At 38.8% G+C, this 144179-nt stretch overlaps 1 protein-coding gene across 1 annotated transcript; it reads left to right on the top strand.

Moving 5' to 3' along the window:
- Positions 1 to 23402: 23402 nt before the first annotated feature.
- LOC131812158 (uncharacterized) lies at positions 23403 to 118011 on the top strand. The gene is made up of 7 exons (XM_059141246.1): positions 23403 to 23540; positions 27439 to 27591; positions 112831 to 112911; positions 114485 to 114679; positions 115604 to 115649; positions 116210 to 116270; positions 116514 to 118011. The coding sequence occupies exons 1-7, from the start codon at positions 23403 to 23405 to the stop codon at positions 116692 to 116694; spliced, it is 855 nt and encodes a 284-aa protein (XP_058997229.1). The 3' UTR covers positions 116695 to 118011.
- The last annotated feature ends 26168 nt before the right edge of the window (positions 118012 to 144179 follow it).

The following is a 144179-nucleotide window of genomic DNA, read 5'->3' on the forward strand; positions in this document are numbered from 1 at the left end:
ATATAAAATAAAGCCCATCAAAATAGAACTCTTCAAATTATTTTTTAAATAAATTTATGTTTTTATAAATCTAAAAACATTTTTTCATGTGTCTGATAGCCATTTGTATGTCTTCATTGGAGAAGTCTCTGTTCATATCTTCTGCCCACAGAGTTAAAAAATAACATTAATCAATAAGAATTTACCTTGCATTCTGAAGTAAGCACTTCTCTTTAAAAACAAGTTAATTTTCAGGGTGCTGGCTAGTTCAGTTGCTTAAGCATGTGACTCTTGGTTTTGGCTCAGGTCATGACCTCATGGATGGGGAGATTGAGCCCCATGTAGGGTTGGTTCCCTACTCAGCAGGGAGTCTGCCTGAAGATTCTCTCCCTCTGCCCCTCCCTTCACCTACACACACTCCTCTCTCTCTAAAATAAATAAAGCTTTATAAATGAATAAATAGATAGATAGATAGATAGATAACTACAAAACAAGTTAATTTTCAAGAAGGCCTGAGTCCTTCTTGTACCTGAGTCCAAAGTGACATTATATGGGTGACCAACATGTACATATAGATTGTCTAGCCAGATAACCTATAGGAACTCTAAATACAGATTTCTGTTTCTTCTGAGTTCTCTTAAAAAAAATTTTTTTTTTTAAGATTCTATTTATTTATTTGACAGAGAGAGAGATAACAAGTAGGCAGAGAGGCAGACAGAGAGAGGGGGAAGCAGGCTCTCTGCTGAGCAGAGAGCCTGATGCGGGGCTCGATCCCAGGACCCTGGGATCATGACCTGAGCTGAAGGCAGTGGCTTTAACCAACTGAGCTACCCAGGCGCCCCGTTCTCTTAAAATTTTTATGTGAAGATGTTTACAGTTTGACTTTTTTCTTCTTGCTATAAATGAGTAAAGTAACTGTTTACTGAGCAGCCTGGACTCAGTGGGGATAACTTGAAACACTTTAGTTTTTCCCATCACTGCTTACCCATGTTCTATCCAAATGCCCTGAACATCTGTTAATGTCATTGGGGGAATACTGGTGACTTTCCAAGTCCTTTCATCTAAGTCCAGCTTACAATTTTCCTCTTATATTTCATTTTCATCTTATCCCCACCCCTAAGCTTAGTGTTACCTCTGGTACTAAACACCCTAATTTTAATTCGAATCTGCCCTTCCCAGATTCCTATGACAATGAAGTACAGGAAGGATCTGGGGGGAGAAATGGTAACCATCTCTTGACTTAACTATCCATGGCTATGGTCCTTTCTCTGTGGGTTGTTGTTACTTCTCTGGCAACACTACGTGGCTATGGGAGGCCTCAGTGTGCAGTCACCCAAATATAGAAGCTAAGTTTTTATAGGGCCCTTTGAACTCCTCCCCGGCAGTTCTCTACTGTATTGGGGGTTCAACTCCAACTCCATGTCTTCCTCCACCTTCCACCCACCAACAAGCTCCTGTTGTTGATAGTATGCCCTGCAGTTGCTTGCTTCTGGTATTCCATTGCCTGGCTGGCAGACTTCTTGCCTAGCAAGATGGCCCCTGTCCAGATACTTTGCTCAGTGATCACTAAACCCACAGGAAATCCAGGCCTCCTTGCCAAGCCCAGTAGTGGAAAGTCAGGTTGCTCCCCTATGTCCACTTCTCTTCATCCTGCGACCACTCAATTCACTCCTCTCTAGTTCATAGAAATGAAGGGCAGAGAAGCAGTTCCCACTACCTGAGGCATGTCCAAAAAGAGAATAATGTGTGGGGGTCCAAAAGGAGAATGATGTGTGGGGTTTCATTCTTGTAGGCACCCTTACTTGTTACAAGAGTTTCTCTTGAAGGGCCTCTCATTTGGCTTTAAGGAAGGATAACAAAAAAAAGTAACACAAAACACTGCTTGGCAACAAGGCTGTTACTACCACTCAGATTCCCAGAACATTCTTTCTGTTCCTGCCCCCAGCCTTCTGCTTCTATTGCATATAGGACAATAAAAGCTGAGATGATGGGTAGCACCCAGTATTTTTAAGCTGACTTTTAATGAGCCCTGGTAAGTGGGTGGCCCAATTGTTGGTGACTCTCTTTAAAATGTGGGGTTGTTAGTGCTCTTGCTTATCTTTAGCTTTGAACTCTAGATCTCAGCTCCAGGATAACTGAAAAGTGATATGAAACATGCTTTTGCATTCATCTATAGCAAGATACTTCCTCAGGATCCAGATGGTGGTGGAGACTGAAATGTCTGAACATGAATTGGGGCACCTGGGTGGCTCAGTCGCTTAAGCATCTGACTCTTGATTTTGGCTCAGGATTATGAGATCATGCCCCAGCCCAAAGGTTGGGCTTTGCGCTGGGCACAGAGTCTGCTTAAGATTCTCTCTCTCTCCTTCTTCCTCATCCCCGCCGCCCTCCCTCTCTCAAAAATAGTCTGAATATGACTGGCATTGCGATCTCCTGGTGATAGGAAGAGTTTCGCCTTTGATGCATAGCATCGCTCACAACCATGAAAATGTGTAACTTGAAACCTCAGAGACAGAGGAACTTCCACAGCTCTTTGTTGGTTGGTACACTCCTGTTATGCTCTGGACATGTTGCAAGAGTTGGAAATGAGTGGGAGGAGTAAAGTGAAGCTATTTTTGTCCTTGGGGTGTTTGTTAGCAAGACACCCATTCTCCGCACAGTGTGCTCTTCTACAGAGCAAAGTAGGAAATGCCGAGGAAATGCAGACTCCAGGGGCAGTATGAATCCACAGGGAGATGAGGAGGACTTTCACTGAGGAAGTGAATGTGGCCAGGGTATGGAAAGGCTACAAAAGAAAGGCATTAGATTAGTGGTTTTCAAATGTGTCTGGCAGAACCTAAAACTTCACAGAGGTGACTCCAGTATCATTGCAAAATGGCAAGGAGGGCCAGGCGGACCTCGTGAGTCAGATATGAGAGCCATTCCTGTTTGAACACAACAGCTCTGCTTTGGCCAGTTTTACATAATCAATTTCCATTGAAAATTCCATTTTCTGAGAGGATTTTCGGGTTTAAAAATGAGAAAACGACTGGGTTAGGAAATAGAGAGGCACGAGATACATGCCAAAGGGCATATGTGCAGATGGATTAGTTGGACGCTAAGCAGAGCTACCATGTTTGGGAATAATGACATGATGGAAAGAGGGTGTGTGTTGGGAATAAATAGAGAAAAGGTTGAATGAAAAACTTGGAAGGTTTTGGGGTGAAAACTTATACCACTGAAAGGTTTTGGACAAAAACTGAAAAGCACTGTTTAAGGAAGAATATTCTAGCTATACGTGATGTATGTGTCTCTGAATGTGTGTGCGCGCGCGCGCGTGTGTGTGTGTGTGTGTGTGTCTGTGTATGCACACAGATCCAGGTGGTGAATCAGTCTGTAATCTTCCCATTAAAGCAGATGTTGGTGGGAAAATTCAGGAAATAAAGCCAGTAGTTCTAACTTCTACTCTGTTCACCTTTCTCTTGAGTTTAGTCCATTACCAAGTGAATCCCAAAAGCTGCCTTGCTCCTGGGTAATGTCCTTTAAAACAGTGTATCTCACCTTCGAGAACTTCGCGAGCATGTCTGAGACAAGGGTTCATTCCTTCTTCTGGAGCAGCAGTCCTCCTTCCCTCCTCCCCCCACCCCCCACCCCTTACAAAGAGGACTACCTCATAAAAACAGGAAATCTTTTCAGACTCTAACTAAAATGAGCTGCTTAAAGTACTCTCAGTGCTGCCAAATGTTCAGCAAAGCCTTGACAGTGTTTAGGAGAAACCTTGCTGAATCCCTCAAGTAATGAGTTGAAAACCACAGGATGCTGCAAGCTTCACCATGGGGAGCCTCCTGACACTTTTTAGCAGATGGCAATGTATACATTCTTTTATGTACAATGATTCTCTAAATTAAAGATGATTTTTCAAAAACAATTCTCTTAGAGAGGGATGGAATGAAGAAAAAAAATGCACACACACTCAGCTGTAGATGGCCTCATATTTACATAAGCCATGAGGAAATTAAAAGTCACGGTACTACGGTGTGTTTCTTACAAGTTCTATGAATGCTAAATACTAAGAAGAATTCAGTTTTCTCATTCCCCTGAGATGAGAATTCTCTGAGGCCTGATCTCAAAAGGTAGAATTTTAACACCATCTTACATCATAAAAACTATGAAATGGCAATCACCTAATTTTATCTGTAAATAAAATAGCTCATGTAAGTACTTATTATCATCTTTTTAAAATTACATACACTTTTTGTTCAAGCTCAGAATTTGAAATAATGAGAAAATTGTGTCTAGAAATTTAGCTATAGCAATTAATCCAAAGGTTCAAAACAAACTCTAGTGTGTGGTTTCCAAGAGTTGACTGACAACTAATTCTTATAATGGCCAATTCCACCAACAATCAACACAAAACACTGACAATTTTTAAATTGTTCCACTGCATCTACAAGATTGATTTGCAGTTTGTTTTTCATAGATCCAGTACAGTCTTCTTTTTTTTAATTGAGATTCTGTCTTCTTTTTATTTTTTGAGTGTTTGTAGATGAACAAAGAAATACAAGCCATTCTCTTCTGTCTTCTGCTCAGTCCCATCGCTTGACCACTGCAGTTTTGGGCCTCCTCACTAGCATTTTGAAACGTGTGTCCCATAAGCCTTACCAGGATATTCTGAGGAGATCATGGCTTTTAAGAGTCAAGTATAAGTTGTTAGCTCAAAATCTCCACCATTCATTTAACAAATGTATTTAGTGCAAAATATTGCCCCTAGGATCTCTGGAAAAGACACAGGTGCAAGAGACCTGATTCCCATCTAGGCATATTAAGAATCTAGTGTTGGGAATGGGTGGGTGGTGGTGCTAAGATAGATATACAGCTACGTATGGAATTTAGGAAGAAAGTGACAGTTGCTTTGATATAATACCAACAGCATTCATTGCATATTCTCTTTGGCTGAAAATTTAACCCAGTTAAGCCCTTTCTATATATTATCTCATGTTATCATATTAATACCATGTTATTTTCTGTTTTACAGAAGAGAAAATCAAGGCTTCGAGAGACTAAAGAATTTTCTAGGCGTTACACAGCTGTAATAGTGAGAAAGAGAACCAGAACTTAAGCTCAGATGTTTAGCTCTTAAAAGACTCTGTTCACAATCATCATACTTTCACTCTTTTCCGATGTCTATTTATAGGTGTAGATGCTATGAATAGTCAGTAGAGGCATCAGATCCTTCCGATTTAGGAGGGGATGGGAGATTAAAAAGTAGCATTGGGTCTGTGTAGAAAGGGACGGGGGTTGGGAGGGGCAAGAAATCTAGGAAGAAGAGAGAGAGTAGGAACAAAGATATGAGGTCAGGAATTTTAAGGTCTTGTGGGAGAAATGTGGACATAGTTCCCTCTGAAGGAAGGCATCCCATCTTATTTAATTCATCTGATGGTAGCATCCCGAACTTTGGGCCAATCATCTATGAAGGAAAACCTCTCAGTTGCCAGTCATACTGGCAACCGTGTGTGTGTGTGTGTGTGTGTGTGTGTGTACTCTAGATGGTTAACACCTTTGTCTGGAGAAGAACTAAAATAGGAAGGATTCACGTTTGCTGGCATGTGGTCCAGAATATTTCGCTCTCAATGTATATGCAGTATGGCCATCATTTCCCAGGGAATGAACTCAAGCCCACTGAAGAAAGAACCAAAAATCCAAAAAACAAAGTTTGAACATTAGCTTCCCCTTGGATTAACCTACACACCAAATCTGAGTTTTACTTTGTGGCATTGTGTCTTTTACGTGAGTACGACTCAGTACCTTGTTTCCTTGGCATAGGTTGCCATTGGAATTAGGGGATGCTGTTTCACTGAACATGAATGTCAAAATATTATTTTTAAATATATGTATAAGTGGCTAAAAGTAATGGCAACTGGCAGCCTTTCCCTCTAACAAATCTTCAAAATGCCGAGTAAACTTGCCTTGGAAAAAAAAAAAATCCAGCTAGAGTTTAAAGGAGAGTTCACTGGTTAGAGCTTATGACCTCTAACTCTCTGGCTCTTCTCTGCTTCCTAAACCTTTGGAATTTTCTTCAGTTGCCCATACAGGTCAGAATCAGAGATGGCATATTTCTGTTTTTCAAAAAAGGTAAGGAGCCGAATTATGAGAATTAAACAGGCCCAAAGAACACAGTTCATCTTTCACCTTGAAAATATTCTAGACATAGGTAGATTCTAGCAAGGAATTACAATTTTAAAATAAACTTATAATCCTTAAAAAATAGGACAGTTGGGGCTTCCTTAGCTTGTTTTACTACAAATGCCTCTATTTGGCCCACACCTCTGAGAAATCATGAGTTTGGGAGCTTTCTTTCAGTGCCACAGGGTTCTGCTGACATGCTTGCATTTTGCCTTTCCTTCTTGGTACAGGTAAATGGGGAATCGTCTTGTACTCAAGACTGGCACACTATGTCATCTATTTCATTTATCCTAACAGAGGAAAAGTTATTTTTCCCCTTATATGTTAAAAAAAGGGGGGGCAAAATAAAAGATGTGAGTATAAAGCAAAGTGAATGGATAGGACCTTCCATTGTCCTCATAAGCAAGATGAAGCTGGTATAGATGCTGCTGGGTAGGTCTCTCAGCTAAAGGGGAAGAGGAAGCAGCACCTGGGGATTAGAAAGATGCAACTTGCCCTGGGCTGGGATCCTGGAGCAACTGGAATTGTGAGGTTATTCTGAGAGTCAAGTTTATCAAAAGGAAAACCAATTGGTTGGGTAGATTCTTAGATAAATGCTGGTGAATCCTAAACTGAATAATTTTCAGTGTCTTGGGGAATGTTGAGAGAGAAATCAGTGGGCACCAAGAGCATCATATGCAACTACAGAACGATTCAGGCAACACGGAGAAGATCTTGCTTCCTATCCAGCACACCCAGACCCTTGGCATTACAAGAGAGCCATAGGATAATTGGTTTTCTCATTCCTCCTTAACTATTCTCAACACAGAGGATGAATTACAAGAAATATAGCTTGTATGTGGTGTTTTTTTGAGGGGGTAAATGGCCAGATGGTTGAATAAGGGCCAATTGGCAGGAGGAAGAAGGGCTTGAATGTGTTCTACTGCATGTGGCAAAAAGTTCAAGAAAATGTGTTTGAACCAGAAGTGTTAGGACATACTTTCAAAATACCCCACTAAAATACAGCTTCTGTGAGTTGAGTCATAGGGGTGAGACACTGGATCCAAGCTTCAGAATCTCCCAATGAGGATAATCTATGAAGATGCAACTTCCACCTTTCAGCCTTTTGCGTGGGAAAAGTTGAGAAAGACCTGGGTTTAGGCCATATCCAGGAGATCTCTGGCTGAGCTTGCTTAGCAGAGAAAGGGGACAGAAATAGGTGCCCTCTAAGTCCAGAAGGAAGCCTAGCAGCACTGAGGAGTCTATGAGGCCCACAATGGCATGAGAGGTGAGAATATAAGAATATAGATTCACAGAGTATTGAAACTTTTGGAAGTTTGAGCAAAGGCAACGGGTTCTCTCTTTCTCTCCCTTTTTTTTTTTTTTCCTGGTTCTCTCTTCCCTCCCAAACTTAAATCTGAATTCCAAGGATTTTAATCATTGCACTGCATATGTTATGTAATTTAAGGGATCGTGGTTGATAATTTGATTCAACTCGTCTACATTTCCATCAGAAACAGTTGCGATTCCCACAAAAGTACAGAATGATTTATATGTTTCACTTGTTCATTTATTTCACAGATGGAAACTTAAAAAAAAATCTCCTACCCTTTTTAGTAATTAAATCTTGTTCAGGGTCTGATTATCAGGGAACAAAATCTTCACATTCATCTATGAGGTACAAGAGTCTACACTAAAATACAAAAGAGCAATCAAAATGAGAAAGAACATGGAAAGATGCTAAAATAAACATCCACAAAGTTGCCATCTAAAATTACACAGGCACACAATTGGAAGTGGGCAAAAATTCAACTGTTTTGGAAAATCCTGGTCCCTCTCCCTCAAAAGGCCTGATTGTTGATGTGCACAAAGGAAAATTCTAAGGCTGGAGCAATTCCAGCAAAGTTTGAGAACCCTGTGAGATTTCCGTGGTTCCCTATATAGTTGGAATCTCAGAAAATATGCACTTGTAATGAAAACATGCACACTCTTAACTATAATACTGCTAACAGGCATTGCTATAATAGCAAGATAATTTAGTGATAATGGGTGAGTAGGAAGAAAATTAAGTAGCTTGCTAAGATCTTAAAAACAAACAAACAAACAAAACAACAACAACAACCCTGAGCCAGAACATATTTGGCCTCATGTTCAACTTCAAATGCAAAGTCATTTGAACTTTCCATAAGTCTTTCAATGATAAATTCCATTAATACATTGGAAATACCAGCTGTTAAGAATAGTCTATGACTGTGAGAGGTACTGGAGAGGGTGAGTTGGACCACGAACCCATCCTGTCTCCTCTAGCTCAGCAAAAACAACTGGGTGGCAGGTTTTTACCTTTCCCATCTAAGTAAATGCCCTCATTCCACTCCATTCAGCCTGAGCCTTAGGGCAAGCCAGGGTTTGCCGCCATTTACTATAATAATAGCAAGACAATTTAGCAGTAATGGATAAGTAGGGAGCAAATTAAGCCGTTTGCTGAGATACAGAAATGAAGCCAGAAAATATTTGGCCTCATGTTAGGCTTCACATTCATAGTCAATTCATTAGTGTAATTTAGTCCTTGCATGAGCCTTTGAGTGATAAATTCTACTAATACATTTGAAATGCCAGCTGTAAGAATAACTCATTGAATGTTGAGTAAAATTAAAAGATGGGCAAAAATAAATCCTTCATTTTCATCTCATATGGGAAGATTTATGAAGGCCTTTGAGAAGAAGCATCTGTCTGCTAGCTGTAAATTGAGAGTATTAAGGGAAAACATCAGAATATTTTGGTTACATTAGCAAGGGGAATGTATTAACTCAAATGCTTTTGAGATCCTTCCCTTTGGGGCTGAAGATTACTCTTGATGAAGAACATGTGAACTTTCAGAATTCATTTCTTGTTTGGGAACAAAGGCCACAGCGCAAACAGTATTAAATGGTTGGTGTTTTGGGGAGTGGTTTCTAAGAAACACAATTATATGTGGGATGTTGGTGACTTTTTTCATATATGGATATGGTTTTCTCTATGCTTGTGAGTGTTCTCTTTCAAGCCCATAGAGGCTGCAAATTAGAGGACTTGGAACAGATATGGGGAATATAACCATCTAGTGTTTGATTCCCTTAGTTTAAAAAAAAAAAAAATTCAGTCCATTTCACCACTTAGTTTCTCTTCATAGAGTCTTAAAATTGGATATCTTTATAATAAAATAAATTGTTTATTCCAGAAAAAAAAATGGAGGAAATGGAAGTAAATTTTTTTTCTTTTTTCTTTTTAAAAAACTTATTTATTTATTTATTTATTTATTTATTTGACAGCAGAGATCACAAGTAGGCAGAGAAGCAGGCAGTTGGGGAGGGAGGACAGACTCCCCACTGAGCAGAGAGCCCGATGCGGGGCTCAATCCCAGGACCCTGGGATCATGACCTGAGCTGAAGGCAGAGGCTTTAACCCACTGAGCCACCCAGGCGCCCCAGAAGTAAATTTTCTTGAGCAACTATTATAAGCAAGATGTTTTATATAAATTAAACCTTATATAAATTCTCATGCCAGCACTCTTCTTCCCAGTATGAATGTGTTTACTCCACATCATATATCCTTCTATCCTCTGTCTGCCTAGATCAATAAATAAAATTGATGTAATATAATTTGTAAGTAACATGTTGAAACTGTGATCTCTATGGAGACTGTAATCCGCCTTTTTCCACCCCCTCCCCGCCCTCTGTAATAACATTGGTGTATATTAATGCTAAAGAGTTAAATGTTTGAAAGGTTTACATTTCTAAGGCAATTAATTGATATATACAATTTTTCTGCATTTTTATAAACCATTTTCAGGAAGTTAAAAAAATTGTGAAACACGTTGTATTCTCAATTTATAGAAAAGGAAACTGCAGTTTCAAAGGAATAAAATAAAATAAAATAAAATAAAATAAAATAAAATAAAATAAATACCTCCCCAAGGAAGGAGTAAGACTAGGATGAAAACTGAATATGCCTGAGCCCACAGTCAGACTTGGGCAGAGGTTTGTTGGCAGGGGTGAGGCTGGGATATCCCAAACTGACTCATGGTAACAGACATCTGGCAGCATGCTGCGTCTGGAGTGACCAATCCCACTCTGTTCCTGTGGTCCTTTTCTCCTTGACAAGGTGCTAATTTTGGCCACAGATCTGTTCTTAACTCTTCCTTCTCTGAATTGTCATCTCTAGCTAGACATCCTGGTAATGACCCCTGTGTATGCTCAAATCTACTTTAAGCTTGTGGGGAGTGTGTGGTGTGCTGCCTATTCTAGCTCTTAAGTCCAGACAACTGGGCTCTACTCAGAGGCCTATGCTTTCTTTAGAAGGCACCTTTTTGGCCTACCTCTAGCCTTGTCCCTGCCCACTGGGGTTTCCAGATTTAGCTGATAAAAATATAAGATACCCAGTTAAATTTTGAATTTCAGATAAACAATACATAATTTTTTGGTGTATGTATGTCCCACATATTACATGGGACATACATATACCAAAATATTATCTGTTGTTTATCCAAAATTCAAATTTTAACTGGGTACCCTATATCTTTTCTCATAATCCTGCTTCCCATGAGACAGAAATGTGGGGCTGTATAACAAAGAAATAATCTTACTCAATGAAATAGTTGGCCTTTGGTGTGTACCCTGGGAAGTGATCTCTAGGAAGAGTGTTATTATTTATCTGGGGGCCCTGGACCACACATTAGACAGTCTAATAATGTGATTTTTGAAGGGATCTTTGGGCCACGTGGTACCTGCTCTATGCCCAGGGGTGTGGAGGCTAACAGGATTAGTTTGAGCTCTCAAGGAACTTGAGATTAAACTCAGTCATGTGGAAACTCAACCATAAATTCAACTGAGCTCCAATGAAAACTCTGGACACTAAGGCTTGGAGTAGTTTCCGTGGATGGCAATTACTCTATGCATATTGTCACACATTGGATGAAGAAGAGTTAATGGTGCCCATGATTTCCCAAGGGGGCTTGAGGTTCTGCATTTGGAAAACTCCTAGACCGTGCCCCATGCCTCTCTTCCCTTAAGTGATTTTAATCTGTATCCTTTCTCTGTAATAAACCATAACCATAACAGCTTTTGGTGAGTTCTGAGAGTATTTCTAGTAAATTATTAAAAAACAGAGGTGGCTTCAAAACCCATGAATTTGGACTAGGTGTCAGAAGAAAGGGACTGTGCTTCGTTAAACTCTCAGGGTGCAGGGGATATGCCAATTTTACCGCTGTTCTATGGATTAGCCTCTAAACCATACTTCAAGTACTGGGATTCTGGAATTTTCTACCCAAAGCACCCTGACCATGTTTTCAGAGCCTTTGTGAACCCCTTCATCAGAGCTCCTTGAGAGTAGACCATGCCAGTGACGCAGCACACTTTGGCTAGAGGGGTGGCTAGATGATGACTACTGGAGTCAAGCCAATGTAGTGTAGGTACATGTGTGAGTTTGAAGAGTTTTCCTTTACAGGACTGAGCTGGAGTGAGAAGAGGGAGGGACAGGCCCTTCCTGAGCAAAACCAGTCTTAGTCTCATCTTGAGTCCCTGAGTCAGGGATGTCAAACTAATGTATGTGGAATGCCCCGGATTCTAAAAAGCTGTCCACTGTAAAATCCACCTCTGAATTAACAGTGCTTTTGGTTTGTGTGGGAGGAAATATCTCACCAGAGTTCATGTATTTTTTGGTTTTAAGATGCATTCTGTTTCCAGAATGCATTGAAGTATGAAGAACATTCTGAAGTTGAGGAATTATGGTATGTGTAGTATTATTATGCCTCTATGTCACTTAAGAATTTAAAAAGCTTTCCACACCTATTATCTTATTTGTTCCTCATGATGACTCCTATAGTGGCAGCCAGAGCACCATGACATGCCCACCTTCTAATCTACTGGCAGAAAATATCCTCCTCTTCTTTTTATCCTACCCACCCAATTACTAAGACTTATCTATGACCTGAGAAACCCCACCACCAACACAGCCTGGACCTGTACTTCTCCCCATCTCCATGTCTGTATTTGGCAGGGAGAGGGGCATATCCCTGTGATGGTCAAGGAATGAAGAATTAGCTGTTACCATGGGGACAGAGCTGTGATGCCATGCCTTCTTTGAGATAACTTCCTGGGTGAAGAGCAGAGTATCAGTCTTGAAAGGGAGAACCAAGAGCTCCCACTATACCTGGAGGTAAAAGGATGGGTCTTGGGTCAGAGAGGTTGGTTCCCATGAATTTTGGACAAGCCAAAATTACTCTCTGACCTTCAGCTGCCTCACATGCAGAGTAGGGCTTAGGATTCCTAAATCAGGGGTTGTTGGACTATTAAATGAGACATTACCTGTTTTAATAAGTTTAGGCCTAGTATAGCTCCCAGCATAGTAGACATTCAGTCAGCCAATGGCAGCTCTAATTATGATTATTGCCAACTCTTCCTTGGAGGTAGCTCTAAGGCAGAGTCCTTTTCAGTGTCACTTAGAGGATGGGGAAAATGAAAAGAGGAATGAGTCAGATAGAGGTAATGCAGATACAGCATTTCAGTATCAATGGAACCCAGAGTTCTTTCTAGGAAAAAGAGACAGTGGTGGGTCTTTCTGGCTGAAATCCTAGTGAATGAAAAAGGCCTGGCTTTATTTATGACCCCATAATTAGAAAGGGCAGTGCTTAAGTGACTTGTTGAGACTGTTGCATCTTCCCGTTTTCTGGTCCCCTCCTTCTGCTTTCCCTTAGGCATAGAAGCTCTTTGAGAATCTTTGAAAAGCTCTGTATCATTTTCAGAGTACTGAGGAGAAGGAGAAGTAGGCTCTGCCTGTGGTCTGAAAGAGTAAGTTATGATCTGAAATCATGAACAGTGGGGGTGAAAGAGAAATCAGCAGCACTTTTGTTGAAGGAAGCCTAGAAATGCAACTACTATTTGTAATGCTGTTTTGGGGGTGGGGGACATTTTCTGATTTCTCCATTTTTAAATTTTCCCACTGATCAAAAAATGAATTTCCGGAATGGAACCATTCTCAGAAAGATGATAGTTATTTCTGGCCATCTGAGTAGAGAAAGATGGCTGGTGTCTGCTGTTTTGTTTCAGACACAGGGTCAACTGGGTCTTTAGAATGAGATGAAGAGGGCTCCACCTGAGTGCTGTGCAGAGCAGGCAGCTGACCCTGGAACATGCACTGTCTCTGGTAACACTCACTTTCAGTTGGCTGGAACTTGAAGCATATCTGCTCCAAAAAACCCACCTTAGTGTCTCCCTTATTTTTTTTTTTTAAAGATTTTATTTATTTATGTGACAGAGAGAAGTCACAAGTAGGCAGAAAGGCAAGCAGAGGAGGAGTGGAGAAAGCAGTCTCCATGCCGAGCAGAGATCCCAATTCGGGCCTTGGTCCCAGGTCTCTGAGATCATGACTTGAGCTGAAAGCAGAGGCTTGAGCCACTGAGCCACCCAGGCACCCAGTGTCTCCCTTATTTATGCATCTCCCATTTCCTCCAAGAGTCCCCCCTTCTCTGCAATCAAGAAAACTGGGAGTATGCATTCCCTGTTTCCAGAGAAAAATCTACTTCTTTTATAATGTTATATAAATTTTTCCCAACTCTGAACTCCCACAGCAAATTGAGGTCTACATTCTAAGCATCTAATTTTTAAAATTTTATTGTCTTATGAAATATATATTAATGTTTAATGCAGCTAAGTACTATCTTCCCAATGGTATTGTCATTTTTTAAAGGGTAAGGGCTGTCACATATTTCTGTACCTTACAGAGCACTTTTCAATCCAAGGACATCTTTGAAGATGTAGTTTGTTCAGACAGCAATGACTGTCACCTGGTTTTTAACCACATCACTGTCATCATCATTGCACACATAACCCCATATCACCACTGCAACTAGAAATTTTGTATAGTAGTTTAAGAGTCTACTGTTTTCACATGCAGTATTTCATTTTATGTTCGTAGTTTGTAATTTAGACATTATCCATTATCCAATTTCACAGATTAGAAAAAAAATGGGAGTTAAAAGAATCACATGAGAGTCCTGTGTGGCAGAACTGCAAGTCAATATCTTTTTGGTGGTCCATAAATACATACCTTGGTGAATTTCTGAGCATAAAATAACAAGATTTTTTTTCAAACAAACAGTTAATAGTATTGTTCTGAGTATATAATAAATCTCCCCAAATTTCAGTGGCATAAAACACAACCATTTTCTTATGCTCCCAATTTTATCCATCAGGAATTTGGACAGGGCACAGTGGGGATGGCTTCTCTCTGTACCATGATACCTGGGCCTCACCTGGGACTGAAATGTCTAGGATAGTTCTTACACTGGCATGGGTCAGGCATCTAGAAGATGGCTAGAACATCTGGGAGTGGCCTTTCCTCATCATTCTCTCCTCATGTGCTTTTCATATGGCAATCTTGGGCCTTCTCACACTGGAGATCTTAATGGTAGTCAAATTTCCTACAGGGTTGGTGGCACTGAAGCAGGCAGGTCAAGCTATTAAGGTGGAGGTGCATGATTTCTCACCACCTAGACTCAGAAATCACGTAGAGTCACTTTTATATCGTTCTGTTGGTTATATGTGGCCAGACCAGAAAAGGATGGGAGTGGACAACACAAAAGTATGAATTGGAGGAAATGTGAAGTAGTACATTTCTCCCTTTGATTCTGTTAATGTTCCCTTCACATATTTTGGAACTCTACTGTTTGGTATATGTGTTTACAATTGTGATATCTTCTTAAATAAGTAACCTCTTCATCAATAACTGTCTCATAACAGTCTCCTGCTAGCAGGATTTTCTTTTTTGTCTTTTGGTTTCAAAAGGCTGTTTGTAATTGTTTCATTGTGGGTCTCTAGGGTCTCTAGTTTATCACACTTAAAGTTAGAGCTTCTGGATTTATAGATTCATATATATCACCCAATTTGGTAAGTTCTGCTCATTATTTTGTGAAATATTCTTTCTGCTTTGTTCTCTCTCTCTTCTCCTTCTGGGACTCCCATAACATGTATATTGGCCCACTTGATGTTGACTTATAAGTCCCCTAGGCTCTGTTCATGTCTTTTTATTACCTTTATTTTTGTTTCTCAGACTCAATAATTTCAATTTTCCTATCTTCAAATTAGCTGATTATTTCTTCTGCCTATTCAAATATGCTGCAGAGCCCCTCTAGTGAATTTTTCATTTTAGTTATTATACTTAATAACTTAGTATATCAGCTCCAGAATTTTTGTTTTGTTCCTTTTTTAGTTTCTATCTCTTTGTTGATATTCTTATTTTGTTCATATATTGTTTTCTTGATTTCATTTAGCTTTTGCTCATGTTTTCCTTTAGCTTTTTGTACATATTTAATGCAGCTTTATAAAAGCCTATCTGGTGAGTCTGGTATCTGGGTTTCCTCAGGACATTTTCTGTCAATTTATTTTGTTCTCTGAATGGTTCATATATGCCTGTTTCTTTTTTTGCCTTGTGATTTTTTTGGTTGCAAATTTGGCATTTGGATATTATAGTATGTAAAGCTCTGGAAATCAGTTTCTCCCTAGCTCCAGGTATTTTGTTTTGTTTATTTAAACAAATTAATTAATATGTGTTCTTTTTTTTTTTCTGAGACTTTCCCCAAACTATTTCATAAACTATAGTCTTATTTTATAAGACTTGTAAGTTATTTTATAAAACTATTATAAGTCTTATTTTATAAGACTATCCCTTGCCATGTGTGATCACTGAAGTTTTCACTGAGTTCCTTGAGTGTCAAGAAGTCTCCCAGACTTTGCAGATTGGGTCAGTTCTGGGATAATCTTTCAAAATTTAGCTAGGCTTGTTCTAAGTCTAGGAATAATCCTGAGGTTAAACTTTAAGGTCTTCTTAGGTATTTTTTGAGCATGCATCTTGCCTGCATATGAGTGTAGCTTTAAATTCCCTCATATGCTTTTCAGTGTGTTAATTCCCCACAACAAAGAGTCTCCCCTCCAAGCCTCTTCTCCAGACCTTAAGTAGTTTACTATATGTCCCTACCTCTAAAGACATGCCCCAGGAATCTATAGGTCTATAGTTACCTTGCAGCTTTGGTGAGTGGAGCTTGCTGCTTCTCCTGCCCAAGTTCCAGTATGGGCCAAACAGAGACAAACACATTGCATCAGTCCTTCAGATATCTTTCAGACAGGTTAGAACAAACATGCCCAATAATTTACAAATAAGTTCTGCTTTGAGGTTTCAGGTATAGAGTTGAGAATCAAAAGACCTCTGCATAAAGGCCAAAATCACTGCCATACCAGGCACTCCCTCCCTCCTCAGGCAATAGTGAGTAAAAATGCCATAAAATTACTTTGTTACCCTTCCCAAGATGGCTTTTTCTTTTTCTTCTTTTCTTTACTTTTCTTTTTTTGATAGTATTGGCTTGGTAGCTATAAGTCTTTGTTTTCCACAGTTCTGGTAAGGTTACTTCAAATATTTCTGCCTTTTTTCTCTCCCCCTGACTTCTTTCTTTCTTTCTTTTTTTTTTTTTTTCCCAATATTATTGTCAGGGAATAACAGCTTGAAAATTCCTAGTCCACCATTTTGCTAATATCATTTGAGAAGTCTGCAACTCTATTATCTATCTCTCCATCTATTAACTTAAAAGAGAAAAATATAGAAAGAGAGAAAGAGAGAGAGGAAGAGAAGGGGGAGGAGCAGAGGGAGAGGGACAAGTAGACTCCACACTGAGCATGCAGCCCAACATGGGGCTCAATTCTATGACTCTGAGGTCATGACCTGAGTTGAAATCAAGAGTCAAATGCTTAACCAACTGAGTTGCCCAGGTGCCCCAAGAAGTCTGTTTTAAGAAGTTGCTTTTGCCCATTGCATGTAGACCACATGAATTATTATTTCCAAAAGTAAATTCCATTTTTTAGAATTTTAAGACTGGATCAAAATGGCTTCCATAATTTAAGAAAAAAATGAATGCATTGGAACGACAGTTCCTTATTTGGATTTGCTAACACTTCTCTTTTTTTTACAGCAAACATAAGCCATAGTAGCTTTCTAGCATTATAATTCTTATCATCATTGTTGGTATTTAACCAGCTACTAATAATTCATAATTATACCCCTCACTGCACTCATAGTAAACCTGGAGAATGATTTTAGGCATACTATTACCTTTTAAAATTGGTGGATTTTGGATCTTCATCCTATTATTGTTTGACCAGCTTTGATTATATTTTTCTAAATGAATGAAGGTGACTTTATTCCATCCCTCTCAAACGCTCGATGGAGCCAAATTCTTTTTAACCTTTCTAAAAATGAGTTCTAAATAAATGTTTCCATAATTTGGTCTCCTTGAAAATATGGTCCAAAGCTCTTTAGCAGTATTTTATATATTTGACTTCTAAAAGGAAAAATAAAAACTGGTGAATTTGATCAAGAAATTTTCATTTGCTTTGCATTTCATAAAGTATCTTTTTTTCAATCCATTGTTCAAAGACAAAAAAACAAAAAAAAAAAAACAAAAAAAAAAACAATGACAAGAAGAGTCATGGCCCTAGAAGCATCCCCCTTTATCTTTTGGGGAAGCCAAGTTCTATTGAAGAAGAAAAAGCAAAGATCTAAAGCTGTCTATGTTCACAGGGTCATGCAAACAGGCCAGGTGAAGCAGATAGCAGAGTGAGGGATATATTTCTGAAGATTCTCTATGAGGTCAAAAAAGAACACAAAGCTTTTTCATTTATAGAATATTGTCTCAATCAAAAAACGGACTTAATTATAGAGAACAAACTGATGGTTACTGAAGGGGAGGTAGAGGTGAAGAAAGGTTAAATAGGGGATGGGGACTAGGGAGGGCACTTGTTGAGCACTGGGTGACGTATGCAATTGTCGAATCACTATATTGTATACCTGATACTAATATAACACTGTATGTTAACTAACCGGAATTAAAATAAAAATTAGAAAAGAAGGGGCGCCTGGGTGGCTCAGAGGGTTAAAGCCTCTGCCTTTGGCTCAAGTCATGATCCTAGGGTCTTGGAATCGAGACACGCATCAGGCTCTCTGCTCAGTAGGGAGCCCGCTTCCCCCTCTCTCTGCCTGTCTCTTTGCCTACTTGTGATCTCGCTCTCTCTCTGTCAAATAAATAAATAAATAAATAAAATCTTTAAAAAAAAATTAAAAAAGAAGAATACTGTTTCTACTTTGGCATAATGCAGGATTATGTGGAAACTGATTACAATACAGAATGCTCTAGCACTTTTTTCTATTTTCAACAATACTGCATGGCCTGACTCTTGGGGGAGCAGAGCAAAAAAAAAAAAAAAAAATGCATAGTTCCCCTAAATTCATTGGCCCTCACTAGGGCACCCAAGGTGCTAGTTAATAAATGGCTCCTCACTTGCATACCAGCTGCATTTGCTCAGGGCTCTTCCAAAGAGTTCACTCACCTCACATTCGTCAGCAGCTTCCTATAAGACAAACCTTCACTTTGCCCTATTGAAGGATTATTCAGCCTTATAAAACATACCAGGTTCCCCATTCTCAGTAGGACATTTAATTAACCCCCATTGATTCACTAAGCAAAACAACCAGCAAGAAATTTTGGGCTTTTCATTGTGGCCCTAGGATATCCACCCGCTTCTTGGTATTTTGAAAATTTTTATCCCAGTTGTACTCTAAGTTTTCAGAGGAAAGAAAGCACAGAAATAAATAATTTCTTCAACTAACCCGGCAACACTGTTGGACCATCTATTTGGTGTCAATTGAACTACCTACTGGGGAGAAGTAGGAAGGAAGCCTTTGTGGATCAGGTGCACACAGAGAGCTGCGTGTGCACAGTCATTCCAGACTGTTACAGGAGGTTGCCTGGGAAGCCCTCTTATTAACCTGAGGTGTCAGCACCTCTCAGCAAGCTCCCTAAAGGGTAGCCTTCCTTCTAAGAACATTCTACCATAATATGATTCATATCCTGAACTGGATTCCAGAGAAAAGTAGGGAAATATTTGTGCATGGGTAGATAATGATCTTAAACTTCATTTTATTTGGGCTGTGGGCAATTATAGACTACTATCTCTGTCCTGTTCTTGAGGGGAAAAAATACACCTTCAAAGTCTTTAGCAATAATACATGATCTTTATTTAAGGACCTAGCGGGACCCTGAGTAGGATTTTCTCTCCCTAGCCCTCTAATATGTTTTTGTTGCCAAATTTGTTGTGGTAGAAGTTTATTCACTATTACTCTGTGCTAGGAGTTTTTCTCATTTGTATCACTTAACAATTGAAATTGCTATGTGAAGTTGTATCACTAACCCTTCTGTAACACCTACTGCAGCTACTAACACATAGCAGGTTCTCAATTAATACTTGGTGAATACAGAAAAGCTAAATGGATAAATAAATGAGTTTATAAGTGGGCTCAGATAGTATTAAACAACTTGATCATAATTACAGAACCAGTAAGCTAGGCTCATATTTAGGGTTAAAAATGGAGGTGGGTGGTATTATAGACTTGATTTAAGCCAGTTTGTCCATTCAAAAATTTTTAGTTATTTCGGTATTCATCAGTGGCTTCCAACTGTTATAAATAGATGGGACTAATGTCTTCTCACAGATTGTATTTATCAACAAAATCAAGTCCTAAGAAGGAATTCTGTCATACATCCACAATTCATTAGCAAGTGGGTAAAACAGCAGTCACACATCAATTTCTTGGACGCTTACTGGTATCCCTGCTCCTTATCCTGTTAAACATTCTGATGAGCAGCTTACTTGTAAAATGTACCCCCAAGGCAACTGCAACAAATATTCTGACAGCAGGATAACTAATCTCCTGGTTAGATTAAGAAACAGAAGCCTCTGTTAAGTGGGGAAATATAGGACTATAGGAATTCCACACGGTAGACTTGCTCCCAAGAAATAGAACTGTCTGCAGCTTCCTGTTCCTCATTCATGAGAGGATGAAGATGCCTGTACAGTCCTTCAGGCCAATCCCTCCTGAACCATTTAGAGTGTGGCAAATGCAGTACCTAATTATTTTCATAACAGCCACTTGCTTTGCCCAGGTATGTCTTTCTTCCAGAAACTGCTGAACTCCTTGAGCTGAAGCTACTCCCAGATATAGCTACCCATGAGAAAAAAGGCTAGAGCAAAGATGTTTGACTTCTGTCTGGAAGTCTCCAGAGGGTTCTCTCTCTTTGGGCACTATTGTTGAAAAGCAAGGACTCCTTGGACTGTGGCTCTGTTAACCATGGTCTGCTTTGTTACCCTGCATCACTCTGGAAGTAGGAGTAACTCAGAAGTAGAAGGAACTACCTGGGTTCTCTTCCTCTCTTGATGCATCTCTGGAGAACTGATCCTGCCAGGAAAGCCCTGAGAGTAAAGCACTTCCTATTTTTCTTTATTCAAGGCAGGAGGCAGCTAATTTGTACTTTCTGAGTGATCATAATAAAGTGTGCTCCTGTGGGCCACTGTTGCCTGATAAGGCTACTTTTCATTTTATCCACAGAAAAGTCTTGAGCATATTTGAAGATTTCTGAGCACCTGAGAGTTGGTATCTACCAAGCTGTCGATCTTTCTGAGATAGAGCAGGAAACATTACTCACTGGAGGCCACGGTTGCCAACCCACTCATGAATTACTCAACTTTTTATGCAGATAAATGCCATGACAGAACAGTTATTAAATATAAAATACACTGTGCCACATAAATCTTTGTTTCCCATTGCTTGCTGCTGGGCTGAGCTGACTCATGAGATGAGTTTGGAAAATTAAAACCTGGGAAAAGGTGAGTGCAGAAGGCTTTCATAAAGCATAATAAAAGTGTTATTTGTGAGCTTGAGAGTGGGGTAAAGCAGAGGAGACAGCATGTAGGGATCTGAGGACATCTACTTGGAAATGGGTCTCTACCAGAAAGGCCAGATGTGCCTGGAAATGTGAGGAAAAGTGCACTTTCCAGAGCATTCTCTAGCCTGAGGAAGTCACCACTTTTAGTAATAGCTGCAAGAATCATGGGGTAATCTTTTGAAAGAGATTTTTGGGAATTGGTGTTCATATTAATCATTACTCTTTCTGCCCCAAGGGACAGAAACCAAACTTAAAACAGGCTCAAAAAGAGCTGGGGGATGGAAGGAAGAAAGAATAATTTATCAATTCAGGTAACTGAAAAGTTCAAGGTTGGTTCTAGATGTCCAAGCCATGACATGCATCTGTTCATCTGCATCTTTTGCCTCTGCTGTTTGCTCTGAGTTGGCCAGTGAGAGACCAAAGATGGCTAGTAACAGTTCCAGGATTATTTTCCTCCAACTTAAAGATACCAGCAGAGAGTTTATTTTTCTTGATATCTCTGGAGATGATTCTAAGTAGTTTTCTCACATTTAACTAATCTCTTTGGCCAGGCCCAGGTCTAGTATCTATTCCTAGAGCCATGAATAGGATCAATTCCAGCTGACGCATATGGCCTGAAGGGAAGTAGTGGCTAAAGGAAGAGATAGGTTCTCTTAATGGGAGGGACGTTGAGCAGGCAAAAAAAAAAAAAAAAAAAAAAAAAAAGGAGGTGTTCACTTTTAGGGGTATTATTGCCTTTAGCCATATATGTGAAGAAAGGGGACCAAATTAGAACAATAAAATTTCTCCACAATATATTTTCTCTTCCACTTGAAAGGCTAGATGGGATTCTGAAGTTAGCATCTTTTCCTTCCTTCCTCCTTTTCTTCCTTCCTTCCTTCCGGATAGTAGCTGAACACATATTGTGTTCCAGGCACAGTGTTGAGTGATATAGATGAACAAGGGTGCTGTTCCTGACCCTCAGGAGCTCTAGAAGTTTCCTGAAGTCTACATCAACTCTGAAAAGGGTAATATTAGTGTGATATCATTTGGCCTAAATGGGGTATCTAGGCAAATCTAGTCAAATGACTAGAAAGAGATTCTTGTATGTAGACATGATCCAGGTTTCATAGGATTTTCCAGGTTTCTTTGTGTGGAGAGTCATTAACCACAGAACCGTAGCCCACTCAACTCTGACACCTTAGGCTGTACTGAAAACTTTGAATCACAGGGTCATTGAAAATAGTTTCTGCTATATACAAGCTGAGAGTAGCCATTATTGCTTATTGGTTGGTATGGCCAAAATTTTCCTAAATGTGCCCTGTATATATAGTATGAGGGAAGATTTCTTGGAGTTACTTAAGCAATTAAAATCCCCCATGACATTCATCATACACAACTGAAGAAACATGATAAAAACCCTTTGTTAATTATGTAAGAAATGAAGTCCTGTAGTAACCATTACAGCCCTGTGAGCTGCAGGTGTAGGCACAGTGCTATTGGGGAAACTGTCTCTTCTTTTTATATTGGGCTTGCAGAGTTTCACGGAAAAGACAGGATTTCCTGACTCTATTTTAATTTCACTTTGTAATCACTCATACTTGGACAGTTATAGGCTAACTGTGTCGCCAGCCTGCTTTCCTTCATTTGTATTTGTGCTGGATGTTATTAGAATAACATTTGATACTATCATCAGAGATGGGAGATGGCCTGGTAGTATGAAAGGACAGAATAAGACAAACTGGATCTTTTCTAAGATATCAGCCAAGCCACTGTCTTTAAGATAAGAAAGCAAGACACTTGACCTTGACCATTATAAGCCTTTGTTTTCTTTTCTATAAAATGAAGGAAGTAGTCTATATAGTGCTGCCTAGTAGAACTTTCTGCAATAATGGAAATGTTCTATATTTGTCCTGTCCAATATGGTAGCCACTAACTTCGTGTGACTTGTGACTAGCTGGTGTGACTGAAAGACTTTTTTCTGAATTTTTAATTTTACTTGAAATAAATTAATTTACATTGCAACATAAATAGCCAAATCACTTTGGCTGGTAACTACCATATTGGACTACACAGAAGGCAATCTCTACAGTCCCAGACAAACCCCCCAATTCTAAGGTTTTAGAACTACACGTGAAGATTGTTAAGTCTGGGTTTCTCTGTATGAAAGTCCTTTTAAGCATCAAAATCCATTTTGTGTTCTCAAACAGTGCAGTTTTCATTCAGCTTTCTGATTCAGCTGAAAGATGAGTAAAGGCACATGTAAACAGAAAAACTCCCGGGGGAATGAACATCATCTCAACAGGGCTCTTGTCAGTTGAGCATTCCAGCAGGCTCCCAGAATATATTACCTTTGTGAACTATTCTTCTGCTGTGGCAGCCAAAGACACACTCTAATATTGCTGGGAGGCTGGAGCCTTCCTCCCAGGCTTTCCTGATACAGGCTGGTGTTTCAGATCCATGAGGCACACATACCTGCTATGAGACTGTGTCTACACCAAACAAGATGACACCAAGGTTTAAAAATTACCTGTTAATTGAACCAATAATGATAGCCCAGCATGTACGGCAAGATCCCCAAAGCCAGACAACGTTAAAGAGAGAGTTGGGAATTACCACGTTGCCTGGGACCGAGTCTGTGCAGGTAAACACTGTTTTTAGCTTGCCAGCTCGCAAAGGTCAATTTGAATTGGTCTGTGTTCCATTTTGAAGCTTTCTGCAACATTATCATCCTTAGGGCAGCTAGGTTCACATCAGATAGCAGAGTAGAAAGAGCTGAATTATATGTTGAACCTTGTTCAGATTACCCTCTGTGTGGCAGATCAGCTTTCCCTAACTCTGATTTATGCCCAATGCCCAATCCATGAGCCTTCCCTGCTCAAGGTGTGGAAAGTCACCTGGAAGGACACATCTGGTACAAAGACTTGGCTAAATTTACAAATTTCCAATAGTTCTTGATACTTTTCTGCTCAAAGGATTCAGACAGATGAGACAGCATAGCTAATGGAAAGAGGAATGACCACCCATGCCTGAAGTCCCACTCTGATGCCAACTGGTCCTCTAAGGTCTGAGCAATACAAAGAATCGTGAGAAACAATTTAGGTTGTTAACTGCAGTGCTCTTGCTTTATTCAAGTGCCATGGATGCCACGTACAAAAGCTTACAAAGTGTTATCAGCACTAAAGTGTTGAGCTCCTGGTCAGAAATGGTGTTCAAAACTCCCCAGAATTTGCATTTGAGGGATCCTGTCAGGACTGGCTCCTAATTGAGGAGGCTCTTACTGTCTGGGCACCCAATGGGTTGTCCTAAAATTCATTTTATCACCTCCTTTCCTATGTCTAATTTTCCCAAATGGTTGTCATTCATTCATCTGGCAAATATTTACAGAGCATCCTCTGCCTGGTAGAAACTACTCCAGAAACTTTTGGGGTGAATCAAATAAACCTCAATGGAACTAATATCTTTACCAGAAAGGTGGAGTATAAGAAAGACAAAGATAGGAAACAAATAAATATTTAAATGTTGGGCAGTGGAAAGTGCTATAGAGAAATGCAGCTCAGGGAAGATAAGGGATGAGAGATTGCTATTCTTACACAATAGCCTGGGCAGGATTCTCTCTGGTAAGAAAACCTTTGGGTAGAAACTTGATAGAAGTGAGGGAGTGAACTATTTTATTAGCCAAGGAAAATATGTTCCAGGCAGAGGGAATCGTCAGTGCAAAGGCCTAGATGCTGGAGGGTGTTTGGTGACTTTGAAGAACTGCATCGAGACAGTGTAGTTGAAGGGTGTGAGCAAGGACAGAAGTGGAAGAAGCTGAAATCAGAAGAATGTGTGTGTGTGTGTTTGTGTGTGTGTGAAGAACATGTAGAGCCTTATAGGCCATTGCAACGAATGTGACCGTTACTCTGAATGAGATGGAAAGCCACTGGAAGATCTTAAACACACACTGGGTAGGACCTAACTTACTCAAGTTTCACTTTGGCTGCCGTGTGGAGCAGAGTCTGTATGGGGATGAGAGCAGAAGTTAATGACCAGTGGAGGGGAAACTAGTGGAAGTGAACCATTCTTAGAGTCTGATATATTTTATTTTTTTTAAAGCGTATTTATTTTAGAGAGAAAGTGCACACACACGTAATGGGGGTGGGTAGGGGCAAAGGGAGAGAGAGAGAATCTCTAGCACACTCCCTAACTGATGTGGGGCTTGATCCCACCACCAGAGATCATGACCTCAGCCAAAACCAAGAGTCAGACAGCCAACGGACTGAGCCACCCAGGCACCCCCAGAGTCTGATAGATTCTTAAATGTAGAATAATGGGATTTATCAATAAATTGGTTGTGAGGTGTGAGAATGAGGGAGGATTCAAGGACTGACTCTTGGGTTATCACAAAAGCAATTTCTTACCACCCCATCTTTGTAGGTTCTAACGGAAAGAATGGCAGATGCTTGCCCCAATAACTGGCACAGATACGTGAGAGGTGAGACTCTCTTTTGGAGAGTCAAAAAGACTTTGGTAGGAGAAAGGCTATCAAGCACTTATTCCCTCCGAAAGACATGGGTCTCATTTCTTCTGATTGGATTGTTGAAAAAAATTAGAGAAGTAAGCAAAGTACCAAGCATGGAGTCTGGCCAACAGTAAGCATTCAGTATGGCATCTGTACAAAAGTTAATTTTTATTATCGCAAATCACAAATTAAACAACCTATAAAATCAGGCAATGAGCTCATTGTCTTTTATGTTGGTAATGTTGAGAAATGTTCATATTATGTTGGTAAATATGAGTTTCTGCTCATAAAAAGCTTAATTTCATTCTCTCCTTTTGACTTTCTGGAGACTTGTAGGAGGATTTGGTGGGTGGAAGTGGGGTACAGAACCAAGTGCGATAAAAGATAATTCTTAAATGAAACTATTTGCTCCTTTCCTTCACACTGGTGCAGCTGCAGAGTGGGAGCTCATATCAGAGTCTATCATAAAGCAGCTTTATTAAAAATAGTAATAATAATAATAATAATAAAAAGGATCAGGTTAATTCCAGCTCTGGACCCTGTGGGCAGCACTTATATGGGCAAAAGGGGATGCTTTCCAATGCTGGTATTGATTTTCATGTATAAATCCCTCCTCACAGAATCCTCTCCTCATTTCAGCCAGTGTAAAAGTAATCATTCTCTTTATGACCACTCCTTCAAGTTAGACCCCAAGCCATTTGCAAAAGAAAGGAGAAAAGCCAGGAAGCAGAGCCCTGCAGCAGGAAGGCATATGAGGTATTTTCTCTTAGGAGTCCTGGAGTGTCCTGAAGACAGGTGAGACAGTGCAAGTCTGGTGGTCACCAGAATTTTCTGTGAAACTCACTGAGGGTGTGTCATGGGAATGGATTGTTCTGTAACCGAAGCGAGGCTGCAACAGACTCAATCATAGCTCTCTCTCCTTCCCTCTCTGCCTCTCTCCCTTTCTTCCTCTCTGCCTTTTCTTCTCTCGCCTCTCCCTTCTTCCCTCTGGGTTTGCCCCTTTTCTCCACTCCTCCACCTCAGTCCCACACCTCAGGGGGCCTCATGCTCATATGTACAGATGCCCCAGCCCTTATGTCCAAGTTGATTCCAATACTCTTCACCTGTTCAGCTCATTCCCAGCACCAAGACAAACTTTGAGCCTGGGTTTGTGCATTCTATTCCAACAGCAAGACACACACTTGTGGGGACACTCGGGCTCTGGAGGTAGGCTTATGGCTGTAGGTCCTGGAAATCCTGATCCTGGGTTCTGTATACCCAGAGCACAGTCTTGAACTACACTCTGTGATAAAACAACCACTAGCCACAGGCAGCTGTGGAACTGCTGAAATATGGCCAGTCCATACGGAGATGCGATGCAAGTATAAAATACATACTGGCATTTGAAGACTTAGTACAAAAAAAATAGCATAAAATATTTCAGTCATTTTTACATTGGTTATGTTTCTAATTAATTATATTTGGGATATATTATTAAACTTAATTTCATCTGTTTCTGATTGCCTTTTTTTTTTTTTTTTAACATGCCCACCGAAAAATTTCAAACTACACCTGTGGTTTGCATTACACTTCTATCGCACAGAGCTGGGCTTAAACCAGGGGTTCTCAGTGTGCTCCCAGAACCAACAGCTTTTTAGAAACGCAGATCCTCAGGCCCTACCCTGCACTTAACCGAATCAGCACCTCTGGGCCCAGGAACGAGTGTTTATGAAACCTTCCAGTGACACAAGGAGAACCATGAATTCAGAAGCCAGAGCAGGCTGGAGGGGAGAGTTCTCCCAGCTTGTGCCTGGACTGGATCTCTTGCCCTAGGTGGCGGAGAAGTGCAGGTGAGTGGCCAGAGAAGGCCCCTCTACAGTCTTTGAGCCCCAGCCTGAGGACAGAACCAGTTCTGCCTTAGCCCTTCCCCCAGTGCCTGCCTGGGATTGTTCTCTGCAAGATGTGTTTATTCAAAGGGGTTTAGTCATCTCACTAAATAAAATCACTCGCTTAGGCTGGTAAATATTGACTCAAGCTGTTACGCTTTTATGTATTTCAGCAACTCCCAATGTTTGAGGGCTCAGCAAGTGAACAAGAGCAGGTACGGGAAGTTATTGTGGTGTTTGGGGCCCCTGTTTGTTTTTGTGCAGCTGATGCCTGTTGCCCATTAGACTGGTTACTAATGACCTTGTTACAGAGCACTCTGCAGTTGGTAAGGCCAAAGGCTTTAATAGAATACAAACGCCTTTTACATTTCCACATGAAGAGTTTATTTTAATTGTGTTTTAAAATATACTGTACCCTAACGGCCTCTCTTTCCTCAGTGATGTACATCCCCCCAATAAGACCCCAAGGAATGGAATGCATAATGGGGTGATGTGTAATGGGCAGTTCGGAATTCAGTCTGAAGAGGGCTCCTGGTGTCCGTGCTGCATACATTTAAGGTCTCCGGAGCTGGGAGGGAAGACATGCTGGAGGGCCACCTCATGAAGGGCTGGAAGGAGCTGTGGTTTTGAAGAATTGGAAAGTGTCGGAAATCCTTTGTAGGTTTTTGTGTTTTCTTTGTCTCTTGGTGCAACAGAAATCTTGTATTTTAGCTTCTAGCCGAAGTGCTAGGGCAGAACTTGGAGAGGGAGGTGACACCTTCAGCAGGCACAAGGTTAAGGAATGGATCCAAGAGGTGTGGGGTGTGTCTGGCAGCAGCCTGGGAATTTGGGGACAGAGCAGAGGGCGGGGCAGGAGAAAGGAGCGATCCTCAAAGTCACTCCATTTGCTCTCTTACTTCTCTCTTACCATTTTTTTTTTTTTTGAGAGGGAAAACCCTCTTATCACTCTCCCTTTCTCTCTCTCTCTCTCTTTTTTTTTTTTTTTTGAGAGGGAAAGAGAGCGCCTGAGTGATGGGGAGAGGGAGAGGGAGAGAGAAAATCTTAAGCAGACTTCCTGAGAAGCGCAGAGCCTGGGTGGGTGGGAGTCTCCATCTCATGACCCTGAGGTGAAATCAAGAGTTGGATGGTCAACTGAGCCACCCAGGTGTCTTCTCTTTTCACTCTTGGTTTTCTTTTCTCTTCCTTTCCCCCTCTTCCTGCATCCTTCCTTTTTCCCCTCTGGGAATAATGTGGAGACAGAGAACTGCTTAGAGGAAAATGGGAGGGAATTAAATGCTCAATAAAGTGAATCCAGTATCCGCCCCATTGCAGGGTCAGGAGCTCAAAACACACCTTACACCTCCCATATGAGCACGACAGGTTCTTGCACACACACACGTAAGATATGTACCAAGATCCTTTAGCTATAAGCCTACGGTGAAACATAAAAGAACACTGTTGCCAAAGTGACACTGACCCTGAAAACAGTAAAAGATTTTGGTGATTTGGGGTTTCTTCTTCAAAGTGGCCATGTGGGGATGACTAAATCGGATAATGCACTTAAGCACTGTCTTAACAGTGCCGTATTCAGGCTGCTGTAACATAATACCACAGGTTGGGTGGCTTAAACAGCAGAAATTTATTTCTCAACATTCTGGAGACTGGGAAATCCAAGCTCAAGAGATCATTCGATTTAGTTCCTGACTTGCATATGGCCACCTTCTCCCTCTGTCCTTACATGGCCTTTCTTCGGTGCCTGAGCATGGAGAGACTGATCTCACTGTGTCCTCTTACAAGGCCACTATCATGAGTACTCCATCCTCATGGCCTCACCTAACCTTATTTACCTCCCAGAGTTTCCATCCCCAAATGCCATCACAATGGAGATTAGTCAGGGCTTCAACATAGGAACTTTAGGGAGAAACAAACATTCTGATCATAAGTACTGAAAAAACAATAAATATTAGTATTTTTGCTGCTTCCTAAATGAGGACTTATAAAGTGAAAGCATTCTGTGGCTGGAGGATCCATTTCTCCTTTCTTCTGTCATATAGACCTCAGTAATGTGGTCAAATCAACAAAATCATAATGAAGTCAGAATTCATCACACAAACTTTAGCCCTTATAAGTTACTATTGAGGGCCCTAGGAAGCCATTTCCTTTCTCGCTCTTTCCCTCTGAGTTTTTCTTTCTTGACATTTCAAGGGAACCCTGATGATGAAACAGTGAGTTCCGTTCACTGACCAGCTAATCCATTGCTGAGTGATGACCCATAATTCCATTACGGAGAGTGTGTTCTAGTACCAAAGTTCCAGAAAAAGATCTGTTCCAAACCACTGATCACTGAGTGTAAATATCAGTCTGTGTTTTGGTGTGCAGTTTTGGAGGATCCTGGGTCTTCAGGACCCAAACGGAATAAACTGGAATAGTGAGCTGCCCGTTTTCGGTTATTTAAGTGCCATCTGGGGTGGAAACACCATTTTTCAGTGGAGCTGAGTCTTTGGCAATTCTTTAGCCCTAGATGATCCTTATGTTGCTTTTTTTTCTTTTGTTTTTTAAGACTTATTTGTTTATTTGAGAGAACGCGCATAGGGGTGGGGAAAGCAGAGTGCCAGGGAGAGAGAATCCCAAGCAGAGTCTGAGCTGAGCATGGAGCCTGACTTGGGGCTCGATCTCACAACCCTGAGATCATGACCCTCAGGCCTGAAACCAAGAGTCAGACGCTTAACTGACTATGCCACCCAGGCACTCCCAGTTAAATACTATTTGATGCAGAAGTTTTTCCTTATAAGTGTGGGAGTCACAGATAAGGAATAATTATCACTATGATTGACTCAAAGCACTATATCCATATGATGCTTCACTAGTAGACACAGGTTCCTCAGAGTGTGATCTTGGAGCTTGCTAAAACACAGATGTGCAGGCCTCATTCTGATTTACTGAATCAGATCCTCCAGTATGGGACCCAGAAAAGTCTGAAAAGCACGGCTGTAGACCTGAACACGGAAACTAATAATATCATTGCCTTTTGTTTTTCTTCCTTTAGTTTTTTGCTTTGTTTTGTTTGTTTGTTTTGGTTTTGGTTTTTGGTTTTTTGACAGAAACGCAGTAAGAGAGGGAACACAAGCAGGGGAGTGGAAGAGGAAGAATTCTCGCAGGCTTCTTGGTGAGCAGGGAGCCCAATGCAGGGCTTGATCCCAGGACTCTGGGATCATGACCCGAGCCAAAGACTGACTGAGCCACCCAAAGCCCGAGGAATTTTTTTTTTTCTTAAAATAAAACAAAACAAAGTTTGTCTCATTTGATTTTAAAATCATGAATGTTCATTGTAAAAAAGTTCTTACCAAAAAATTTAAATAAGTTAAAAATTACCAATTATCCCACTATGCAAAGATAACCATGGATAAATGCTATCCTTTTTTTCCCCATTACATATTACAGTGAACAAAGGCCATTCGGTATGTGCAGTTGCTGCTTTCATAGAGCCACAGGATATTAATGCCATGAGGGAACCGGGAGATGATGTGGACCCCATTCCATCATTTATATCAAGGAAAATCAAGTAATTAGCTCTATGGCACCAGTCCAGCCAGTAACTGATATAAATGAACCTAACGGTTGTCTCCATCGGATGTGCACGAGGCATCAGATTATCTATCTAAAAGAATGACATTTTAGGAAAGCGCTACATAGTTTTAAATCTCAAAGACGCCTAAAAAAATTGTATACCTGATAAGCCTAATGCTCTGTCCTTGGAGAAGAAAACAAACAGATAAAGAAAAAAAAATCATATGAGACATACTAATATTATTTCTCCAACTTTCCAACTTTGGTGAAGTAGACTACATAATAAACATCACGCACTAGTCAGTGACCAGTGCAATATACAGTTGACCCTTGAACAATGTGGAAATTAGAGGCATTCATAATTTTTTCACAGTCAAAAATCCATGTATAATTTTGGACTGTACTGGAACTTTATGAATAGCCCACTGTTGATTGGAAGCTTTACTGATAACATAAACAATTGATAAACACATATTTGTATTTTACATGTACTATATGCTGTATTCTGACAATAAAATAAACTGGAGAAAAGAAAATGTTATTAAGAAAATCATAGGGAAGAGAAAATACAGTGGCAGTACTGTACTATGTTAAAAATCCACATGTAAGTGGACCTGTGCAGTTCAAACCTGTGTTCAAGGGTCAACTATATATTAATATAGAGGCAACTTATTCACTTACCCATTCATTGTTTTAACAGATATTCTTTGGGCATATAATTTGAACTTACTGCTCAAAGGACTAGTATCTTGATAAGAAGCAAAATGTACACTTAGGGTATATCTTTTTTTTTTTTTTAAGATTATATTTATTAGAAAGAGAAAGAAAGAGAGCACAAGTTGGGGGAGGGGGAGAAGTAAAGGGAGAAGCAGACTCCCGCTGAGCAAGGAGCTGGATGCAAGGCTGATCATGACCTGACCCAAGGGCAGATGCTTAACCAACTGAGCAGGCCCTTTATTTTGCATATATTTCTTAAATGAACTTATACTTTCTTGAAACATAATCTTATATCTGAGGCTGGGTTTTCGAGGCTGGGGAAATGGTACACCTCCTCCTCCAGCTTTAACTGTGTACATACACTGCATATCATCAAATGAACTTAATGAGTGTATTCCATTTCTGGAGTTGCTCAATATTTGAAGATTACTTTTTAATGAAATATCTTGTTATCATTGTCCAAATAACCGATGACCTTTCAAACGGAAACCAAATGTAAATACAGGGACAGGAAATCAGTGTATTTTTTTGTACAGAGAAAGAAAAAGAAGGCAGGTGTCATGGTATAGAGGAAAGAACAGGAGGCTAGGAAACTGCTGTTAATTGTCAGTTACAATTTCTGGTTGGTGAACTTCAGTTTACCATTTATTTGTCCATCATATACACCATTCTATTTGCTCTTTGGAATGTCACTATACTGCAGGTGGCCATTTATACTGTGACCCACTGCACCAGTGTGTTGGCTAATGAATGAGAAGTTATCTGATGGGTGAACTCTTGGTGAGCCAATAGCACTCAATGATGTAAAATATTAATATTGAAGATAAGTACATGTGTATTCTAGTAAAACACTTTGCACTCCTCATAGCAAGGACATCTAATACCCAGGAAGTAATTTTTGAGGTCATGGTCAGCTTCCTAGAAACACAAAGCTTAAAAGCTTAAAAAAAACTTGCAGGAATCACAGACTTTCCAAGTTCTCAGCTCCATACCCCCATTTAATTGGTGATTAAAGTAGAGGCTCAAAGAGGTTACACGTCTTAGTCAAGGACTAGAACGTGGGGTGCCTGTAATGCTCTGTCTGCCAAATGCATTTTGCCCAGAAAGCCTCAGAAAGCACATCTACATCTATCCTTCATTAATTAGTCCTAAAGTTACCTTACATTATGTCTTATCTTTAATATGAACATCTATTTGTTAGATAGTGGTGATAGTCATGATGTTTATCGATAGGAAAAGCAGGGTATCTATTGAAAAATTACATACCCTCCCCAAATACTTATTAAGTCCAATTAAACTGAAGCATGAGAGTGGAGTGAAAATTGCAGGCAGAGTGTAGAGCAGACAGTCTAAGGGAATGTGGGGTGGCAAAGCCAATGGCAACTGAGAAAATTTCTGGGAAGGTGGCTAGAGGGAGGGCCTTTAACATAAATTGTTGGTCACATAATCTTAAAACAAATTAAAGTTTAATTTTGGAAAGAAAACTATTAATGCTTGCCTGTCATCCTTACAGTGAGGTCCAAGTTTATGATCTAGTATTTTATCTCAGTTCATAATGTATTGTTAGGACAAGGCAAGGAAAGGGTTTATAAACATGATACTCCACTAGAAAATGTCCAGACGGCTGTTTTTGTTCTTTCCCTCTTCCCCTTTCCAACTGTCCAGGCCTTGAATGTGAGAAAGAAACTTAAAGACCCTCAAACAATATGCCAAATAAATGTCTTTTGCATTCTGGAAGGAAAAAAAAAAAAAAAGGGTCTCTGGGGCTCAGTAAACTGACTCTAAGTCGGCCTGGAAGAGCCACAATACTTTTTGTTCTCCAGACTGCTCGTGGTTCCCCCAGAATTCTTCGTCTGGACTAGAAAACCAGCTCTGTGACATTCTGGGGGCCTTTAACTCTTATGGTGAATTACTGTATCCAATGCATATCTCCTCCAGGGCTCACAGAGATCTCAGCAAGCACGGAATATGGAACTGTTCAAATCAGGAATAAATGGGGACTTTGAAGATAAGGTAAACTGTGTTTTCTTGTTGACAAAATAATCTGAAGCTTTTGTTGTGTGTTTCCATAAAAACTTCCCAGGCATAAATCAATATGGCAGCACCAACTCTGCGAGAATAAGAAACGATAAGTATAGTTTTCAGCACCCTGTAACCGCTCATTATGTTTATTTCCCAGTTTTCTTTGTTATTCCTTTCCTGTTCAAATCTGAGCCAACACATTTTTGGCTTCCCAGCTGAAGGAGGAGGTACTGCCAATCAGCAGGAAATATAATACAGATAAGATTCATATAAACTCTTTTGAACTGGTAAAATAGCTGGATGGGAAATGGATGTTAAATTGTTTACATTTGGCACGAGAAGAAAATGTTCCATTTTTAAATTCAAAGCCTCTGCACCTTTGTAAATGAAAACAAATCACATGGGTCATGTAGTGTTCCACTCTGTAAAAGCCATCAGGAGGCTGATAAAAGCTTTCGTAAATCAGTAACTTTATCTGGTACTTGCTCAAAAGAGTCATTTTCCAGATTAAAATGATGTGGCCCTTGCCCTGGATCTTTGGAAAAACTGTATAGTAAAAACAGGCTCCCAGAAGACTCTGAGGTGTGCTCTACAAACAGTGACAAAAAAAGAAAAGAAAAGAAAAAAGAAAAGAATGAAAGGAAGGAAAGAAGGAAGGAAGGAAGGAAGAAAAGTTTGGGGGGAGATGCCTATGAATTTTAATTTTTCAACTAAGGTCTTTCCAAATTCCTATGAAGGTGAGAACAGCATGAAGGTTACACATGGATAGTCTGAAGACATTAACATTATGAAAAAACTATCCTCTTGGCAAACGTTGGTATACCCAGCCAAGTTCAAATAATAAAAGTCATTCTTACAAATGAACTATTGAAAAAAAAATAAATATATAAATAAAATGTTTTTTAAAAATGAACTGTTGAATTCCATGAAATAGCTAACTGGCTCAATCCCACAGAAAAATTCCCACTTTGTGTGAATTTTTGCATGTTTCAGTCACTTCATCTTACATCATATGAGCACAATCTAGACACTAAATGATCTAAAAATCACTCAGAATGTGTTTAACAGTTAAATAAAATTAATTACAAAGTTGAATTAGAGTATGAATGGGTGGAGAGCCCTTGGTCATGGGTGAAGTGCAAAGCCTGGGATGCCTGGTCATTGAGCACCCTCCCCCACAATCAATCTATGTTACTGTGTCATTTTCTAATGTTCAAATATAGTGTAGGATTAACCACATGGAGCAAGGAAAGGGGACATCAGGACTATGGTTCTTCAGACTGGTCTTACGAAGTACATATTGCCCCAAGTTGCCGTTAATAGAAAAACCATCTGATCCTTATTATTAGAACAATGCTGACCTCAGAAAGAAGCAGATAGGAGAAGGCTCATTGTGATTTTGTGCATTGTTCTGGAACCCTTAAAGCTCCTCTGGGCAGGATTTCTGCCATTCATTCTACAGGGAAAATCCTGAACTACAATTAGGAATATATGATGAAAGTAAATGAAGATAGTTATCTTCATTCATCTTGATTTCAATTTTTATTCAAACAATTTCATGATTTGTGAATCAGGAGATCATTTGCCTTCAAACTCTGGTGTAGGACCAACTTCTTGAGATTTCAAAATGGTGAAGTTTGCACAGGCAGGGGAGAAAGATGTAAGACCCTTTATAAAGTCCCTTCTTTTGTAGTCATTCTCTTGCCATGCTGGATCTGAGTACTCATTTTCTGAAGATGACTCATTGTCAAGATGATACCCAGTTTCCCCAGTCTCCACTTGGTTTTGTAATCATTTTACAAGGGAGGTTTGAGACTAGACACTTGCCTCTCTTGCTGCCTATTGAGCTTCTTTTAGACAGAACCCCACAGACTTCAAACAAGTGCCGAGCACAGAGCAAAGTCAATGAATCAGGACACGATGAGTCTCTGGCCTTCTAAGTGATCCTGAAAGGACCAATTGAAGTCAATAGGCTCACTGTGGAAATCAAAAGGAAGCCTGTGAATGCATATAAAAGTGAGAATTATTTTCTTTAAAGTGAACTTCACTAGCATTCCCCAGTGACTCAAGTGCTGATAGTAGCCCTGAGGTTTGCTGATACTGCCACAGATTGGTACTATACATGAAAATAATGGCAATCCGAATAGACATTTTTTTCCAAAGAAGACATACAGATGGCCAAAAGGTAGATGAAAAGATGCTCAATATCATTAATCATCAGGGAAATGCAAATCAAAACCACAAGGAGATAACACCTTACATCTGGCAGAATGGCTAGTATCAAAAAGACAAGAAATAACAAGTGTTGGCGAGGATGTGGAGAAAAGAGAACATTTGTGCACTGTTGGTGGGAATGTAAATTGCTGCAGCCACTATGGGAAACAGTATGGAGTTTTCTCAAAAAATTAAAAATATAATTAAATCATGCCATTGTGACAATATGGACCAAAAGAACATTTTGCTAAGGGAAATAAGTCAGATAGAGAAAGACAAATACTGTATGATCTCTTTTATGTGTGGAATTTATAACAAAGAAAACAAGGTCATAGATCCAGAGAAAAGAAGAGATCAGAGCTTGCCAGAGGCAGGGGTGAGAGGATGAGAGAAATGGGTGAACTGGTTTTTTTGTTTCATTTTAGTTTAAATAGATTAAATTTTAAAAATAGAGATACAAATAATGTGGATGCCCAAATTAGATTGCACCAATGGGACATCATTTAAATATTTAGAGAAGTTACCACACATTCATTAAACCAACAATTTTGTTTAATACATGAACATGTTTTATACCTGACTCGAACCCAACTTTGCAACAGCACCAACAATCCGTATTCACTGCACATGAGCAAAAGTGATAAAAACTGAACTTCTGCTATTGAAATTCAAGACACAGGAATCTCCAGACATGTTGGAGGAAATGCAGATATTCTGAAAGGCCTAGTTTTACACTGATGAGGAATGAAGCCACACACCATCAAGGCTTGGAGGTTTTCATGGAAATAAGGAAATAAGGAAATTAGGAAACAAGGAGTATCAGCTTGGAAAACGTTGGCGATATTGTTGGGGTAGATGAGCAAGACAGCTTCTATGCAGAATTTGCAAAGGGAGCTCTTGGGAGGAACAGCAACAAGTAAACACTTGGGGTTTTAATTAAGCCTCAGTTTGCAAGTTCATTAATAATAATGCATCTGGGATTCCCAGTGTTCATGTAATCAAGCCCAACTTATTGCTAGGAAGTGGGGGGTCCAGGAGATCACCAGGGATTCATGGCCTCCCCTTTTCCTATTCAGTTATATTATTTTATTGAAACAGAGGTTGTTCTCCAGTGATAGACATTTAGGTCATTTGCTGATGGAATGAATACATATCATCATAGCATTGCTGTACTAATGATACTTGGCATTGAGTTTAATAAAGGTGACTGGATAACAGGTGCTTTTCTGATGAGGTGATGGCTTTTACAAATCAAGCTAAATGTGCTGAGGCTGGTTTGTAGCCTTTTCCTAGTAACTTCAGAGCTGGCAATAGAAAGACAGTCATTTATAATTTCAATCTTATTTGAATGTTGCTTCTCAAGTTTGTTTTCTCCTTCACAGTTTATCCCTCTGGAATAGTGCTGACTATCTTACTTTGGGCTCCATCAGAAGCAGATCTTGAGGCAAGGATAGGAATACACACTGATTATTTGAAAGGCAATCCCAAATAGGGTTGCTAGATTTGGCAAATAAACATGCAGTAACTCAGCTAAATTTGAAGTTCAAATAAATAACAAAAAATTGTTTTAGTATAAGGTGTGCCCCATGCAATATTTGGGATATAATTACACTAAAAATGTTTTTTTATATGAAATTCAAATGTAGATGGGCATCTTGCATTTGAGGAGGCAACACGATCCGAGGAAGCTAAGGAGGGGGGGAACAAAAGACAAACAAGGAAAGACCAATGCAGAATGCATTAATGAGCAGGTGTGAACAACTATAGCTCACCTCTGGGGACTCTGGGAAACTGTAGAGAACATACCTTAGAGTTGTACTATCTGGGGGCAAAGGAACGTGGACATGTATTCACTGTCTTTTTCCATTATTTGTTAAGTGTTGGTCCTGGGGCATAAGCCCTCTCCTGCACATTCTGTTTGCCCTGCAGTCATAGAATTCCTTGGCAGAGAGTTGCAAGTACTTGAAGTAGAAGTCTATGGCAAGTATTAGAACCTTAAGAACCAAGGGGTATTGATAAAACCTGAGTTTCTTATTTGGTGACCAAGTCATGGCACCTCTTTGCGTCTAAATCCTTAGCTCTTCATCTTTCTTCCCAGAAGCTCTCTCCTGACGATAGTGAGTTATTGACACCTTCTCTAGGAGAAGCTGCTCACTTTCCCAGCCTGGGACAGATGTGGTTGGTGTTTATCTGTTCCCCATGCTATAACTACCCCAGGATCTTTTACAAACTCTGCTTCTATGAAATGCTCGCTATCCTGTTTTCAGTTTGTTAGTGAGCCTAACACATGGTTCAGAGTCTTCCATCATTTCTCATATCCTAACATCCTCCTATGCAGCTCCCACACCAGCATGAATGCTCTTTTGACACCCAGGGATGCTACTCCAGAGAACTTTACCTTTACTTCACTTCAGTCACCTGTTCCTTAGAGACACACTACACTGTGTCATCATCTGGAACTTCTCCCCCAAGGGTGGGCCCCCACCTTATCACTGAACCCTCTTAATGAGGCACTATTGAGATTGTTTTTTGACCCCACTGAGACTCCTAATACCTTGAACCTCTCTGTCAGCTTCATCCAGAGTTACTGCTTTTCCTATTCAAGTGAGACTAGATGGTTTATGTTTTCAAACTCACTCTTTGCCCGTGATTATTCTAATACTCCAGCCTAACAAAACCTTTACCCTCAGTTATCCATCTCACCATTTCCTCTACATCTATACCTGATCAATGGAATCCTGCTGGTTGATATCACAGAACTATGGGAAATGATGTCTCTAAAAAGTCATGAACTCATCTTAACTGGCCTCTCAATGCTGTTGGCAATCCTATTATATTCCTTACTTTTCTCAACCCTTCTATCTCACTTGCACAATTCTCCCTGCCTGTATTATCCCATCCTGATTTTTCTTCCTCATTCTTTCTTCTACACTTAGAATATGATTGTATCCCATCTTGTTCCACAAAGAAAATCACAAAAGGAATCCTGGCAGATTCTTGCCATTGAAATTACAAGTTTTCCACATTCATCTTTTTCTTCTTTTCTTTTGATATAGTGAAAAATAGGTCATGTATTTCTTGCTTCTTATTGCATCAGTCTCCCCATCACACCTTCCAGCTTTGGTCATTTCCTCCGGGAAGTCTAGTCTGCTCTCTGCTCCCACCCCACCTCCAGCAGGGTTAGATGTCCTGTCCATGTCCTCCCATGTAACGCTGCACTAACTCCTAGCTTTGCACCGAGAACACTATCTCTAGCCATAAGCTCCAGGGACAAAAGAAATAATAGGTCTGACTGGTTCATAGTTTCTCCCATTACTATTCAAAAAGTTTCTGCTGAGTAAGTGAATTAAAAAGAAATTTAAAAAATGAATTGGCTTTGTATCAGTTTCCTATGCTACTTAAAGATGGCCATTTTTGTTTTCAAGCGTTAGATTTCAATAAGACCTTTTGAATCTACAGACATCATGTATACTGCAGGTATACATTTTTTTAATTAAATTTATTTATTTTCAGAAAAACAGTATTCATTATTTTTTCACCACACCCAGTGCAGGTATACATTTTTAAGTGACCTGAAATGAATGCTCAAGTCAATCAGTTTACTCAATAAAATGGCCAATTAACAGAAACAGAGCCTGTTTATTTGACAAATTTGAAAGGTTAATTTAGTCAGAATGAAGAGATCCTGTAGCCCAATGTAGACTTACTGTGTGTTAGGCCTCAGGGGGGACTACCGTGTTCTAGCAATGAAAAGATGAAGAAATTCTCATTGAAGAAGGAATGCAATTATTGGTATAAGCACCAATATCCTATCATCTTTTCCCACTGAATTTTCCTATCAGTCTAATAAAAAATAGAAGTTGCTATTAAGGAGGTGGGTACCTTGTTATTCCTTAGCATGTGGTGTGTGTATGTATATGTGTGTGTGTGTGTGTGTGTGTGTATGTATGTATTTTTTTTTAAGATTTTATTTATTTATCTATTTATTTGTCCAAAAAAGAGAGAGAGCACAAGCAGAGAGAGCAGCAGGCAGAGGGTAAAGCAGGCTCCCCATCAAGACAGAAACCTGATGCAGGACTTGATCCCAGGACCCTGGGATCATGACCTGAGCCAAAGGCAGAGACTTAATCAACTGAGCCACCCAGGCATCCCTAGTGTGCACATATTTCAAAATGAAAAATTAGTTTTTTGACTATCACCTTGTTCATTTTATGCAAGAGATCTCATTAAATAATCCTAATACATCTACAATTTCCACTTCTAATTTCAGCCAAAGAATATGGGTTTTTTTTAACCCTGTTGAGAATATAAATAAGATTTTAGTCTTCAGGAATCCAGAAGAAATAGCATATTTTGGTATTTCTTTCTCTCATTGAATGAACTCATTCACAATTTCTCTTATAAATTCCCATCCTAAACCATCAGTTAAAGCCCAGTCCAGAAGTTCATTTTGTTGAGTAACCTATAATTTCATTAGCAGTTGTAAATCTCATAGTTGATGATATCTTAACATAGCACAAAACACATTATATTGGTTCCCAAATTGCCAAGGTCAAAAGGATTTGGGTAAGAGTAAAATATTTCAGTATCTAAGACCAAATATAAAATCAAAATACATTTAATACGTCCTACAGGAAAATTCTGGCATTTATCTCAATGGGTCTACCATATGATGAAAAGTTTACATGTACTCGTTCCTTCTGTTGATGTCATATAAAGCACTGCCATTATAATAACCTCTCAATAACTCATGCTAATAATGGGAAAGTATGTACAATTTCAGAGAGAAAAAGAATGTCAAAGTATTTTATAAAAATTACTCAAAAACACCTTTATTCTCACTCACTTGTTCAAGAAACTATGTATTCTTCCCTTGTTCCTCCCCCTTTACCTCATCTTTTTCTATCTTTCCATCTTAAATCTACCCTTTGTACTTGGAGCGAAATAAACAAGATCCCATAGGAAGCTCAGTGGCAAGATAGTATGATGTGCATTAATGTTATCCACTCAAAAAAGCCACACTGTGTTGGAAAAAATATCTTGGTCATAACGACCATGCAAAGCATGGGTAATAAAGAACTAATTCTATTTCTTTCTATTCTTCAACTTTATACCCCCATAAAAATTACACCCCCTCCAAAATATTGAGAAATTAAAAAACGTGCCAAACTATACTTACAATAGAGATTTTTAAAAAGAGGGTGGATTCAGATAAAGAAGGCAGAAAATCATTGTATTTAAGTGCTTGGGATAAGAAAGTCCGCACTGATTTTCACTCTGAGCTCCTCAGAATCTAGTACAAAAAGGGAAACCCAATGTAACACATAATTCTCATTATTTGAATTTAAATTTAAAGATGTTTAAGAGATATGTGGGTATAATTCCAAAAGAAACATATCCAGGATCATGGATTGTCACAGAAGGGACATTAGTGACGGAGTGGAAGATGCCTTCTTAAAACAATGGAGCGCCTTAATATTCCTTCATTTGATTATATAGAATTTTCTTTTTTCCAGTTTGAAGATTAGGGGAAAAAATGAAGTCATATGTGCAGCATAAGAAAGAAAAGGAGAGTGCAGGCTTTATTCTTAACTCCTTCTGCTGGACGTTTCTCTGCTGCATGGTGGTCCAAAGCAATACAGACATAGCTTTTAATGGAAGTATTGGGGATGCTATTTATCACTACAACACACTGTTTTAGTCCATAAAATTCCTAGAGACAGAGCTATCTTTATGAGCCATCACACAGTTTTAGTAGGACATTTGGGGTTGGACTAAGTCCATGTTTGGCTGCTTACATTAAATTATTGTTCCAATATTGGGTGCGTTTCAACAGAGTTGGCATGGAACACACTTGTCCTTGCTATCACCAAGCCAATGGACCCAGACCTGTTTCTGCATATAGGGTGTCATACCCACCCCAACATTCACCCATAGTTAATGGCACTAAAGCTGGCTCAGTGAGAAAATGAGTACCTGAAGTGTTTGGCCACTGTATTCTAAATTCAGATGTTTTATAAACCAATAAAACCTTTATTCAAAAGTAATTTCCCCCACAGAATATTTTTGTTTGGGTTTATTTTACTTTTTATTTTGCTTTTGGCTTTGATGTTTAGGTTGGAATAGAAGCAGAAGTTCCAGGATGCCATGTGAAGGGCCAGGATAATGACGTCATGATAGCAACCAGAAAATAACTGAAAACTCAAGAGAGAATATTTTTAGCATATCTCCCATGATTTTTCAAATGCTGAAATGAGCCAGTCTTAACTCAAGTGACTAATGGAGGTATAAACCCTATTTTCTTAAGCATCTGCCCAATGGTTGCTGATGACCAGCCAGCCCTTAGGCTCTGCTCTGTCACCTCTGTGCAGCAGGTATCTTTTAAACTGCACCTTCGGATGTTCGCAGTTCACAAACTTCCACTGCTGTCCGTCTAATTAAGATCATGTCCAACTGGGGTCAAAGTCTACAACACTAGGCATACTCTTGCTTATGTAAAATGAGCCAGCCCCTTAAAAATGGAGGTAACAGGAAGAATTTCATATAAATAACAGATGATGATGTTGAGACGTAACAATGCCTTCCCTACTCACCTTCATTTATCAGCTCTATGTATGACTCCAAAGTCTATACTTCAGCCCTAGTCTTTCAGCTGGCTAGTAGAGACTTTTCCTTCAATGTCTTGTTCCACGTCTGCACAACTTATCATTTCTCCTGGAAACCAACTGATTCTCCTAATATTAACACGTCCCCCACACACACCTGTTTTCTTCATCTAGCACTAAATCAGATACGGGTGAACTCCCTTTCCATACTGCTCTCTGTAACTAGGAGTTGCACATGACCTTATCTCTACTGCAGTTCTGGGGTAAGACAGTGCCTAACTAACAAACAAGGAAACATCTCAGCAGCTTCCTGGTTGGAGCAAAAGTTTCCTCAGTTTTCAGGCGAACCAGAGAAATATAATTAGCCTCACTGACAACTTGATGTTCTACTTTCATGCACATTCCATGTCCCCATAAATCAAAACTATTACGTAAGGAATCCTACATTGCTTTTTTCTTTTCTGTGATGATTACATCTATATATTTTTTAAAATTTAATTTTCACTTGTTTCTTTTCTTTCTTTTCTTGCAGCACCCTAAGAAAACCAGGGGCTCCAGTTAGTAGTGTCAGTGCTTTGTTAATGCTGTGTATCCACACCTGACTGGAATCCCTTGCCAGATTCTGTTTGCTGCTGCCAAGGCTGTGGTCTGGGTTATAATACCACAGTTTATTCCAGATTTCCTGGTCTGGGTAGGCTGCCCCTTTCCCTTCAGGGTCTGAGTCTTCTGGGGCCCCAGAAGTCTGCTCATTCTAAACTCATTCCTTGCTCAGATCTAAAATGCCCAGGTTCACCTCAGTTTCTGACTATCTAGACCCTGTCTCATCCCTGACTGTGCACTCCTGAACCTTCTCAGGACTCTCTAACCTTGGACCCCTCCTTTTTCCTCTCAGGGTCCTCTCTGATTCCCATCTCTGATGACCACTACTGCCTGCTGCCTCCTGACACCCATGCTTTAACCCAGGAAGTCATAGTTGACATTGTGCCTCCCTTGTCCAGAATCACTTGCACAATGCTTGTGGCTTCTCATATTATTGCCAGAAATCATTGCAAGACTCTTGTTATAATTAATAGTGGCCTAATACAGGCCTGTATCAGTTCCTACTATTTTCCATACATCTAGGACACAATTGTCATGTGTCTGTCTTTTCTCTCTAATTTCTGAATCATGGGATGCAGGTATCCTACTGTCACCTTGCAGAGGTGAGTATTCAATCATTATCCATTGACGGATGTTTAATGAATCAAATCATTAGTGAAAGTTGCTGGAAAGATAAATTGGAAACATAGGTATTGCAAGGGGCCTTGTTAAATACACTCTCACTGGTCTAATTGCATTTAATTAAGTCCCTTGGGGAATAATTGCCCCTAAGGCCATGTCATCTAAGGTCAATGTGACTTATTTTAATCAGAACCTCTCATAGGGGCGATGGAGCAATTATAAGCATTTGGACTTGCATCTATGACTTGGTTGTGGCACCGTTTTAATTTTGTTTCTGAAACCTCTGGATTCTAAAGTGTAGGAAGAGGACTTTGTAATTAGGCCAAATAATAGCCTGCTTAGCTGCTTATCCAGATTTCCTCACAGCTTCTGTACCCTTGCTGTGGGCTTTCTTCTCAGAGGCCCCGCACTCATGTCAGATGACATAAAGACCCTGGGAAGACAAGATGTGGGAAGAAACCGAAGGTTAAAGTGATGTAGTGTTTGTAGTAAGTGTAATTTTGTTATTTTATCTAGAAATATAAAGTAAATTGTTGTGTGGTATCTTTGACTCACCACTGTGGCATTAGCTTCTGGGCATGTTAACCAAGAAGATAATAAATACAATATATTAATAATTAGGTTCAGCTTTTTGGACACATTTTAATCATTAAAATTATGGGCTGTGTCTTCAATCTACAAGCATTTACTCTTTGATCCCAAGTACACGGATTTCATGATCAAAGAAAATGGTTGTAGGAATTGTGGAACAACTCTTGCCTATTTTGTCCCTCTGGTGTTGGGAAAATGTTTAGTTTGATTTAAAGATTTCTCAAAAATATTTTTATGTAGAATGACTTTGTGTGGTGGTCTTGTCTAGTGATTATAAAGAAGTATGGGACCATTTCACTGAATAACAAAAAATACTGAACAATATTGGAAACCAAGAATACTAAGTCTTTGTATCTGGAGTAGATGTGGAAGAGAGTATTAGGATGGTGATACTTATTTGAGAAAGATGGATGGCATAGTGAGAGGAAAGAGTCATGGGACCCAGGTTAGCATCAGTGCTTAATCCTAGTTCTGCTCTTACTGTAACCTTGAACTCATGATTTGGTATCTTTGTACCTTAATTTCTTCAACTATAAAAAGTAGTAATAGCTATTACTTTGAGTTTTTAGAATGATTACTTGAGATAATTTCTTAAAAGACAAAAAATTGCATTGTTAAACATGCTTAATCTATTAATATTACTTTTTTCCTAGTGCATTAAGAACCATTTGGAAATAGCTTACCTCAGTCTTGGTTCTCTCCAGCCAGGATTAAAAACTAGTCATTTAGCAATAAGGATAATGATAACTAGAAGCTATAAGGGAAGTGTGCAGTCACTGGCTGGAGATCCTATAATTCATATTATCAAATGTATATGAAGTTTTTAACAAATGCTTGACACTTACAACAAAGATAAGATACACAAAATTCAATTGCTTTTATCAAAGACTATACCTAAATAAAAAAGGACAAAAAAAAAAAAAAGACTTATTACCTATCTTTCTTGATAAAATGCCCTCAAACTTGGAATGGGAAGAAATCCAATTCATGACTATAAGAACTATTTTCTGCATTCAATTACTTTGTCTTGTATTGTGAGGATGCTCACAATACAAAGGGAAAATGAAAGTAAACAGTAAAGTAGAAATGAAGAATAAAGATCAGAGACTTCAACCTTGGAATAAAATCTGAAAAATATCAGGGCACACTATTGTAAATAACAAGTAACTTTAAGGATCTGAATTAATCTAGAGATGGCTTTAGAGAACACCTATTGACTTCAGGTAATATCGTGTTTGGTCTTGGTAATTCAGCCAAGTGAATGCTGAAAAAACATGATTAAATGCCCTGGCTCTATGGTTGACAATTCTGGGCAAGTTGGTTAGGTTAGTAGAGTTGTAGAAAATCAAGTACCAGGGCACCTGAGTGGCTCACTCGTTATGCAGCTGCCTTCAGCTCAGGTCATGATCTCAGGGTCCTGGGATCAAGCCCCACATTCATCTCCCTACTCAGAGAGGACTTTGCTTATCCTATTCCCTCTGCCCCTCCCTCCACTCATGAGTGTGCTCTTTCTCTCTCTGAAATATATAAATATATAAAAGCTTAAAAAAAAAAGAAAACCAAATATCTCTGATGTAAATGGTGAAGATTTGTACTAGATGATTTCTAAAAGACCTTTTAGGATCTGCAATTCTATGTTTATGAGAGGTCTCATGTAATTTATTAAATAAATAAAGCCAGTCACTGTTCCTCCTTCCTTTCTCAGTTGACCCCACCAGTGCCTCTTTAGCTACTTGTATACCATATATTCCTTTCAAGGCCATCTACCTGAATTTTCACATATGACAAATTATATATCACTTACTAGACACTTAACATGTGCTACCTCCTAGTATATCTATTTTTTATTGTCTCTGTTTCCCCAGGATTTCTGGCACTTAATATAGGACTATGCATACAGAAGATATGTAGTGGATGATAATTAGCATATAATAAAGTCTCAGTTTCTATAGAAGGTGTATTTCTCATCAATTTAGAGAGGCACTGGGAGGTTGAAAGCCAAGAAAGACGGATGGGAAAAGAATAATCCTTGGCCACAGATACACATTGTTTACAAGTCTAGCTTCCTCAATGAACTGTATGTCCATGGGCAAATTATTTGATCTCTCAGAGGCTTTTCCCTCCATTTCCTAAATGAAAACCCCTTCTGGTGTCAGTCAAACACCCTCTCAAGAAGGGGGAAAGTTGCCAGACAAGTAAGAATGGGAGTAACAAAGAGGGCGGGTATTTAATATAGCAGCTTAGCAGTCTTAAAACTATGGGGTTTTTATCACCCTGCAGTCGATAGATTGCATTTTATTATGAGCAGAAAGGATTATTAAAGGCTTTCAAATAAAAATTGAAGCTGACAAAAAGATTCAGGATTACAAACCACCCCCCTCCCAAAGAAAAAAAAGCTGGAACTCTCTCCTTTCTTGTTTCTTTGTACTAGTTGCTCTCCCACCCAGGCCTAATTCTCCAGAGCAGGAACACTTACTGGTCCTTCCCTAGGTGGATTCAGGTTTTATGGGGCCTGAAATCTAGAACATTTTGGAAAGTCTATAGAAGGAAAAGAATTTTTTTAAAGTATATATTTAAAATTAGACATGGAAGTACGTTTTAGAATAAGAAAATATAACAAATCACAAAATTTTTATTTTATTTCATCATGATGTGTATTTTTAATCCACACCCTCCTACCCACCTCCACTCTAGTAACCATCAGTTTGTTCTCTATAGTGAAGAGTCTGTTTTTTGGTTTGTCTCTTTCTTTTTCCTTTCCTCAATTGTTTTGTTTCTTCAATTCCACATATGAGTGATATAATATGATATTTGTCTTTCTCTGACTAGCTTATTTCACTTAATGTTATACTGTCTAGCTCCACCCATGTCATTGCAAATGGCAAGATTTCATTCTTTTTTACAACTGAATAATATTCCATTATCTATCTATCTATCACCTATCATCTCACTTCTTTATCCATTCATCTATTAATGGATGCTTGGGCTGCTTCCATACTTTGGCTATTGTAAATAATGCTGCAATAAACACAGGGGTGCATGCACCCTTTGAATTAGTGTTTTTGCATTTTGGGGGTAAATACACCGTACTGCAATTCCCAGATCATATGATAATTCTATTCTTAATTTTTTGAGAACTTCCATACTGTTTTCCTCAGTGGCTGCACTAGTTTGCATTCCCACCAACAGAGCACAAGTGTTCCTTTTTCTCCACATCCTCACCAACACTTGTTTCCTGTGTTTTTATTTTAGCCATTCTGACAGGTGTGTGGTGCTATCTCATTGTACTTTTGATTTCCATTTCCATGAATGATAAGAGATATTGAGCGTCTTGTGTTTGTTGGCCATCTGTATGTCTTCTTTGGGAAAATGTCTGTTCATGTCTTCTGCCCATTTTTAAATAGATTATTTGTTTTTTGGGTGCTGAGTTGTATCAGTTCATCATCTATTTTGGATACTAACCCTTTACAGATATGTCATTTGCAAATATTCTCTCCCATTTAGTAGGTTTCTTTTAGTTTTATTGACAATTTCCTTCACTGTGCAGAAATTTTTATTTTGACATAGTCCTGATAGCTTACTTTTGCTTTTATTTCCCTTGCATCAGGAGCCATATCTAGAAAAATAGCTATGGACAATGTCAGAGAGATTACTGCCTGTGCTCTCTTTAGGTTATGATTTCAGGTTTCACAGTTAGGTCTTTAATCCATTTGAGTTTATTTTTGTATGGTGAAAGAAATCGGTTCAGTTTCATTCTTTTGTGTGTGGTGGCCCAGTTTTGCCAACACCATTTGTTGAAGACTGTATTTTCCCATTGTATGTTCATTTCTCCTTTGTGGAAGATTAATTGACCATATAATTGTGGGTATATTTCTAGGTTTTCCGTTCTGTTCCATTAATCTATGTGTCTGTTTTTATGCCAATACCATATTGTTTTAATTACTACCACTTTATAATATAATTTGACATCTAGAATTGTGAAACCTCTAGTTTTGTTTTAGTTTTTCAAGATTTCCTTGGCTATTTGAGGTCTCTTGTGGTTCCATACAAATTTCAGGATTGTTTATTCTAGTTCTGTGAAAAATGCTGATTGCATTTTGATAGGAATTGCTTTCAGTTTGCAGATTGCTATGTAGTATAGACATTTTAACACTATTTGTACTTCCAACCCATAAGCATGGGATGTTGTTCCATTTTTTCTATTTTCTTGAATCTTTTTCATCAGTGTTTTATAGTTTTTCAGAGTATTCACTTTCTGCTGTTTCATTATTAGTTTATAGGAATGCAATAGATTTCAGTATATTGATTTTGTATCCTGAGACTTTACTGAATTCATTTACCAATTTTAGTAGTTTTTTGGTGGAGTCTCTAGGATTTTCTACATATCCTACCATGTCATCTGCAAATAGAATTTCACTTCTTTTTATCAATATGGATGACTTTTATTTCTTTATGTTGTCTAATTGCTTGTGGCTAAGACTTCCAGGACTATGTTAAATAATAAGGGTGAGAATGGACATCCTTGTCTTGTTCCTGACCTTAGGGGAAAAGCTCTCATTTTTTCACCATGGAGTATGATGTTGGCTGTGGATTATTCATATAAGGCCTTCATTATGTTGAGGTATGTTCCTTCTAGACCTACTTTGCAGAGGATTTTTATCATGAATGGATATTGTACTTTATCAAATGCTTTTTCTGCATCTCTTGAAATGATCATATGGCTTTTATCCTTTCTTTTATTGATGTGACATATCATGTTGATTGTTTTACAAATATTGAACCACCACTGCATCCTGGGAATAAACCCCACTTGACTGTTGTGTATAATATTTTAACATATTGTTGGATTTTGTTTGCTAATATTTTCTTGAGGATTTTTGCTTCTATGTTCATGAGAATAAAAAGTTAAAAATACCATCCCCCCTCACAAATCCAGAAAAAAATATGCTTTTATGTGAAATGCCTGTTGCTCTTCCATAATATGTCTCTCCTACATTTTTTGGCTGATTATACTTTTCATACTCATATGACAATGATTTTGTCATCTTTAAAAAAAAAGAGTATAACGATCATTGAATTTCTACTAAGTGTCATTAATCAGGGGTTTTTATTATTGATAGTTTAGCAAATATTCATTCAAGTTCATAATTTGTACTGATAATTCCATGTAAAATTTGAGGATTACTGTCAGTTAGAGAAAATATCTAACAGATTTCTTTCATATATGAACAAAAATATTTCACAGCTTTTAAACTTTCCTTTGTAGCTACTAATCTTAAATACTTATTGAAGTATTAAATTAAGAAAAAAACTCTTAAATGCTTATTTAAGAGTTTGCCATCAATATCCTCATAGTAATGGAATATTATTAGTTGTACATTATCTTTGTTATTGTCATTATTTTATGTCAAATCAAGTATGGACAATTGTAAAGATGGCTATCTTTTTTCTTTTTTTATAAATAGGCTCCATGCCCAAGGTGGAGCTTGAACTCCCAACCCTGAGATTAAGAGTCTCATGTTCTACCTACTGAGCCAAGGTAACCCCAAATGTTTTTCCCTTTTCTTCATCACAAACCATAAGTGACTCTTAGGTTGGGAGAAGGGGGGTGGGGTTATGGACATTGGGGAGGGTGTATGTGCTATGGTGAGTGCTGTGAAGTGTGTAAACCTGGTGATTCACAGACCTGTACCCCCGGGTTAAAAATATATAATATAATATAATATATTATATTATATTATATATTATATGGTCCCCACTGACCCTACCACCTGACCATAACTCTAGAGTTAGCCATGTGACTTACTTTATTGGAACATTACCAAACATGATGCAAACCAGTATTTGGATTTGGGCTTGTCTCTGCTTGCTGTTGTTGAAAACAGTGCAACTACCACCATAAGAACAAGCCCTGACTTGTCTGCTAAATAATGAGAGGCCATGGACCCATCATCCCAGTTGACTGCCAGCCAACTGCAAACCTGGAAGGGAGGAAATGCCAGATCACTCTGCTTTAGGGGACCTATTGGATACTGTAAAACAATTAATGAGGTCAGCCCAGAGCAGTAGCAGGACTGCCCAACTGAGTCCAGCCCAAATCACTAATGTAGTGAATAGGGAGCAAAATAAATTGTTTTAAGCCAGAGCTTGGCAGGCTTTTTTCTGTAAAGAGCCAGGTAGTAAATATTTTAGGATTTGTGGACCACTTGAAAGTCTCTGTTGCATTTCATCTTCCTCTTTAAAAAACAAAACAACAACAAAAACAAAACCCAAAACAACAACAACAAAAAAGAAGTCATGGGCCTCATTTGGCCCATATGATATAGAAAGGCCATTCAGTTTAGGGAAAGTTTGTTATACAGCAAAAGCTAACTAATTTATCAGGAAGTTTAAGTGGTTTCCCAAACACATTCATAAAATTCATTTTTTTCATTATTGGATTCACAACAAACCCAGGGCCTGATATGTCTTCTATTTAAAATGTTTTGCTTCCACTTAACAAGTTATTTTCAGTATGATATAAAAATATTTGTTAAATTCTCTTAAGAATAATTTCTATTGATTATACTTTTCATCTTTATCCCTTATATTTCATATTGCATTAATTTATATTTAATATTTTCTTAATATCTTTGATAATAGAACTAAAGTTTACAAAAGAAAACATCTTCACATATGTATGTCCAAATCAGAAATCCATAATTTCTCATGTGTTTCACTTAAATACTCTAAAACATCTTCCCAGCTAGCAGTAAAAAGTTGTCTTTGAGCCTCACAACTTTCTGAATAAATGTTTGCAGCTTCTTTATGTTTGTATTCCTTTTCCAATTTCTAGAAAATACAACCTGGAGTTCTTAAAAAGTCATTGTACTCCTGTTTTAAGTATGAATTTACTTATTTGTTGACTAAAAAAGTGTTCTATAAACCAGCTCCTTGCTATATGCATTTTAAACCTTATTTCTTCTCCACTAAGCATATCAGGTGAGGTAGCACCTATTAATAGTGCTTCTGGCCTGTACCCTCATATTTCCATAACAAGTGGCTAGGCATAGTGGGTAGTAAACTATTCCCAGAAGCCATCTATAAGCTTCTAAGTAGCACTAACTTAACTACATGGAATTGACTGCATCTCACATAAATATATAGGACTAAACCCAATAAATGTCTCCTAAATTTAACACTAGGAATAATAGCCATAATCTAGGAATGCTCATGGCCACTCTAATGCTACCTAATAAAAAGGAAGTGTGATGGAGGGAAAATCACAATGGAAAGACAGAGTAGTCTTAACCAATCATATTTAAAATATCTTCCCTCACAAACTTCAAAAAATGTATGAGCATGTGAACATATTGTTAGGAGTCATTCCAGGGAAGGTACCATACAAGTGAGGGGACTTGAAACTTTAGTGTTATTAGTTTCCCTACAAATCTACCTTTGTAACTTTCACATTTTAGTCAAATCAGAAGAAGCAAGCATGAGTTCAAGTTGGTGGGAGTAGCTTATTGCCCAACTCCATTAAGATAGATTTATCCACAAAAATGGCAGTCTTCAGGGCGCCTGGGTGGCTCAGTTGTTAAGCATCTGCCTTCGACTCAGGTCATGATCCCAGGGTCCTGGGATTGAGCCCCACATCAGGCTCCCTGCTCGGCAGAAAGCCTGTTTCTACCTCTCCCATTTCCCTTCCCTGTATTCCCTCTCTCACTGTCTCTCTCTCTCTCTGCCAAATAAATAAATAAAATCTTAAAAAAAAAAAAAAAAGGCAATCTTCACTCTGAGTTCTCAAGCAATAAAAATATTTTTAGCATGAGTAAGTTGACTATATATGCACCGCAGTCTCCATGTCAAACATTTTCAAGTACAGCTAAATATTTCCATGTGATTTTTTCTACCTTCAATATAAAACGAATCACTTTTTTAAAAAAAAATTTAAAGTGTCCACTGTTTAAATCTGAACTAACATCACTGGAGTCTCAGTCATCAACTTTGTCTATTTAGTATCTGTTTGTAACATCAATCACAGTTGACACAAAGAGTTATGTCCGTGTAAAATTATTCCCACAATTTAACTGACCAAAAGCTATTTATTGGTCAACAATGTGAAAATGCTTTCTCTTGGCCAGGTTAATTTAAAAGTGTTTTGGTTTGGGGAGAAAAAAAAAAGTTTCCATGAGATTTTCCTTATCTCTGTTTCCCATCTGGCTTGCTGTTATAAACATTTAATCCAGTGTTTGCTGCCAATGTTTCCCAGAAAGCCTTCTAATTGCTTGGAATTTGTATGAACAGTTCCAGTCTGGTGCACAATTAGGGATGCACTATAAAATTTTCATTGCTCGATTTAGTTGAAATTATAAAATGGATAGGGAACAATAACACCCATAGTTGTAGACTATAAAAATGACTACTAGAAATTTGCAAATAATAATGCTAATAGATAAAATTTTGATTTGTGGTTATAAGCCTCAAAGAAATCTCAATCCAAACACAGACCCAGAATATTTAATGAGAAACTAACTGTGAAAACAAGGACTTGAACTTTGAAAATTCACAGGGTTCAACAGGGAAAGAATGGAGGAGGACTCCCTGTCCTATGCTTTTTCAAGTAAAAAGGCATCAGTAAAAATGTAAGGAGCAATACTTTGTTTCCTATACTTAAGGAAACAGAGAAATAAGTAAATAGTTACAAAAGGCAATTGGTATCATTGTCCTGACAAGATTTGGCAGATTAATCCAATGGGTGTTTTTCATTTCTGAAATAAGCTAATTGTGCAAAACCTCTATAAGGGACTTCTTGTTATGCTGTGGACTATAATTTCCACCGCTTCTAGATTTCTCAAGGCTCCGCAATTGCTCTACCATTGGCCATGCCATTAGAGTATCCATTAAGTTAAGTGAATGGTAGTTGGTCTGTGCCAGTTAGTGTCTGTGAGTGTTTGCATGTGCCAACATCTAATTGAAAAGTATACAGCCCCACGCTTGCACTTCAAATGTTTCAGCTCTGTGGGCATAAAATAAAATTAAAAGAATAACACTGCTGGGCTCTTGGCCTAAAACTGCATTTGAGTGGAGAAGCCAGGTGAAATGTAGATAATACAATGGTGGTAAATAGGGATTTCTGAAACCCTCTTGCTATGGAAGGCTTGCTGTGAGAGATCCAATGAGTAGAATAAGAAAATGCATTAGCTGTTAAAGAGTCTATCAGGGTAGAAAAATCAATGTTAAAGCAACTCAGTATCAGATCCAGAACTGTGATCAATCTATCCATCTATCTACCTACCTACCTATCACCTATTTAATTACCTTACCTATCTACCTGTCTACCTACCTACCTACTTACTTATTATATAGAAAGATATTCAGCAGCTCCATCATCCCATCTACAGGTGAGTAGACACAGGGGAGACAAACTAGCCTATAAAGGAAATAGAGTGTTTCAGTGAAAGCTGACACCAAATTTGTAATGGGATTTGGAGGAATACAGTAGCTAATTTTGCCTTGAGTCATCTAAACCCCAAATTAAAAAAAAAAAAAAAAAAAAAAACCCAAATTTCTGAAACCCTGAGGACTGAGGATGCAGAAAATGTTTCCTGACCTCTGCATAGTTTAACTGCTACAATCTGCATGTTTGACGCTTTTAACCCATCAACTATGATTCTATTGCTCGGATTTTCATGGATGTTTCTGTACCTCCTAGACCCACCACTTGTATAAATCAAGTTGGATAGTTTTATATCATCTTATCCTTGGAGTACAAACGGCATATTCTTTTTTTTTTTTTTTTTTTTTCTTGACAGAGATCACAAGGAGACAGAGAGGCAGGCAGAGAGGGGGCGGGGGGAAGCAGGCTCCTGCTGAGAAGAGGGCCCGATTTGGGGCTTGATCCCAGGACCCTGGAATCATGACCTGAGCCAAAGGCAGAGTCTTTAACCCACTGAGCCACCCAGGTGCCCCCAAATGGCACATTCTAAGAAAACTCTAACCTGATTTTAGGGCCTATGGTCAGAATGAGATGCTACAGAACACCTGGTTGATATTAAACATTTCTCAGACAACAGTTTGCAATCTTGTGGGTCTCAGAGTCTTCATCAGAAAATTGGTTCTAATAGCTTTAGCCCACCACACAGAATTATTCTGATAGTGCAATTAGATAATGGTTTTCTTTCCTTGAACTTTTCTTTCTCCAGATTTCATTGTATGGAGGAATATATAGATAATACCCTGCATCTTTCTTATTTTGGTTTGTTTTAATTTAACTTTGTGCTTTCATGTAAAGAATTTTTGTTAGCAACATAGAATTGTGAGACCATGAGTCTTTTTTAGTCTCCTTTACCTCATAGGTGAAATAAAAGCAGTGGTAATTACAATGAAAGGTTGTTGAATTATTAAAAAAGATTTTATATGTGTGTATATGTGTAATGCATACATAAATACACATATACTTTGTATAGTTAGGCAATATGCTGTTTAATAAACAGTAATTATTATTGATTTTCTTGTTATATGCATAAAGTTACAAATATTCAAGGCAACAAAATGTTCAAAGAGAATGTATATTCTTGAATGGTTCGAGAAATAAAATATTTCTTCTCTTGGGAAGAAGTTTATGCTTTGCTATATATTATCCGAAAAACTATTGTGGCTATAAAGATATACCTACAACTTAGCTCACATCAGAAGTTAAAGATATCAGAAAATAGTGCTACCTTCATTGTAAATTATTGGATCAGAAGTCTGGAGATAATTTCTAATCTTCTCTTCACCCTAGAAAACAGATTCAAAAGTCTTAAACTTGCTACTTCCCAGTAAGGCAAGTGTGGCCACCATCAGAGGTAGGGGCCTCACCTATTAGAGTAAATACTCAATTTTAATTTTCCTTCCAATTTCCTCCACTTCTTTTGGACCCATTTGATTTCAGTTAGTAATAAAGCCAAAGTATAAGAAACCACAAAAATGCCTCATACCTCTGTATATGAAGCTCTAGAAATTTACTTGGAGATGAAGATAACCACAGAATGAGGACATTTTGAAGTTTCTCAAGCCAAAGCTTGTTCACAGAAAGGACTGATTGTGAAGGTATTCTAAACGTTCCCTCTCAAGTTTCCTCTTTGAAGGAAAAGAAACTATATCTAGGCTGCAGCTTTGGAAAGCCCAAGAGTTTTCTTGCATTGCAATATATTTCTTCAAGAAGCCCTTCTGAACTGTGGATGTCTGTATTGCAAGGTGCTGTCTGTGACTTTAAATGTGAGGTGTATCCAGTGTTAAGACTAATTCAGTCATTAATTCTGTGCCTTTGAAAATGTAGAGGGGTCTAAAGTTAACAGCATAGTATCTGCCTCCTAGAGAAAGAATTCCGCCTATACAATTGCCTCATAGAAACTTTCTATTAACACTTGTGAATCTGCTTCCCTGGGGAATAACAGAGAGAAATGACTGAAAGGATTTTAGAATGACGCTGCCAAGGTATCCTGGGAACTATTGCTGGGTCCCCTCCAGTCTGCACTTGATCTCTATTACCAATTTCTGACCTCAGGCAAGCCTCTTAACCTTCCTGTAATTCAGCTTTCTCAACTGGAGAGTAGGCCTCATAATATTTGTAACTTAACTCCTCAAATGGAATGTTGTAGAGATGAATGAAGCAATGTTTCCAAGACGCTTGCAGGTCTGGGGTGAAACTGCGCTGAAACGGAGCACAAAGCTAAGTCCTGATGTGTCTTACATCTGGCTGAGCATGGATACTAGTCCCGTGGTTTGGATCCAGGGTAGACAGCAGATGAACATCAATCTACTCCAGCTCCTAAAGACTGTGCTTAGGTTGGCAAATCAGAATGCACAAGGTCACTACGATTCACTCTATCCAGCTGTGCTCTCTGTTTACAGCCCAAGGGGTCTTTAATGTTCAGACTACTCCTACCACCCCTGAAGCCCTCTACCATATACTGTCACTCAGTTTTAAAATACCAAACACCTTTTCCCTTTCATTTTTTACTTTTGGTGCTATTTTATTATAAAATTGTCCCCTGATATTTTTTTAAAATTAAATGTAGCTAAGTATATGCATCCTTAAATGTCACTTAAAAATGTAAACTCAGAAGCAAGAATGAGGAAAGTCAATGGGATTAAAAAGTATTAAAGGTCAATGTTATTTAACCCACAATATATTAGTTGGATCCTTGGAAGAAATGTTGATGACAATCATAGCTCAACTTAGGAAGTTATTTTAATGCTAATGCCTATTTATAGGCTTTTAGGATAAAGGTATATTCATTGGTTTCCTGTTTTATTAATATCCTGAGACAGTCCTATATGAAAGCTCCTCTTTAATCAAAAGTAATCATGGTGCCTAACTGTCTTTCCTTAGCACACACCTGTGCCTCCCTCTTGCCTGTTTGTGCTTCAATACAAACACATAGGTATGCCCATGGAAATAGTTACCAGCCAGGGAGAGGTTATCGAAATTGAACACATAGAACTCCATGTTATGATACAGATGCCCCCCCCCCCCAAAAAAAAAAGATACAGATAATCAAGAAGTATCATCACTAGCAGGGTCTCCGTTACTGGCTTTTGCATTGTTCCTAAAATTTTCTTAGGTAATGAGATTACTTATTTTCTTAGATAAGAACCTATGAGCACCTGGGTGGCTCAGTGGTTTAAAGCCTCTGCCTTCGGCTCAGGTCATGACCCCAGGTCCTGAGATTGAGCCCTGCATCGGGCTCTCTGCTCGTCAGAGAGCCTGCTTCCGCCTCTCTCTCTCTGCCTGCCTCTCTGCCTACTTGTGATCTCTGTCTGTCAAATAAATAAATAAAATATTAAAAAAAATAAACAGAAAGAAATTAAAGGTTGCCAAGATACAAATATTTATAAGTGTGTTAATATTAATACTTCAGAGATTGAAGAAATAAGAAATGATACAGATCAGATTTGATAAAGGGGCAATAAATTAATAACAAGACAGCACTGAATATACAGAAATTATGACAGAAGCCCAAAGACAGATTGAAGAGTTCCAACACCATGGTAACAGGGATCAATATTATGTTACATGTGCAGGTTAGGGGAGTATAAATGGCCTGTGTGTTAAAGAGGTGACTCAAAAGCTTCACCTAATAGCTTCATTCATACATGTGGAGGGATCTTTTAGATGAAGGATTAATATTGTTCCACGAGGTCACAGGAAGCAAGAGCCAGGACCAGTGGTTGACTCTTCCTTACACATCCAGAATTTTCTGGTTGTTACCTCCCTTAGAAGGGAGGGGGCATTCCTATCACTGGCGTGTTTAACTTGAGACGACCGGATGCAAGTCTGTGTGGATGCTGTGGAGGAAACTGTAGCACTAATGAAGTCACACTGGACCAAAAACATGGGACCATTTTTTTTAATACTGTATAATTCTATGACTTTACCAACTTCTTGATGGCTGATTTAGCTTATGGATACTTACAGTGGAAGATGAATAGGAAATAGCATTTACTGTGCACTTGTCAAGAGTTGTATGTTCTCTGTGTCACTTCATTTAGGTCTTAATTTTGTGAGGCACTTATCTTCATTTATCAGATGAAGAAACAGCATTGGAGATATTAAATAAATGGATTGGGAGATATAATTTGCTAGCATAGGTTAGATCCAAGATTTGAGACTAGGTCTATATGGTCTCAAAGTCCCTGATCTTTCTGGTAAACCATCCCCCAAACAGGGAAACTGAACCTCTGCCCTCGGCTAATGGAGTCATTTTCAGGCACTGTCTGTGCAAGGTAGCCCCATAGGAAAGGAGGCTTTGTGAAGAAGACAGTATATTCCATGGGGATATGGAAGGAAAGGTCTTTTGGAAGCCCTGCCCTGTGGTATTCTGGAACTCTTTAGTTACAGAATCAACATAATTGAATGCTTCTTCGAGCTACAGAATCAAAAGCAGAAGTATAAATGGACAATCTTCAGCCTACTTTAACATTCTTCAACAATAGTTATGGCAGAATACAGAAGTATAATATCCTGAAACCCACCAAAATGGAAAGGGAAATTTGGGGGTCTTATAAGATAGGAATGCTTCCTCATTGGTAACAGACCTGCCACTATTAAAAAATGGGAAAATTAGTCTCCAAGATATTTATTGCCATCTGTTGGAAAATTAGAATAATAAATATATTAGTCTAAGATGGCCACAGACATGAATGTCATCATATAGTTTTGTGCAATGTACTATTTGCAACCTATAATGATGATCAGAAGTCCTCATCTTGGGATAATCACACTTGATAGAAGCCTCATGAGTAATACTATTACCACTATTTATCAATAGTAATTTATTAAATTAGATATTAGGGACTGGAAGAAATGGAAATTTTAAAAGTATGTCTAATTAAAAGATAATTCATTGATTAATTCACTAATATTGCAAATTTTTATCAAGTGACTATAATGAGTCGAACTTTTTATGGAAGCTAGTTAAATAGCAGTGAATAACAAAATAAAATTCTTTCCCCTAAAACAGAAAGAAATAATAATAAAATTTAGATAAGTATGTAGTTTATGAGATAGTAATAAGTGCTAAAAAAAAAAGTCAAGGATGAAACATATTAAAGTGTTGGGTGATATGTAATTTGAGAACAGTTCTAGGAGTTCAAATAGGTGCTGTAAAGAGTTTGTGTTTCCATCAGTCATAATGAAAGGTCTTGTAATATTCAGGCATCAAGTAGAGTCAGAAGAATATAGTCTTAGTGCTGAAGCTACATTAGCTCTAAATTAAGGCTGCTCTGGATCTGCCCTAACAAAATCCAAAACAAAGAGTTGGAAGGCTCCAACTGATCCCAAGTAACTTCACTTCAAGTCAGAATAAAATCCAACATGATTTAAGATAAAACAACCAAATCTAGCGAACAGCAATAAAAAATTCACAACATCTGGAGGCCAGCCAAGAATGATCTATTTTTCAAAGGAGGAAAAGCAGAAGAAAAAAAAAATCACATAACAGAAATAGACATTAAGGGTCAGAGATGATGGAATTGGGAGATAAAGATTTTCAAAAAAAACTACTAGAAGTATATTCAATGTGTTTAAGAAAGTCGATGAAAAATACACATCATGAAATAATAGATATTTGATATATGTGGAGAAAAACCTGGTTGGAATTAAAAGTAGATCAGACAGTATAAAAGAAAAGATTAGTTAATTGAAAGATGAAAAAAATAAAATGAAGTACATAGTACAAAAGGACAAAAAAAAAAAAAAAACAACAGAGATTCAGTAACCTGAGAGAATATCAAATAGTCTAACATTTCTATAATTGGCGCTTTGGGAGGAAAAGGAGTTAAAAAAAATACTAGAAGAATAATGGCCATTTTCCAAACTTGATGGAAACTATAAATTCCACTGTACTGGGTTGAATAGTGTTCAATTCCCCCACACCCAAACTCATGTCTACCCAGAACCTATGAATGTGACCTAATTTGGAAATCAAGTCTTTACAGATGTAATCAAGATGACGTCATACTGGATTAGGATGAGGCCAATGATTTATGTCCCTATAAGCAGAAGGAAATTTGTACACTGACACAGGTGGGAAGGCCATGTGAAGATAGAGGTAGATATTGGGGTGATGCATGTATAAGTCAAAGAACACTAAATGTTGTGGCAACCACAAGAACCTAGAAGAGTCAAGAAAGAATTCTTCTCCTTTGGAGAGATCAGGGCCCTGTCAACACCTTGATTCTGGATTTCTAAGCTTCATAACTGTGAGAGAATAAATTTCTGTTGTTTTTTAAAGACACTCAGATTGTAGTAATTTGTTATTGCAGCCCTATGAAATTCATATACCCAAAGGCCCAAGAATCTCAATAAACCCCATTAAAAATAAACAGTTCAAAAAATCATCTGAGGGCTGTCTTAAGAATTTAAAAAAATAGATGTGTGCTGAAGGGACATGGGAGCCAAGCTGAAAAAGCTTCCAAAGGTCCAAGCTGGAATTATTTGAACCAAAAAATAAATAATGTAGTTTTGGGTTATAACCAAAAGTATAAATTAAATATCCATGAGTTACTACTGATATAAATAAATGATTGAATAAATAAATATTGGAGAATAGACAAATTGATTATAAAGAAGAATTCCAAATAATTTACATAGCTTATGCCCCCACAAGGGGGGTGGCATTTAATTATCTATGCCTTAAGTATTGACTATGCTTAGTGAGTTGCTTCTAAAGAATAGAGTATTAGGGGAGGGAGTAGCTTTATACTAGATAAACAGGCAAACAGTACTTCAGCCAAACAATGAAGATTAACATCATTAGGGATAAGTCATGTTCATGGCATATAACCTTAGTATGATGTGGTGACAATGGCATGTACTTCTGCTATCTTTCTCTCAAAAACCCATAATTCCAGCCTAAAAATAATAAGCTCATCAGACAAATCCAAATTGAGGGACATTCTACAAAAGGTCCTAACCAGTACTACTTAAGATAACTAAAAACAAGGGAAGTTTATGAAATTGTTACAATACAGAGAAAGCTAAAGAATCATGGTGACAGTAAATAAATTAGTATTATGGATGGATTCTGGAACATTAGGGAAAAAGTAATCAAATCTGAGTAAGTATGAAGTTTAGTTAATAATTATGAAACAATATTGGTTCATTAGTTGTGATAGAAGTATCAGAGTAATGTTAATGATAAAGGGAAACTGTGTATAAGGTATGTACGGGAACTCTGTACTATCTGTAACTATTCTGTATATCTAAAACTAATTTTTAGAAAGTTCATTTAAAAAAGTATCTTCAAAAATATACATTACATGCAGAGAAATGAATATTAAAATTATAGCATATTCTTATTACAACCATGTAAGTCAGCAAACAGTAAGGAAAAAAAAATGTCAATCTGAAATTCTTTACCCAGTGTAAATATCTTCAAAATTGAGGGCAAAATACAGTTAAAGACAAATCTGAAAGAATTCATCACCATTATATTTTCACTACAAAAAATGTTAATGGTTGGCCAATAAGTGATCCAGATCCCAATTCTCATTTTAGAATCTGTCCCCTTAAGCCAATTCTCACATCAAGTGTCTTAATTTAAGTCCTCTGGGAAACAGATTCTCAGAGATGGAGATCTGCATGCAAGAAATGTCTGCTCCTAGGAACAACCCCTCTGAGGGAATAAGGACTGGGCAGAGGGAGATGCTGAACCAAGATAGAGTCACAGCAGAGACCTCAACCAGAGCCAAGGGATGTTCTGCATCTGCGATGGCCCTTCACAAATCTCCTCACAGGGGCAGGTAGCAGGCTTTTGTACCTCCACAGTGACCAGCCAGTGAATATGGGCTATTTCCAGGGAGGAAACATAACCTTGGGTGAAGCAGATCCTTTCCACAGAGGGCAACTCAACTGTGAGCTGTTAGCAGTCATCAGGAAACTGGTAAAATGAATGCCAGGGGGAACATGGGAAAGCCACAAAAGGGCTAGGAAAGCTGAACTCCTTGAAATGCCCTAAGCACAGGACCATGGGTATAATGCCTCAGTTTGCAGGGGGGGAGGGGGGAAGAGTTGTATAAGTCAGTAAGTCAAGTACCTGGATAGGGAGGTAAGAGTTAAATTGTCAAGTTAATTGACATTAAATTAAAATGAAACCATAATCAGAGGTGCAGATTAATAGGCATGGCCCTTGATTCACCAACTGACATGATGACTCTGCTAAAATGGAAGATATTTCTTTTCTCTATCCATCTGTTTGAGGCTCCTTCTAGATGCCCCAAGATGCTGTGAAAAATGGGATGATATTAATATAATAAGTATTAATTTATAGCTTTCCTACTGCCTGTTTTTTGTTGCTGTTGTCAATGTTTTGTTTTTATATTTTGTCTTTGAGTTCCTTGAAATAGGTTCCAGAAGTATCTCATAAATAAATCTAGACTGTATTCTTGCTTTATTTTCTAGTGTGTCCTGGTGTGGTCTATGGCTAAGCCTTCCCAGCAATTGTGAAAAGTCTCTTATCACTGCTTCTGAGGCCCTATACCAGTGATGCATCAATCAGAGATGGCAATTTGGTCTCTGGAGGCCTTCATGCTTCCCACTACATTCCCTGCAGAAGGAGAAACAAGGTATATTGGTATCCTCCCCATATGACTGGAATGAAAATAGTGTTACTACTGCATCCATACATTGCAAAACATAGCGTTTTGCCTTCCTTTTCTTCCCACTATCACTTATGACCACTGAGAGGTCACTCATGACCACTTAGAAGGGAATAAATTCTTAAGACCAACCCTAAGTCTATTCCCATTCTTTCTCTACCTCTGTGTAGAGAGGCAAAATAACTTCCCTCCAAAATGTCCATGTCCAGGGGCACCTGGGTGGCTCAGTCAGTTAAGTGTCTGCTTTTGGCTCAGGTCATGATCCCAGAGTCCTGGGATGGAGTCCCATGTCAGTCTCCCTGCTCAGTGGGGAGACTGTTTCTGCCTCTACCCTGGCCCCTGCTCCTGATCTCTCTCTTTCTCCCCGCCTCTCTCTTTCAAATAAATAATTAAAGTCTTTTAAAAAACAGAAATGAAAAATCAAAAGTCTATGTCCTAACTTTCAGAACCCATGAATATGTTGTTACATGGCAAAGGGATATTAAGGTTGGGAATGGAATGAAGGTTGCTGATTGGCTGATTTTAACATAGGGAGATTATCCTGGATGATGTTGATGAGCTGTTACACATGGAAGGAGAAAGAAAAGAGAACAGATAAGGAGAGATGAGGATGAAAGCAGAAGCTGGAGTGATACAATTCCTGGCTTTGGAGATAGCAGTGGGCCATGAACCTAGGGCTGTGGGCAGCCTGTAGAAACTAGAGAAGGCAAAGAAATAAATTCTCTTCTAGAATCTCCAGAAAGAATGCATTCCTGCCATCACCTTAATTTTATCCCAGTGAGACCCATTTTAGACTTCTCACATCTGAAACTATAAAATACTAACTTTGCCTTGTTTTAAACCACTAAGTTTGTGACAGTTACAGCAACAAGAGGAAACTAGTGCACTCTGACTCCAGCTCTTTTCTACTCCTGTCAGAACATCTTCAGGTGAGTTAATTCATGCAAATGGATCTGGTGGGCCCATCACCAGCCTGCCGAATGTGTTCAGACATATTCGGATTCCAGAAACCTTTAGGGGATTAGGTTCCCATCTTGTCACAGTTCCATCTTTACCAATCCATATATTCATTATCATCAGCTGAGGGGATGGACATGACACCCTAGAGGATTCATTTCTCAAAGTACTCCAGATAAAATTCTGATGATCTAGAATGAGTCTTCGGAAGTTTCTTTGTCCATTTAGGCAGCTATTACAAAAATACAATAAACCAAATGGCTTATAAACAATAGAAATTTATTTCTCACAGTTCTGGAGGCCAAAAATCCAGGTTCAGAGTGCAAGCATATCTGGTAAAGGCCCTCTTCCATGGTGCTGCCAATTTCTCCCTGATCACTGGTGGGATTCTTTTATGAGAACATTAATCTGATTCATGAAGGACCTTATACTATCACATTGAGAATTAGGATTTCAACACATGAATTTTGTGGGGGACACAAACATTCAGATCAAGGCAAGAGGTAAAGTTTGGGAAGCTGGAGAGCTGTATAATTGTGTGGATTTTGTGGTGTGGTACATATGGTAATAAGGAACTATAAGTAAAAACAGGCAAAAAACAGTCCAATGGAATATAAGCAGAAACTCATTTCTTAGGGACTATTCCGTCTAATGAATCTGTTATCTATTTATCTGTATTAATTTTATGAAGACTATGTGGGTTCCCTGAAACCAAACATAGCTTGCTAGGTTGGTTACTGGGTAGGGGCATATTTCCAACATCATAACTGTGTACCAAGAAAATGACTGTGATACCTGATGGCTAGACACAAAATAATTGAGATGAAAACTACTTTTTTTCTTTTGGACAGAGAGAGAAAGAGTGAGCATGAGTGGCGGTGAGGGAGAGGAGGAGATGGACAGGGAGAGAGAGAGTCTTAAGTAGGCTTCATGCCCAGTGTGGAGCCCAACTCAGGGCTGGATCTCATGACCCTGAGATCACGCCTTGAGCCAAAATCGAGAGTCAGATGCTTAACTCACCGAAACACCTAGGTACCTCAGAAACTATTTTGAACAGTATAATAAAGAAAAATAAATTCTGGGGCACCTCGGTGGCTCAGCGGTTGAGCATCTGCCTTCAGCTCATGTTGTGATCTGTGGGTCCAGAGATGGAGCCCCAAGTCGGGCTCTCTGCTCAGCAGGGAGTCGGCTTCTCCCCTCCCTCTGCCTCTCCTCTGTTCATGCACTCTCTCCTCTGTATCTCTTTGTCTGAAAAGAATAAATTAAATCTTAAAAAAAAAAAAAAGTTCCTACTTTTTCTTTAAACATACACAGGGCTTCAAAGTAGAAAAAATAGGGGTGCCTGGGTGGCTCAGTCATTAAGCATCTGCCTTTGGCTCAGGTCCTGATCCCAGGGTCCTGGGATCGAGCCCCACATCCCATATCAGGTTCCTTGCTAGGCAGGAAGGCTGCTTCTTCCTCTCCAGCCCCCCGTTTGTGTTCCCTCTCTCTCACTGTGTCTCTGTCAAATAAATAAATAAAAACCTTTAAAAATTTATTTTTAAAATTAGGAAAAATACTTTTGGAAAACAGCTGAATCATATTTGCTGAATCTTTTAATTAATCAATTGTTTAATATATTCAACTGAACCCACAAAACTATCTATATGCAGAAAAAAATAAATAGATAAAATCAGGGAAACATTTTGAATTTTAAAATTTGCTCTTTTGTTTCCATAAATATTTCTTAATTAAATATGGTCTTCATAAGCCTATTCTATGCACAGTTTTTGCTAAAGAAGTCAATGCAAATATTTTGTGAGGATCTAAGTTTGTAAACAACACAGATTTCTATGTAGTTTCATGTTTATTCCAAGCCAGATTTTCCAAATTTCAACTATTTAAGTAGCACCTTTATGATTTTTTCCTATTTGTACACTGTTGTAGTAGCACTAATATTTTAGAAATTAACTTTATTTACTAAAATTTATATTGAAAGAAAACTATCACTGCCAGAAACAAAGCAAAAACTATCACTTGCTGAAAGTAGAAAGTAACTAGACATATAATTATAACGAAAATAAACCAACCATATTTCTTTGCCTGCTGTAGTTTTGAGCTTGGGTATTTAAATGAGTAATTAGCAGGTGTGAGAAAATTACTAAAGGTGTACAACCTGAGCTAATACTTTTCCCCCTAAAACTAAAAAAGGATAGAAAGATAGTTAAAAGGGAAATAATATTTATTATTCTGTGATATGGCATAATTTATCACCATGTCTTTCTCATTTTAGTCTGATCAACTAAAATGACCTCGGTGACAACAGTGTTTTGGAAATGCCATTTAAAATAATTTAATTTTGCTTTCTTAATTGGCTCCTATTATGGTTGTCTATCAATACCACTATGCTGCCTCAACTTTAACTCTTGGAGTGAATGGTTTTTATCAAGCACCCACGTTGTATGCAAGGTTCCTATTGATGTTTAATTTCTAATTCCATGTGTATCATTGGCTACAAGGTCACCAACAAAATTCTTTTTTTTTTTAAATTGAGAATTTATTGTTTTTAGTAATCTTTACTCCCAACATGGGGCTTGAACACATTACCTGAGATCAGGAGTCACATGCTCTTCCAATTTAACAAGCCAGGCACCCCAGACAAAATTCTTAAAATAAATTCAAGCAACCATCCTTTTCTTTATGATAAATCCCTATAGTCTTTCTATTGGCACCTGCCAACATGCTTTCCCCAACCCTTGCTTGCCCATACAGCTCTGAAGGAGTCACTTGGCTTTAGTTGCTTAGGATTTGGTCAAAACAATTTCTACCTGTCTCCTCTAATTTCTTGTTACTCCATGTATGATCAGGAGGCTGGCAGCTTCTTCTGGTTGCTTATTAGGAATTGCAAATGCAGTCCTACTGAATCAGAATCTGCATTCTAACAAGACACCCAGGTGATTCTTATACATGTTGAAGTCTGGGATGCACTAGTCAGTAGTCTTGTCTCTCTCTCTATTCCTCTATTCATCCTTATTTCTCAACTACCTTTGGACTTCTCCACCTCTAACTCAATGGTTCTCAACCGTGGGTGCATACTAGAATCACCAGGGGAATTTTGCTTTGTATTTGTGATGGCTAGTTCCCACCCCACCAAGAGGTTTTTGTTTTTGTTTTTTTAATTAATTGGGAGTAGTCGGAGTATCAGTTTTAAGCGTCCCAAGTGATTCTAATGTGAGGCCAGTACTGAAAACCAACTGAAACACTTCCAATGGATGATTGATTTAGACTCCTGGATTTTGCCCTCTGGCCCCACAAAACCATTCTAGTGGCAAAATATGCCCTACCCAAAAAAAACATATTAGGCCTAGTTGAGGCTCATTTGTCCTGTATCAGTTGTCTTGCATCAAGGGAAAAGAGCGGATCAGTTTTTCCCTCTAAACAATTTATGGGAAGAAACTCACATATACTTTTGCATCATTACCATCAAAAGCAACCCTATCAATAATTGTAAGTATAAGTTTCTGTGTCAGTGTATTTAAAAAATGTTACTATTTTAAACATAACTTCAGATATATAAATGATGTAGCTTTCAAAGAAATGATAACTCAGTCCATAAGGAGAGGAACTTCAGACATAACCATAATATACACAAATAACACTAAGAGTGAAAAACATATTTGGGAACAAATAGAAAGTTTATTTTGTAAAGATAAGCCTCATGTAAATCTCATGTCAGGAAATGCCTGCTATCCCATATTTGTCCGTATCTGACGGCCTCGATTTGACTATGCTCTCAGGTGGCATTGGTCTTTATGGAAATCCCTTACAAAGTGTATGCCTCAGAGGGGAGTTGGCCATCTTCAAATGTTACACTTTCTGTTCCAATATCCCTCTACTCCACCCTCCAGAGTTTGTTACTTATGCTTCCAAAGAAGTTCCAACTTCTAACATAGACCCTGGGCCTGTGGTCTTCATCAATTCCTGCCTACTTCTTCTGGATTCCTGATTCTTTGTTCCAGATTCCTGGGCTGGGCCTCCTGGGAATAATAACCACTACTTGTGAGATGCTGGCAAAAAAATCCCCACAAAACATCCAAATATCATACCATTTTCTCTTTACAATAACCATGTCCTGATTTTACAGATGAGTACCCTGTCTGATTTCCTATGCTAGTCAGTTTTTGCCAGGTTATGCTTCAGTAACAAACTACTTCTAATTTCAGTGGCTAACGGCACAGATTCACAATAAATGTCAGCTGTAGGATTCCAATTTGGCTGTGTCTCTCCACACAAGCCATTCTGGGACCCAGGCTGAAGGAACAGGCAGACCCTATCTGCAACATACCCTTTGCATGGTAGAGGGAAAAGAACAGTGAAGAAAAAGTATGCAATGGAACCTAAATCTTCTATTTGGACATGGTTTTCATCACTTCTGTTCCTATTCTATTGTGAAGCAAGTCACAAGGCCAGCCCTGGTTATGAATGGATGTAGAGGGGACTCCTCCTACTAAGAGGGACTCTGAGGTGGTGGTACCTAATAAAGGACAGCTAATATTTTTAGCAAATCATTACTCATAGCTATCCAAATTCTCCCAGCCAGAGAGAGGCAGGGCTAAAGTTTTGAATCCAGCTCTGTTTGACTTTCAACCATTGTGCAATGGTACTTCCATTTTCTTTTCTCTTTTTGCTGATTTTTAGTAAGTTACAGAGTTTAAGACACCAAACAAAGCTTCCTTCCAGAAGAGGAGTTATTTCCATACTAACCTGCTTCCTAATAAGTTCTTGTTCACATATTAGGATTGACTATCTCATAAACTATCACCTCAATTTATTTTTTTCACTCAATGGTTGGTATATATGAAATCATAACCCCTTGTTTGTTTAGCTCCACAGTTCTTACCTACTCTTCCCTGATTTAGCTGTTCTCCTGAATATAATTTCTGGCTTGAGTGAACCATATTCCTGGAAAATAGGTCTTCAACTTTGCTGAACTACTGGTCTCTGCCCTCTGATCAGCTTTGTTCTCCTGCTGCCCGTGGCCAGGATAAGTCTGAGTCTATCTCCAGCTTTTAGCTATACAGATCAAGTATCCATCCAGCTGATGGATACAGAGAGTTTCCTTAATGCTATATCAAAATTCACAGGGACTAAATTTTAGCAACATGGCCTGAAATCCTGAAGAACTATATTTAAACTTGGATAAGAAACTTGTTAGGACAATTTGCTGTCAGAAACAAATTCTTGTCGTGGTGAAATGTGCTCCATGGGACGTCTTATTTATTGCTAGTCTTGGTGCAGTGGGCTAGTGAGGTTTTATCCTCATGCTTACATCTTCCCAGAGTGGGTTAGCTCCTCTAAAATCTATGTATTCATGTTGTCTTTCATCACTCATCAAGAGAAGCCACAGATTTAGAGCTTCCCATTTCTTCTGCCAATGTGAGATAGCAGTAGAATATTACACGCTTTATTTCCAAACAGAAAATATATTTTGCTGTTATAAGACCCAGTGTCAATCATATATCACCCATCATTTCATTAACCATAAATGAGAGCTGAATTCCTCTTTTGAGAGTACCAATTTTGACCTGCTTTTATTTATTTTTTTTAAGATTCTATTTTTTGTCAGATAGAGAGCAAGTACACACACAAGCAGGCAGAGCGGCAGGCAGAGAGAAGCAGGTTCCCTAATGAGCAAGGAGCCCGGGTGGGTCTAGATCCCAGGATCCTGGGATCACCTTGCTGAAGACAGATGCTTAACTGACTGAGCCACCCAGGTGTCCCCTTTACCTGCTTTTTATATCAGCATTTGAGAAAGACACTTTCTAACTTAAAAGTTGAGTTCACTTTTTAAAGAATGCTATTGGGAAAGAAAATAAATAGTAGGTCCAAACTGTCTTTGTTAAAATTTCTTAAGAGAGAGTATGACCTCACTATATTATCCTTTAAGGAACTTTGTTTACTTTCTCCAGTATACATAAACAGCTATGCTCTGAGTTAACAATATATTAAACTCTATGTCCATTAGAGACAATGAAAGAATTACATACACAAAAGCATAAGTTGCAGAGTTTAAAACACCAAACAAAGCTTCCTTCCAGAAGAGGAGTTATCTCCATACTAACCTGCTTCCTAATAAGTTCTTGTTCACATATTAGGATTGACTATCTCATAAACGATCATCTCAATTTAATTTTTTCACTCAATGGTCGGTATATATGAAATCATAATGAGGCATAAAAAAACCTATTCAATGTTTTTCAATTTTTTTTTTTGCATCTTGGCTTTAAAAAAAAAGGATGTATCAAAGGCCTCAAGGCTAGAATAAGACTTTTCTTTAAATGCATGACTCATAATTAGATGTTCTCTGTATGTGCCTTCTATGAATTTTCATTATGTATTTTTGTGTAAATAAAATAGAGGAAATGAAAATTAGGAAATGTGGTTCTGACCAAAGAATGAATCTCTTTCTTCAATTTCCTCCAAATTTAAGGATGTGGTATTCATTCTAACCCAACACTTAACAAAAAAGCAGTGCCCATTTAAACTTGGCAATCTGGGCTTTACTCCTGCTGTAGCTTTATAATTTTCTGCACAAGTAGCAATCACTGCAGTAGTTTTGATTAAATGATTACCCATAGGCCTGCTCTTGAATGAAATGACAAATGTTCTCTGGAAGAATTCAAGTAGACATTGTAAACTTGGAAACTTTCTAGGGTGTGAGTATCCTCCAAATGACATTATGTATTAGTAATAGCAATGATCTATGACTCAAACATAATAACCTACTTCCTATAGAGAGAAGAAAGTAGTTTCAATCACTACAAATGATGGGGAAAAATGTAAAAATACATTTTTTTTCAATATAAGGAAAGAGCTTGGTGAAGTTCAAAACTTCCTTATCAGTACTTGAGGAAAGTTTGGTGGGTGTGTGCAAGCTAATATGCTATACTTATGCCAGAAAGGAATGCTTTGAAAGGAGATTGGAAGGCCAGCAAATTTTTTCTCTACCCTTTTCAGTCTTCTCCATCCATTTTATTTGCTATATGGACAAGAACTTGTTTTTTTTTTTTTTTTTTTATTTTGAATGAGAGAAAAATGATTTGGACAGTCTGATAAGGAAAATTTCACAATTTTTTTTCTTTTTTTAAGATTTTATTTATTTATTTGAGAGGGAAAGAGAGACAGTGTGAGCAAGAGTGCAAGAGCCCAGAGAGGGAGAAGCACACTCTACTGGGGCTCTTCCTGGGGCTCAATCCCAGGAAGCCAGGTTTGCTCTCAGGGCACTGGAATCATGACCTGCACCTAAGGCAGATGATTAACTGATTGAGCCACCCAGGCAACCCACAAATTTTATTTTTAAATTCTATGATCTAATTGCTGAAATAACTGTATTTCTAAAGAGTAATACTTTATGCTCTGACTACCTATGTCATCCTTGTTTCAGTATTTTCATCCTTTTGTTATTATGTTCAGTTAGCCAACATATAATATATCATTAGTTGTTTTTTTTTTTTTTTTAAGATTTTCTTTATTTATTTGACAGACAGAGATCACAAGTAGGCAGAGAGGCAGGCAAAGAGAGAGGAGGAAGCTGGCTCCCTGCCAAGCGGAGAGCCAGACGTGGGGCTGGATCCCAGGACCCTGGGATCACGACCTGAGCTGAAGGCAGAGGCTTTAACCCACTGAGCCACCCAGGAGCTCCAAGTTGTTTTTTTTTTTTTTTTAAGATTTTATTTATTTATTTGACAGAGAGAGAGATCACAAGGAGGCAGAGAGGCAGAGAGAGAGGGGGAAGCAGGCTCTCTGCTGAGCACAGAGCCAGATGCAGGGCTCGATCCCAGGACCCTGAGTTCATGACCTGAGCCCAAGGCAGAGGCTTAACCCACTGAACCACCCAGGCCCCACATACATCATTAGTTTTTGATGTAGTGTTAAGTGATTCATCAGTTGCATATAATACCCCATGCTCTACATGTGCCCTCCTTAATACCCATCATTCTGTTACCCCATCCCCCGACTCCCCTCCCTTCTCTAACCCTCAGTTAGTTTCCTGGAGTTCAGAGCCTCTCGTGGTTTATCTCTCTCTCTGATTTCTTCCCAGTGTTTTCATCCTTTAAAGACAGTCACTAGCAGGGCAGAGCCAAAGTTTCAAAGCACGAGGAAGCTATGGCTTATTTCCAAAAATATTCACAACTTAAAAATACATAAAAATATAAATTTTGCAATTGGTAGGTTTTAAAGGGCATACTCCATATTTTGCTTGGAAAACAACAGAATTATTGAAGTATCTAATTTTAGGTTATTCTAAAAACTTTTGATCTCAGCAAATCCTAAAATGACACTGATTGTAGCTTAAGAATTCAAAGGAATATGATGAAGAGACATTAATTTATGCCACTGATATCAAAACAAATTATTTGCCTTTGAAATTTGGGGGCTTTTATAAATACAAAGATAAAATATATGGGTTGCTACTGTATTTTATAAATTATTATTATCATAATAATTTGTATGTAAAATAATTTTTCTTCAATAAACCGCAATCAAAATGGAAATTTATAAAATGATATTCTACTAAAATAAATAAATAAACAAGCAAGTTTCAGGGAAGGAGCTCTTAGGGACCGGTTTTTATTCTGGCTTTGCCATTGAACAGCTGTGTTGTTGATTTCAGGTGAACTAACCTATATGCTTCAGTTTTCTATCCCTTTTATAATGATGGGGGAGGGCCTTAAGAATTAGGACTCCCCACTGTCTACTCTAGCTCTAACTTGAATTTGTTTCTTTAAGCCCTCTGCAGGGATATGGCATAGTTAGAGATTGAAAAAAGGCCTAAAATATCTATGAAAATTGAATGTGTTAAATATGGCTATTGAAGAATAAATGGAAGATGTTTCAGTAAATTTTCCCTTAATGGCATCAAGGTCAAGAGTGTAAAAGACAAGGGTAGGATTAGCAAGGGTCTGGCCACAAGTGAAAGTAAAAGAAGAAAACATTCCCCATAGATGTCGCCAGAAATTCTTAAAAGGATATGAGTAGAAGGACTTCTTATAGCCTAGCTCTTTTTCCCTAACATTGGTGATGACTCTTGAGAATGAAGTCTGAATGTGTGTGGCATCCAGCAAAGGACACTGAAGGACAGAATGCCATAACTCTGCCACTTCACGGTGGTATAACTCTCGGAATTTACAAAGCATGTCTCCTATATTACCCTGCTGTTTCTTCACAATAACCTTATGGCTGAGGCAGGGAAAGAATACACTGGTTAAGCACATGAACTTCAGAGTCAGACAGTTTTAGGTTCAAATCCCAGTTCTACCGCTCTTGGCTGAGTTGACTTTGCATAGTTCATTCTTTTAACAAATACATTTTGAATCTGCTATGCTATCTACTGAAAGTATAGGAGGCAGGCAATAAAGTAAATGATGATTTTTAGATTTTATGAGTGCTCTGTGGAAAACCAAGTCGGGTAATGAAATGGAGAGTATCGGGGGTATAGATAAATGGCATTGGGTTTTAGGAAAAATTACTCTCAGAAAGTACAATTTGAACTAAGACTGAAATAAGAAGAAGGAGTCAGCCATGTAAAGCTCTTCTGGAAGGGAGCAGAGATCTACTAGGGCAGAAGAAACAGCACATGCAATGGCTCCATGGTGGGAAAGAGCTTACATGTTCCAGGAAAAGCAATTCAGCTAGTGTATTGAGTGCTATGAAAGAGAGGCAAAGTAGAGCATGGTGAAATCTGAGAGGTAATTAGGAGTTAGATCATTTGTGAGACTTAGAGAACCCGAGAGGACATTGAGATTTCTTTTTTTTTTCCTCTAAATGCAATTAAGCCATAGGAGGGTTTGTTTGTTTGTTTGTTTGTTTCCCAAGGAGCATAACATTATTTTTTTGATGATTTTAAAAGATCACCCTTGATACTGTAACAAATTATATTGAAGAACAATGAATGGAAGCAAGGATTCTAGTTACGTGATTATTTTAGTTGTCCAGGCTCAGCTTGCTTATTTGTAAAATGGGAACAATAGGTAAATGAAAGGGCAATTTTAAGAATTGAATGAGATAAGATAAATGAGCAAACACACAGTTCCAGCAGATGGTGAGGGTTTAATAAAAAGAGATGTCATTGTCTCCCATTTACACAAAAGAAAACTGGCTTTCTTAAAGGCTAAATGACTTGGTCATGGTCAGGCAGCCAATATCCATGGCTGGCCAGAGCCTGAATCCAAGTAGTATAAGTCCATATTCACGTGACCAGGAAAAGAGAACTTGAACTTATACTTCAGTTCAACAAAGCGAGAGACATACTGTAATGTGCCAGACACTTTTTCTGGGACTGCAGGATAAGAGGCCTCTTCTGAGAAGTGCAAAGTTTAGTAAGAGTGACAGATATGAAGGTAAACAATTTCAAACCAAAATGACATAGATGACAATAGATACAAGTCACTCACAGAGAGGATTTTACATAAGATACCTCAGCTGGGTTCTGAAGTATAATAAATGATCACCAGGCAGATGGGAAACAGCAAAAATAGCACATGAGGAGAGGTCATAAACATAAGAATAAGCAGCAGCTTGTCATAACGTTGCGAAGTGAGTGATTTGAATGTACTGGTGTGAACAAAATGTGGGGGAAGAAACAGGTGTTGAGGTTAGGGGAAAAGGATCAGGGTGCCATCATTACCAACAGGAATGATAATAGGGCTAAAAGTAGAAACTACCACTTCTATTAGTTGGAAGTGAATAGGATATCTAGACTGCCAGGAGGGCTGGGACAATGGTGACATTAAATAAATAACAATATATGGCACTTGAACATATTGCCTGACTTATTCTGCCTCATGTGAGCCTGTAGCATCTCCATGTGTACTCAGCACAGAATGCACCCACGTGGAGAATGAAGCTCAGGTGGTTTAAGTGCCTTGGCCAAGGTCACTAAAATGGCAAATAAAAGAACCAAGAGAAGAACCTAGATTGCTTGTCTGTTGTTCAAGTACCATCTATTGACTACATTACTTGTCTGTGTGCCCTGGGAAATAGAGAAAACTTTTGAGAAAGAACTAGAGGCAGAGTATAGCAGAAGGGCTGAATGGCAAGGACATTGAGAGCATGAATGGATATTTAAGGAGCAGGTGGGGAAGAGAAATTAACATCTGTCTGGATAATACCTGAATATAGGTTAACATTGGGGAATTTGGAAAGAAAATGACATAGTGCCTAGGGGAGACCAGGGACCCAAAGCCTTCTGGAATTAAGGAGAGGAGAGAGACAGGAAGGATGGAAAAGAAACAAAAGAAAGAGAAAGAGAGGGGCTGGGAAAGGAAAGTAGAAAGAGGCAGAAGAAGAAGGGAAGATAAGCTGAAAGACAGGCTGTGGGGGAAATTGTAACTAGAGCATGCAGATGACTATGCCAGAGAAAAATGTCCCTGATTTAAAAAAGGGGGGGGAGTATATAAAGTTTTGGGTGGCTATATACAAAGAGTTGGTGGTAGTTCAATGATTACAATAGGGGTGACATGGTTTAGAGCTGGAGAAGACTGAAGAAAATTTTCCTCTCCCCATTGTTTTAGGAGTCTGCCACTAAGCGAAAAAAGGTAATTGTTGGCATTTTTAGGATTTTTCCATGATACATGACTGCAGTGATAGAGAATATTTGAAATTGGGAGATCTCAGAAATTCCAGATTATGTAATAATAACAACAAATCCTTTTTGAGTGCCAAGCATTGTTCTAAGCACTGAAGTCATTTCATCCCTTCAACAACCCTATAAAGCAGATTCTTTTATTATTTCCATTTGCCAGATAAGGAATCTATGGCATAGTGGGGTTGAGTAACTTCTCAAGGTAACACAAATAGCAAATGGCAGAGCTGGCTCTGAGTTTTGCTTCCCCCAACTACTATGCAAAATTCCCAAAGGGTTTGATTACATTTGTTTTCATTCCCTTTGAAGGTGATATTATCTCAAAGGGTTTTGGAACAGAGAGGTTATGAGTTTTACAGATTCTGTGAATGCACATAAACAAGTTTAATTCACCATTTAAAATATTTGTATGTAGTTAAAGTACATTATGAACCACAAGATAATTCAGGCAAAGAGCACTGAGATCTTCATAGGAAGCTGACATGAATTGTTCTCTCTTTCAAAATGAAAAATATCTTGCCAAACAAAGGTGAAAAGTCCCAAACCAAATACCAAAGTAGGTAGTATTTCTTTCTATGTTGCTTTATGAAATATTGGCAGCCAGACATATTTCTCAACCCTAGAAGACATAAATCTTTCAGAGGGAAATCAAATTTCTTTGGTTTGGCTGCCAAACGATGACTTCAGCCTTGAATCTCATCTCAGAAAACTGTAAACACCCTTTTCCTCCCCTGTGTTTAATTTTAAGCGTATCTTCCCTTCCTGAAGACCATCTTTCTTCCTTTGGGGTGGCTGTCTCTCACCCCTATCTTATCCTGCATGCCAGCTGACCTGCTGGCTGACAGGCTACCCAGGCCCATCTCAAGCCCTCTGCACTGTCACCTCATGCTCACTCTTCTCTGTTCTTTCCTCTACTTTCCATCTTTTTTTTTTTTTTTTTTTTTCACTAGCAATTCTTGGCTTTCAATTCACATTCCATTAAGAGTCGATGATTTTGCTCTGGAGGTTTTTTCCACAGATCTGGGCTGTCTCCCTTATCACAGTGACCTTTGGCTTATACTCTGTGCCTCTGGGGCAAAAAAGATTTGGAGGTTTCATTTAAAAATGGTCTTAGCTCACCTCTCTAGCAACCATGACCGATGAAGTCTACATAAGTACGCAAGTATATCTACATCTACATGTGCTTCAGAGTGAAACTGATGTGCCTGAGAATGGGGAGGGGATGGGGTTCACTCTCCAGAAGTTCAGATCAGCATGATACCTTCTGGGTGTTCTGTGAAGGAAAGAACAGGGTATAGAGGAATGAGCACTGGACTGGGAGACAGGACAGTAGAGCAGGTACTAGTCTAAGTTCTGACACCAAACAAGCTTGTGTGACACAGGAAAGAAAGTCATACTGATATCCACTCTGTTTTTTCATACTTAAAGCATTGGACTAAGTAGATTTTTTCATGCTTAAACCACTGGACTAAGTAGATTCTCAACCTGGATAAACCTTGGAATCACTTGAGAGAGTTCTGGAATGTCAGAAGAAAAATCAATAATTGGGCTTCGACACAAGACATACTCAATTAGGGTTCTTATGAATGGAGCCCTAGTATCTGAAGATATGATTTGATGTAGCCACCCCAGCCTAGATTTGAGGACCAGCATTAGGGGACCCTTTGATTCATTAAAATCTGTTGTCCAGATTCCATTAGCACTCCCCAGGCAAGGCAAAGCCCAGAATAGTAACAGCCACCGCTACCCAGCCATCCTTTAGAAGTGGCTAGTGCTGAAGTGAGCAACACAGAGATCCCAAATAGCTGAACTTGTTGCTTTGGCCTAGTTTACCAGGTGCTTGGATATTCACAGGCTCTATATAGTAAGTAACAATTCCTTCTTCTGTATGACTTTTTTTCACAATGTATTGAAATTACAATTACTTGCAAGTTTGTTCCTAAAAGGAGGCACATTATCTAACAATGATTTGACCACTTCTACTTATTGCTTGAAGTACTGGTCACATCACTGCCATAAAATGATTTTGTTAGTACTTGGAGTCTTATTGGTGTATGAAGGTGAAATAGAAGAACTACCTAAAACTAAAATTTGTAAGAACCAGGTGAAAACAAGACCTTTCAGGAATTAGTCATTTGTTGGGCTCATTTCTTTTTGCTAGCAAGCATCCTTTTTGTTTTTGGTAATAATGTTGATTTCTTTTATTGTAATTATTATTTTTTAGATTCTTAGGTAATTAGCCCAATTTAATTATTGACTAATTTTTGTACCCCTGTTTTGCATCCCTGTTGTCAGTTGATTTGGCTGTCACTTCCACAAAAAGCAGAGTGTACTTCTCCATCATTTGACATTGGGTTTGGCCACATGACTTGCTTTGTCCAATGGGATGTTAGCAGATGTGATGAGTGGAGACTTCAACAATGCTTATATGGTAGGACTTGCACTTTTGTACTTTCCCATGACAGGAACCTCTCCCATATAGCTCCTGGCCCTTATCTGGGCCCCTGAAGGAATATATGTGACATATATCTTTGCCACCTGACCTGATCTTTAAACAGAGTCACACAGCTAGGCCCAACTTAGATCAGCTGATCTCCAGTCTATCTGTAGATGCCTAGGGAAATAAATGACTATGAATTCAAGCTATTGAATTTTCGAGTGGTCTGCTACCTTTGTAACAGCTGTTGGATTCTTTTTTTTTTTTAAGCTGTTGGATTCTTTATGTCAGTCAAGATCTTCTGCCTTACCCTGGTCAATGGGTGGCATGTGGCCCAATCTAGACAAACCATATCTCTTCCCCCAAATCACAAACCACTGATGAATAGCTGAAACTGTCCTCAGCCTTAGCGGTCCAGTGTTTCCTAGACATTCTTAGTTCCTGATACAGAGACAACTTGAATTTACCTAGTTTTGACCTTTACTTGCTGGTTCGTCAGACTTACCTCATGCTTTGTCCATTCCTCATATCTTTCTAATGGGGGTTTTTTAGTATCACTCCCTTATGTTATGCCTTATGTTTATATCCTAATAAGCTATTTGCTATTTAAGTTAGTGTCTTCTCTATTGCTTGCAACGAAAAAACTTACTTATTACTAAAGGAATAAAAGGGAAAATGAAATGGTGTCAAAAGCAAACTTGACCTAACTTACAACATGGTGGGTGTGGGTGGGGGTAAGTCATTAGCTATGTTTTCCTAGTACCTTTCTCACATTACATCTACATTTTTCATGATAAAGAGAGAGGAATTCTGTGAATTTATTCTTAGAAATTGCTGTTAATAAACAGATCTATTGAGGTAAAATTTTTTTAAATATTTTATATAGAATTTCAGAAAAGAAAAAATTTAGTAGCCTAGTTAGAAACAACTATTATTTAAAAAATATAACAACTATTATTTAAAAAATATGACTCTCCCACAATAAGCTCACAGGTAGAAGTGAACAAGATATGTCCTATCTTGAAGTCTTACTTGCCTGAGATGAAGAAGGTCTTAAATGTCACCTGAAATCATGTTCCATATTTGTTAACATTAAAAAATAAATAATTATTCCTTAATATATTCCTCTCTTTGCAGTACTTCTTCATACTGAAGAAGTAACATAGGTTTCATTTAAAATAATCATATCAATACAGGAGAGGATAATCTGAAACTCTAGTACATTAAAATTTTACTTATGAATGATCAGCCATTAAATGCTATAATTTAGAGATTTCTATGTGTCATCACAGATACTACATAACTTTTTAGAATGCCAAATATGTGCCATAAAAATGCATAGGAACATAGGTTCCAACAGACATTAAACACCCTTTCTCATCAGAACTGTGAATCTTTGTTTTCATGAATCTTGAAAAAAGATTGCCCAAGATCTTTGAAATAATACATAACAGAAAATAAATCCATCACAATCAAAAAATGACTCAAAGGAAACAAGCTTCCAGAACAGGGAAAAATAAAAGCAGCTGCCAGTCCCCATGCCCCTCCCATAAATTGTTGCACAGCTGTTACCACCTCCGGTATTGATGTTTTGCCAAACCAAAGACCAAGGTATTCCAGGGATGATGTGCTAAAGTCTTCAATCAGGCATCTCTGTATAAGTTATGCATTCTAAAAGCAAGGAAAATTGGTTCCTCTCCAAGGACAGAGTTGGTGGAAAAGGGACTTTTTTTTTTTTAGGGCATGTGTCTCCTGGCAGGGTTCTAGGCAGAGGTAGAATCCCCAAGCATTCTTTCCCTTCCAAAAGACTCTCTGAGATTGTGTTGACAGCTTATCTTCTGAACACAAAGAGTGTCCAGGAAACACAAAAATATTGCATTAAGAAATCATCACTCCAATGAGAAAGTGGAAAATGTGGTAACCGAGTGAAGAAATTTTGTTCAGAATCTGAAAGTTTGCTTTTACTCCACAGACTATAAAAATACTTTCAATTACATTCTCAAGCAATCACTAGGTCACTTTTATACTTTTTCTTTTTATTTTCACTTCATTTTGTTTCCTTTCTTCCTGGAGCAGTGGTTAATTTTGGATTTAGCAGATATCACCAAGTTCCCACAATTTGCATCATGACTCTGTGAATACTCATACTACCCTTGTGAAGCTCGCTGTGAGAGGTAAATTCCATTTTACTTAGAAACACGTATACAGGAGTGGACAGATTCTACAGTAACCCTAGAACCATGGCAAATCAAGGAACCTCACTAGCCAAATCTTTTTTAAATTCATCATTTATTATGAGCCAGGCACTGTGGTACAAAATGGGGACTTATTGACAAATAAAATATTATCCCTGCTTCAAGGATTTCATAGCCTAGGGAGGAGGAATTACAAAGTTTAACCTTAATAAATAAATGGACTGTTTTTAATTCTATAATGGAGATATAGAGAAAATTCCTGTTTCATATACCCAATAGCTTTCTTAGAAATATGATGGTTATGCACATAGTCTCAAGATTTGCAGTGCTTTGGATTTTCTTATTTATTTATATAAGATTTTATTTATTATTTTGAGAGAGAGAGAAAGAGAATCAGCAGGCAGAGGGCAAGGGAGAAGTGGTGGGGCTTGATCCCAGGACCTGGAGATCATGACCCCAGCCGAAGGCAGACACCCAGCCATCTGAGCCACCCAGGCACACCACTCAAAAACTGGATGATCTGGGGCTCCATGGTGGCTCAGTGGGTTAAGCCTCTGCCTTTGCTCAGGTCATGATCTCAGGGTCCTGGGATCGAGCCCCGCATTGGGCTCTCTGCTCAGCGGGGAGCCTGCTTCCCCCACCACACACCTGCCCCCTGCCTGCCTCTCTGCCTACTTGTGATCTCTGTCAAATAAACAAATAAAATCTTAAAAAAAAAAAAACTGGATGATTTGGCATGTGAAATAGTTTCCATAAGTCTCAGTTTTACCAACTTTAAAATGGGGACAAAATCTTAGTTATCTCACAGGTTTTTGTGAGAATTAATTGAGATCATACTTGTAAGAATCCTAGCACAGAATAAATATCAGCTTAAATTATTACTACGTTCCAGGCACTTTGCTATGTATACACTTGGGTGTGCTGAGAGGAGTATTTTACTCTCACTACCATTAAGGATCACGCAACACAGTGTAAGAGATAATCCTCCTCTATAAGCTCCACTCAGAGATCATTGTTTTGTCCTTTAGCAGCCCACTGAGTTCTCCTTTGCCCCACCATGCTCTTTGGTCTGGATTGGAGAGTTTCATTTTCTTATTTTAGGAACCTCATGAAAACATTCAGTGTAAGACATAAAATTGTAATGTCCCTATAATCAGCCAAGATGTTCCTATCATCAGCTGAGACAGGAGAAGAATGAATAAGCATTCCTAAATTTTCTCTTTTAAGTTATTCATTTACTTGTTGGTTTGTTTACTTTAGTAGTGAGGTATAACAAATACACTATAAGGTACACAAATCCAACTCAATAAACTTAACTTACATACACACTTGTTAACTATGACTCAGATCAAATTTACCAACTTCCAGAAGTCTTTCATGCACCCTCCCAATCATGACTTTCTCACCAAATACAACTGCTATTTTGACTTCTATCACCACATACTAGTTTTGCCTGTATTAGAATTTTATATAAATAAAATTAAACAAATGTACTCTTTTTGTCTCTACTCTATCTTTCAACACTATCCCTGTGATGTTCACCCACATTGCATGTAGCAGTAGTTTGTTCTTTTTCATTCCTGGTAGCATTCTGTTGTATAATATAGCACAATTTATTATTCATTTTATTGTTATTGAGCATTTAGATTGATTTTCATTTTTATGCTGGATAATATTGTTATGAACTCTTTTGTACACTTTGCTGCATATATGTATGCTTTTTCATTGGTACCTAGAAATGGAATTGCTGTAGCACATGGCCATATTATCACACTGCGAAACAGAATTCCAAAGTGATTCTTAAAGTTTTTACTCCCATTAGCAGGGAATGAGGTTTTCTGTTGCTCTGTATTTTCTACACTTGGTTTTACCTTTTCTTCCCCTTAAATTTTATACGTTCTAGTATACATTATACATTCATGATAGTCTTATTGTAGTTTTGATTTGTATTACCGTAGTGGCTAATGACACTGATCACTCTTTCATGGGCTTATTACCTGTTTATGAAATGTCTGTCCATTTTTAAAAAGATTTTATGTATTTACTTGAGAGAGAACGAGTGGGGGAGAGGGGCAGAGGGAGAAGCAGACTTAGGGAGCCTGATGCAGAACTCGATTAGACAAACAGATAAGATAAACAGAACACAGCAGAGGAACGAGAGAAAGAACCATGTGTTTATAGTCACCTGGTTATAGTCATCATCCCAGGACCCTGGGATCATGACCTGAGCTGAAGGCAGACGCTTAAGGACTGAGCCACCCAGGCACCCAGTCATTTGTCTTTTCTTACATAAGATTTTCTGTTCTTTTTTTTTTTTCTTGTTAATTTTCAGGATTTCCTTATTTTGGGCTCTATTATTGTGAACATAATTCTACTCTGTGACTTAAATTTTTAGTGGTACCTGTTAAGCTTATTAAGAGAAGTTCTTAAATTCAACGAAGAAGAATTTATCAATCTTCTGTATTGTGCTTACTGTTTCTGTACTTCTATTCAGTTAGTGTTTAAGAGAATTTTTTTGCATACCTCCAAGATAATGAAGATATTCTCTTATATTTTGAATCTTTATTGTTTTGTTTCATGTGTAAGTCTTTGACCCACTAGAAAGTGGTTTAATGTAAAGTGTGAAGTGTGAAGTAAAGGTCCTTTTTAAAAATCTCTATGGATAATCAATTGATCCAACTGCATCTACTGAAAAGAGAATTCCTTCTCCATCGCATTGCAAAGAGGAACCAGGTGACTATAAACATATGGTTCTTTCTCTGGTTCCTCTGCTGTGTTCTGTTTGTCTAATCTGACACCAATACCACTGTTGTAGTTACTTTATATTAAGCCTTGATATTTAGAAATACAAGTACTCCCACTTTGTTCTCATTCTGTGAAAACTGTTTGAAAATCAACATATCAGTTTTCACTACTCCTTCCATTGGATGGCTTGCATATTAATTGTAATATATTGAATCTACAGAAAAACATTCTTCACTTTTGAGTCTTCTAATCCATGAACATGATATAGATTCCATTTGTTTAGGCTTTAATTTTTCATAGCAATGTTTCCTAGGTTATTATTTTTTTTAATTTTTAGAGCTCTTATATAGCTTTCTTCGTGTATTTTTTGCTAACTAATTTCTGTTTTGCTATTAGAGTAAATGATGTTTTAAAATTTCATTAAAAACTTTTCCTGTGGTTAGTGGGTAGGACCATAATTAACTGATACAGTGATTTTATAGCCAATTAACTTATGAAATTTATTAATTTCAGAGCTTCATATATAGATTCTTCTGCTAATTCTCTATGAACACAATCATGTTATCTACAAATAATGGCAATTTCATTTGTACCTTTCTGCTTCTTATGTCTTTTTGCTACTTTTTCTTATCTTATTACACTGGGTAGAACCTCCAGTATGATATTGGAGACAAGAGCAGGACATGCTTGTCACTTCCAGTCTTAGGAGGAAAGCTTTCGTCATTGTACCATTAAATATATTTTTATTGTAGATATTTTGGTGGACATTTTTTGTCAGATTAAGGATATCAAAGCTTTTTATCCTGAAGGTTGTGGAATCTTACCAAATGCTTTTTTAAAAAAAAGTTTATGATGATCAAATTGTACTTTTTTAAAAAGTTAATTTTCATGTGGTGAATAATGTTGACTTATTTTTCTATTGTTGAATTGATTTTTTTATTACTGGAAGAAAGCTTACTTGGATATAATGTATTATTCTTTTTTATATTTCTAGGTAGATTTTACTAATATTTTCTTTGGGAAAAAAAAACTACATTTATTTTAATGACAGACGTTGGCCATTATGACATTTAGGAAAATTCTTATATTATCCTCTGGTGTTAAGATTATGCTGGAATTGAAAAATGAGTTGAAGTAATTATCAGAGCAAAATTTATATGTTAAAATGAGTATATTAGAAAAGAAAAAAGCCTGAAAATCAAAGATATAAGCAACCATCTAAAGAACCTGAAAGATGAAACTCATTATAAAGTCAAAGAAATAGAAGAAATAAAAATGTATGATAGATATGGTGAATAAAACAAAAATCAGGATGCAGTAAAGAAAAATAAAGCCCAAGGTTTCTTCTTTAAAAGTATTAATAAAAGTGATACACCCTTAGGAAAAGCAACAGAAAAAGAAAAAGCAAAAAAAAAGAAAGAAATCACAAGTTGCTAGTAGCATGCAAACAAAAGAAGATATTCCTAGAAAGTACACTTCAAAAAAAGCATATGATTTTAAAATATTATCTTAACAATATAAAATTTAGAAGAAATAGACAAACTCCTTTTTAAAAATTAACTATCCTAATTAAGAGAGGGAACAGAAAATGTAATTTTCTTATATCTATAGTGAATCAAATATAAGTTTAAAACTTTCCTGCAAAGAATATTTTATGCCTAGAGAGATCCTTTGGAGAATTCTTAAAAACATTTAAGAAAGAAATCATACTATTGAAAATTCAGCCATTGCTTTAATGTTCCTTTAAAGGTAACCTTTCTTTTTATCCTATGGATACTTTTAGGATTTGCTCTTTGTCTTTGTCTTTCAGCAGATTTACTATGATATGTCTAGGTGTGATGTTCTTTGATTTTGCCCTGGTTTTGATTTAGAGATATTTTTGAATCAATGGGCCTTTCAACAATTATAGATAATTCCAGGCCATGATATTTTTTAAAAAAGCTTCTATCCCATTCTGTCTCACTTCTTCTGGACTCCAATTACACATAAATTCAGTCCTTCCACCATGTCCCATATATCTCTTATGGTTTTTAAAGTATCTTTTCTTCTCTCTCTTATTGTTTGAATCTAGATATTTTCTACTAAGCTATCTTCTAGTTTATTCAACCTGTTTGTATTTGTCTAATCAACTATTAAATGCATTAGTTATAAACACTTATATTTCATTATTTTTATAGTTTCTTTATTTGCTATGAAATTTTCTACCTTCCGTCATTCCATTTTTTCCCTATTCCATTTTTTTTAAAACTTGTCACAATAATCTTCCAGTTCATGTCTGTAAGTTCTAATGCTGGATCACTTATGGATTTGTTTCTATTTTTCTCTTGATTTTTCCAGCTTCGGTTATGTTTTTTGGCATGACTGGTAATTTCTGAATAAATGCTAAATGATATATATGAATTAAGCTAGTGCCGCTGAATGATGTTATCTCCTCCAAAGAGGATTTAGGTTTCATCTGTCAGGCGTATATAGAATATACACATATCACCGTAATTCAGTAAAGACTAGTCTACTTCTGGCTTGCTACTGCTCCTAGAGAGTAGGTGTTCAGGGATCTACTAAGTAATTTCTAGGGTATTTATTAAAACCCCTCTTCTTTAGACAATCCTGATGCTGTGATAATCTCCCCTTAGCTCAGTTTTTGCTTTATACTTACTTTCTCAGCACCATTCCCTGTTCAAATACGGATTAGTGGTCAGAAAATGCCTTGAAGGGAAATTGCAAAATGTAAATTCATCTAGGATCTTGTTCTCTAGTATCTTCAAGGACATTTTTTGTTGTTGTTTTCATTTTTGTTGTTGCATTGCACCTGACTTTCAAAGTTTTTCTTACAGAACAGTGAGTCTGATACCAGCCACCCCATCATAACAGAGAGCAGAATGGTCTTTAAGATATATTTCATATTATCTCATTTAGACAAAACAGTACGAGCAAATCAATGCAGCTGTATGATATGTAGTTTCCAGATGAAGGAATAGAAACTCAGAAGTATTAATAATTCTTCCAAATTGTCAAAGCTGCAATGCCAAGTCAGTCCTAGTCTTTGTCATTAACTCTTAGTCACTGGTACTTTATACCAGTGTTTATCAAATTGTGATCATTGTTAGACCACACAATAGTGTTTTAGAGTAAGTGTGATCATTGCTTTTTTCTGAAAAATTATCATAATAATTTGAATAACATACATAAGACATATACAATACAATCACAGTTAATATATCATTTCTTATCAAAGATTAAGATGGTTTTGTTTGGCATCCTCAACAAAAATAAAAGTTGCTTTATTAGTTCAAACTAAGACTTGTAACCAGTTTTCTTTTTTTAGTATTATATAAACTATACTAACTATTCTTTTACAATATTATACTTCATTGAGACTGCTAGCATTCTCATTCTGGAGACTTCTTTCAGAGAATTTTGAGATATTTCTATTGTACATTCAACCAAAAATGATGGAGATATCCTTTGACTATAACATTAAGCTCTCTTTCACCAATGAGGTCAGTAAGCAGAATGGAAACAAAAGCGGGAGGCTTCAAAGTTTCAAGTTGGAAGATAAGACAAATGGATTATTACCAGTATCCTTTAGTTATATTAACATCTGAAAAGTATTTACTTATATTCTATTCATTATCTGAGTGTAATTTTCAAATGAAGCCAATTAATCATTAACTTATTTATCTAACAAGTGAAGCAAAATATCAAGTATTGGGAAAGTATAAAAATAGCAGATATTGCATTTCTAACACAGATTGGTTTTGTAATAAATATTAGTATGCTACAATTAACATTAAGAGTGATGACATTTTAGCTATTAGAGAATATACTGAGGCACATCATTTAAATGAATCATTTCAAATAACAGAGAAAGATCTTTACTGTATTACTAATTTTATGAAGCTATTTTAAAATTTCATTTATTATGTCAAAGATGCTTCTAAAAAATCTCCTCCTTCATATGCAAATTCAAGTCATAATGATGTCTTTATATACATCCATGAGCTTGGGCAAATTTAAAAGTGTGACCATACCAAGTGCTGGTGAAAAAATGAACAAGAAATTGTCATACAGAGCTAATGTGAGTGAAAATTGTTTCAACGACTTTAATACTGTCCTTTCCCATACTTAATCTATGACAAAACAAAACAATAGTCTGTGACCAAATAATACCAAATAATTCCATTCCTGGGTATATTCTTAGAGAAGTACAACCACATGTGTGTAAGGAAACATGTAAATAAAAGTTCATGGCAACAATTTTTGCCACAGATGAAAACAACTGTAATATCCATTAGGAAATAAGGATGATAGGATAGATAAATAACTCATGGTTGTTAATATAATGGAATTTTGTGCCATAATTGAAGTGAACTAACTAGAGCTTTGTACAAACAACCTAATTTAATCTTACAAACATATTATCAAAAGAAATTCTTTTAAACTATGCCCTTATATAAAGTTTAAAACCAGTCAATATTAGCCATTTTATTTATGACTACATATGAAAGTAACAGAAATACAGAGGATATCAAAGGAGAAAACATTATACATATCAGAGAGAATGAAGGAAATGTGATGGAGAAGAGTACTTCTTCAGTGTAGACAAGGTTTTATTTCTTTAAATGGTAGGTAAAAAGATGTTCACTTTCTAATGATTCATTATATTGTACATTTATGTGTTTTTTACCTTTTCTTCTGTGTGTGTTATATTTCATCATTTTAAAAGTTATGGAAATTTCATCTTGGGAGCTAGCATACTTCAGCATGGAAAAGAAAAATCTCATTTCCCAGACCATCCTAACAGACATATATTGCCATCTGATTATATACACAAATTTCTGTATTTCCTTCAACACAGAACCAAGACTGGGAGGCATATAGTTGATTATCAGCCATTCACTGTGAATAGTAATGCATGCACATTGGCAATTTGTCACATTTTATATTGTGTAGCACTCCTGTTCCTTGTGGTACACATGCATGATGACTTGTTAGGAACAGTACCAATACTCTTTTCCCAATGCACATCATACTTCAGAAAAACAGTGATATTAATAATGTTCTCCACCACAGGGACGCCTGGGTGGCTCAGTTGGTTAAGCAGCTGCCTTCGGCTCAGGTCATGATCCCAGCGTCCTGGGATCGAGTCCCACATCGGGCTCCTTGCTCGGCGGGGAGCCTGCTTCTTCCTCTGCCTCTGCCTGCCATTCTGTCTGCCTGTGCTCGCTCTCTCCCTCTCTCTCTCTGATAAATAAATAAAATCTTTAAAAAAAATAATAATAATGTTTTCCACCACAAAAACTTGAACGGCTAAGAGAACCACACCAAAACAAAACAAAAACAAACAAACAAAAATCAACACACCAAATACTTCTTCTGTGATGCACACATCACATATTAGCCAAAACCTGATCCACACCTTACACATGCTCTACCAAGAGCAAAATATCTCCTAGACCACACACATTACATGCCATTGACATTCCATGATATGCAATTTTCATATGATAGGTAAGTTTTGCCAATTCTTATTATGCTTTCACTTTGAGCTCATTATTTGTTATTAGCTTTGTAGCTAGTTTTACAGTTAGGTTGAAAAATTATGACTTGTGCTTTTTTGCTACAAGAAGGGTAACTTCTGAATTACACCTTTATAGTTTTGATATCTCCAATTCCTTCAGCGATAGAATCCAGCAATTTAAAACTGGAAAATAGTTCTATAGAAAAATACCATTTTTTAAACCAGAGAGGTACATAGCACTTATATGCAAAATATGATGGCCTTATGCCACTAATTAGCCAAATTTTATAAAAGGCAGTTTACTACACACAAGGGTCAAAATGATTGTTAGCCTTCTAAGTAAAATTTTCCATTGTTTATTTTTGGATTTCCCATTTCCACCTTTTATATCTGGTTGCTTCTAGCTGCTTTCCCCTCCTTTCAGTATATATGCAATCACATTCTACATTCACTCTGAAACCTGGTCACCAAAAATGATTATGGTGGTGGTGTATTTCTGTCTCTACTTTTATAACCATTTTATGTTTGCATAAACTACTTGTGTATGCAATTGCTTCTTTAATAAAATTAGAAATCTAATAATAGATCCCAATAATAACAATCTTTAAAAAGGCAAATGTACAAATACAAACAAGTAACATGCTAGTAATGTGAAAATAAGTTAACCTAAATGCATTGCACCCAGTTAACTGACTGGAAGCTGAAGTCTGATCATCAGTCCTTTCAATGAATGGGTTACCTTTAAAATGTTAATGACTTAAGAACATGGGAGAGCTCAGTGAGAATTCTATATAATCTTCCATTTTAAATTTGTTAAATACCTGGAAACAAAGTTTGCTTTAATTTCTTTTTCCTCAGAATGTTCTAAACTCTGCTAAAAAACCACAAGGGGACACAAATGATTTATGGACTATGAGAAACACTGCTTTATGTCATGCTGTGATCTTCAAAACCATGAAAACCAAAAGCAAAACTTTCAAAACCAAAGTAGCCAACTTTAGGAACCATGAAAGTCTAATTCCTAGCAATTCAGTTCAAAGTGGCTCATTTCTTAACTTGCTCTTTGACAAATTAAAAAAAAAAAAAAAGTATTTTGATTTTCTTTGCCCAAAACAATTATGAAGGTTATGGATAGCATTTTTAAAACTCAAATTTAGATCTCAGAGCTCCACTTTATTTTGTGCTACAGTAACTCTTGGACTTACAGTTACCCTGTGTACTAACAATACTGTCATACAAAGGAATTTAGTAAAGAGAGCCAGCTTCCATAAAAGGGGGAAATCCCTAGAAAAGTACATTCTCTCTAAAGCTTTAGAGAGAGAATCATATGTGAAAACTCAAAACACTTACATCAAGAGCAAAGCTGTAACCTGGGCAGGCCGGCTTGTGAGTTGAGATCCAGATGCCAAATTTTGTTTTCTCCAAGTTTAGGTTTTGTTTTTGTTTTGTTTTGTTTTATTTTCAATTTTTCACATTGCCTGAAATAAACAAATTAAATATTATTGGGGATTAGTTTACATGATTCCTTAAAACATAAATAGCCTGAGATGAATATGAGGTTATTCATAACTTAGCACTAATTACTTTGATCACAAGGCATTTCTTCTGATGATACCAAACACAATGTACTTTTAAATATAACCTCTATTTGCCAAAGCGAATAGCATCTCATTGCATGCCTTATCTGCTTCCACTTCCCTGAGAATATCTTAATGATACATGGAAACAGTATAATCATATATTGCTGGGGGAAGGGGGGAGATTAATGAAAAAGGATTGCCAGAGGAATTAACTGTTTATTTTCTTCAAATTGTAAAACCCAGGTGACCTCATTCCCTATGGATATCTTCTAGGGAACATGAACAGATTTTGACACCATATCCCAGCTGAGAGGAAAACAACAACAACAACAACAACAACCCACAAATGAACAATGGAGTGAATAAAAATATGGTTTCAAGATTTCACAAGAAACAATAGAGTCAAATCAATCAGTAAGAACTCCCCTTGCAAGGAAATAGCTCAATTAAGAAAGATGGAATGAATCAGCCTGGGGCGGGGGGGGGGGGGGACTCCTTTCCTCATCCTTCGCTCACACAAGTCCTTGGCACTCTGTTTCCTTTTTTTGTTAGTTTCAGCCACAACTTCAGTATATAACTGTTTAAATTATCCTCATGTTGGGCAGTTCTCTCATTCTAGTGGTGCAATATGGAAATTAGAGAAGCTGGCACAGTGGTTTTGTGGTTGTGACTGAGACAAATTAAAATAGTGAAGGTGATGTCTTGCCTCTGATTTATTACTTCCTGAAAGGTGTAATACAGAATGCACCCCTTTCCCACCCTTGCTGCTTGAAGGAGGATTGGGGGAAAAAAAAAAAGACAAGGATGCAAATTTTTCATAAAGTTTTTCAGTTTCTTGGGAAACTGTGTGTGTGCATGTGTGCGTGGTGTGTTTTGCCTAGCCTTAGTTATTTATTTGGAATTTTATAGTTCCTTCTAAAGTCTTTGTTAAAAGACAGGTTGGTAAAACTGACCTCTCAGTTTAGTTCAACAAATTCCTACTGAATGCGCTTGTGTTCTCCTAGGCAGCTGGATGTGTTAGGAATGAGCCTTGTTGCCAACAACCTGAACAATAACCTGGCATAACATCATGTATCTGCTGGGCTAGCTGAGATCCAAATGACACAAAGGAAACTAGGCTGAAGTATGGGGCTTGCTATACAAAAATAAATCCTGCTGAAGGAAAACAAAAGGGAAACATTAAGACCTTCAGAACAGCCAGTTTTTCTATGGGGACAGGGTAAAAATCTCAGCTTATTAGTCAAAAGATTTTTCTCCGCTGACAGGAAGGAAATGGTCTGCTGTCCCGTTGTGTGAGGCATACTGTGAGCTTAGTGGAAAAAGCATGGGTTCTTTTTGTCATGAATTACACAAACCAACCTCAATCAAATTAGGAAACCACAAATGAGAGGAATTAACTTATAAGTGAGAGGGTCACCCCTTTATACAAAGAAGATCTCTCATACGAGGGTCTCAGTTTGGAAGACTCATTCAAACAGAAAGCATGGCCCACCCTGTGGGTACTGTTTTGTTTGACTGATTTAAATGCAGTCAGAGCGGTACAATGTCATAACTTTCCCTCTAGACAAACAGGTTCTTTATGCCACTGTTTCAGTCAAGGGAGCCAAATAATACCTTTTTTATTGCAGTATTTTTAGACATTGGATACATCTGGAAAAATATTCAAGCAGATAATTAGATTGCATTAGCAATGTGTCTGTTGTGGTTTCCCTGATCCCAGAGAAGGCAGCCCTTTATGAAGCACTTGGCCGCAGTCTCCACAAAATCTACTGTGTAAATTGGCCCACACTAAAGCATGTGGAAAACATTTTTTGGCTGAAACTGGAAACCATTCATGTGGCTTTGAGACTGGGAAGCTCAGGCTGCCAACATCAATAGAACTTTGTACTACAAACCCAAATGGTCATTTAGACATGTGTACTTCTATGCTCACAAATGCACTGAGGTCAAATATTTTTTAATCTTGGGAATTTTTCCTCTTTATACAGCCTCATATTTCATGCAGGAAATGAGACTGAGTACAACAAACACAAATCATTGAGACTGACAGAGCATATTGGGTTCAAAACCCAAGCCTTGACTCTAATTGCTCTCCAAAGGCCCCTGGCTCAAGGTAACTGTTGATTTAGTTCAGCTGTTTTCAATCAGCACTGTAAGGTCTCGCTAAGACAAACTGGTAAGGCCAAGTTACATTTGTACCCCGGATCCCTTGGGTCTAAGTATAACACAGTTAGCATTTTAAAAGATTGCGTTTGTCTGTGTGCTGCAGGCAGTAATTACAAGCAGGCAAATCTTTTGTGAAAGATGGTGTGACCTTCCCTATGGTGAAAGAGTGATGATGGCTTCTAGTGGAGGAAAAATAATGTTTCCATTCAGAGTTCAGAGAGGAGGCCCGCCTCTTTTCAAATGGTTGCCAAACTTGAGAGCCAGTTTGTTGTTGTGTTGTGGTGAATATCAAAGTAATTTATGGCTTGAGGGGGCCAATTTCTTGGTATTACTTAACTGTTGAAGGATTTTCAACAGCATACAATCCCAGACTCATAGACAAGAGATTGCTAAACTACACTGAAATGGTCTCCATCAGGTGTCCTTGCTTCAATTATCCCTCTTTTTCCATGCAGCCTACAAGTAGTAGTGAAAAGTTTAAAGATCTGAACGTGTATTTTTCTGCTTAGATTAATGTTCTCAATCTGTTGTTGACTTTGAAGTTGTAGAATGGATTTTAAAATGAATATACTGGACTAGCTCGCTGTGGACTTGGATTTGCATATGGGAATCAAGTGCAAATGTCTGGTCTAGACTAAAAGACCGAGATTAAGAATGGACTGTGTTGCTAACAGTGCCCAGGAGAGCTCGGTTCCATATGTAGTTAATAGCTTCCCAAGGACCAACAGACTGCGGGAAGACCAAAGAATTTTTATTATTTCAGTAAGTTTCTGGTTACAAATTTATACCCTAATTCTGGGGGTGGGGGCATGCACATGCATGCACATAATGGTTTCTTCCATACCTGGCAGAAAGCTATGTCTACAGTAGGTGCTAAATAAATATTCATTGAGTGACTGACATTGATGAAATAAATGCAATATATGAATATATTTAAAATATGGATGACTTGTTTGAGAAGTGTCTACCTCTCTTTTGTAAATCATATAAACTGCCCAGGGAATTTTAACTTTTGAAAAAGAAGTGATTTTGTCAATTATACCTCAATTTTAAAATTAAAATAAATGCAAATTAAAAAAAAAATTTAAATATATAAAACAAAAGAGAAAGAACAAATATTACTAAAAAGTATTCAATTAAATATTGGCCCATCAAGTTAGTTAAAATCTATTTAAAGAAAAATTCAATTCCCCAATCAAGTTTTCAGGACTAGTCTCTATGAGGAGTGCCTGTATATGAAAATGTATACATTTGAGTACATGCGTTTATGCCTGTGATGTGTGAATGTATTTATCTAGAAATATTTTTATATCCATTACCTTTTTTAGAGGTCAAATGATTCCTCCAAGGGCATATGTATACATGGGTAGTGTACACATCTATATACATGTAGACACACTCGTGTGTGTGTGTGTGTGTGTGTGGTGTGTATATGATGATTTAGTCCTATATTTTCTAACAATCCAATTGGACTTCAATTTTCCAGAATTCCTTTACTCGGTGAGACAAAAATTCTTCTATTATCTTCAATTACAAGCAAGAAACTTTTAAGAAGTTATATTTAATTCTATTAACCAGAGGGTAATAAATATCAGTTTAAATTGAATTAATTTTTCCAAAAACATTTGCTGCAGTTTCCAAATGTGTATATAGCACAAAGAGTACTGCACACTGAGAGAAGCTGATGCATTGAAATATATTTTTTCTGGATAAGAAATAATAATAGCTCTTCATGTATGATGCTTGAACCACTTCAGTGTTAGATTCCAAAGAGAACTGGTTCAAAATCACATAAGTAACTTGGCTCTAAAGTAAAGCTTCTGAAAGTTGTGGTTACTAGGTAAAGGGCAAAAAGGGCAAAAGCCATTACCATTTTCTCTAATGCATCCAAAATGAGTGAAGGTGATCGTAGAACTGTCATCTACATTGATTTCAGGAGAAGCAATTATGGAAACCACATCTAAGGCCATTCTTTCAATCATGGGATCCTGTCTTGGGAGAAAAAACTAGAAATGGAGGCTTTGTACCCCCCTAAATATTGAGTTAATACACAGGAAATTATGGGTTTAAATTCTGGTGTTGTTGCTGACCTGTTACATACCTTTGAACAAATCATTTACTTCTCTGAGGATTGTTGTGCACATTACATAAAATAATACACAAGGGCCTTGGAACATGGGAATCACTCGATGTACTATGTTTCCCATATTCTATAATATTTGTTCGTTACTTTAATATTCCTGAAAGCAAGAGTATCTTACAATTGATACAGTTTAAATGTTTTATTCCGGGGGGGGGGGGGGCAAGATGGCAGGGAAGTAGGAGACCTAAATTTTGTGGGGTCCCAGGAGTTCAGCTAGATAGCTATCAAACCATTCTGAATACCTATAAACTGAACAGTAGATTGAAGAGAAGAAGAACAGCAATTTTAGGGACAGAAAAGTGACCACTTTCTGGAAGGTAGGATGTGCAGAGAAGTGAATCTGAGGCAATATATGGGAAGAGAAACTGCAGGGAGAGGAGCCAGCTTCCGGCAAGCAGTTGGGCAGTGGAGCACAAAATTGGAACATTTAGAAGTCTGCTGCACTGAGGGATGTCACTCCAGAGGCTTAAGCAGGGGGTAGAGCCCTCACCAGGACAGCATGATCTCATGACTCGTGAGGTCACCAAAAGACCAGAGGTGTTAGTGTGGCAGAGCTGGGGAAGCTAGATGCAGAGACAGAGACAAGGAGGGGGATCTCAGTTTGGGGTTACCTTAAACCATAATCCAAGGCACAGTCGGGCCACTGCTCTTCCAGAAGGGACTACACAAGTGCAGATCTGGGGACACCCCCTCTATTCTCCTCAGGGAGGAGACCTAATCAATATGGACATTAGTGAGATGTCAGAACTAGAATTCAGAATGAAGATTATCAAGATGCTAGCTGGGCTTGAAAAAAACATGGAAGATACTAGAGAATCCCTTTCTGGAGAAACAAAAGAACTAAAATCTAACCAAGTTTAAATTAAAAAGCTATTATTGAGGTACAATTAAAAAGTGGAGGCTCTTACTGCTAGGATAATTGAGGCAGAGGAGAGAATTAGTGATATAGAAGACCAAATGATGGAGAATAAAGAAGCCAAGAATAAAAAAGAGATAAATAACTACTGGATCAGGAGGTAAGAATCTTAAAGATAAGTGATACCATAAGACAAAATAATATTAGAATAATTGGGATTCCAGGAGAAGAATAAAGAGAGAGGGACAGAAGGTATATTGGAGCAATTATAACAGAGAATTTCCTTATTTGGCAAAGGGATAAAGCTTCAAAATCTAGGAGGCATAGAGAATCCCCCTCAAAATCAATAAAAATAAGCCCATACCCCATCATCTAATAGTAAAACGTACAGGTCTCAGTGACAAAGAGAAAACCCTGAAAGCAGCTTGGGACAAGAGATCTGTAACATACAACAGTAGAAATATTAGATTGGCAGCAGACTTATCCACAGAGACCTGGCAGGCCAGAAAGAACTGGCATGGATATTCAGAGCACTAAACATGGAAAATATGCAGCCAAGAATACTATATCCACCTAGGCTGTCACAGAAAATAGGAGGAGAGAGAAAAAACTTACAGGACCAACAAAAAAATAAAAGAATTTGCAAATACCAAATCAGCCCTACAGGAAATACTGAAAGGGTCCTCTAAGCAAAGAGAAAGCCTAAAAGTAACAGACCAGAAAGGAACAGAGACAATAGACAGTAGCATTTGCCTTACAGGCAATACAACAGCACTAAATTCTTATCTTTCAAGTTACCCTGAATGTAAATGGGCTAAGTACCCCAATCAAAAGACACAGGGTATAAGAATGGATTAAAAAAAAAAAAAAGACCCATCAATATGCTGTCTGCAAGAAACTCATTTTAGACCCAAAGACACCTCCAGATTTAAAGTGAGGGGGTGGAAAACAATTTACCATGATAATGGACATCAAAAGGAAGCTGGGGTGGCAATCCATATATCGAATAAATTAGATTTTAAGCCAAAGACAAAAATAAGAGAGGAGGAAGGTCATTATATCATACTTAAAGGGTCTGGCCAACAAGAAAATCTAACAATTTTGAATATCTATGCCCCTATTATGGGAGCAGCCAACTACATAAGCCAATTAATAACAAAATCAATGAAACACATCAAAGATAACGTGATAATAGTAGGGGACTTTAATACCCCCCTCACTGAAATGGACAGATCATCCAAGCAAAAGATCAACAAAGAAATAAAGGCCTTAAATGACACACTGGACCAGAGGGACATCACAGATATATTCAGAACATTCCATCCCCAAACAACAGAATACACATGCTTCTCTAACCAGAAAATAAAAGAAGAATTGAAAAAATTCATGGTAATAAATGAAAATGAAAACACAACTGTTCAAAAATCTGTGGGACACAACAACGGCGGTCCTGAGAGGAAAGTATATAGTGATACAAGTCTTTCTCAAGAGACAAGAAAGGTCTCAAGTACACAACCTAACCCTATACCTAAAGAAGCTGAAGAAAGAACAGCAAAGAAGCCTAAACCCAGCAGAAGAAGAGAAATAATAAAGATCAGAGCAGAAATCAATGAACTAGAAACCAAAAGAACAGTAGAACAGATCAACGAAACTAGGAGCTGGTTCTTTCAAAGAATTAACAAGATTGGTAAAATGCTGGCCAGACTTACCAAAAAGAAAAGAGAAAGGACCCAAATTAATAAAATCATAAATGGAAGAGGAGAAATCACAACCAACACCAAAGAAATATAAAGAATTATAAAAATATATTGTGAGCAAATATCCACGAGCAAATTTGAAAATCTGGAAGAAATGGATGCATTCCTAGAGATATATAAACTACCAAAGCAGAATCAGGAAGAAATAGAAAACTGAGCAGACCCATTACCAGTAAGGGGATTGAAGCAGTCATCAAAAATCACCTAACAAACAAGAGCCTAAGGCCAGATGGCTTCCCTGGGGAATTCCACCAAACATTTGAAGAAGAATTAATACCTCTTCTCCTGAAACTGTTCCAAAAAATAGAAATGGAAGGTAAACTTCCAAACTCATCTTATGAGGCCAGGATTACCTTGATCCCCAAACTAGACAAAGGCCACATCAAAAAGGAGAATTACAGACCAATATCCTTGATGAACATGGTTGTAAAAATGATAAAAAAAATACTAGCAAATAGTATCCAACAGTCCATTAAAAGTATTATTATTATTTTTAAAGATTTTATTTTATTTATTTGTCAGAGAGAGAGAGTGTGCACAAGCAGTCAGAGTGGTAGGAAGAGGCAGAGAGAGAAGCAGGCTCCCCACTGAGCAAGGAGCCCGATGTGGGACTCGATCCCAGGACCCTGGGATCATGACCTGAGCCGAAGGCAGACACTTAACCAACCGAACCACCCAGGCATCCCCCATTAAAAGTATTATTCACCACAACCAAGTGGGATTTATTCCTGGGCTGCAAGGCTCGTTCAACATGTGCAAATCAATTACTGTGATACAATACATTAATAAAAGAAAGAACAAGAACCATATGATACTCTCAATAGATGCTGAAGAAACCATTTGACAAAGAATAGCATTCTTCCTTGATCAAAACTCTTCACAGTGTAGGGATAGAGGGTATATACTTCAATATCATGAAAGCCATCTATGAAAACCCCACAGTGAATATCGTTCTCAATGTGGAAAAAACTGAGAGCTTTCCCCCTAAGGTTGGGAACACAGCAGGGCTGTCCACTATCACCACTGTATTCAACATAGTACTAGAAGTCCTAACCTCAGCAATCAGACAACAAAACGAAGTAAAATTCATCTGATTCGGCAAAGAAGTCAAACTCTCACTCTTTACAGATGATATGATACTTTATGTGGAAAACCCAAAAGACTCCACTCCAAAACTGCTACAACTTGTACAAGAATTCAGTAAAGTGTCAGAATATAAAATCAACACACCAAAATCTGTTGCATTTCTATACACCAATAGTAAGAGAGAAGAAAGAGAAATTAATGAGTTGATACCATCTACAATTGCACCCAAAACCATAAGATACCTAGGAATAAACCTAACCAAAGAGGCAAAGAATCTGTATTCAGAAAACTATTAAACACTCATGAAAGAATTTGAGGAAGACACAAAGAAATGGTAAAATGTTCCATGCTCATGGATTGGTAAAACAAATACTGTGAAAATGTCTATGCTATGCTACCTAAAGCAATCTACACATTTAATGCAATCCCTATCAAAATACCATCCATTTTTTTCAAAGAAATGGAACAAATAATCCTAAAATTTACATGGAACAAGAAAAGTCCTCGAATACCCAGAGGAATGTTGAAAAAGAAAGCCAAAGTTGGTGGCATCACAATTCTAGACTTCAAGCTCTATTACAAAGGTGTAATCATCAAGACAGTATGATATTGGCACAAAAAGAAACACGTAAATCAATGGAACAGAATAGAGAGCCCAAAAATAAAGACCCTCAACTCCATGTTCTTCGACAAAGCAGGAAAGAATGTCCAATGGGAAAAACAAAAACAAAAACAAAAACAGCCTCTTCACAAATGATGTTAGGAAAATTGGACAGTCATATGCAGAAAAATGAAACTGGATCATTTCCTTACACCATACACAAAAATAGACTCTACATGGATGAAGACCTTAATATAAGACAGGAATCCATCAAAATCCTTGAGGAGAACATAGGCAGCAACCTCTTCAACCTCAGCTGCAGCAGTTTCTTCCTAGAAACATCAGCAAAGCTAAGGGAAGCAAGGGCAAAAATGAACTATTGGGACTTCCTCAAGATCGAAAGCTTTTGCATAGCAAAGGAAACAGTCAACAAAACCAAATGGCAAATGACAGAATGCGAGAAGATATTTGCAAATGACATATAAGATAAAGGGCTAGTATCCAAAAATCTATAAAGAATTTAGCAAACTCAACACCCAAAGAACAGATAATCCAATCAAGAAATGAGCAGAAGGCATGAACAGACATTTCTGTAAAGAAGACATCCAAATGGCCAAGAGGCACCTGAAAAAATGCTCGACATCACTCTCCATCAGGGAAATACAAATCAAAACCACAGTGAGATACTACCTCACACCAGTCAGAATGGCTAAAATGAACAAATCAGGAAATGACAGGTGTTGGCATGCAGAGAAAGTGATCTCTCTTACACTGTTGGTGGGGATATCAGTTGTTGCAGCCATTCTGGTAAATAGTATGGAGGTTCCTCCAAAAGTTGAAAATAGAGCTAGCTACCCTATGACCCAGCAATCACACTCTTGGGTATTTACCCTAAGGATACAAATGTAGTGATCGGAAGGGGCATGTGTACCCGAATGTGTATAGCAACAATGTCCACAATAGCCAAACTATGGAAAGAATGTAGATGTCTGTCAACAGATGAATGGATAAATAAGATGTGTGATATATATAACAGAATACTATGCAGCCATCAAAAAACCCTGAACTCTTACCATTTGCAATGACGTGGATAGAAATTCAGAGTGTGTTATGCTAAGCAAAATAAGCCAACCAGAGAAAGACGATTATCATATGATCTCTATGATATGAGGGATTTGAGAGTCAGGGTGGGGGGTTGTGGGGTGAAGGGAGGGAAAAAATTAAACAAGATCAGACTGGGGAGGGAGACAAACCATAAGAGACTCTTAATCTCGGGAAACAAACTGGGGGTGGGGAAGGGATAGGGTGGCTGGGTTATGGACATTAGGAGGACATTGGGACATTGTGCTATGGTGAGTGCTGTGAATTATGTAAGACTGATGATTCACAGACATGTACCCCTGAAGAAAATAATACATTATGTTAATAAAATAAATGTAAAAAAATAATAAAAAATAAAAAAATAAATGTTTTATTCTTTCTTTTCCTGAAAAACTGATTACATTGACATGTCCTAAAATTGTGTAATTATATTAGTTCAATTCATCTTGCTCTTCCCCCTCCCCACCACTGCCATACCTTCATCTTTAGTTCCTAATGGACACTATAGTGGGGTGGTCAAGAGCTCAGGCTTTAGAAGTGATCTCTGTTTGATTCCCACCTCCACCACTTACTATCTGTTGATTTGGGGCAATTTATTTAAACTTTTAAAGGCACACATTCCTCATTGACAAAAGAAAGCTTGTGATATGAAACCCAAAATGTTATCCTAAGAATTTTAAAGTGTTAGCATTGTATATGGCACAGAAGAAACATGCAATACAAGTTTGTTAGCAGTTTCTACTATCAGGCCTGGCTTGTAAGGACAACAGATGATAATGTTTGGCAGTTTAATCAGAATACTTGTTGGTTTCTGGATCATCTCATAAGGATATTTGCCAGTCAGAATACCAACTTCACTGATTTGGCTCTAATTGAAGTTATATTTCCATTTATTCTCCAATTTACAATTACCCTGTGCCCCCACTTACACATTGCCTACAGTTCTGTCTGAGAGTTACCACTGCTGTTTCACTGATATTCAGAATCAGAACTCTCATGTCCTTTGGCTTATGTCCTCTAATTCTGCTCTCACTGTCCCCTTGTGACAGGACCCCCATGCTGGATATGGACATCTTTTAAGAGTGTCTGTTTCTCCTACACCACTGTGTCTTTAGAGGGGGTGCTGCAAACCTCCATTTGATTCCACTGTCCCATGAATGAAGAAGCATGCTCTTTCCTTAATTCTCCGCAGTATCTTCAAATCCAGATTGTAATATTTTAAATGATTTCATTAAACAGCAAGGATGATGGAAAGGAAATATTCTTATTCATCCAAGGGGTCATTTCCTTTCTAACCTATAATTTCTTCCCACCCAGTAGAGATAAGCTCACCCATTTCACTAGGAATATTTTGAGTACCTAGGCTTTAGAGTTTAAGACCATCCAGGTCATATTCCAGAGAGGGGAAGAGTATCTCTCTGGAGTAAAACTCCCCCTGTGCCAAATGAAGTGTGATCTTGCTTTACAGCTCCACTAAGACATTGACATAGACCGACATAGTTCAATACCAATATGTTCCAGATTAGTTTATCTTAAATATCATAAGATCAACTCAAGTTAGACTAGAAATCCAAGACTTTTAACAGTCTACCTTCCAAGCAAGACATAAAAATTATGTCAGCAGCCTCTTCCTCTATTCCTTACCTGTCTCATCTCCTGTAATTACCTGTTCAACAAAGAACAAAACCAACTCCACAAAAACAAGCACTATAAATTTATAGGAGCCAAGAGACAGTTCTCCACACTAGCCACTCTTTCACATCTTCTCCCTTTTCTTTTCTTTTTCTTTTTCTTAAAGATTTTATTTATTTATTTGACAGAGAGAGAGCACAGGTAGGCAGAGAGGCAGGCAGAGAGAGAGGAAGGGAAGCAGGCCCCCTGCTGAGCAGAGAGCCTGATGTGGGACTCGATCCCAAAACCCTGAGATCATGATCTGAGCCGAAGGCAGTGGCTTAACCCACTGAGCCACCCAGGTGTCCCTCTTCCCTTTACTTTCCCTCCCACTGCCCTGCCCCCAAAATAGCAAGGAAATTTCATAGTCTTGACTCCAACTCAGCCATATATAACTATTTCTATTACTGAATGAAGTGCAGTTTCTCAGCTAACACCTCAGGTATTCTGTAAGGAATGGTATCTGCCTTTACTTGTGGTTCCTATTTAAACATGGCTCTACTGTGCTGGCATTTGCTATGCTATGATTTGAGACCTGTGGTCATTTTCACAAACAACATAGCTCCACAAAACCACCTTGGGGTTGTTGACAGTCCACAAAACTACGACCGCTTCTCTCCCCCTCTCCCTATTTTTTTCTTTTGGGTTGGGGGTGGAAGGGAGGTTGCCAAGCAAATATTCTGCTTCCCTGAATCCAAGCTCTGCCTTCAGCATGAGGGCCTATTATTAATAGTGTCTCTACTCCATAAATGTGTTTTTTCTCGTTCATGGAGAGATTTCCTTCTTTATTTTCATGATTGATACTTGTCATTTGCTCAAAACACAATTTGCCGCACAACTAGGCATCATGGTACTGAAAGAGGGACATAGAGCCTGGAGAACTGAGTTTTGGGAAGTCTTAGACAAGAACATTGGGAGTACTATAAGTCATTTAAACTCTGCTTCAGGTTCCTCCACCACAAAATGGGCTGGATACTCTTTGTTGTGCCACTATTTTATGACTGATACATGGAATTCCACTATCCATAGAAGGGAAACCTGCTCTTCCCTTAATTCCCTTTGCTTTTCTCTCTGAGTCTCACTCCTTACAACTTGAACTTCATAAGGCAAAAGTTGGGCTGTCCACGTTGAGAGGAGATGGTGGGTGAGCCTTGCTTCTTCATCTAGAGGGCAGCCACTAGAAGTCAGCAAGCTCAGGCACTGTCAACTACAATTCCAAAGGCTGGGAGATTGCTTTGTAATCATCATGATGTCAGTTGGTAGAATTAATGGTATTTTTTCCTTGTTAATTTAAGGAAAGCCACTGATACTTGTGTGGCTACCTTCTCTTGATCTGCCAGGGTCTATTAGGCTACCTGTAAAAAAAAACAGGCAAGTTAAAAACATCAAAAGGCTCCCTAACCCCACCCTGAACTCCTCTTTTCTTTTGTATTCTCCATAGAAAGCAATGGTTCTGAATCCTCAAAAAGCCCCATCCACCATTCTCCAGAAATTTTGATTCAATTGTTCTGGGGTTATATCCCTAGCATTGGTTTTTTGGGTTTTGTTTTTAAAAATTTCCAGGTGATTCTAATTATAGCTGCGGTTGAGAACCACTGATATGGAGCCTCCCCACTTTCCCTTTTCTTTCCAGCAATGCTATGTGTTTCATACATGCAGTCCCATGTGAAGGTGGGCATGTACCCTCCTCCCATCTCCTTAGGGTCTAGAATATGGGAGAGGCACAGTAAAAGTTTATGAAAGGAAGGAATGAGTGAGGAAACAAAGGGTAAAAAGAATAAACAGTAGACAAAAAAGGGATGAGGAGAACAGGATGGGTAGGAAGGAATGATAACAATTTGTCTCTTGCAAACCTTAGGCCTACAACTCTTTCTACCCTTACATTTTTTCCATGACAGAGCACTTCAGAGTTATCTTGCTACTACTTAAAAAAAAAAAAAATACTGCTTTCATTCTGGAATTCCTGTCTAAATGGGGCCAATGTAATTTTTTTAGACGTTGCCATGGGGAATAATATTTTTCTTCTTCTGAAAGGTTGAAGGGAAGACAATGACCGAATGAGAGAATTGAAAAGCTGTATAACCAGGTGGCTTTCTGATTATTCTAGGACCTCATATATCCACGCCCTGACTGCAGCGTGAAGCTCTGCTTTTTGAAAAGACACATTTGACTGTGTTGGAAAGAACAGCTCAGCAGTAAAATCAGTGGTATATCTACCCAAATTGTATATTTTAAATTGATAATCCTCTTCTGAGAATAATTTCTATTATGTCAAATGCACCCACAGTAAAAGACTTATTCATTTATGACCTGGATTGGCTAGACATGTTCTCATTAAATTGGACTGCATTTAGTATATGTGGGAAGGGTAGGTCTAAGTGGTTAAAGTGTGCTTTTCATCATGAAAGAACATCTTTTAGAGGACCACAGTTGCTGGCAACTATGAAAATTTGAATCCATTCAAGGGGAAAATAATCTTAAATACAATGAAATGTTGAACATTCATGACTAAAGCAGCTTTCTTTGTCTCCTGCTGTGTATGACAGAATCAGAGAAAGTACTATGTTATGGTGTATTCGAGCAAGGACCCTGAATTATCTGCACCACTGTCCTGGAGGTGGCCATTAGCTCAAGCTGACCCAGCAAGGATAGAGGAGCAAGGCACATGAATGGCAATATAGAATAACAGCTAGGAACACAGAGTTTGGGCTTAGTCATTCCTGTGTTAGTATTCTTTCTCTATCCCTTACTAGTTGAGGCTCCACTGAAAGAGAGAGAAAGATAGAGAATGAGCAAGCACTGAGCTGGGCTGAACTAAGAAGGGCTTCCATCTTAATGGTAGTAGGTCTAACATCATTTTAGGAAATCTTTTCATATCAGAGGCAAACACCTGTGACTGTTATTAAACTTCTGGTCATTATTGAGAACTATGTGGCAAGTAAGTTATAGTTCATAAGAACTATATATGAACATATAGTTCATAAAATGCTGACTATTTATCCAGTAATCAAAGTATATATTCTACTGATAAGAACACTCAGCAAGTCATATATAGCAACAGCAGATGCTGCCCACAGCAGCAAGTTTCTGTAAATTATCTGACCATGTAAGAGTCGTATAGCAGCATAATCACAAGAATATTGTTTCATTAAAGGGCAGCTCCTGAATGCTCTGCCATGGATAAATTTCATTTCTGTTTATACACTATCTTCCCACTCAACTTGTGTGGGATACTGCCCCAAATTTTGGATTAGAAAGAAATGAGTTCTAGTTCTAACTCTGCCCTTGGCAGAGTTGATGTTGAAAAAGTTCCTTACTTCGTTTGCTTTTCAATTTGGGATTCTATCCCAGGAAGTGGACAGAGAGTTGGATTTAAAGGTCTCTTAAGCCTCAAGAGTCATTCTGATTTGTCATAGGATTTTTCACTCCCTGAAAGTTTTATAAAAATATTTGTTTTTCACAGCAAAGATCACAATTAGTTTCAAGAATTTGCAAGGTTCACAGCTGAACAATCATATTAACAGAATGGCAGGTTAACCTTGTCTAGACTTAATTATGAAGTCAGTAAGAGTCCACAATTGTTGGAGAATTTGTGAAGCTGAAAATCCTAAGTTTAAGCTTCATACACTGTTTCATAACAGATGGCAAGTTAAGGTTATACCATAATAAAAAATCATTCACCTTTGAAGGAACTAATATAGTGGAGAAACATGATAGCTGATTCTTTAAGGTTCTCCCCCCAAGTATTTCTGGTTAACATTTTTAGAATGAGTGTACATTTAAATGCAAAGATGTCTTCTTCTATTAAATATTCAAGTGCCATTTGCCAGTGATCAAATCTTCATGCTTAAATAATCTTTATTAAGTACCAGTGTGTGAAGTATAGATGTGTGTTGTATAGATACTATATAGAGTTAAGAAAATTGGCACATAGATGTTCATATAAATAGATAGACAAGCAAGCATAAAATTCTTCAACAAAGAGAAGTGTGGCAATGCCAGGCAAGAACGCAAGCTAATAAATGAATAAAAAGTATAGTAAAAAGGTTAAACAAGTTCCTACTTGTAAAGCTTTCCTGCATGACACATGCATGTTTTTAGGTTATATATATGGGCACGTTTTACCATTCCACTTTCAGGATGTTCTCCCTGTTAAGAAATTTTAGCAGCTGCTTTTTACTAAAGACCTTGAGAGGGTTTTACTGCCCTTTCATTATACATAAGCTTTAGTGCTCAAATTTTTATGACATAGGGTGGGTAAGTAACTCTTTGGGAATAATGGTCATATAAGCTCTCTTTGAAAAAGAACTTCTGATTGATTTTTGTCCTCTGCCTGTTCATAATTATTTTGAACCCCTCTAATTAATGTAATTATCACACTCATGCATTTACATATTCACACATTAATCCATTCCTTAATTCTTACATTTATTTAACAAGTAATCCTTATCCTAACTGTCAAAGCTCCACCTTAGAAAATTCTTGCTCTCTGCTTTCAAGAAGCTCAGTCTTCTGGGAAGGGGCAGATGGATTTCTAAAGAGGCATTAGCATGTGAAAGGTGCCCTAATGGTGGTGTGGGACTGAGTGTTGTTAGACCAAAGAGGAAAGGCCATCTAAATGCCACTAATACTCTCACCAAACAACCAAACAACAAAAATGAGCTGTGTATTAGCCAACAAAATATGTTCTTTACCCAGCATGTCCAAAATAGAATCAACTAAATGTAATTAAACCCAAAAGAGTTCTTTTGTACAGTTCATATGTTCCAAAAACCATTGTTTTCCTACCATACTGCTCTAGGCTTTCCTCCCTTGACAGGAGAGCTCTTATGATTCAAAATAGAGTAGATACAATGCCTCATACTAAAGGAGCATCAGCTGTTGGCTGCTGTCAGAATCATCTGGGGGAAATGGAATTGTCAAAAATACAAATCCATAAATTTCTCTGCTGGATATTCTGAGGAAGTTGGTCTGGGAATCCATATATTTTTTAAAATTTTTTTTAAATTTTTTTATTTTTTATAAACATATATTTTTATCCCCAGGGGTACAGGTCTGTGAATCGCCAGGTTTACACACTTCACAGCACTCACCAAAGCACATACCCTCCCCAATGTCCATAACCTCACACCCCTTCTCCCAACCCCCTCCCCCCAGCAACCCTCAGTTTGTTTGGTGAGATTAAGAGTCACTTATGGTTTATCTCCCTCCCAATCCCATCTTGTTTCATTTATTCTTCTCCTACCCACTTAAGCCCCCATGTTGCATCACCACTTCCTCATATCAGGGAGATCATATGATAGTTGTCTTTCTCTGCTTGACTTATTTTGCTAAGCATGATACGCTCTAGTTCCATCCATGTTGTCGCAAATGGCAAGATTTCATTTCTTTTGATGGCTGCATAGTATTCCATTGTGTATATATACCACTACTTCTTTATCCATTCATCTATTGATGGACATCTAGGTTCTTTCCATAGTTTGGCTATTGTGGACATTGCTGTTATAAACATTCGGGTGCACGTGCCCCTTTGGATCACTAAGTTTGTATCTTTAGGGTAAATACCCAGTAGTGCAATTGCTGGGTCATAGGGCAGTTCTATTTTCAACATTTTGAGGAACCTCCATGCTGTTTTCCAGAGTGCTTGCACCAGCTTGCATTCCCACCAACAGTGTAGGAGGGTTCCCCTTTCTCCGCATCCTCGCCAACATCTGTCATTTCCTGACTTGTTGATTTTAGCCATTCTGACTGGTGTGAGGTGATATCTCATTGTGGTTTTGATTTGTATTTCCCTGATGTCAAGTGATATGGAGCACTTTTTCATGTGTCTGTTGGCCATCTGGATGTCTTCTTTGCAGAAATGTCTGTTCAGGGGCGCCTGGGTGGCTCAGTGGGTTAAGCCGCTGCCTTCGGCTCAGGTCATGATCTCAGGGTCCTGGGATCGAGCCTTGCATCGGGCTCTCTGCTCAGCAGGGAGCCTGCTTCCTCCTCTCTCTCTCTGCCTGCCTCTATGCCTACTTGTGATCTCTCTCTGTCAAATAAATAAATAAAATCTTTAAAAAAAAAAAATAAAAAAAAAATAAAAAAAAGAAATGTCTGTTCATGTCTTCTGCCCATTTCTTGATTGGATTATTTGTTCTTTGGGTGTTGAGTTTGCTAAGTTCTTTATAGATTTTGGACACTAGTCTTTTATCTGATATGTCATTTGCAAATATCTTCTCCCATTCTGTCAGTTGTCTTCTGATTTTGTTAACTGTTTCCTTTGCTGTGCAAAAGCTTTTGATCTTGATGAAATCCCAATAGTTCATTTTTGCCCTTGCTTCCCTTGCCTTTGGCGATGTTCCTAGGAAGATGTTGCTGTGGCTGAGGTCAAAGAGGTTGCTGCCCGTGTTCTCCTCAAGGATTTTGATGGATTCCTTTCTCACATTGAGGTCCCTCATCCATTTTGAGTCTATTTTTGTGTGTGGTGTAAGGAAATGGTCCAATTTCATTTTCTGCATGTGGTTGTCCAATTTTCCCAACACCATTTATTGAAGAGGCTGTCTTTTTTCCATTGGACATTCTTTCCTGCTTTGTCGAAAATTAGTTGACCATAGAGTTGAGGGTCTATTTCTGGGCTCTCTATTCTGTTCCATTGATCATTGTGTCTGTTTTTGTGCCAGTATCATGCTGTCTTGATGATGACAGCTTTGTAATAGAGCTTGAAGTCCAGAATTGTGATGCCACCTACTTTGGCTTTCTTTTTCAATATCCCTTTGGCTATTCGAGGTCTTTTCTGGTTCCATATAAATTTTAGGATTATTTGTTCCATTTCTTTGAAAAAGATGGATGGTACTTTGATAGGAATTGCATTAAATGTGTAGATTGCTTTAGGTAGCATAGACATTTTCACAATATTTATTCTTCCAATCCAGGAGCATGGAACATTTTTCCATTTCTTTGTGTCTTCCTCAATTTCTTTCATGAGTACTTTATAGTTTTCTGAGTATAGATTCTGTGCCTCTTTGGTTAGGTTTATTCCTATATATCTTATGGTTTTGGGTGCAGTTGTAAATGGGATTGACTCCTTAATTTCTCTTTCTTCTGTCTTGTTGTTGGTGTAGAGAAATGCAACTGATTTCTGTGCATTAATTTTATATCCTGACACTTTACTGAATTCCTGTACAAGTTCTAGCAGTTTTGGAGTGGAGTCTTTTGGGTTTTCCACATATAGTATCATTTTTAACATGGGTCCCAGTTAATTACATTAGCTAGATTCGGGAAAAGAGCCTTAAATAACTTTAGGATTTATGGTAATTTCTATATATAACATGAAAAGGGAGGGAGAGGGTGTATAATTCCTTCTTTAACACAGTACTTTTATAAACTTCAGTTTAATCCCAAACCCCTAAGGCCTTAAAGGCCTTAAAGTTATGGGCAATAACTTTCAAATGCAATGGAAAATAGAGGACATTTTCTTCAATAATAGTCATGATTTTTCCTAACCAAAGTGTCTCTTCCCTCCCAACCTAGGTTTCCTTTTTAAAATAATTCTACTGTGAGACTTTTAACTATTTTACATGGCTAATTAAATGTTAAATGAAATAGTGTATTGGGGAAAATACTAATACTTCTTGAGATATGTGCCATCATTGCATAATATACTTGCAGATACCCTGATGGGACCTTGCAGGTACCTCTGGTCTAGTGGGCCAACTCTCTACAAGGCCCCTTATCACATCACAATCTATGCTTTAGTGGGTGGGTCTCATCTCACAGCTGGTCGATCTAGACCTTATACTCACTCCTAAGAACTGAACTTTCCTGTCCTTGGTCAGATAGACACCAATATAGTGGTGCTCTATTAAATAGAACTTTAATAAAGCTATAGCACTTTTTAGAATCTCTTTGCCTCTGTGAGGTCACTTACGTAGCAACAGGAACAAGGGCACATACTACCCCATGTTTTAAGTTTACAATAAGAACTGAGAGTCAGTCCTTTGTGCCTCAACCTGTTTCAGAGGGAGGCCATTCTGCCATAAAAGGGACTTGACATGAGTTCTCTCAGCCTTCTTTTCTTCTACTGCAAAATGCCACCTTTCCTCTGTCCCTCAACCAATGAATGCCTCAGGGAGATTCCACTATAGCTCACCATTTCCAGTTAGTGAGTTGCAATGAAGATTCTGACTCCATTTTTTGATGTTTGATGTTGATAACTTTTAAGCCTAGCTTCACTCTACCTTTTGTGCCCCACATCTGGGTTAGCTTATAAAAACCCTAGGTACTTTCTCCTTTGGCACTCTGAAAGGAAATTAATATTACACAAGCCCCTATATGTACACAGGTGGGCCCAACCCCATTCCCAACTACAATAAAAACTCAGGCCAGTCCCCTTTTCTGTCTCCCTCAAGGAATTCTGAACTTCAATAATGTAAGTAATGAATACTTTTATACCTTCTTGGTGTGTGTGTATTTGGTGTCATAATTTGACATCACAACTAATAGAGGTGGGAGGGAGTCCAATAGCCTTTGCAAGTGACCACAACAAGAGTCCTATCTAGTTCACTTTAAAGCTCCAGTCTCATAGCTGATTTAAAATGATCATATATCCATCACCAATGAGGCTTTAGTTCTAGGACATTAAAGTATGAGTGTGTGCATGTGTGTGTGTGTGTGCATGAACATGGGTCTGTTCTATGTATGTACATGCACACACATGCATGAATACTTGTGGTCTTTTGCTCCTCCTCCCTATCTCCATCTTCAAGTTAGGACTGGCTAGCAGGTTTTCTGGGGATCATCTGTTCTCCTTTCTTCACAAAACCTACCTTCATTCATGTCAGGTGCCAAGAGAAAGAATAGGGAGCAAAGGAACAAATGTTAACTGGGTGTGTGACTGAAATTCTGTTACTATTTACCCCTGCTTCTCTGACTAACACTGCCTGGCCTCAATGCCATCTGAATGATAGGGGTTCAAATGCTGGCTCTCTCATGAGACACATCTATTGGTTCTACGACGTCCTCCCCATTGCATGATTCCATTTTCTTTTCTTTTCTTTTTTTTTTTAAGATTTTATTTATTTATTTGACAGGCAGAGATCATAAGTGGGCAGAGAAACAGGCAGAGATAGAGAGGAGGAAGCAGGCTCCCTGCTGAGCAGAGAGGAGGCTCCCAGGACCCTGAGATCATGACCTGAGCCGAAGGCAGAGGCGTTAACCCACTGAGTCACCCAGGCACTCCACATGATTCCATTTTCATTCCCTTTTCCTCCTACTCTCAACAGTAATGCATAGCCTTTTGGCTTCTGGGGTCATTTTGTGTGGTAAGCATCTCTCCTCAGATGGCTATAGGAAGGAGACTCAAGCCGAGCTACTTTTTGCAATGCCAGAGGGAGCACAGGTATCCTTGCCATGCCAAGGGTAGGAGTGCAGACGATTCTCCTGCTCACCCAGCTCGATTGGTTGTTATTGGGGCAGATGTAATAATATTCACCTAATATTCCATATGCTTCCCTTTATTTCCCAGTCCCTTCTGGAGTTAGGGAGGACTTCTGCCTAGATTTGACCAAAGGTCTAAGTAGAAAGTCCATGTGCTATATATGGTCAGAGGCCACTAAGAGAAGGTATGAACTCTCTGTACTCTATTCTCTTTCACTGGCCACTCAGAAGTCCACATGCTAGGATGGCAGGATCACAAGGTGGCTCAGCCTGGAATGCCAAGCAACTATGTGGAATAGGATCCCTCACCAGTCATGAAAGACATAGTGTGTGCACAAGAAATAAATCTTTGTAATTTAAGCCACTGAGATTTGGAGGTTAATTTGTCACCACAGCAAAACCTACCTTCCTATCCATCTAGTATTCTATCTAGGCAAATATTTATATATAATTATTTTGTATATAGATATTTATTATATGAATTCATATAAATATATACTTATTACCTTTAGTTATGTGTTCCATATATGGTAGGAATAAGTTATATATATTATATAAAAACTGAATGTTTTATATAATAAATAGTATTACATAAAATGTAATACATTATTCTAATATAATCAATATCATTAATATTAATAAAATAAATAATTAAATAACTTAAAATAAGCACTGTCTTAAATCAGGACTATCACTAGTTAGAAAGCAAGTAAATTAGTAATACACAATCATCACACCCATTGCAAAACAGACATCAGAGCACACACAGAAAAGTGACTCACTGTACAATTAATTCAAAAATGATACACAAGAGAATTTTTAAAACTTAGAAAAGAGAGACATCTAGAAAATGATGATGATAACACATAACATCCCCATATATATCTGTAAGTCACAGCCCAAAGGGTAAAAATCTCAGGGAGCTCAGTGAGTTAGTTTATAACTCACTTATTATGTAGGAGAGCCTGCCCTCCTCTTTATGGTAGAATGGGGCCCAGAAGTTGTGTGAAATTCAGTATTCTGATCTAAAAATGTGGGTCTGCAGATAAGAAGTAACAAGGGAACAAGGTTGTGTTCTGGTGAATTGGCCATCAACACCTAGAAAGGAGACAGCAAATTTAGTTGTCAGCCTAAGGCATCTGCAGAGCAGCAAAAACACAACTGTAGTTTCATACACTAAATTATGTTCACAGTGAGGAGCTTGCCTCCTGCAGAAGGCAGGAATCCTGTTTAATAATTTGTGTTTAAAAAGGTATCAAATTAGAGAACATATTTTATTAAAATTCATATAAAACGTAGTCACTTCAAAAAAGATTAGTGCTAAAGGAGATATATCAACATTTCACTTTTGTTCTCACAGCTCTGACTCCACTGTCCCCTCCAAATGTGGAGATTATATAGCCGTGTTCCTCAAGAACTGGAATGTAGGAAACATCACCCCTTCCTAACCCTGCCTCATTCCCTTTTAAGCTCCAGAGTAGTGAATAATCATTTACCAGTAAGACCTTTGGAATAACATTCAGTTCAATATGGTTTCCTTCACAAAATTACCTTCAAGAACTGGAAAGGGTGTGAGATTTTTCCTATCTGCAAGCTAACAGGTTATCCTGCCAAGTTTCATGGATGAGGGCAGAAGACCCAAAACTCCTGGGTCATAGATGAAGGCCAGTTTATAACTCATAGCAACAGCAGTAGCTAGAGTATTGGCATTTTTGTGGTAGTTCCATGAAGCCCAATTCCCACAGGGTGATGTGAAGAGAGCAAGAAGATACCTGTGCACACAGAGGGTTGCATTACAAGAGAGGAACCTGGAGCTTAGGGAACTTGAATCTTTTATAATGAGCACTAGGCATGCCTTCCCTTTATTCCAGAGGGAGACATCATCTTTATTATATTGGACAAGAAGCATGCCTGCCCTTTACTCCTGAGGGAGACACTATCTCTATCTACTAAGACACTTCTAGATATAAATATCCCTGAAAAGACAGCCTGAAACAAAGGGCAGGAAATGCCTCACTGATAAGATGTGCAGAAACACAACAGATGCTTTTGTCTTCCAAACGTTGTTGAGAAAAATATAAAATCTAAAAAGTTTTTGGAAACAAAAGATAATACAGAGGCTTCCAGATTGTACTTCAGTTAGCATCCCAGCCCACAGTCAGTCCAAATGATGACATTTGAGGCCTGCTGAATGCTGATCTGCCATAGTGACTGGAACCTAAACACCCTGGACAAAGAATAAGAAATTTAATGCCCTCATCAACTACCCAACTCCATGCACATAAACAATGGAATATAACTTTTTTGAGAGCTGCGTCTGTCTTATTCATTGCTATATCCTCAAGTTCCTAAAACAGCCCCCAGCATATAAGAGACATTCAGTATTTACTGACGAATGCATGGATGAGGTTGACCTCATAACTTTTCAAGGATATTGGCAGCAACATACATTTTTCTGATTAAATCACAATAGAAGGAAGTTCATCTGATTAAATCAGAAAGTATGTGAACTACACCCTGGAACTTCTATTTTGCTCTACAGCTCTTCAGAGTTTAAAAAGAGGGAATTCTTTGAATACATATAATTTTTCTTGAAGGTGTATGCATTTGATTTTATTTAATACAAACATTGAAAGCTTTCTCTATTTTTGCTATGTTTATGAACAGATGGAACTAAGACAGTGGAAAGGGGTGAACGTGGGAGGGGAGGGACAAAACCACAGTGTCGGTCTGTGTGAGATTAAAGAAGTAAGTCGTCAAGGTTACAGACAAGTAGGGAAGTTTCAAGTATACATAATCCCCCTCTGAAGAAATAAAATAGATGACCATGGGGAAGAAAAGGGCACAATAAAGAAGAGACAGTTACTGCAGTCAGCTGGTTCCATAGTCCCAAGAGCCTGGTTATCCTATAGAATGCTCTGGGTGAGGTGGGGGTGGGGGGCAGTTCTTAACCCTGAGAGGAGATTGACAGCACAAGGAGAAAAAACTCAATTCCCTTTTATACAGAATGTATTCTCTTGTATTCTCACCTCAGCTAATTTACTCACAGCTGGTTTAGAGATGCCAACTTACTGCCAAATCAGTAAATATCAACTCAGGATTTACTGTTTGTAATTTATCACAATTTCCCAGGAGCCAATTGTAGGAATAGTGTATAACAATATGCCAACTAAGTGAGGAGCAAATGGAAAAGGGAAAGAATCTTTAAAATCAATGAGGCTTTTTTTTTTTGTTGTGTTGTTTGCTTTGAATTAAGATCAATATACCTAATCAAAGAAGGTAAGTACCTTTAATAGGTGTCTTCTACAGCAGTAGTTGGGAAATACTGCTGCACATAAGCAGAGTCCAATCTCAAGTTCTAAAATCTATATTTATTTAATAACCATAAAGAGTAGTTGAAGGTTATCTAAAATATGAAGTTAAAGTCTGCATGGGTGGCTCAGTCGGTTAAGTGGCCACCTCTTGGTTTTGGCTCAGGTCATGATCTCAAAGATTGTGAGATCCATTGGACTCCATGCTCAGTGGGACATCTGCCTGAAGATTATCTCTCTTTGCCCCTCTCCCCCACTCATGCATGTGTGTGTGAGTGTGTGTGTGTGTGTGTGTGTGTGGCACATCCCCAAAGATTTTATGCAGTTTCTCTCCTAACTTCAGAAAAGTGCTACAGACTTAACACTCCAAGATCATTTGAAAGTTTAATTATTTATTTTGTTTTATACTGATTTTAGTTTTGAGAATATTTAATGGTAAATTATTGATTTTAATTAAGTTAGCCTCTCTGAAGATCCTAAAGGTTAAAACAAAAAATAAAATTTGCTATGCAACATGTTCAAAACTAAATAATAAGGTCTATATCTGCAGTCAGGTAAGGCAAATACATTCTATAAGAAAGATGGATTTGAGAACATATGTCATCCTGAGTGTAAATGTCAGAGTACAAACAAAAATTCCAGGCATTTTTGCAGACTTGCCAGGCAATGGAACTGGTAAGAACCAAGTTAAGGTCTCTTAATGGTAAAGAGGGACCCAGGTAATTAATATGTGGGTTATAGATGGAACAAACTGAAAATTTTATAAAGGTAAGTATATGATATAATGAAAATATGTATAAAAATAGGATGCCAGAGTAGGGTAGACCTGAAGGACCTAGGAAAGGTGGAGGGGTCTTCTGGGCTGGTGGGTGGGGGAGGGGCAATGGAACATCCTCTTTGAATCTCACCTCCCCTACCCTCAGAAACTCTTTGTGACAGTGCTCTGTGATGTAGGCCTGGGGAGGATATATATTCAGTGTGTGCACAGTATAGGCTGTCTTGTGATTCAGACAATGAAGTTCAAACACTGGAATGTTCTCTCATTTCTGAATAGCAATACTAAACCATGTCTGAGCTTTGGCTCAACATGCTTGGAGACTGATCCCAACTTCACCTTCCTGTGTGGGTTGGGATTGCTCCTTCTGTTCCTGTGCTACCTGGTGGGGATTCCATTTCCAACTTGGAAAACCAAAACTACCCAAAAGGTAAGAAATCCTTGTGGGGGCTGGACGGTGGTGGTGCTCAACACTGATTATTATGGTTTCCATTCCTAATCCCAAATTTTATTCATTTTTTTTTTTTTAGAGATTTAATTTAAGAGAAAGCAGGAGAGCACAAGTGGGGTAGAGGCACAGATGGAGAGCTAGACAAGGAGTGCAATGTGGGGCTAGATCCCAAGATCCTGGAATCCTGGCCTAAGCCCAAGGCAGACACTTAACCAACTGAGCCAATCAGGCTCCCTAATCCCAAGTTTTAAAATGAGTTTGGTAGAGTCAGAGAAACACATAAAACAGGAAGTCTTAAGAGAAGAGACATTCGTTCCTCTAGGAAAAGAGGCCTGGCAGGGGTAAGGGTTAAGGAAGGACTTAGGTTTCTACTTGAAACTCACAGTCTATCTGGGTATGGTGGTGGGTCTTGGGTAAAATCCCAAACACAGAGATTCTTTAGTCCGGAAATGCATTATTTTGAGAGTATGAGGTCTGTGTAAGAGAACAATTTCCCAGCAGCTCATCATGAGTCACATTCCCATGTCCAGCATCACTCGATCAAGCCTTCCTTCATGCTGGGCTGATCAGTGCTGAGCCTCTGAGAAGAGAGTAGGGTCTGAGCTATGAGTAGGATACAGGGTCCTACCTGAGGTAGCACAGATGTGATTGTTGGACTTCATTTTCTATGTTCTCATAGAACAAAGGACTTCTGACTGAGAATTTCAAGTGTGGACCTCCCAGACAAAATTCTCCTCTGAATGTTTCAAAGAAGTAAATATTGAGAACATTTTATCACCTTAAAAACTGAAAAAAGCAAGGAACACAAAGTTCTATTAATTAAAGTCATAGTATTCTTAGATAAAGAATGTTTCCATTTCTGAGATAAGAGTAAGACCCCCCTCATTCTTATTTTTGTTCTAGCATCAGGGCAGAGCCAAGAGGAAGAGAAAAGGTGGGACTCTGAAAGGTAAGGGTCTGCCTATTCCACCTGAGCTCTCCAAGAATGACCCTTGCTGTCCTCTCCATAAGGGCTCAGGTCCATGATCTCTGAGGATGCAGCTCCTGGATACATTCCCCCTCAGAAAACAGAGGCCTCAGAGGAGAGGCTCATGGAAAGGTAGCCAGAGTGCAAAATCCTTCTCAGATTCCCTGCTCTGACTATTACTGAGCATGAAGCAGTGATATCTGAACAATGAGTGTTGCCCATTAGGTGGCCGTGTGAGAGGTCAAGGGTCAGAACTTCTGTCTCCTAACTTTGTGAAAGCTCAGGATTTTTCCCTGAGGTAACCACTGACTTTTGTGCTTCACGGAGGTGGTCTGATCATCACATGGAAAAATTTACATGAAAGTACATTATACATGAAGACAGATTACTAACCGGCTTCACATCATTGGCCATGTGCCCTCATCTATTGATTATTGAGGCTTTCAGAGTCCCAACATGCCAAGGCTGTCCCATAAGGGGAATCCTGTATTATTACCTATGTTTCTACTTTCACTATATAACTCATTCTCCTGTTTCCTCAGATGACAGATGGTACCAACGGGAAGTAGAGGAGACCCGGAAGCTGATCTCTGTTTTAAGAAGGTGACCAGTCTTTCCCCTTCTATCCTGTTGCCTCTTAGAGCACGTTTTATGCAATTGCAGGATTCACTGCAGTCTGTCATACCATGGGAGGGGGTTTCCATAGGAACAGATATTGGGGTGAAGGCTACTGAGTACACTGTCAAGTCATAAAGGTGGGGCACTGTAAAGGGGCATCAGGCTTCAGGTGGCCCCTCCCTTGTCAGGCCTGCATGTCCTCATCCCCTTGTTCTGGTCCTACTGCAGCTTTGTACCTCCTGTCTCCTGCAGCCCCCTTGATGGCATCATGATACTATCCATTTTCATCAGCCATTATGTCCAGACCCCTCCTGTGAGGTATGTAATAGCACAACTGCTGAGATCAATCGGCTGCTGTTCCTGCAGGCTCTGGAAGATTCTACTCCCTTGGCTTCCACAGCTCATGTGACTACTTCATCATTAACTCTCTCCCCTGACTTCTCAGCAGTCCCTCAAGGGGACCGGATATCAGCTTCTTTGCCTGAGCCTTCCCTGCCACCTGCCTCCATCTTCTCACCTGACCCAGTGATCCCTGTGGCAGACTTTTTCCCACCCGCACCACCAGGTGATTCTTTGCCAGCCAAGCCTTTTCCTCCCATGGATTCCAAATTCCCAAGGGACCATTACCCATCCCAGCCCCTTGCCTTTCCTCCTATCCCACTACATCATGCCCATAGAGTTACCATATTGTCCAAACAGAGACAGTGTTTCTAAATACCACTTCTCTCTGGACCCTACCCTTTCGCAAGATGTCAGTCCCTTACTGAGGTTGTCCCAGAGGGTGAATCCCACTGAGACCTTTGTTTGTCATCACACACCACCAACCCGGTCTGCTTCACCACTGCCAGTCTGCAATTTATCTGTGACTCAATCTAAACTGATTTCCATCTCAAGGAAGCCTGTTCCAGAGAGCTCACACCCACAGAACTCTTGTGGGTTGTCTACTTATGTCTCAGCAATCACAGGCATTGACCCCTCCAGCTTGTCAATTTTAGACCTCCCTTGGTGGCAAACTCATGCCAAAGACTTCTTCCCTTCAACCCTGGCTCCACGTGATTTCCATTGAGTTTCTGGCCCTCCATTCTTCAAAGACTTCCTCCAGAGGAGACCCTGCAACCAGCCTTGCAGAGCCTGGTAACCTCTCACTTCTCAGCCCTGATGCCCTGGCACTTCTAGAGAAACAAGTTCAAAAGAGGTGTGACTTCCTCAAGTGGAAGGGAGCAAAGCTTTCTTTTCCAAAGCAAAGAGTTGCTGATAAGCATGATTTGGCATCCTCCCTTCCTTTCTGGAGCAGCAAAGACCAATCAAAGGAGCTGCCTATGCATCAGCAGTGTCCATATCCTACAACCTTGGATAAGGGCCATTTACAGCAAACCCCCATCCAGTTCTTCTGGGGTCTCCAAACTCCGCATAGTGAGTCCTTCTTCCATGCTACTGATGCCTCAGATAACATCTCGAATGCCTCCCCAGAGCAGGAATCCCCAGTAGTTCCCCATCTGCTTCCTCCATCCTTGCCTGAGAACCCGCCTCAACTCCTGCCTCAAACCCAGCCCTACCTATCCCTCATGTCCAGCCCCAGGCCCACCTTCAATCCCCACTCCCAATCCTGCCTTGGTCCTCTACCTGACATCAAGATCTGTGGAGTGTGTTTTCACAGACCTCAAAATGATTCTGAGAGCCTCACATCAACAGAAATGCAACATCTGGAATAGAACGTGTTACAGAAAGTACAGAAACGTGTGTGGGGTTTACCCACTAAAGACCCCAGGAGGACTGCTGCCCTTCAGCTCCTAACCCTTCTCTCAGCCACAAGGCCACCAAGGCCCAAGTTGTAATCTCTGTCCCTCCTGGACAGTTTCCTCTGAAGAGCTCTGGAGAAAACTAGAGAGTCACCTTCGAAAGAGGCTCATCCAACAGTGGTGGGGCCTGCCCCGCAGGATCTATGAGCCTCTCGCACTGATGAGCGGTCCAAGTACTCTTCCACATCTACCTGAGTCTCAGGGCCATAGTGGAAGCTCGGGGATCTCTAGTAAGAGTCAGATCAGATGGAGTATGTCAAAAAGCGTGTATGTGGAGGGCCCAGAAATTCTTCTGCTAGAGGACAATGACCTGGCAAAGTAAGAAGATTACCTGGAGAAGGATCAGGGATACAACCCAGAGAATGGTCCAAAAGATTATCTGTTGAGTGACCCAGTTAGCTCTTCAGATAATGATATGGGATATGATTCTGAGAAAGAACTTAGGAGCCCAGCAGTGAAAAACTCCATGGTGTCTGTGGAGACTATGGGTCAGAAACAACTTGAAAATGCCCTGAAGATACATTTATGCAGAAAGTCTGAGGAAATCAATGAGGGTCAGTTGCCTGGGACTGTGCATAATTCATGGTATACTATGAAGCAGACATCACTTCTTTCTGAGAAATCCCAGACTGAAATAAAACAGAGAAGTTTGTCACCATCAGAGGTTGAGGATGACTCCCTGAATACCTTCCAGGAGCTTCCCTTTGTTGAACCTAGTGCAGAACAGAAGCTGGAAGACCATATTAAAAGGTTTAATAGGAGGGTGACTTGGGGCCTACCCCCTAGGGTCCTTGAATCCATGCAGCACTTTAAATCAAAAGAGTCCACATACTCCGTTGATGGGAGCTTGAAATCTCGCCATGGAGACAAAGCAGGAACAGCAAATTCAGCCCCCATCCCCGATCATCCTCTCCCTGTCACCTCAACTGTGGGCAAGGAAGAACGTAGAATTCTAAGACAATCACCCTCTAATATCAATCATCAGTTGGCAGAGGATGTTCTGAAAACTAAGGACAGCAGCCAGACTCTTACATCTGTCAGACATGACGCCATAGGCAGCAGACGGCTCCCCAAGGCTGCCTACAAGGCAAGGTGTGTTCAGACATGAGCCAAAGGGTAAGAGTGAAAATTCTGGTGCTGGAAGAGGAAGGCAACAAGGCATAAAGATGATTAATCCAGAACCTGTTCTTGTGCCCACAGAGTCCAGGGAGATATTCAGGACCAAGGAATTTCATACACATCAATCACAACCTAGCATCTTGACAACCAACAAGCCAGTTAGCTCTCAAATTATACAGGGGAATGAGCATCAAGTCAAAACCACCATCCCACCAAACATACCAATTCCGCAAGATCCTAAATCATTGAATCTCAAAGAACAACTCTTGCACGAGTTAAAGCTTATGCTGGAGGACAGGGAGCATAGCCAGGCCCAAGCCCCATACACTGGCCTTCCCCCTGCCTCAGATCATTCAACTTATAAGGCCTCACTGACTCAAGGTGTCTACCATGGGGACATGAGAGCTTCCCAGGTGCCGCATGTCCATCCAGAGGACACAAATTACTATGGAACAACAGGAGTCCTGGGTCCCTAAGCATGTCCTAAGGAAGTGCCAGAATAAGAATCCCCCATTGGCTACAAAGACCATGAGGCCTCCAGGTTCCAAGGCACAAGAGCATGGTGGAGGGGGATTTAGGACTGGGAATATCCCAACCGAGAATGAACAGATTCCCCACTGAAGATGTGGCAGTGAAGAAGAGGTTCCCTATTCAGGATGCAGTATTGAAGGTAAAGCTGGGAAGCTAGCCTTCCCAGACCCTATCACAGAAAGTTCAGCTGCCTCCTGAAAGTCTTTCACAGAAGGGTCTTTTTTTTTTTCTTTTTTACTGAAAAGGCTTTCACTATTTCTTTCAGGATTTTTTGCAATGGCTTACTCCTGGGATAAAATGCAAAAGGCAAGAAAACAAACAAAAACAAAAAAAGGCAAGAAAACTCCCAGGAGAAGCATAGTTCCCTATCTGTGGAAAGCAGAGGCCTACTTTATGGTAGAGCTGCCTTTACCAGGACACCTGAAGCTCAGAAAATCATGGTAGCTGTTGGGAAGTTCCAAGAGGAGAGAATGGGGCATCGGTGTCCAATAGACAGCACTTGCCCTCAGCAGCCCATTCCCTCCCCAACCAAGTTTGGGAAAACTCAGCAGAAAGCACAAGTACAGGCCCAGGCACAGCCTGTCCCAGGGTTTCCTTTCAACTACAAGGTTCCCGCTGGTAAGGAGACAAATATCAGGTCCTGCCAGCAAGAAGCTGTCTTTGCTGGCCAAGGCCTTACTGGAAGTAACAGACAGCTCAGAAACAAGGACACACAGCCCCAGAAAGTTGCGGCACTTAAGGACCAGCTACCACATCAGAAGTATCCCCTCTCCATGCCCATCAAGGAGCCTGCGCCCCACCCAAAGGCCACCTATGGGTATAAGGCCTCCGGCCACTCTCAAAATTCCTGAAGGCACTGTGTGCAGAGACGCGTGTCTACTGTTTAGATAGAAAACCCTTCTTCAGAATTTCCAGTGAGAGGGTTTTGGGGGGCATTTCCTACCCCAATATAATCCCTTGTGAGGAATAAATGTTTCTCTAATAAAGTCAGGTCTGTTCTGTGTACTGTCTTGGGAGCATGGGTTTTGGGTAACTCAGTTCAGCTGTTACTGACTGCTTCCTTCGGCTTCTAAAAGGTGACCAGTCTCCTGGACCTCTTGGGAAATATGTATCAAGTGCCCCCAAATGCCCATTTCCTCTCTGATGAAGATGCACTCTCTCTCCTGTCCCATGGCTTAGACTTACTGAAAATGTATAGCAGCTCACACCTCTCCCCTCATTGAATGTTTTACACACTTTACAGAAAGTCTATATCTGAGGAGGATCAAAGACAGATACAGTTTTCAGAAAATAATGATTAAGCCACTTTATTTCTTCACCGTTACTGTGTTACAGTAGCTTAATCATTATTTGGAAGTCAGTGATCAGAGGATCCCACAGGTGGATGAACCCTGAATAGGAGTGTTTTTTTAGGGGGAGAGGGTTGTTGTTCGGGTTGATCTTGGGCTTGTTGGGGTAGAATTAAAGAATACCCTAGATGATGCTGAAGAATCTGTCCTGTGAGTCACATTAAACCCTGACATTGAGGTTTCCCACTGGAAGTGCTTCCCTTCCCTGGGTGTTTCTTCAGGCTGCTGGACTGAGGATGTTTTTTGCAGAACAAAAGCATCACTTAGCTGTTAGTGGTAGGAATATTGACCGAAGGAAGCAACCACCTTCTAGGATAAGACACCCTTGAAGAAGTGAAAAGGTGAAAGAGGGACCTTGCTGGTAGAACAAAAGTTTATGTCTAATCATCCCCTTCACAGGACCCTGTCCCCCTCTCCTCCTTCCTCAGTCTGATCCAGAAACCACCACTTGAGGCAGACTAGAGCCTGGCACAGCCTACCGATGCCTTATACCAAAAAGGCATGGTTCTGTTCCTTGAGTATGCAAGCAATACCTGCAGGCTGTCAGGCATGGCATCCCCTTTGGGGGAAGGTGATCTTGGTGCCTGCCTTCCATCCACGCTCAATGACAATATATAAGATACGGCCTTTACTATGGCTAGGATGGCAGTATGCCACCTTCAATATTCACGGCCTTAGTGGAGCCATGGTAGCTCTTCCCCAAAAGACGTGCAACTTATGAACCAGAGGTAAGTTCTAGACTGTGTACCAGGATACAGATGTTTGGAGGCTTATCATGGACCTCAATGGAATGGTTATTTGGGGGGGGGGGGTGGTCCATGATGGCACACATTCCCACACTTACAACTGGGCTCTGGAGGGAAGGCAACTCCACCTCAGACTGGGACTCAGAACATCTGATGTAGTCTTCTGGACAGACTCAGGAATGCTCAGGGTTAAAACAAAACAACAAATGTCCATGACCTCTCTCACTACCATACTTGTAGCTTCTTGTCCAGGTTATCATTGACCCTACGCTATTTGAATGTTGTGGTCACAGAAAGAATGCATGTTTGATGCTGTGGAGGCCCTGAGGGGGATAATAAAGTGGGAAGGGGCCCTGGTCAGGGAGCCTGAAGAGGTGAGGAAGGGGGTACAGGAGGCTCTAACATCTATGCTGACAGACCAGCTAGTAACCCCACCTGCTGATTCCTATATAATCTCATTTTAGAGTCCATTATGGCCAATCCAGTGCACTTCGTGCCACCCTATAGAGCTTATCAGGAATACTACTGCCATCAGGAATCCTATAGTCTGACATTCTGTCCTTCTGCCTCATGCCCCTGTCCTTCCAGCTTATGTGTCCCTGTTAATTTTTCTACTCCACCTCATCCACTTTCCACTTCTTGCCTATCCAGCAAGGCCTTATTCTTCCTTTCCTCGCTGATAGCTTGTCGGGTAACCAACATTTAAAAAGCACCAGTCCAGCATAGGAAATAGAGTCCATGGTACTGGAACAGTGTTATCTGGTGACAGATGGTAGCTGCAGTTGTGGTGAGCACAGCACAGCATAGAGTTGCATACCTGACACTAATGTGATATTGTATCAGCCATTCTTCAATTAAAAAACAAAACAAAACAAAAAAACAAAACAGGCTCTAGTACAAGTGGACGACCCCATCTAATCCCCTTCAGTCCTTCCTGTCTGGCAAAATCCTGTCTCTCTGCCTTTTTAAGAAATGCCTTTCTGTATGTAACTGATCATTGTTGGATTAAATCTCCCATGTCAAAACTGAGTCTACTCACAACTGAGTCTACTGATGTCACATGAAATTCAGCCCCAGCACTACCTGGAAATCATTCATTCATTCCACAAATACTTATCCGAGACCTACTAACTTGAACAAAATAAATGGCATTAGGTCACTATTTCCTTAGTACATTCTCTCCTCAGTGTTCTCAGATCTAAGTTATTTTATTTTACTTTTAATTTCATTTGAGAGAGAGCATGAGCACAATCAGGGGGACTGGCAGAGGTAGAAGGAGAAGCAGGCTTTCTGCCAAGCAAGGAGCAGGACTCAATCCCAGGACACAAGGGTCATCACCTGAACTGAAGGCAGATTCCCAACTGAGAGACACCCAGGTGGCCCTCAGATCTATTTCCAATTTCCTTTACTTTCCTCAAACTTAGGCCATCTTCACTTGTTCAGCAGATGTGCTGGATCACAGCTCACAGAGGAGCAAGAAAGCAGTGATGGAGTTTCTCACAAAACAAACAAAAGAAACCCAAATCTTTCCAAAAAATATCTCCCCATTCTTCATTTTCCTCTTTCTTCCTGTTATATGGAAAGAGGTTTCCTTCCCAATCTCAAAGGAAATACACTTTCTTAATGTCTTTATTGAGAGAGAGCTAACTTCTTGTCTTGATGGGCTGATCTACCCTTGCCAGGTCTCCTTCTGACCCCTCCTCCCTGTCCTTATGAGGTGCCCAACAACTTCTTTTTAATGGTTTTTACTACAGAAATGTTTATCCTTGTCCAAGGGCACACAGAACAATATAACTTCCCACATATCTGCCACCCAATTTGCACTATTATCATTGGGCGGGTGTGATACACTGTGATTAAAGTGCAAAGGCCCAGTAAAATACCTTGCCATGCATCTCTGAGACATATGCTATGTGTTCATGTTAAAGCTCTCACATTTCTTGGATGTTTATCACCTGTGCTACACACTTATTCACAACAGGTGTATGCAGCATTGGTGACAAAAAGGCACTGGGCTTTAGAGGCTTTGGTAATCAGTTCTGCTCTGCCTTATAGTCAACCCTGAGAAGCCATTTGAGTGAATTTCTCAACCCCACAGAAAAAGTAATCTTACGGAGCAAATTCAGGGCAGAATTTCACTGTCCTTTAATCACTCAGTAACTGTAATATGCAAAAAATATAGAAGAACACCATATATGTTGTTAAAGACTTGACATTGTGTGTTTTCAAATATTTAGAAGAAAAATATGTCCTGTTACTTTTCAAATAAACTACTGTGTTTCACCTATAATGGAGTACATCAAATACTCCCCTCTTTCCCAAAATGGCATTAAAAGTAAAAGATTAGATGAAAACTGCTCAATATCATTAACCATCAGAAAAATGCAAATCAAAATCAGTATTTGCCAAAATTTCACACCCCCAAGGATGGCTAAAATCAAAAAGAATACAAATGTTGGTGGGAATGTGGAGAAATTAGAACCCCCACACAATGTTGGTGAGAATGAAAAATGGTACATCAATTTTAGAAAACAGTATGGCAGTTGCTCAAAATGTTAGACATAGGGTGAACGAACATAGGACTGAGCAGTTCCACTCCTTGGTATATACTCACGAGAAATGAAAACATAGGTCTACACAAAAGCTTGTAAACAGGGGTGCCTGGGTGGCTCAATGGGTTAAAGCCTCTGCCTTTGGCTCAGGTCATGATCCCAGGGTCCTGGGATCGAGCCCCGCATCAGGCTCTCTGGTCAGCGGGGAGCCTGCTTCCTCCTCTCTCTATCTGCCTGCCTCTCTGCCTGCTTGTGATCTCTGTCTGTCAAATAAATAAATAAAGATCTTAAAAAAAAAAACCCTTATAAACAAATGTTCGTAGTTATCTTATGAAAAGGTCAAAAGATGGAAACAATTCAAACATCTGTCAACTGAGAAATGGATAAATAAAATATAACATATCCTTATGATATAATATTTTTTGGAATAAAAAAGCCCAATCCATGCCACAAGAGGGATGAACCTTGAAAACATGTTAAATGAAAGAAGCCAGTCACTAATGACCACATATGATTCTATTCACATGAAATATCCAGAATAGGGAAATCTAGAAGCAGAAAGGAGTTCATCTTAGAGCTAGAGGGAGGAGGGGAGAGGAGAATAATAGCAAAAGGTTGCAGATTTGTTTCTCTTAAGTCATGACAACATTTTAAAATTCACTGCTGTGAAGCATATACTGAAAATCAAGGAATTATACATGTTAATTGGGTGAATTTTATGATATGTGAGCTGTATTTCAATAAAGGTTTTAAAACAAAGTATTTAAAAATAAATGCTTAAAGATGACAAGAAGGGAAGCATAAAGGCCAAAGGTTGTCAACACATTTTTGGAAGATGGAAGTCTGGTGGAGGACTGGTAACTGACTAGCAGAGCAAACAAAGAACTGACAAATCAATTCACACTGCAAAACCCAGGAGAGGAGCAACCTGGTGGCACTAGAGAAAAAGGAAATTAGGTGTTCCGTGTTAGTAAACAATGTTGATGTTGAATTTTTGTTCTTTGTTGTTTGTTTTATATTGTATATAATTTCTAAAATTTTTTTTTGAGTTGGGGTGCTCTTTGCCAAATTTGTAAAACCTTGTTGAAATGTTAGCATGTTTCAAATGTGCAGAGAAGATTCCACGTTTCTTGCATTGGACAAAACTTGAGACAACTGTTTTAAAGCTGGCATTGCACACATCTGGGGTTGGGGTATGGTGGAGGCAGTAGCTTCTGGAATCAAAGCAAGAAGTCTCAAAGGTTGGGTTAAATTTATTTTAAAAATATATTTGAAAATAAAGTTGTGGAAAAGTCACATAGATGGTAAAGCCATATACCCTTTATCCAGATTTACCTATTAAGATTTTGATCTGTTTACAATCTCTCTCTCCTTTTCTCCTTCCCCTTCTCTCTCTATAGGAAAACATATATATGCCTATGTAAACTGTGCATGCATTCTTAAATATTTGAGAATACATTTCATGCATCATGCACCTTCTCCCTGAATATTTCATAGTGTATTTCTTATTAAAAAGAATATTCTCTGACAGCACAGTTATCTCCTTCGGTAAATTTCACGTTCATGTAAAACTTTTAACTATTTCCCCCACTCAAATTCCATTTCTATCAATTCATCAAGTAATGTCCTGTATGTGTGTGTGTGTGTGTGTGTGTGTAAACCTCCTTACAGGATTTAGTCTAGAGTCACATACTACATCCAGTTGCTGAGAATCTTTAGTTTCCTTTAATTGGGATCAGTTTCTCAGCCTCTTTTAGAACAAGGCCAGGTTTGAAAAATCAATTCCATGTGCCATATTTATAACCCCTTCACACCTGGAAATTTTTTTGGGTGGAACTTATCTTGCTCAGACTTTAAAGTATGTTTTTATAGTTGTGAGTCCTAGGGGCCTATTCAAAAACAATTCCAGAAGTTCAAAGATATGTGGAAGGATTTTTTCTTAACAGACATACGTCCTGTAGTCAAGGGAGGGTATGTGAAGTGGGGCGGGCTTGAAGTCTACTTTCCTTTGGGAGAGACAATGGTGAAGCTGTGGACACAGGTTAAGAGGGAAAAGAAGGCTGTCATTACTGGCAAACCCTCGTCATATGGGGGGGAAAGGATTGGGTGTCTAGGGCCAAGACTGATTCATCAGTGAGGGAATGTAGGCAAGTCAAGTAAGGAAATGATACAGGGCTTAATTTCAACTGTTTATAATCTAAATAATGAAGCCATAATGGTTTCAACTATTAAATGACTAGGTACATGGGGAGAAGAAATAAATACATATAACCATCAGCAATAATGACATTATCATTTAAAATTGGTAGAGATGACAATAAGGTATTTTGGTGAAAAGGTAAGGTAGAAGGTATATGGGAAAAACACTTTTCATGGAAGAAATAAACATAGGTGTCATTCAAAAAACCAAAAGGTATTGCTAGGTATAGTTACAGTTGCGCTCATTAGACATTATGATAGAGGAGCCCACCTCCTAAATCAAGGTGAGTTTGGTCTGCTGTGATGCATCACACTTGCTCTGTAAGATAAAGGAACCTTTAAAAATGTTGGGAGGAAAAGGGGGACTTGACAGAGAGTAAAGAGGGAGCATCAGGGCGAGACACTATACCTGTGGTAGAGAACCTATAGGGCATGAATAGCCTAAGATGGATTTGGGGAAATGAAAGAATTACTAAAAGTTTTTAAATTGTTTCCCTCAGTTCCATGGATATGTTGTGCCCTTGTCTCCCTCTTGGTCATGCTTTCTGTTCCTTGGTACAGGCTATTTTGCTTTCTCATGCTTTTCATGCTGAACCTTTTGAATACTTTTGAGGAGCTATGAGGGTGGGGCTACTTTTGAGGAGCTATGAGGGTGGGGCTGCTGAGTCTATTTCTGGTTTCATACAGGTTAAAATGCTTGAGGGAGAGCTGCAGCTGAAGGCAGAGTAGATCTTGAGAATGTAAATCCTGGGGTAGAGCAAACCTTTAGAGATGAATTGAGGTCCAAAGTGAGATCACCAAGCAGTGAGAAGGGTCTCAGGTGATATCAGGGTAACAGGGGACCGAGAACATTTCACTGAGGTAAATATATGATATGTGACTAGGTGGAGAAGGAAGGTAGGCTGGAGGCATCTAACAGGCCAGGAAGGATGGATACATCTGCTGGGCTGGATAGTGGGAGAAGCGTTGCATGTGAGTTTCTCTCTCCTGTGCTGTCTCCTTCCCAACACTCAGTTATCTTTGGTGTCTGAACTAAAGCCCTGTGATGTGGGCCTGGAACTCTAGTCTAGCACATGGATTCTCCATGCTCAGCTGCCTGAGGCAGGAGTGCATTTTCAGTGATGTGAATCATCTTTGTCTGAGAAGCCTTATTGCACCATGGCTGAACTCCAGTTACACTTGCTCAGTCTTCCCATCATTGCCTTCCTGGGTTGGGTGGGGTTCCTCCTCCTGGTACTGTGCTACTGAAAGAGGAAACTGTGTTTAGCAGTATTTTGGAAATAGAAATTCAATCAGGTAAGTAAAGTCTCTCAGAGATACTAAATCTTTCTTTCCAAATAGATGAATTCAAAACAACTTCGAGATGATGTTTTTGCTGAATCTTACAAATACTAAGTAGTTTGTTTTTTAATTCTATTCTATTTTATTTTATGAGTCTCTATGCTCAGTGTAGAGCCCAAGACAGGGCTTGAACTCATGACCCTCAGATTAAGACCTGAACTGAGACCAAGAGCCAGACGCTTAACTGATTGAGCCACCTAAGCACCCCTTCAGTTGTATTTTAATTTTCATTTGGTTTAAAATATTTATTTTCTTTTGAGTCTTGCTTGGCCTGTGTATTAGTAGTGTGTCATTTATTCTAATCTAAACATATTGGGATTTCCAACTATCTTTCTGTAGTTGATTCCTAGTTTAGGTCTATTATGGTCTGAAAACATACTGTGTGTAATTTCTATTTTATATTTGTTAAGGTGTGTTTTGTGGCCTTGAATATGGTCCATCTTAGCGCACATTCCATGTGAGCTTGAAAAGTATGTGTATTCTGTGGTTGGATGAGGTATTCTATAAATGTCAATTAGAGCAAGTTGATTGATGATGTTGTTTGGGGCAACTATATCTTTACTGGTTTTCTGCCTGCTGAATCTGTCAATTTCTGATAATGGCTGTTGAAATCTCCAACAATAACAGTGGATTCATCCATTTTTTCTTGCAGTTGTACCAGTTTTTGGCTCACATATTTTGACACTATGTTGTTACATGTGTACCTGTTAAAGAGTGTTCTGTCTTCTTGGAGAATTGACCTCTTTGTTGTTGTGTAATGCTCTTCTTTACCCCTGATAATTTTTCTTGTTGTGAAGTTTGCTTTGTCCAAAAGTAATAGAGTGACTCCTGTTTTCTTTTCATTAGTGTTAGCATGGCACATTTTTCTCTGTCCCTTTGCTTTTAATCTATCTGTATCTTTGTATTTAATGTGGGTATTTTATAGGCAACATATAATTGGGTCTTGTTTTTGGGGTTTTTTTGTTTGTTTGTTTGTTTCTTTTGTTTTTAATCTGCTCTGACAGTCTCCTCTTTTAATTGGTGAATTTAGACCACTTCCATTGAGTGATTTTTAAATATAGTTGGATTAATATCTCTCCCTTGTCCATACTATTTGCTATTCATTATACCTATCCTTTCCCTCTTTCTCTGTTTTTTTTTTTTTTCTGGTTTTAAACAAGCACTATATATAATTCTATTTTCTCACTTTTGTTAGTCTATCAATTATTATGTTTAAAAATATTTTAGTGGTTATCCTAGAGTTTGTAATATACATTTACAACTACTCTAAGCCCACTTTCATATAATGTTATATCACTTCATAGATAGTGCAGGAGTGTCCAATTCCTCCTGTCCCTTGTAACATTGATGCCATTCATTTCACTTATCCATATACTATAATCACCCAACACATTATCATTATTATTATTAGGTCAAATGAGAATAAGATGAATGAAAGTTTTATTTGACCCCGATTCATTCCTTCTCTTCCTTTCCTTTATGTAGGTCTGAGTTATTTCCCTTCTTGCCAAAGAACTTCTTTTAACATTTATGCAGGGCAGGTCTGTTGGTGATGAATTCCCTGTTTTGTTTGTCTAAGTTTTTATTTCTCTTTTTATTTTTGCAGGATAATATCAATAGATATAAAATTTTGGATTGGTGGTTGTTTCTTTCAACACTAAACATTTCACTCTAATCTCCTACTTTCATGGTTTATGATAGTAGGTCATGATTCTTGAGTTTTTTTCCTCTAGAAGTAGTGTTTCTATTTCCCTCTGGATTCTCTCAAAGTTTATCTTTTGTTTTCCTATAGTTTTAATATGATATGTCCAGGTATAGACTTTTTTAGTATTTCCCTGCTTGGTGTATTTTGAACTTTCACAATGTATCATGAATCTGTTATTAATATTGGAAATTATTTGGCCATTAAAACCTCAAAAATTTTTTCTGTTCTGTCTTCTTCTGGTATTCCAATTACATATATATTACACAGTTTGAAACTCAGTTCTTTGATATTCTAGATTTTAGGATTAAGAAAATTCTTTTTCTCTTTGTATTTCAGTTTGGCAAGTTTTTACTGACATTTATGCAGACTCACATATCTTTCCTTGACTGTATGCAACCTACAGATAATTCAATCACAGGCATTGTTCATTTGTCATACTGCTTTTGTTTTCTAGTATTTCCTTTGATTCTTTTGTAGAATTTCCTTCTCTCAGCTTATATGCATCATCTGCTTTTGTATGCCGTCTACCTTTTCCATTAGAGCCCTTATCATAATGATCGTGGTTACTTTAGCTTCCACATATGAGAATTCTGAAATGTGTCATTTATGAATCTGTACCTGATGCTTGGTTTGTCTTAATAGTTTGCTTTTTCCTGCCTTTTAGCATGTCTTGTAATTTTTCTTTGAAAGCCAAACATAATGTATTGGGTAATCGGAACTGAAATAAAGAGACCATTAATGTGAAATCTTATGTTAATCTGGTTAGGTGTTGGGGTGTGTTTAATATTTACTGTAGCTATACCTATCAGAGGCTGCCGTTTCCTCTAGTGTCCTTGTTTTTGTCTCCCCTAGTGTCTTTAGGTTTCCCTAAATCTCCCTAAATAAAACCTATACCTTGTAGCTCTTTTTAGCTGTGATCCTGTTCCTACACCAGAGCTGTCAATACTGTAGTAAGGTGTCAGGCAAAGGGATATGATTAATCATCATCTTTTAATGATGGCCTTATGTTCCTGGATGGTGATGTTCACTAGTGTTTCAGAGATTTTTGTTTTGCTTTGTTCCACTCTTTGGATGGGAGAGGAAACCTAGAGGCGGTGGCTGTAGTTGGGTAATTGACCTTCTCCCATGGGGCATAATGCTGTGGTAGGCTTTTCCCCTCTGAGTAGGCTTCCTTTATAGAAAACACTCTGGGAATATTTCACAATGTTTTCAAAATGGTTACCTATCTCCCTAACCCTACTCTTACTGGCCAGAAAATGCCAGAAAACATTTGGGGGGCAAGTAGCTCTTTATTATGAAAACAAGGTTGGGTTCCTAGTAATAAAACCCATATAAGTGGGGGGCTCCCATCAGACTGTGACTCCAGGAATTTCTCACTGTCATGCTAGGCCATATGCATCCTCCAGCAATTTGTTAAAGTTTCTAAGTGTTCCTACCAGGAGTGGAGTGTTGAGCCTTCAGTGCTTTCTATTTCAGGTAAGCTAATCTTAGGTATGATTTTCCGCATTGATACTCTCTGGAGATTTGAGGTAGTGGTTTGTCACTATCATTCCAAGAAAAGTCATTCATTATTAGTCTGTTCAGTTTTTCAGTTTGTTCAATCCAGAGGTTGTCCTTCAGAGAATGGATTCTTTGTTTTCCTGTTCCATTTCCCAGATTTCTAAATGCTTTTGATAGGGCTAGAGAAATACCTAAAATAGGAAGTCTTAACAGAACAGACACTCGTTCTTCTAGGAAAAGAGGCCTGGCAGGGGTAAGGGTTAAGGAAGGACTAAGGTTTCTCCCTGAAACTCACAGTCTATCTGGGTATGGTGACGGATCTTGGTTAAAATCCCAAATACAGGGATTCTGTAGTCCTGAATTGGGTTATTTTGAGAGTATGAGGTCTGTGTAAGAGAATAGTTTCCCAGAAGCTGATTGTGAGTCACATTCCCATGTCCAGCATCACTCGATCAAGCCTTCCTTCATGCTGGACTGATCAGGAGAACACTGCTAAACCTCTAAGAAGACAGTGGGGTCTAAGCTATGACCTGGGATATAGGGTCCTACCTGAGGCAGCATAGATGTGAGTGTTGGGTTTCATTTTCTATGTCCTCATTGAACAAAGGACTTCTGACTGAGAATATCAAGTGTGGACCTCCCAGACAAAATCCTCCTCTGAGTTTTTCAAAGAAGTAAATATTGACAATACTTTATCACCTTAAAAAAGCAAGGAACATGAAGTTCTATTAATTAAAGTCCTACTATTCTTGGATAAAGAATGTCTCCATTTCTGAAAGAAGATTTAGACATGGGTCCCAACCCCCCTCATTCTTTTTTATTTTTGTTCTAACGTCAGGGCAGAGCCAAGAGGAGGAGAAAAGGTGGGACTTTGAAAGGTAAGGGTCTGCCTATTCCACCTGAGCTCTCCAAGAATGACCCTTGCTGTTCTCTCCATAAGGGCTCAGATCCATGATCTCAGAGGATGCCAGCTTCTAGACACTTTCCCTCTCAGAAAACAGAGGCCCAAGAAGAGAGGCTCATGGAAAGGTAGTCAGATCACAAAACCCTTCTCAGATTCCCTGCTCTGACCATTACTGAGCATGAAGAAGTGATGGATCTGGACAATGGGTGTTGCCCATTAGATGGCCATGTGATATGTCAAGAGTCAGAATATCTGTCTCCTGACTTTGTGAAAGACTTGTGACATCATGGCTACTCAATTTCCTCTTTGAGATGATCATTGACCTATGATCCACATAGGATGGTTTTCAGTATTACATAGCATAGATAATATGTATAAAAGCCCATTGTGAATGATAGAACAATATAAGTCTTATTATTATTAGCATTGACCACGTGACCTTATATCCCAATTCTTGGAGCTCTGCAAGTCCAATCTACCAAGAGTATCATGTAAAGGACACTCTACTTAGCTTCTTATAAGATCTTTTGCTTCTATATTCATCTATCTCCTGGTTTCCCAGGCTGGAGAACTTGCCAGAGTCAAGTAGAAGAGGTAAGAAATGGGCTTTCTCTTCTACAAAGGTAACTAAACATTACTTATTTTTTTTTCCTGTACCTCCCTTTTAAGCAGAGTCTTTGAACCTCTAGAGCCTCAGGGAAGCCTGGAATTGACATGGGATGGAAACTCCTCAGAGTTAGAATTTGAAAGTCCTGGGGATGTGAATGTGGGGGACTACCTTTGCCAGGGTCACTCATATTTGTTCTGGTCCTGACTGCAGCTTTGTACCTCCTGTCTCCCACAGCCCCCTAGGTGGCATCATGATACCATCCACTTTTGTCAACTGTTATGTTGAGACTCCCTCTGTGATGTGTGTAATACCACAACTGCTGAGATGGATCAGCTGCTGTTCCCTGAGGCTCTGGAAGATGCTACTCCCTCTGTTATCCCCTTGGCTTCCACCCCTCCTGGACTGACTCATCATAAACTTCATCCCCTGGCTTCTCAGTAGTCTGCCCAGGAGACCTAATACCAGCCCCTTTGTCTGAGCCTTCTCTACCAGTCCCCACCATCTTCTCACCTAACCCAATGACCCCTTTAGCTGATTTTTTCTTACCCTCACACCCTGGTCACTCTCTGCTACTAGAATCAAAAGCCTTGGATTCTCAGTTTCCAGTGAGCCATTCCATATCCCATCCCCTTGCCATTCCCCCTTCCAAACTACATGACATTCAGAAAGGAGATCCTATTGTCCAACCAGAGGCTACTTAACCTCTAAATACCATCTCTGCTCTTAACCCCGCCATTTCACAAGATATCAACCTCTTACCAAATCTGTCTCAGACAAGGAATCCCACTGATTCATTTACTTGTCATCATGTTCCACCAACTGTTTCACCACTGCCAAACTGCCCTTTGTGACTCAATCCAAACCGACTTCCATCTCATTGAACCATGTTCCTGAGAAGTCATCTCTAGATAGCCCTGGTGGGTTGTCCACTAATGTCCCAATAATCAGACATAGTGATTTTTCAAGTCTGTCAAGTTCAGATTTCTCCTCCTGGCAGGCTCATGCCAAAAACATGTTCCTCCCCACATTATCACACTCCAGTTCTCAGCAAGAGCAAGTCTACCTCCATCAACCAGAAACTTATCTCTGGAGAAACTCTGCTACTAAGCACAAGGAGGCCAGTGGAATTTCTTTCCCTGACTTTAACTCCCAGGCCATCTTGGAGAGACAATGGCTTTCTGATCTTAGAGAAGAAAGCAGGAGGGGCCATTTTCCAAACAAAATACCAATGGACGTCTTGGGAATTTGTTGCAGCCATTTGATGTACAGTTCACTACAGCCCACAAAACTGGCTGGAACACCGAAGACAAACCAGATCAGCTCTCTATAAACAGTTCCTCTATATGAAGGCTTTGGCAGGGAACTTGCTTCAGAAATATACCCAGCACTTCCAAAGTCTTCTTTCTTTACACAGTGAGTCTTTCATAGCCACTGTCCTATTTTCTAGTAGTACGTCACCACTAGAGTGTCACACTGTCTTATTCCAGGAATTCATAATATCTCTGCTATCAAAATGCAAGCATCTCCACCACTTCCTTATTCCCAATCCCTTGCTCTCCCTGGTGTACATCCCCAGGCCTTATCTCAAACCCTGCCCCAATCTGAGCCTCCACCTTTCACTCAGGTGAAAACCCAGGCCTATTTTCAGTCCTGCCTCCCATCTTCTTCTTCATCCCAGATTAGGACTATGCAGTGTCTATCTATAGATCCAAGAATGAGTCAGACCCTCATATCTTGATGGAAAATCAACACCTGAAATGGCACATATTGCAGAAGTAACAGAAAGTTTGTAGGGTTTAGTCCCTGTGTTCCAGAAATCTCAAGAAACCATTTGTCTGAATGGGGGGAGGAGTCAAGATGGCAGAGAAGTAGCAGGCTGAGACTACTTCAGGTAGCAGGAGATCAGCTAGATAGCTTATCTAAAGATTGCAAACAGCTACAAATCCATCAGCAGATTGAAGAGAAGAAGAACAGCAATTCTAGAAACATAAAAACAACCACTTTCTGAAAGTTTATCTAATATATATATATTTTTCTTTTTTATACTTTCCTTTATTCATTTTATTTTTTAAATTCTTTTCTTTCTTTTTAATTTCTTTTCTCTTTCTTTCTTTCTGAACGTCTTTTTATCCACTTTCTCCCCCCTCACTATTTTGGATCTCTTCTGATTTGGTTAAAGCATATTTTCCTGGGGTTGTTGCACCCTTTTAGTATTTTACTTGCACCTTCATATGCTCTAATCTGGACAAAATGACAAGGCAGAAAAATTCACCACAAAAAAAAAAAAAAAAAAAAGAACAAGAGGCAGTACCGAAGGCTAGGGACATAATCAATACAGACATTGGTAATATGTCAGATCTAGAGTTCAGAATGACAATTCTCAAGGTTCTAGCTGGGCTCAAAAAAGGAATGGAAGATATTAGAGAAACCCTCTCGGGAGATATAAAAGACCTTTCTGGAGAAATAAAAGAACTAAAATCTAACCAAGTTGAAATAAAAAAAGTTATTAATGAGGTGCAATCAAAAATGGTGGCTCTAACTGCTAGGATAAATGAGGCAGAAGAAAGAATTAGCGATATAGAAGACCAAATGACAGAGAATAAAGAAGCTGAGCAAAAGAGGGACAAACAGCTACTGGACCACGAGGTGAGAATGTGAGAGATAAGTGACACCATAAGATGAAACAACATTAGAATAATTGGGATTCCAGAAGAAGAAAAAAGAGAGAGGAGAGCAGAAGGTATACTGGAGAGAATTATTGGGGAGAATTTCCCCAATATGGCAAAGGGAACAAGCATCAAAATTCAGGAGGTACAGAGAACGCCCCTCAAAATCAATAAGAATAGGCCCACACCCCGTCACCTAATAGTAAAATTTACAAGTCTTAGTGACAAAGAGAAAATCCTGAAAGCAGCCCGGGAAAAGAAGTCTGTAACATACAATGGTAAAAATATTAGATTGACAGCAGACTTATCCACAGAGACCTAGTGGACCAGAAAGAGCTGGCATGATATATTCAGAGCACTAAACGAGAAAAACATGCAGCCAAGAATACTATATCCAGCTAGGCTATCATTGAAAATAGAAGGAGAGATTAAAAGCTTCCGGGAAAAACAAAAACTGAAAGAATTTGCAAACACCAAACCAGCTCTACAGGAAATCTTGAAAGGGGTCCTCTAAGCAAAGAGAGAGCCTACAAGTGGTAGATCAGAAAGGAACAGAGACAATATACAGTAACAGTCACCTTAAAGGCAATACAATGGCACTAAATTCATATCTCTCAATAGTTACCCTGAATATTAATGGGCTAAATTCCCTAACAAAAGACACAGGGTATCAGAATGGATAAAAAAACAAAGCCCATCTATATGTTTCCTACAAGAAACTGATTTTAAACCTGAAGACACCTCCATATTTAAAGTGAGGAGGTAGAAAAGAATTTACCATGCTAATGGACATCAGAAGAAAGCAGGAGGGGCAATCCTTATATCAGATCAATTAGATTGTAAGCCAAAGACTATAATAAGAGATGAGGAAGGACACTATATCATACTCAAAGGGTCTGTCCAACAAGAAGATCTAACAATTTTAAATATCTATGCCCCCAACATGGGAGCAGCCAACTATATAAACCAATTAATAACAAACTTAAAGAAACACATCAACAATAATACAATAATGGTAGGGGACTTTAACAGTCCCCTCACTGAAATGGACAGATCATCCAAGCAAAAGATAAGGAAGGAAATAAAGGCCATAAATGACACACTGGACCAAATGGACATCACAGATATAATCAGAACATTTCATCCCAAAGCAACAAAATACACATTCTTCTCTAGTGCACATGGAACATTAACCAGAATAGATCACATCCTCGGTCCTAAATCAGGACTCAACTGGTATCAAAAGATTGGGATCATTCCCTGCATATTTTCAGACCACAATGCTTGAAACTAGAACTCAACCACAAGAGGAAGTTTGGAAAGAACCCAAATACATGGAGACTAAACAGCCTCCTTCTAAAGAATGAGTGGGTCAACCAGGAAACTAAAGAAGAATTGAAAAAAAATCATGGAAACAAATGATAATGAAAACACAATGGTTCAAAATCTGTGGAACACAACAAAGGCAGTCCTGAGAGGAAAATATAGAGTGGTACACGCCTTTCTCAAGAAACAAGAAAGGTCTCAGGTACACAACATAACCCTACACCTAAAGGATCTGGAGAAAGAACAAGAAATAAACCCTAAGCCCAGCAGGAGAAGAGAAATCATAAAGATCAGAGCAGAAATCAATGAAATAGAAACGAAAAAAACAATAGAACAAATCAACGAAACTAGGAGCTGGTTCTTTGAAAGAATTAATAAAATTGATAAACCCCTGGCCAGACTTATCAAAAAGAAAAGAGAAAGGACCCAAATAAATAAAATCATGAATGAAAGAGGAGAGATCACAACTAACACCAAAGAAATACAATTATAAGAACATACTATGAGCAACTCTACGCCAAAAAATTTGACAATCTGGAAGAAATGGATGCATTCCTAGAAACATATAAACTACCACAACTGAACCAGGAAGAAATAGAAAGCCTGAACAGACCCATAACCAGTAAGGAGATTGAAACAGTCATTAAAAATCTCCAAACAGAGAAAAGCCCAGGGCCAGACGGCTTTCCGGGGGAATTCTACCAAACATTTAAAGAAGAACTAATTCCTATTCTCCTGAAAATGTTCCAAAAAATAGAAATGGAAGGACAACTTCCAAACTCATTTTATGAGGCCAACATCACCTTGATCCCAAAACCAGACAAGGATTCCATCAAAGAAGAGAGCTATAGACCAATATCCTTGATGAACACAGATGCAAAAATTCTCAACAAAGTACTAGCCAATAGGATTCAATTGTACATTAAAAGGATTATACACCATGACCAAGTGGGATTTATTCCAGGGATGCAAGGTGGGTTCAACATCCGCAAATCAATCAATGTGATACAACACATCAATAAAAAAAGAACAAGAACCATATGATACTCTCAATAGATGCTGAAAAAGCATTTGACAAAGTACAGCATCCCTTCCTGATCAAAACTCTTCAAGTGTAGGGGTAGAGGGCACATACCTCAATATCATCAAAGCCATTTATGAAAAACCCACCACAAATATCATTCTCAATGGAGAAAAACTGAAAGCTTTTCCGCTAAGGTCAGGAACATGGCAGGGATGTCCATTATCACCACTGCTATTCAACATAGTACTAGAAGTCCTAGCCTCAGCAATCAGACAACAAAAGGAAATTAAAGGCATCCAAATTGGCAAAGAAGAAGTCAAACTGTTACTCTTCTTAGATGAAATGATACTATATGTGGAAAACCCAAAAGACTCCACTCCAAAACTGCTAGAACTTATACAGGAATTCAGTAAAGTGTCAGGATATAAAATCAATGCACAGAAATCAGTTGCATTTCTCTACACCAACAACAAGACAGAAGAAAGAGAAATTAAGGAGTCAATCCCATTTACAACTGCACCCAAAACCATAAGATATATAGGAATAAACCTAACCAAAGAGGCACAGAATCTATACTCAGAAAACTATAAAGTACTCATGAAAGAAATTGAGGAAGACACAAAGAAATGGAAAAATGTTCCATGCTCCTGGATTGGAAGAATAAATATTGTGAAAATGTCTATGCTACCTAAAGCAATCTACACATTTAATGCAGTTCCTATCAAAGTACCATCCATCTTTTTCAAAGAAATGGAACAAATAATCCTAAAATATATATGGAACCAGAAAAGACATCGAATAGCCAAAGGGATATTGAAAAAGAAAGCCAAAGTAGGTGGCATCACAATTCCGAACTTCAAGCTCTAATTCAAAGCTGTCATCATCAAGACAGCATGGTACTGGCACAAAAACAGACACATAGATCAATGGAACAGAATAGAGAGCCCAGAAATAGACCCTCAACTCTATGGTCAACTAATCTTCGACAAAGCAGGAATGAATGTACAATGGGAAAAGGACAGCTTCTTCAATAAATGGTGTTGGGAAAATTGGACAGCCACATGCAGAAAAATGAAATTGGACCATTTTCTTACACCACACACAAAAATAGACTCAAAATGGATGAAGGACCTCAATGTGAGAAAGGAATCCATCAAAATCCTTGAGGAGAACACAGGCAGCAACCTCTTCGACTTCAACCACAGCAACATCTTCCTAGGAACATCGCCAAAGGCAAGGGAAGCAAGGGCAAAAATTTACTATTGGGATTTTATCAAGATCAAAAGCTTTTGCACAGCCAAGGAAACAGTTAACAAAATCAAAAGACAACTGACAGAATGGGAGAAGATATTTGCATACGACATATCAGATAAAGGACTAGTGTCCAAAATCTATAAAGAACTTAGCAAACTCAACACCCAAAGAGCAAATAATCCAATCAAGAAATGGGCAGAGGACATGAACAGACATTTCTCCAAAGAAGACATCCAGATGGCCAACAGACACATGAAAAAGTGCTCCATATCACTCGGCATCAGGGAAATACAAATCAAAACCACAATGAGATATCACCTCACACCAGTCAGAATGGCTAAAATCAACAAGTCAGGAAATGACAGATGCTGGCGAGGATGCGGAGAAAGGGGAACCCTCCTACACTGTTGGTGGGAATGCAAGCTGGTGCAAGCACTCTGGAAAACAGCATGGAGGTTCCTCAAAATGTTGAAAATAGAACTGCCCTATGACCCAGCAATTGCGCTACTGGGTATTACCCTAAAGATACAAACGTAGTGATCCAAAGGGGCACGTGCACCTGAATGTTTATAGCAGCAATGTCCACAATAGCCAAACTATGGAAAGAACCTAGATGTCCATCAACAGATGAATGGATAAAGAAGTAGTGGTATATATACACAATGGAATACTATGCAGCCATCAAAAGAAATGAAATCTTGCCATTTGCGACAACGTGGATGGAACTAGAGCGTATCACGCTTAGTGAAATAAGTCAAATGGAGAAAGACAACTATAATATGATCTCCCTGATATGAGGAAGTGCTGATGCAACATGGGGGCTTAAGGGAGTAGGAGAAGAGTAAATGAAACAAGATGGGATTGGGAGGGAGACAAACCATAAGTGACTCTTAATCTCACAAAACAAACTGGGGGTTGCTGGGCGGAGGGGTTTGGGAGAAGGGGGGTGGGGTTATGGACATTTGGGATGGTATGTGCTTTGGTGAGTGCTGTGAAGTGTGTAAACCTGGCGATTCACAGACCTGTACCCCTGGGGATAAAAATATATGTTTATAAAAAATTAAAAATTTAAAATTAAAAAAAAAAATAAGAAACCACTTGTCTTCAAGCTCCCAACCTTCCATTTGTTAGCTGGTCATCCTATGCCTATGTACCAGTCTCCATCTTTCCTGCCAATTTTCATATCACTTGTGAACCCCAGGGGACACTACAGTTACATAGTCCAAGGAAGGTAATCCCACACTGGTGCCTCCATGACTGTAGAAATCTAGAGCCCCTAGCATTGATGGAGCCTCAGCATAAATTAACAGAAATCTCTCAGCAAAAAGGCAGACATGTTAACTCATAATTCTCTGAGCTTCAGGGCCATAGTAGCAGGGATCTAGCAAATACTGAGTTGCATCTCCCTGGAAGGTTCCAGGAGAGGGTCCAATCAAAGTTCCAGCTAAGAAGGATATGAGGAGTAATCTTGGATATATCCTGGAGAATAGTCCAGAAGACAGCCCACAAAGGGTCTCAGAAAGGTCTGAGGGCTGCTTTGGAGACAAGTAACTGTGTGTCTTTCAAGGAATCACCCAAGAAATGAATTATTAAATGTCTCAAGGAAGGACACAGACCAGAATCAAATGAAGAGAATTCTTAGATTACTATGAGCAAGAAGTTTTGTGGATCACTGTAGTAGGATTCCTGTAGGTGTGTGTTATTCGTGGGTGGCTGATGACAATACACTGCCTTTCTCTGGGAGTCCCTAGATTGCTACAGAAAACATAGATTCTAAAAAGAATGGTGGGTAGGGTTTACTGCCAGAGCACCACACTAGAGCATTCTTTTCTTGATCCCAGTACATGACAGGTGCTAGAGGCCCATATTATATGATTTTACATGAGGCAAATGTGGGGTCTACTCCTCAGGGTTCTTGAATCCATAAAATTCTGTATGTTGAGAGAAGCCAAAACATGGCCTCTTCCCGAATTTAACTTTCCCTCTTCGGCTATGCATATTTCTGGGGTGGATTCCAAAGCTGAGTTTTTTAAACCCCCTGAGGAAAGCTCTGAAACTTTTTTTGGGAAACAGGGTGAGAACAACAAAGTCAGTCCCCCCTGTGGATCATCCTCTCCCCTCTATGTCATCTGTGGGTAATGAAGGATGGGGGGCTGAAAGCCATCACACTTTGACACTGACCATAAGACTGCAGAGTGCATCCAGATAGTTGAGTGGGGCAGCCAGACTTTTCATCCCCTTGCACACAGCATCGGAGCTCAAGTGCGACCCAGTGAGACTGTACAAGACAACACATGTGGCCCAGAGGTGCTCACAAGGAAAGCTGGGGCTGGACATGAGTGCATGCATGAGAATGTGAGTTCCAGTAACAGAGTAGAAATGGAACAGGGCAAAGTGATGGTGGAGAAGAATTTAGAACATTTTGCCATGTCCAAATTATCCAGGGATATATTCGACACCAAGGAGCTCTGTACCCTTTAATCCCAATCTTGGGACATCTTGACAACCAATGAGCTGGGAAGCTCCAAAATGATATATATCAACATAAGTAAAGTAGATCCTGATCACAGAAGTAGATTCCCTGATCACAGAACACCCCTCACCAAAAATATTGGTTTCACAAGATACTAAACTATCAGACCTGAAAGGACAGATCCTAAGTGAGTTAAAGTTTAAACTAGAGAGTGAGGAGCATAACCAGGCTCAAGGATGTCCTACTGACATGCCCCTTCCTTCAAATAGCTTGACTTCCAAGGCTTCACTGACTCAGTCCCAGAGTGTGTGCAGTGGGGACATGGAAGCATCCCAGGTGCTGTACATCCAACTGAAGGACAGCAGAATTAGCACAGAGCAGCAGCAGGAATCCTGGGACTCAAAGCTGGCCTTCTGTAAGGTCCAGCCTATGAACTTCCCACAAAGAAGTGCAAAGAAAGTGAGACCTCAGGATCCCAAAGCAAGAAAATGCAGAAGTAAGGACTCAGGAGTAGGGACATCTGTAGGCAGAGAGAAGAGTCACTACATTGAGGACAGAAAATGAGAGAGTGCTTCCCCAACTCTGTCATAGAATGAACAGTTTCCTCTTGAACTTACTTCAGAAAAAAGATGAGGCAATTTTTTCAGTGGATCAATTCTAATAAAAAAATCACAGGGCATCAAGAAAGTCCCCAACAAAAAAGTCAAGTTCATGTCCACCTTAGCGCAGCGCCAAGACTCAATTGAAAATGTGGCTACTTTTGGGAGTGATCGGCTTCCTGAAACTCACAAGCTCACTTGGGAAGGTCCTAGAAGAGAAGCTGACATATATGTATGGATCTGAGGCCTCAGAGTTAAGCCAGTAGCAGGAGGATGTACAGGCCCAAATAGGGCCTGACAAGTGACAACCCTCCAACTATCAGACTCTCTCTGACCCACAGCAAGAGAAATGGGCAAGTATCAAGTCCTACAGCCAAGAAGATTCCTGTGCTGACCAGAACCATCTTACAAGTGTCAGACGGAACAGAGACAGGGTCAGACATCCCCAGAAAGCTGAAGCCTTCAAGGATCAGCTGTTACACCAGAGTCATCTCCTTTCTTCTCTGGCCTCTGGGGAGTCTGTGCCTCATCCAAGCCCCACCTGTGTGCATCAAGTATGACAGGTCCTTTGGGCCACCAGGGGTGACCCTGATGAAAGTACTGTGTTTAGAGATTTGACTCTTCTACTCAAGCAGAAAATGCTTCTCCAGCACTTCCAGGGAGAAAAATTTCCCTAAAGAAATCATTCAGTCCTTGTTGAGAAAGCCTCACAGTTTTGATGACAGTATATCCTCTGATAAGAACAACCTTCAGTACAACCAAGAATATTAATCCTCCTCAATAAACATTTCTTCTAATTGAGAGTGGTGTTCTCTGTGTGCTACACTGAGACTGGGGCTGGGGCTTGCACTCAGGGAAAGGAAGCAGCGCATTCAACTCCTAATGATTAACTCTACACCAGTAGAGTGCTTCTTACAAGTGCACCAGTCCCTTGTAAGAAGCCAGACAGTAGCCTTCTCAGTTTTATCCTGGGGTTGTTTATTTGATCCTGCTCTGAAAATCCTATATTTAAAACATTTACACTCTGGTTTCTCTTCAGATCGCATAAATCTTTCGCCTTTTACTAAAACATTTACAGTTTTTTTTGTTTTGTTTTTGTTTTGTTTTGTTTTTTGTTTTTTTGTTTTTTCATAAAAAGTACAAAGAGCTTACTCTGAAAACCTTCAGGACTTCACAAATTGTGAGAAAAACCTTCACAGGGTAGAACTTGACTCAAACTCTTTTCATCTGCTCCCAAATTATCTGTTGGGTGGGATGAGTTACTGTCATCTAAACCTCACCTCCTGGAGGATACTCAGGCTAATTTCAGCCCAATGATACCATTTCAACATCATATGTGTATATGGTATAGTTTTTGAGCATGAAGAGAGAACTTCCAGGGTTGTTGCCAGGGACACTGTCATCCTGTATGGTGCCTGCCTTCTCAGACATGCAACATTTTATACCAAGTTTACAGTAATTGAGGGGTGCATTAATTATCTATTGCTGTGTAATGGATATTCCAAAATTTAGTGGCTTAAAAAATACATACTTATTATGTCATGGCTTTTGTGGGTCAGAATTTCAGGCAAGGCCTACCTGGATTTTCTGCTTCAAGGCTGAAATTAAGATGTCAGCTGAGGCTACATTCTCATCTGGAGACTTGAGTGGGGAAGGACCAAATCCTGTACTCATTCACACAGTTGCTGGCAGGATGCAGTTCCTCAAAGTCTTTTGGAGTGAGATCATCAGTACCTTGCTGGCTCTTGGCTGTAGCTCGATGGTTCCTTGTCATGTGGGCTTCTCCAGAATGGCAGCTTACTTCACCAAATCAAGGAGAGAGTCTGCAAACAAGACGGAAGTTGCGATCTTTTGTAAACTAATGGAAATGACATCTCATTAATTTTCCTTTTTTCTATTAGTCAGAGGCAAATCACTAAGTCCGCTTATGCTCAAGGGGAGGCGTAATTACATAAGAGTGTGAACATTAGGGAGTGGGGATGATTGGAATCTTCTTAGAAGTCTTCCTAATGCAAGGGTTTCTTCTTGGACACCCTATTCAGTTTGCTGAAGCAAAAGTGGCCAAAGGTGCCATGTGGATCTTTGTCCTCATTCATATCCAAGTCATCAAGGTCAAAACTGTTTACTGGCTAAATGGAGTGGCAGCTGGAAAGTAAACAACAAAGAGACTGGAGCATCCAAAGAAGGAAGAAAAGGT

The sequence above is a fragment of the Mustela lutreola genome, chromosome 12 (genome assembly GCF_030435805.1).
Source record: "Mustela lutreola isolate mMusLut2 chromosome 12, mMusLut2.pri, whole genome shotgun sequence".
NCBI lineage: Eukaryota > Metazoa > Chordata > Mammalia > Carnivora > Mustelidae > Mustela > Mustela lutreola.

Coding starts and splice junctions, on each gene's coding strand:
- LOC131812158 (XM_059141246.1), top strand. CDS start 23,403: ATGACACCAAGGTTTAAAAATTACCTGTTAATTGAACCAATAATGATA. Junction 23,541..27,438: donor CTGGGACCGAGTCTGTGCAG/GTAAACACTGTT, acceptor TATGTATTTCAG/CAACTCCCAATGTTTGAGGG. Junction 116,271..116,513: donor CTGATCTCTGTTTTAAGAAG/GTGACCAGTCTT, acceptor GTCCTACTGCAG/CTTTGTACCTCCTGTCTCCT.